The sequence below is a fragment of the Cydia strobilella genome, chromosome 7, assembly GCF_947568885.1.
Source record: "Cydia strobilella chromosome 7, ilCydStro3.1, whole genome shotgun sequence".
In the NCBI taxonomy this organism is placed as follows: domain Eukaryota; kingdom Metazoa; phylum Arthropoda; class Insecta; order Lepidoptera; family Tortricidae; genus Cydia; species Cydia strobilella.
Genome location: NC_086047.1, coordinates 2,370,972 through 2,515,150, shown reverse-complemented (window position 1 = coordinate 2,515,150; position 144,179 = coordinate 2,370,972). Strand labels below are relative to the sequence as shown.

The 144,179-nt window shown below is 37.7% G+C and overlaps 3 protein-coding genes and 1 long non-coding RNA gene across 4 annotated transcripts; 3 read left to right on the top strand and 1 right to left on the bottom strand.

The window, feature by feature from the left end:
• The first annotated feature begins 1,547 nt into the window (after window positions 1-1,547).
• LOC134742773 (synaptic vesicle glycoprotein 2A-like) lies at window positions 1,548-10,443 on the top strand. The gene is made up of 9 exons (XM_063675959.1): window positions 1,548-1,699; window positions 4,088-4,249; window positions 4,438-4,600; window positions 5,264-5,385; window positions 5,993-6,240; window positions 6,950-7,101; window positions 8,931-9,063; window positions 9,709-9,825; window positions 10,273-10,443. Exons 1-9 carry the CDS (start codon window positions 1,567-1,569, stop codon window positions 10,441-10,443), a joined length of 1,401 nt encoding a protein of 466 aa, XP_063532029.1. The 5' UTR covers window positions 1,548-1,566.
• An 8,735-nt stretch (window positions 10,444-19,178) lies between these two features.
• LOC134742772 (uncharacterized) lies at window positions 19,179-19,667 on the top strand. Its single transcript, XM_063675958.1, has one exon. It carries the CDS (start codon window positions 19,179-19,181, stop codon window positions 19,665-19,667), a length of 489 nt encoding a protein of 162 aa, XP_063532028.1.
• Window positions 19,668-44,720: 25,053 nt separating this feature from the next.
• On the top strand, window positions 44,721-47,753 carry LOC134742869 (uncharacterized). The gene is made up of 3 exons (XR_010127972.1): window positions 44,721-44,806; window positions 46,218-46,248; window positions 47,626-47,753. It is a non-coding gene; the product is annotated as an uncharacterized LOC134742869 (long non-coding RNA).
• A 29,624-nt stretch (window positions 47,754-77,377) lies between these two features.
• On the bottom strand, window positions 77,378-143,215 carry LOC134742771 (zonadhesin-like). Its single transcript, XM_063675957.1, has 42 exons — window positions 143,142-143,215; window positions 142,503-142,565; window positions 140,818-141,017; window positions 139,122-139,325; window positions 138,346-138,534; window positions 137,881-138,063; window positions 137,606-137,794; window positions 137,298-137,489; window positions 135,770-135,964; window positions 135,278-135,481; window positions 134,488-134,676; window positions 131,775-131,957; window positions 131,506-131,694; window positions 125,487-125,666; window positions 124,784-124,984; window positions 123,290-123,469; window positions 122,285-122,485; window positions 120,476-120,670; window positions 119,805-119,992; window positions 113,740-113,842; window positions 112,164-112,343; window positions 110,733-110,933; window positions 109,765-109,953; window positions 108,736-108,936; window positions 107,942-108,130; window positions 106,981-107,181; window positions 103,008-103,196; window positions 101,295-101,495; window positions 100,480-100,668; window positions 98,231-98,431; window positions 96,760-96,948; window positions 96,143-96,343; window positions 92,467-92,610; window positions 87,463-87,566; window positions 86,152-86,295; window positions 85,335-85,538; window positions 84,858-84,956; window positions 83,952-84,095; window positions 83,450-83,659; window positions 82,752-82,896; window positions 80,301-80,456; window positions 77,378-77,442 (listed from the first exon to the last, which is right to left on the bottom strand). Exons 1-41 carry the CDS (start codon window positions 143,213-143,215, stop codon window positions 80,314-80,316), a joined length of 7,170 nt encoding a protein of 2,389 aa, XP_063532027.1. The 3' UTR covers window positions 77,378-77,442; window positions 80,301-80,313.
• Window positions 143,216-144,179: the final 964 nt, after the last annotated feature.

Below are 144,179 nucleotides of genomic sequence, written 5' to 3'. Positions count from 1 at the left end.
AGGAAAGTAGCCTATCCCAAATTGATATATTTTGAAAATAGAATAAATAATAACTTGTATGCAGATCGAAATGTTAGAACTATATTTTTGTATAAATATTTTGCTGATTGCACTAGAAATCAACTAAGGTGGTACCAAAAAAATATTATGAGTTCATTTTATTTATACCGAACAACTAAATATTCCTGCCTAGTTTCCAATGGAGGGAATTGGCCTAGCAAAAACCAATAATGCCAGTTACTGTGGCGAGTGCGCCCCCGTTTGAGCTTAATTTAATTTGCCGGCGAACGAGGTTTCGGGCTCGTGTAACGGAAAACACAATATCGTTCCAATTACACTTACAATAGTATTTGCATGAAATGTCGTGTCTAATGAATATTCTTTCAGCTAACATTGTAGCTGAAATTATCATGGTAAAAACAACTGTTCTGGAGCATTAGCCATTTATAGTCGTATTCATTTAGCCTATAGTAGGCTAAAGGTATACAGGGTGGCTAAAAAATAAGTGCATTCCCGTTGCCAAGGAGGTTTTGGTATTATACTGAGCAACTTTTACTATGGGACTAACCCCGAAATCGCGACATAAAATTTGGCTGTTTCATACATTTTTGCTGGTCCATTTTCTATGGGAGTATACATTTTTTTTCGCGGTTCCGTGGTTGCTCCCATAGTAAAAGCTGCTCAGTATAATCCCAAAACCTCCCTGGCAACGGGAATGCACTTATTTTTTAGCCACCGTGTATAACGAAATTAATGAAGGACACGTTAGAAATACTCTCAACGGGTGTCAGTAGCTCAGTTGGAAGAGCGGTTTGCAGTTTTGCCGGACTCGTGACTTCGATGCCGTAGACAGTGATTTTTCTTTTGTTTCTAAACTATGTGGTATCGGTTGTTAGTAGTATCTGTTTAACACATAGACATAGTATAGTAGTTATAGACATGAAACCGAGCGACCAGGGGTAAGAGAAAGACATATTATTCATGTATTGACAGGTTAATGTATAGCAGCATAATCCTTTTTCTCTTTCACTCTTATAAATTTCGGTATTTCACCATCGCCTCCTACCTATGCTGCCATAACCCGACCATGAAAAAAAAACCCGGTCGGTGATAAGGACAAAGCATGGCACTATTTTCTCTTTCCTCTTATAGGAAACGCAATAAGACTATCTTTCTCTATCAAAGAGTGTCAGGCCCTTAGTTTAACACAACATCAATAAAGTATTTACTATAGCGGTTATCAATGTTTATAAATATTATCATTATTTTTTGCCATTAAAACCTTATAAGTAGGTACCTACTTGTTAATCACAGTGATAAAAAAAAAGTGAAATAACTCCAACACCCCTTTTGCTGAGGCTGGTATAAAGATATGTTTAACTTTTATATATATATATATATTGATAGCAGCACTACATCCATTCCTATTTGCTTTTATACCTACGTAACAGTAGATATTTTAAAGTATTCGTCTCAATTATCATGTTTGTTAATGACGAAGTAAACGCCGTAAAGATCAGTTGTGGTGCAATTCTACTGTATATGTATAGATATAATTAATTTAAAATGTCACAAAATACAAAAAATAACATAAGTGAGAATCCTAGTGGAAATAATGTAGATAAAGTAGAAATTAGTACAATAGGAAACTTGAAGAATAATGAAGAAATCGAGTTTGAAGACGCTTTAGTTTTAGCAGGTAACTATAAATATGATTTTACTATTTACATACGATTGCAAGCAATTATTTAACCCTTTAACAGTCAAGATAAAAAAAAATAGGTAGATACACAATTGAAGCTTCATCGCCTGCTTACTCTTTAAAATTCTGCATAAGAAAACAGTACAATAAGTACTTGAATATCATCGTTTTGTATTTCTATGTTGTTGTTATATTTTATTATTGTATCAAATCAACAGCGGATGGTCTATCGAGACAAACCTTACTGGTTTAACGGTACTTTTGTAATTAAGTTGTATATTACTTGTATTTACCTGAATAAATAAATAAATAAATGACCACTAGTAATTTTTGACATACTGTAATATAGGTATATAGTTTGTCAAAGGACTGTCTTATTTCAAACATAGATAGAGAGAATCATACTATCTTTATCTTACACCCGACCCACCCGAAAGAAAAGGATGAGTATAGTTTTTTTGTTCTTATTTACTGCCAATTTGGCTTGACCAACTGTAAGTGTGCCCTATAAAATTTCTCAAGTGTGAATGCGTATCAAGCGTTTATTATTGAGAATTCGCAAAATCTTTCCGGAGTTGCCATAGATTTTAAATATTGCAAAACACAATTATGCAGGAATATGTTTGTGTGGCGATCGCGAACTGCAGATGCAGATGAAACAAAAAAAGCTGCCGGGTAACTACTAGTTAAGATGGACCCACGAGCTATGGAGCTTATGGATCTAGTCAAAGTCGCAGGGAATTTTTGGATGACTTTAGCGCAAGATCGTTTGTTCTAAAGGTCCTACAGGAAGGTCAACATGCAGCAGTTGGCCATAGCCATATCGCGTAGGTTTTATAACCGTTTGTAACTAATAATATAATTATGTACTTTTGTTTAAAATTTTGGTCGTTTGTTGTGTGATCCCTCGGCAATATCAAGCCCGCAATTCGAGCAATGCAATTCAATGCATGCTTATAAGATGTCACAGCGGTACGATACCGATTTGTCAGTGTCAAAAGTGACGTCTTTTGGCACAATGCCACGGCCCCTTAGAATTTTTTATATGGACTATTGTCTGAAATAAAGTGATATTATTGTATTTATTTATTTTATTTATTTAGATGTATTTTAAAATAGATTAGTTTTCAATTTTATTATAAGAAGTTTTATTATATATGTAGTTCATTTATAACTCCATAACTGAAAAATAGATGTCATAATAAAACTACAATTTCGCGTAAGCCCCTAGCCCCCTCTAAAATGACTACGATCACTCGGTCAAAAGTGAAACAGTAAAGACGCAGCAGTATCTATGTTCGACTTGTTGCCTTCCTGTCACACTTACGTACGAATTTACAAGTGCGACAGAGAGACAACACGTCGGCCTACGTTTGACGTGTTGTCTCTCTGTCGCACTTGTAAATTCGTACGTAAGTGTGACAGGAAGGCAACAAGTCGAACATAGATACTGCTATGGGCCTGTGATTAACGTTTATGTAACTGTAACGCCATAAATACTTACTCAAATCTAAATAGGAAGCTGAATATGCCACAATAAAATGTCAAGGTTGTACCAATGTAAACTTGATAACGAATCATCTGTTTCTGATAAAACTATTCAAACATTATGCTCTTGGTGCGTAATGTTTACTTATTTTACCTAACATTGGTGTAGAACGGCATCCTTATCAGGGCAATTTTTTTATGAAATTAAATTAGAAATTATTTCATAAATGTGATAACTTAATTATGAAACACTGATTTAAACTTTCACGAATTTTAGTCATTATTATTGACTAAAACGGGACTTAATCGCGTAAAATTAAGATTTTTATTCCAACCTCGGATGTTTCGAGGATGGCGTGGTCCCCGTGGTCTCGGAGAAGACTGGCGACAACTCCGTTCTTAGTATAGAATAGAATAGAATTTCTTTATTTGCAAGAATACGCATAGTACAAGATGACTACAGAAAAGGTAAAGGTAGGTATAATTTATGTAAGTTTGATACAGATACTCAAAACCTCGACCTGAATATAGTAGGTGAAAGGCGAAGCTTATTAAATACCATAAGGAATAAGAGAGGCAAGATGTTAGGACCCCTAATAAGAAACGACAACTTTTTCCTAAACATCCTGGAAGGCACAATTGAAGAGACGAGAGGCAGTGGAAAGCTTTTTAATTAAAGCTATCATAACTTTAAGAATCAAAAGACTGGCTTAGGAAAGAAAGGATTGGCAATTACTCCACCGACAAGAGCAAAGCTCTTAAGTTATGTTGATGATACAAATAGGTAATACCTAAATTGCGGACGCTAAATATTAACAATTTCGTGCATTGACCCGCCTGTTCCTATCTCTATATTCTCTATCGCGTCCGTAGCTACTTACACTTTATATTTTACAGGTTTCGGCAAGTACAATTTCAGATTGTTGATTCTCAGCATTTACTCATTGCTGGCCGCCATTGCAGAGGTTTTTAGCGTTGGCATCATTGTAGCAACGAGCCAATGCGATTTGGAGCTCGGCGTGTTTGAAAAGGGAATCATCGGCTCCGTGCCTATCTTGGGTAATTATTGAAAAACATAAATGTGAAATGAGAGCGTTATTCAATATTAAACATATGCGTCTCTGTTGACTTTGCCAGCAAATGAATTGAGATCTATATGGGTCCCAAGGCCCAGTTCTAGTTAGCTTGGGATGTAATTAAAATTCAGGGGTGCTTCCCGGGCTTAAGTGGTATATGTTTTGTTACAGGTGTAATATCAAGTGCCCACTTCTGGGGCTACCTCGCCGACACCAGAGGTCGCCTCTACACCCTCCATATTACTATAATTGGCACAGCTGTTTTTGCCTTCCTGTGTAGTTTTGCTAATCATTGGATATTTCTGATGGTAGCTAAACTGTTTTCTGCTATATTGTAAGTAGCACTACCATCGCTTTTTAATATATTTTCATATACCTATATAGTATTTTGATTTGAGATTTTTCTGTGGAAGAAAGATTGCAAATATATCTTTGGTGCATTAAGTGAAAAGATAAAACTATCATGTGCGTTGTCACGCTGTGTAAACTTATATACTTACTCGTATGTAAAAATAGTTTTGTAACACTCAATTGTAAATATATTTTTGACGTCGACTGTACATTAGCACTTTTTAGTTACATACCCGTTACAAATTTAACACTTGTTTTAGCTATAATGACGTCACTCACGAGAAAAAAATGCCGGTCGGTTTTTTCGATCACGTGACATACAGATAGTATAAGTACGATTTTAATTTTGAAATTTAAAATTTATCTCATGTTTTTTATAACAAAATAGTATAAAATTCGTATTTATTATGGTAAAAACTATACAAATAACATACTAGAGTTAGACCAAGATAAGTCTGCAACGATACTGATAGCACACGCAGTGCAAGTGTTATTTATACGTCATAATTGCATAGAAGTTTGACGTTTAAAATAACACTTGCACTGCGTGTGCTATCAAAATCGTTGCAGACTTATCTTGGTCTAACTCTATCATAATTTAATTTTGATAAATGAAACTACCCTATCAAGTATGTTCTCATTTTAGTGCCTGCGGCACGAACGCCGTTATATTTTCTCTGCTCGGAGAGAGCACGCTGCAGACCTACAGAGCGAGGTTCCTTCTCTACGCTACAACGGGCATTATGTTCAGTCAAGCTGTTATCTGTGGTAGGTTTTAACACTTTCTGTAATTAATATAATACTTCCTTTACTTAACTGGTAACTTTTCCAAATTAAATATAGGCCCAGGAATATATAATAGATTACCGTCTGATATAAATTCTGCATAAGATCTCATTTTTATAAACAAACAAGCGCCTTCTGATCCGTCACGTCTAAGTCACGTTTGGTATCATTTATTCTCACAAGAATTGTACAATTCACTTGACGAGATAAATACAGAACAGTATATTAGATATTGTTTAGAGCGCACAAAATACTTATCATTGGCAACTAAATCAAAGATGTAGATCATAACATATTTCATCTAAATCAGTAAAGTTCAGCGGTTATTGATTCCCCATACAAACTTCCACCCCCCTACACCCTTAAGGGATGATTTTTGGGATAAAAACTATCTTTTATCCTTTCTTGCGACTCAAACTATCTCCATTTATACTAAATTTCAAGTCGATCGGTTCAGTGGTTTAAGCGTGAAGAGGAATTTACAAAAGTTTATTTATTTATTTCATATATTTTTACTTCGAAATGGTGTCAATGTGATATCATAAATAAATTCGCCATCCCCAATTTATACGAAAACTTATTGTTTCAGCGGTAGCATACCCAACCCTTCAACTTAATTTCGCGTTCTACATACCATTCCTCAACTTCTTGTACCGGCCATGGCGTCTGCTGAATCAGGTCATCGCTCTCCTCAGTATCCTCGACTATTTTCTTCTAAAGTGTTATGTGTTGGAGAGCCCTAAGTTCTACGTTTCAAAAGGCGAGCATGAAAAGGGCCTGGAAATATTGAAGCAGATGTTTGCTGTGAACAGTGGGCGAGATAAGAATGAATTTAGCGTAAGTATGTATATAATTTTATAAAAGCAAGTACGTGAACAGTATATCGATACACTGATTTAAACTTTCACGATTTTTACTCATTATTATTCACAACGACGGGACTTAATCGCGTAAAATAAGTTAATAAACAAGACCAAGTGCGCGTAGTTCGAAAAACTCGCGCGCCTAGCAGATGTTGATGTCAACTTTAGCCAGTCTTCTCCGAGACCACGGGGACAACGCCGTCTTCGAAACGTCGGAGTTAAATTTAAAACTTATTTTACGCGATTAAGTCCCGTCGTTGTGAATAATAATGAGTATATCGATAGGCTAAAAGAAAACCCTGTAATAAATTAACTGTTTCTGCTCATGCATTATTTCATACAGGCTTAGCTAATAAATGTTTCGGTAAATATTAAATATATTAAGATGGGTCAGTCACGTATTTTAAGACTGTGTCGGTCCGCCAACGTGTGCTCCCGATGAAGCTCTTCGTTTTGGAGCAAAACATGTCAATCAATCTTCGACTTAACCCGGGGAGATATCGCAAAATAAAGTGAAATATTATTCAAAATTAATACTCCAAAGACCACTATTTATTTGCCTTCAACCATCAAACTCAATAACATTAAGAATATTTTTGGCTGCAATAAAGATTAAAGATAACACGACAAACATTAAATAGTCTACAATTTAACGTAAATTTTATTTATTTACTTTTTTTCAGGTTAAACAAGTTGTTCTAAATGAAGATGAAAACAAAACGAAGAGCTCTAACTTTTTCCAATCAATATGGAATCAAACGACGCCGTTGTTTAATAAAAAGCACCTCAAGAACACGCTGCTTATTTTCGGAATTAGCGTACCAACATATTGTATGTGAGTACACAATCCTACCTCGTGCCTCTCCGTCTCGCTCGCGTCAATACAATTACGGACAAGTATGAGCGAATGATAACTAAATTACATCATTTAGATATAATGTTGATATCAAATGTTTGAATTAGCCTCCTGACCCAACAATCCATGGCCATTATGGAACGGGAGCCGAGATTAAAAAAGCAGACACCTACCCCATATTCCAACTAGCAGCCCGATTCGAACAATGTTTGTAAGAAAGCGGTAGCGCTGTGAGTTCGAGAAACGGCAAAATGTGGCCACCATTTGCCGTTTAGTTCATAAAGCGAAAAATAAGCAAAATGAAACTATGTCTTAAAAACCAAACGGGAAATCAGCAGGACAACGATAGTAATAATACTGATCTATACATAAACTAATTGGTTTATTGATGATGATGATGTATTCCTGTTATCCCTCATTAGGGACATTTTTTTTTTTTTTTTTTTATGAAATAGGAGGCAAACGAGCAGACGGATCACCTGATGGAAAGCGATTACCGCCGCCCATGGACACCCGCAACACCAGAGGGGTTGTAAGTGCGTTGCCGGCCTTTAAGATGGGAATACGCTCTTTTCTTGAAGGTTTGAAGGTCATATCGGTCCGGAAATACCGCAGGCGACAGTTCATTCCACAGTTTAGCTGTGCGAGGCAGGAAGTTTCTAGAGAAACGTACAGTTGAGGACTGCCAACCATCTAAGTGGTGAGGATGGTAATGTTTTCGCGTAGGGCGATGGCGAAAAGAAGCTGCAGGGATTAATCCGAACAATTCCTCGGAGCACTCCCCGTTATACACGCGATAGAAAATGCAGAGCGAGGCCACATCTTTACGCAGCGCCAAGGAGTCAAGCCGTTCCGAAGTACGCTGGCAGTCGACAATTCGAGCCGCTCTTCGCTGGATGCGGTCCAGAGGGAGAAGCTGGTATTGGGGTGCCCCTGCCCATAGATGAGAACAGTATTCCATGTGTGGGCGAACCTGCGCTTTATACAGCTGTAGGCGGTGGGCCGGCGTGAAATACTGTCTCGATCTGTTGAGCACACCGAGCTTTTTTGAGGCTAATTTGGCCTTACCCTCTAAATGGCCGCGGAACTGGACTTCACTCGAAATGTCGACGCCGAGGATTCCGATACTGGCTGCGGCAGTCAGGGGAGTGCTCTCAAAACGAGGTGATACGACAAATTCTAACTTTTTTGCGGTAAACGCGCAAACCTGTGTCTTGGCAGGGTTAAAACGGACTAAGTTTAGTCGACCCCATTCAGAGATTTCTTCTAGGGAAGTCTCAATTTCAGACACAAGTTTGTTCCGGCTCTCGATGACGTTTTCCCGAGAGATATTGGTGCGGCCGGTGTAAGAGGCATCACCCGTACTATCATCAGCATAACAATGAATTCCGCTGATTTGCAGCATGTCATTGAAAATACATAGGACATAGGACATAGGAGGACATAGGGCTCGCAGAAGAATCCTCCATTTGTCACGATCTTGAGCGGCTACTTCCAGCTCTTTCCAGTCGAGTCCAGTTGGGCTAGCGTCTTTCTCAACTGATCGCCTCCATGTAGTACACGGCCTCCCCGACCGTCTACTACTGGTTTATTAGAAAATACAATTCCCCTAATGAGAGCACCACTGGACGGTCGATGCAGTCTTAGTAAAAATAAAAAATAAAATTAACCCCATCGGTTGAGCAAACTTTTATTCTTGATAAAAAGCTCCCGAAAATCTTGTGTACTTTTTCCTTGTACCCACTTGAATCTTTATATAATAATATTGTTGGTTTTTTGTCTGGTAACCCTTAAATTTGAACTTCCAGATGCCCTCCGTTCTCTGTGTGGATGCCGTATATATTCAACAGCTACAAGAATTTGGGAGAGCCCGGGATGAGTTTCTGCCAAATGTTTAACGTTCAAACTTACTTAGGGAACGAGACTACATTTACTGAGGCGGTAAGTGTACATTTACTTGTTTTAAGTTAATATGAGAAACTTTAATTTTCATCTTGTAGCAGTATTGGGAATCAGATTTTGAAATAATTTTCCTTTTGTTGGAATCTCATTATTTTTCGCTTTTTACACGCATTTTTCCCGATTCCTTAAAGATGTTTTTTTTTAAATAATTTTATCCGGAAGAGTATCTAATGTTGTTCTGGTGGTTTGGCGGTGGTGTGTGTGTATGGTGTTCTGGAAAATCTAAAAGTGACTTGTGTAGTTGCTCTCAGAAACCAACGTTTGGAGAAACGGCACTATTACATACACAACTTTAAGACCATACAATGATGGCATAGTTTTATGAAATAGGTTAGGGTAGGTCATCATCGTAGTCAAATATATTAATTTCCGGTAAACTGAAGTTACTTTAAATCGCGGGCAAACATACATCATCGATTTCTAAACTATAAGGAATTGTTTTTTAGCACATCGTGTATGTCTATTAAGGTTAGGTTAGGTTACATCATAAAAGTCTTAGATTGCGTTCACAAATCAGCCCCCTATTTCTTACAATCAAACATCAATGATTCCCCACGATTCAAAGTAAGCCCAGTTTACGGTACCTATCTAATGTTCATTCAATTGGCTTTAATAATTGTGCAGGATTTGGTTTGCGACGACACCATTGTTCCGTTCACGTTCGCCGCCATCACCGGCTTCGCGTGCACCATCACTGTCGTCTCTATCATCAGCGTTGCCATCGTGAAGTACATCGGCAAGGTATAGTTTGGCAAACACAACTTGTCAGTCAGTAAGAACCTGGATAACTATGCTCATCCCTTTCTTTTGGGTGCTAGAAGGGTGAAAACTATCACAACCAAAAAAGTGTTAGGCCGCATATCGCGGATTGGACTTACGCGACCGGCGGCGCGGCGAGCGGCAAATCAAGGCTGAATGTTCTACTTTAAATCGGCATATAATTATATCAACATACATACCACAATATTATAAAATTAATTTCGAATTTTAGCAAAGTAGAGTTAGACCAAGATAAGTCTGCAACGATGTTGATAGCACACGCAGAGTAAGTGTTATTTTAAACGTCAAATTTCTATGAAATCATGATGTCTAAATAACACTTGCACTACGTATGCTATCGTAATCATTGCAGACTTTTCTTGGTCCACTCTAGGCACATTTGACGGTATTTACTAAGTTTTTTCTTAGAAATGGACCTACATCGGCTTCCACTTGCTCGCGACCATGCTAGCCGCGATCATCGACTTCGTGCCCATCGAGTGGGGCATCGTGGCGTTCGTCGGTATGATGTGCAATGTGGTCTGCATGGGCGTCACCACCAGCTACGCTGTTGAACTGTTTCCTACGTATATGAGGTGACTGACTTGTTTCGACATGTTTGTCGCTTTTATCAGGGGCATCGTGGCGTTCGTCGGTATGATGTGCAATGTGGTCTGCATGGGCGTCACCACCAGCTACGCTGTTGAACTGTTTCCTACGTATATGAGGTGACTGACTTGTTTCGATGCACTTATCATCTAAAAGTATTCCAAGAAATGGCACTTGGTTATTCTCTACTAAAGTTTTACCATCATATTCGACTAGGTCCCGTTTTTTGCACATAAGTTGTTTTATTAATATTTACATTCAAATTATTACATTTAAGCCATTTAGTTTTTGTATAAATAATATTGTTTATGTCATTATTATATTCTTCATTATTATAATTATCATTAAGGGGTACTATCAAAGAAATGTCTTCAGCAAATAAAGTGCAATCGTGATTTGATAGATCAGGTAATTCGTTAACGAAACTTACGCTTTTGTTTACAGAGCCATGGTTGTTGGCCTATCAATGATGTTCGGCCGGGGCATCTCGTTTGTATTCTTCAACATCATTGGAGGACAACTGATGAACAATTGTAGCAATTTCTTTTTATATTTAGCAGTATTCTTATTCGGTAAGCGTATATAAGTTACTACTAAAATATGATGATTTAAGACACGAAAATATTTTTTGTAATTATTGTATGCGATAAAAACTATAGCTCAAATGTTTAAGATTAGAATTTTTCGAACCTCAAAAGTAGGTAGGTAATTAACTTTTTCTTCCGAAATGCTAGGGTTCCTATGATATCTAATATTGTGGAACAATAATATATGTAAACGACAATATAATTCAGTGCATAGTTACTCAAATTTAATTTTGGAGGAAAAAAGTTAGGTACCACAACTTTATACCATTTAAAATTAAAAAAAACTGTAACGTTAACGTCTTATTCAATCTGGAATGGACAATTCAATACCTATAGAGTGTGCGAAAAGAGCAGAGTCGTGGAATGTACGGGACCCAATACATTCCACGACTCTGCTCTTTCCGAACAGACTCTATAGGTATTAAATTGTCCATTCCAGATTGGATAAGGACTTACAGTTTTTTTTTAATGGTATAAAGTCTAAGTTGTGGTAACGTTTTATTTTAATTTGTTTCAGCCGGTGCCTCCCTGGGTCTATTTCTGCCATCGGACAAGAAAACTACTGAAAAGAAATCTGACTTTTCATCTTCCTAATATTACACGATTAAACTCCATGATGTCTACTGCACTGCAGTTAGACTTATTAATTATATAACCTATAGGACGACTACTAGTAAAATTTAATAAAAATAATAATTAAGTTAATTACGTACTTAGTTTTGATTTTTTATAGATTTATTAGCAAGGCTGTCTACTTACTGTTAAATATTTTAGTGCAATTAATGTATTGCATAATATAACGGCAATTTTAAATTAAACATGGTTATAATTATGTAGGATTATGAAACTCAGAATACCTACAATCAAAATTTAAATGTACTTACAGGTATTCCATGTGAAAATGCAGTACATCGATTAAAAATACACATTTTGGATTAAGATTTGGTATAGTATAACTGTTTATGTAAAGTATTATTTAATATGAGCTGATCTCTAGTTATTACGTAATACCATACGGTAAAGTTACCACAGAAGGTAAAGTTGCTAATTTTGACGGGGCTTAGGTTTTTAATTTGGCACATAAAAATTCCCCAACACAGCTGTTTTATAAATACGCATTTAATAACCACATAAAAGCTCTCAATACCTGTATTAATCGCATTAACCACAGTCGAATTAATTATAACGTAATACCATACGGTAAAGTTACCACAGAAAGTAAAGTTGCCACGTATGACGGTGCTTAGGTTTTTAATTTGGCACATTAAAATTCCCCAACACAGCTGTTTTATAAATACGCATTTAATAACCACATAAAAGCTCTCAATACCTGTATTTAATGGCATTAACCACAAAATCAAAATCAAAATTTACTTACTTGTATAGGTTAAATATAGATCTTATACAATAATTTATGTTTCACTATGTTTTGCCATTCGGCATACAAATATAATCAATAAGAGATGGAGCATGCACTAATTATAACAGATGTCAAACGAAAATAATATGTTAAATGTCAAACAAAATAAGAGTGTACTTAAAACTAAAACAACTTAAATTCAAAATATGTCGAGTAAATATTCCATTATCGAATAGTATGCTTTTTGTACCAAAAAGTTATACAGGCATTTCTTAAATTCAGTTACATTATTTATTTATTATTGTTGGGGTGTTGTGGGCCTGTGAGTGTCACGTCGACCAAGCAGTGATCTATTGTGATGGCCCTTTAAAGTTCGTTACTAATGCCCGTTGAGTCCAGAAAATTCCAGATTCTTTGGGCCGTAATGTTCTGTACCTCATAGGGTTGCAGTATGTGCCGCCCTAAGTGGATACTTCTTTTTGACATTAGTGGTCCACAGGAACAGAGAATGTGCATTGCAGTCTCCTCTGATTCCTGGCAGAACCTGCATGTCGCATCCTGTTTCTTCCCAATTCGGAACATGTGTTTGTTCAACTTACAGTGTCCAGTCAATATTCTAGTCACTGCGCAGGTTTTATATCTTTTGAGCCTTAGAAGCTCCTTAGCAGTTTTGCCGTTGAACCCTTTGATTAGAGCTTTCGAGTGTTCTTGTCCTTTGACGAACTTCCACCAATCGATTGCTCTCGTTTTTTCTATGTTGCTGAGCAGAGAGTATGCATCCCGTTTTGTGATTCCACAGAACGGTTCTGGGCCGACCAGGGGTGTGTCTGCGCCCTTTCTAGCAAGTTCGTCCGCTTCTTCGTTTCCGTTAATGTCGGAGTGCCCTGGTACCCATCTAAGTATGACTTTGTTGGAGTTAGCCAGTGCATTTAGGTTTGTTTTACAGTTCTGGACTAGTTTTGAGTTTGACTCGAGGGAATCTAGTGCCAGCAGAGCAGCCTGGCTGTCTGAGTTGATGTAGATATGATGGTGTCTTAGGTTTCTATCCAGGTTAAGCTCCGCACATTTGTTGATGGCGAAGACTTCTGCCTGGAAGATTGATGCCTGTGTGCCCATGCTGACGCTAGCTCTGAGCTTAGGTCTCTCACCATAGATCCCACATCCTACATCATTGCCTTTCTTGGAACCATCCGTGTACCAAATATGGCTTCCCTCTTCGACGTACATTTGGTCGTTGGTCCATTTGTCTCTAGGAGGGATTTCTACTGTGTACAGTTTGGTAAAATGACATTCGGTGTGCGTGTCATCAGTGGGCATGCTAAGGGTTCTATTTGCAAAAACCCAGGCCTTTAGTTTGGTTAGTGCTTGAGAGCGCCATTTTGGCCTGTTTAGCGTGCATATTCTGTAGACGCACTGCTTGGCCTCCTTTTGCACGTGCAGGTGGAGTGGTATAATGTCCAGCAGTGCGTCTAGGGCCGCTCCCGGTGTCGAGGAGAAGGCGCCTGTTGCGGTTAAACAAGCCGTGCGTTGCAGGCTGTTTAGAGTATCTATCGCCGTCTTTTGGCTGGTTTTGTTACACCAGACTGCGGAGGCATAGGTGATAATGGGCCTCACTACCGCTGTGTACAACCACATAGCAATTTGGGGTCTTATGCCCCATCTTGCTCCTACCATTCGACAGCATGACCACATGGCCATTTTTGCTTTTTGTATAATATTTCTCAAGTGAGGGTTCCAAGTTAACTTTTGGTCGAAAGTGACCCCTAGATACTTGACCTCTTCTGAGAACGGTATTATTTGTCCATTAAGTCTTGGTTGTGTAAGCTTTTCCAGCTTTCGTTTCCTTGTGAATGGTACTATTACAGTCTTGCTCGGATTAATGGACAAGTCATTTTCTCTACACCATTTGAATATAGTGTTTAGAGCTCCTTGCATTAGGTTGGAAATCGTGTGGAGGCAAGGGCCTTTGACAATGACTACCAGGTCGTCGGCATATCCCTGTGTGTCATAGTCATGGCCTGACATAATTGCAAGAAGTTGGTCCACTGCTAGGGTCCATAATAGTGGGGATAGAACGCCTCCTTGTGGACACCCTTTTGTGGTATAAAATTCATGCTCTATGGTATTGAGGGTCAGAGTGGCTACTCTGTTCGAGAGCATGCTATGTACCCATCTGGTGGTGGTTTCGTCTACTCCCTTTGAATTCATACCATTGAGTATGGTCTCTGTGGGTGTATTGTCGAAAGCACCCTCGACATCAAGGAACGCACATAGAGCGGTTTGCTTTTCCTCTAGGGTTTTCTGCACCTTGTCAACCAGGTCGAGTAGGGCAGTCTCCGTAGATTTCCCCTTTTGGTAAGCATGTTGGTTTACACTTAGTGGTCTATCCACCAGGTATTTCGCTCTAATGTGTTGATCAATGATTCTTTCCATCGTTTTGAGTAGGAACGATGTTAGACTAATAGGTCTGAAGGATTTAGGTTGTGAATAGTCCTTTTTCCCTGCTTTTGGTATGAAGCGTACCTTGACCCTAGTCCATTCATCTGGTATAATTCCCCATGCAAAACTTGCTCGGAATATTCTGGCCAGATGCGGGAGGAGGAGTTCCTGTCCTTGCTGTAAAAGCGCCGGAAATACTCCATCTTCTCCTGCCGATTTAAATGGTTTAAATTTATCCAATGCCCATCTAATTTTGTTTGGTCTGAAAATGTTAGTTGCCAAATTCCAGTCGATATTGCTTGCCCTGTGGTTTCGAGAATTCCTTTGGGCGCAAAGTTGTGTGTTACTGGTTGAGTACGAACCGGGGAAGTGGGTGCTTCTGAGCAAGTCCAGAGTTTCCTCTTCTGTGTTCGTAAATGTGCCATCTGGTCTTTTAAGAAGACCGAGATAGTTGGTTGGTGTCTTGGAGAGTATTTTGTGAATTCTCGCTCCTTTATGAGTTTGGGCAATCTCTTCACAGAACTTCCTCCATGACCTTCTTTTTGCTTTCCTGATTTGTTTATTATATTCAGTCAGCGCTCTACCATACCTTTCCCACTCATTCGGTGTGGTCGAGTGATTGAATATGCGACGTGTGGACCTACGGAGATTTTCTAGCCTTTTGTTCCACCACGTCGTTGTGTTAGTAGTTTTTGACTCTTTCAGTGGGCAGCTTTGTTCGTAGGCCCTACGTATGCCTTCAGATATTAAATTAACTGCCAAGTTGAGAGAATCTGGGGTTTTGACATATTTTGGGACATCCTTTAGACGGTATTCGAGGTCGGCCTTGTAGGCTTCCCAAGACGTTTCTTTTGGATTTCTACGCGTAAGTGGTTCCCTATCTAGAGAGCCTTTTACCCTGAACAAAATATGTCTATGGTCCGACATTGAATTTTTGCTGCTGACACGCCAGTCGGCTAGGCAGCTCGCCGCCTTTTCAGTAGCGAAGGTTATATCTAATACTTCTTGCCTAGCTCTAGTTACGAAGGTGGGCGTATTGCCCTTATTCAACAAGTGCAGGCAATTAGTAAAGATAAATTGGGATAGTAACTCACCCCTTTTGTTGATTCCAGTGCTCCCCCAGATGGTGTGGTGGGCGTTGGCGTCACATCCCACAATAAGTTCCGCCTTTTGTGCCTGAGCGTACTCTAGCACTTTAGTCAGTTCTTCTGTGGGATCTTGCTTCTCTCCGGGCAGGTAGGCGGAGCAGACTATTACCTTGCGTGCTCCTCTCCCTTTGAGATCGACGTAGGCAGCTACTTGGTCTTCACTGCATAGTTCTGTAACAGGCAAGAAGTTAATATTTTTGTGAAATACGATGCAGGCTCTCGGTTTGGCACCTTTTTCGTAGATCAGTACCTTTCCTGCCCTGTTCAGTCCTGGTGCCATGGACTTGGTGTTGATCCATGGTTCTTGAATGAGAGCGATGTCCAGGCCATTTTCGCCAAAAAGCTTTTCAACGACCGCTGTGGCCGCTATGGCGTGGTGGAGATTGGCCTGAAGGAACATCACCCCCCTACCCCCGAATGCGTCGTGTTTATTTGCCACCGCGGTGGGCACTGGTGCGCCCTTGGTAGCCTCCTCTGTCCCCTTTACCCCTTGGGCGGTTGTTGCCCCTATGGCCTCCCCGGTTGGCGAGAAACCGCTGCGCGCCCGATGATCCTGGTTTGGGATTGGGTGTCGAAGGAGCCGCCCGTTTTGGACCTGAAGGCACCTTTCGGGCAGGCGTTTGGGATAAGGTGTTGGGTGGGTTAGGGTTTGCATCCTGCGGTGGTGTGTCTAGGGAAGGTTGAGTTTCGGTCTGTTGGGTTTTTGGTTGGCCCTTTAGCCGAAACTGGACCTCCACGAAACCTAAGTTTGCCTTTAGGCCCTTTTTTTGTAGATTCTCCACCGACATGTCGTCCAGAGATAGGGTTACCATAGCCCCACTCTTCTCGACTTTGGTGTGGAGAATCTTCCAGTGCTCTGTGTACAGCCCCTGGTTCTGTGCATAGAGCAGAGATAGCGACTGCTTTACCTTGGAGTCGTCTATCTCTGGGATGAACACCATCCCTATATTAGGCTTGGGAAGCTCATTTTCAGGGATAACCCCGAGATTGGCTTCCGGCCATGGTTTTAGGGATGGTGTTATTAGTTCAAGCCAGGCTTTTGACCTTTGGTCACTACAGGTGATGAGTAACCAGCCTGGCTTGTATGAGTAACCCTTGAACTTTGGTCCCTCGTCCATCTCCAGGGTCGCAATCTTTTGCAAGATGGTATTGCAGAGGGACTCCAGTTGCGCGACACTCATCGGCTTGGAGTCCTTGATTCCAACTCGGACTTGGCTGAGGACCTCGTTGTAGGGTTGTGAGGGTTGGGGTTGGGTTGGGGGAGTCACAGTCACCCTTGGGTTCTTGCACATGTTACCCTGTGGTGATTTTTCCTCCGAGCGCGGCCGTTTGGCCGATTTTGGCTCGGGCCTGGAATGTGTGGACCCGAACTTGTACCCCATTTTTTTAAGCTCCGCGAAACCCTTTGCGGACAGTTGTAGCGCCTCCTCATGCGCAACTCCTAGTCCTCTAAGAGCTTTATAGCGGCCCTTCGCTGAGCCCGTCAATTTCTTGACGGACTTGCGTGTCTCAGGGTTGGGAGCCTCCGTTAGGTTGCTTGGGCGATGGGTATCGCTCCTTTCAACCGTGTCGGCGCTCTCCACTCCCTCCATGGCTTGCTCCGATGTTTGGGCAGAGTTTTCCGCGCCTACCATCAGGGGCATTAGTTCCTGGCATAGGTCTTCCAGGGTACCTTCAGATTTTTTATTGTTATTCTCCATACAAATCCCACGAGAAGCTAGGGAAAAAAGTGTCGGTTGCCAGCAGAGCCCCGCTTGCTGGAACAAGGCAAAATACACCTCGAGGTTGCCCGGTATCGAGGGTCATCGTTAGCGGCTGAGCTCCCCCTCAGCCACGCATCTCTCGGCACGATTGTTCGACCTTAGATTGGGGTTTTTTAAAGAGGTTGTCTCCTCTTGGAGTGGAGTAGGAGTAATGGTGTGAAAGGAAGCCTAGGGTTTGCATTCCGGGTCCCAAATGTGCGGAGGAATTCCGCACATTCAGGCTCCGGACTGCATGTAATGTAATGTTCAGTTACATTATCTATTGCAATAATATGTTTTGGCAACTTATTGTATATTTTGGGTGCCATCCCAAAGATACTTTTAGCAAGCAAAGCCGAGTTCACGGATTGGATGTAAATTTTTTCGCATCTGCGAGCACTTTTAAACATTGAAAATTGATCCATGTTGTTTTTAATGTAAACCGCCGTTTCAAAAATGTATAGACACGGCAGGGTTAGTATATTGAACCTAATGAAATGTGGTGTACAGATTTCCATTAATTATAACGTAATACCATACGGTCGAATTAATTATAACGTAATACCATACGGTAAAGTTACCACAGAAAGTAAAGTTGCCACGTTTGACGGTGCTTAGGTTTTTAATTTGGCACATAAAAGGTCCCCAAAACAGCTGCTTTATAAATATGCATTTAATAACCACATAAAAGCTCTCAATTCCTGTATTTAATGGCATTAACCACGAATTGATAAAATCAAGCGCGAATAAAACGAGCGTAAGGGCCGTTATATCGTATATCACTTAGTACCCTTTTTTAAATGAGCCTAGAAATCCACTCTGCACGTTTCAGATGCTAATTGAACATGAATACCTACTCTGTGTACTGATTACTCATTTGTTCTCATATGCTTGCCCAAGCGTGCTATGAAAGTTATTGTCGATTAACGAACACTAGAATAACTTTAAAAGTCTGACAAAGCCACAGAATAAATAATAGTACTAGCAAAGAGGATATAATAGGATAGAGCGGTACTGTCATAATAAATTTTGTAACCACATTAAATTTACGTCCATCTATCGAGACACTTTAAAACTAAAAATGAAGATTTATAAAAATACGATAAAATGTATTTAAATATGGATAAATGATCTTTTTATTTGCATTAATTATTTTTATATGATTTTGACCCATGTTTTTTCACTGATATGCGTTAAAATTGTTAAATAACAAACGAAACCGTCAACGCCCTCTATACGAGAGTAGGCCAAAGGTAGTGGCGCCATCTGATCGAGAATAAAATTTTCGTGATTTTCGAGGCACGTTTTTTCCTTAGACTGTATCTATTACCGAATAAACACAGGATGGGCCAAAGGTAGTGGCGCCATCTGATCGAGAATAAAATTTTCGTGATTTTCGAGGCACGTTTTTTCCTTAGACTGTATCTATTACCGAATAAACACAGGATGGATGAAGTGGAAGGAGCTGTCGGGAGTGCTGTGTGACAATAGAATGCCGGTGCACATCAAGGGTAAAGTGTACAAGGCTGCAGTGCGTCCAGCTATGTTATATGGGGCGGAGTGTTGGCCTTTAAAGAAACAACAGGAAAATAAGCTGCACACTGCGGAAATGAGAATGTTGCGCTGGGCAGGTGGTGTGACATTACTGGATCGCGTACGAAACGTACACATACGAGGCAGCTTCAGAGTAAAACCTACCCCTGACAAACTGGAAGAAACCCGACTCAGATGGTATGGTCACGTCATGCGGCGACCACCTGACCACATGACACAGAAAGTGCTGCACATTTACCCACCGCCGTCGGCGAGGCGAGGAAGACCCCGACAAACATGGATGGCCACTATAAATAGGGACTTAAAGAAGGCAAAAATACCAGCCCAGACGACCCGGGACAGACAGTCCTGGCGAAGAATTACTAGGAGAGCCGACCCCAAATGATGGGATTAAGGCTAGGAAAAGAAGAAGAAGTATCCATCTATTACAGAGTTATATCTATCTTTGGTACTAGGTACAGAAGATTGACTCTCTAACAAAACTAGTCTATTACGACAGATGACGGCTAGGTGGCGCATGCGCGAACTAGCGTCCGTTTCGTAGCGGTGCGTGGCAATTACTATGGCTAGACCTCAGAATTGGGGGCGGCCGCATGTATTTGTAGCTGCGCGACAAATTCGCGGAGTGAGTCACGCCTCCTATAGCTCAGAATTGACCCGCCGGGAATTGTGCCGCAGCCGCAAGCGACTCAAGAGTACAGTTGTACAGAGCGAATTTTAACATCGTCAAATATTGTACATTGGGCTGTGAAATTGCATGGAGAAATTATGAATGAATTCATTGATAAAGTCGCCATGCACCTTGGCGGCTGATAGTACCTAATGCCGCGCAAAAGGTCTGACGCATAGAATTATAAAAAAAAAAAATTAATAGCGGGAAATTGTGTATGGGGTAAAAATCAAAGCTTCGGGCGGGGTATATTTATACCTTTCAGCGATATGTGTCAGATATGTGTCATATGGTCATATGGACTGTTTTTGAAGTCAAAAATAAATAAAGTACGTTGGGATAAGATTGAATGGGTTTTTCACGAGGGGTAAGACAATAGTTATTTGTGCAACAAGAGAGGAAAATTGGTTTTTCTTGCGAGTGTTTATTTTGAGTCCCAAGAAAGCGAAAGATTCTAAGGTGGAATCTTGAGCGTAACGAGGGACTCAAAAACGAGATGTAAAATAACTTTGCTCTCGTGTTGCACATATAATTTTTCACCTCAGCAGCTCGAAAGTCGCACTTTCCTCACTCCAGGGAGTGACGAAAGTAGGCTTGTTCGAGCTGCTGAGGTGAAAAAAATCATCCGTATGCCGAATTACGGGCGACTTTTCATCGTACCCCTCATGAAAAACCCATTCAATCTTACCCCAACGCACTTTACTAAGAGTTTTCTCTATATATGTATATTTCGTCGCTGTTGACACTTGCTCCAATGGTTGCCTTCCTGATTTAATGGAGATGATAAATGGGACAGTCAAATGTTGGGCTATATTATCTGAATGATGACATTTAGTTATCAATTATCATGCTTCCCGCTCGTGCCAATACATATACGGAAAAGTAGGAGCGAAATGCGCGATAACTGGATGAAATCATTTAAAAGTAGATATCATTTTGATGTTAGTGTACGTTTGAATTAGGCCGTGTTTGAACTAGCTTAAAACAATACTTAGCTCGTTTAAAATTTACTATAAATGGGTTTTATATATGTGTGGAAAATACACTCTGATAAGCTTATTTCAGTTATTTCTCTATGGGAACGTGGACGTGCTCTTTCAATAGACTCAACTAAGATCCTTTTTGGATTATCCGACGCTGGGTGAGGATGCTCTATTATTTCCCGAGTTTATGAATCCCGATCCCAAGGGTATCTAACCCTTAGATTACCTTACAGTAGATAGTGAGTAAAATTTTAACAAAAACGGGGTGTTTTAATTTTAATACTGTTTATTTGAGGATTTTGAGGAATTTCGTACTTAGGATATTTGATTTTAGAAATTATGCTATGTTGCGAACGCAACCTTTTATTTGTATCATGCAGTAGCTAAACGCAGCCGTCGGGCTCGGCTAGTAATATACGGAAGCTTTTTCTAAAGCACCAATAGGAGCGCTCCACATAATTTGTATCGCGGCCAATTAGAGGCGCCTAAATTTAAACCACCTTTTTACTACATATGGCTCGCCATATGTAGCCGCCGTGCAGGTCTCCACGACTCAAATAAAAAGGCTTCGATTTGAAGTAAACTAAGCCGGAAGTGTAACTTTTCCATTTTTTTCCTTTAATATAAAATTTGGAGTAAAAAGGTGGTTTAAATTTAGGTACCTCTAATTGGCCGCGATACAAATTATGTGGAGCCCTCCTATTGGTGCTTTAGAAAAAGCGTCCGTATACTAGCAAAGCCCGATGGCTGCGTTTAGCTACTGCATTATACAAATAAAAGGTTGCGTTCGCATTATGCTACATACCCGAAATAGTTGCCTGTTAAAAGAGTACAGTCAGCGATAAAAGCTTGTGACATGAAATTTTTCATAAAAAGCTTATTATTATTCACCTTGCGGCATCTAGTGTGACTAAATGATTAAGCCACGAGGGCCGAATAGCCCCAGCTACTTGGATCTTGTTTACGACCTCGCTAAGCTCACAAACATTGTGCAACAGGAAATTTTGGCCAGCCACGTAATTCACGAAACTTGCTACCAAGACCTCTTGTAGTAAAATTTTAGACGTTAGTGTTTATACCTACCGTTAAATAATTGAAACATTAAAATCAACGCGTGGCACACAATTCGATAAGTCTTTAAAAACAACACTGTGCGTTTCTCCAGAAACTTCCTGCCTCGCACAGCTAAACTGTGGAATAAACTGTCGCCTGCGGTATTTCCGGACCGATACGACCTTCAAACCTTCAAGAAAAGAGCGTACTCCCATCTTAAACGCCGGCAACGCACTTACAACCCCTCTGGTGTTGCGGGTGTCCATGGGCGGCGGTGATCGCTTACCATCAGGTGATCCGTCTGCTCGTTTGCCTCCTATATCATAAAAAAATACTAAATCGGCCCACTGATTACCAGTTGTTCGGAACTGTCAATTTTTTTTTCTAACTTACAGGCTGATATCGTCCGGCGGACTGATAATCAGTGGGCCCCTTTAAGGTTGCTTAGCGCTTTTTGATTCAGTGAATACCTACTTGGATATAATCGCTCCAAAGATCAAAAATATTGTGTCCACTTCCTACTTGTACCCCTAGTAAAAAGTGTATGTATGTATGCATGTATGTATGTCACTTTATTGCACATAAACAAAGATAGATATAACTCCGTAATAGATGGATACAGTCTAAGCAAGGACAATAGAAGAATCTTCTATTGTCCTTGGTCTAAGGAAAAAACGTGCCTCGAAAATCAAGAAAATTTGATTCTCGTTCAGAGGGTGCTACTAGCTTTGGCCTACTGTCGTATAGATGGCGTTGACGGTTTCGTTTGTTATTTAACAATTTTAACGCATATCAGTGAAAGAACATGGGTCAAAATCATAAAAATAATTAATGCAAATAAAAAAAATCATTTATCCATATTTAAATACATTTTATCGAATTTTTATAAATCTACATTTTTAGTTTTAAAGTGTGTCAACAGATGGCAGTGAATTTACTGGGGTTACAAAATTTACTATGACAGTACCGCTCTAGTATAAGTTACTCTATGCACATAAATAAGTGAACGGTCGAGTTCCCATAACATCTTCACAAGCCACCTTCTCAAACATTTGTATATAATATGATCTTATTTTAGCTTATATGTAGTAAGTTTTATTTTATTTAGTTTTCTTTTTTTCTACCACATTATTTGTATAAATTCTTCAAATAGGCCATAAAATACCTACTTAATAGACAATAAATGACTTTATTTTTTTCATTTTATAAAATTGTCAATTCCTTAGAGGCATCCAATATAATATTAGATTGTTAACCAAGGGATAAAAGGCACTCAGTTCTGCCGAGGTAGTTTGGCCAATAGTCCGAGGCTGAAATGATGCCTTTCACTCGAGTTAAACACTTTACTTTTCATTTCGAATACGAGGAAAGTAAAATATGTAAAAAAAAATTTAAACATGCCTCAGTATAAACAAGTTTGGGAACAAATCAAATTATTTTATTAAATATTTTGATTTGTGTTTTTTAAAGTAGTCACACTACTATATATAAATTAAAAACTGTAATAGATGTCATATATTAAAGAAAAAGTGACGAAGCCCTCCAGTGGTGAAGGCCGGATTCGAACCGGCGTCTTTAGCTATCGCGGCTAACGCCATGAACCCCTAGGCCACCCCGCCACGGCGGTGCCCGTCCGAATTTCTCGACTATATGCCATCTTAGTAAGACTAGGCGTCTTTGACCAGCTCTAAGGGCAAGCAGTGCGCGCTTGCACCTCCTAAACGAACTCCTTACGGATTTACGTTGTAGCGAGAGAGACTGGTGCTGCCATCTATGAACAAGTTTGGGAACAAATCAAATTATTTTATTAAATATTTTGATTTGTGTTTTTTAAAGTAGTCACACTACTATATATAAATTAAAAACTGTAATAGATGTCATATATTAAAGAAAAAGTGACGAAGCCCTCCAGTGGTGAAGGCCGGATTCGAACCGGCGTCTTTAGCTATCGCGGCTAACGCCATGAACCCCTAGGCCACCCCGCCACGGCGGTGCCCGTCCGAATTTCTCGACTATATGCCATCTTAGTAAGACTAGGCGTCTTTGACCAGCTCTAAGGGCAAGCAGTGCGCGCTTGCACCTCCTAAACGAACTCCTTACGGATTTACGTTGTAGCGAGAGAGACTGGTGCTGCCATCTATGAACAAGTTTGGGAACAAATCAAATTATTTTATTAAATATTTTGATTTGTGTTTTTTAAAGTAGTCACACTACTATATATAAATTAAAAACTGTAATAGATGTCATATATTAAAGAAAAAGTGACGAAGCCCTCCAGTGGTGAAGGCCGGATTCGAACCGGCGTCTTTAGCTATCGCGGCTAACGCCATGAACCCCTAGGCCACCCCGCCACGGCGGTGCCCGTCCGAATTTCTCGACTATATGCCATCTTAGTAAGACTAGGCGTCTTTGACCAGCTCTAAGGGCAAGCAGTGCGCGCTTGCACCTCCTAAACGAACTCCTTACGGATTTACGTTGTAGCGAGAGAGACTGGTGCTGCCATCTATGAACAAGTTTGGGAACAAATCAAATTATTTTATTAAATATTTTGATTTGTGTTTTTTAAAGTAGTCACACTACTATATATAAATTAAAAACTGTAATAGATGTCATATATTAAAGAAAAAGTGACGAAGCCCTCCAGTGGTGAAGGCCGGATTCGAACCGGCGTCTTTAGCTATCGCGGCTAACGCCATGAACCCCTAGGCCACCCCGCCACGGCGGTGCCCGTCCGAATTTCTCGACTATATGCCATCTTAGTAAGACTAGGCGTCTTTGACCAGCTCTAAGGGCAAGCAGTGCGCGCTTGCACCTCCTAAACGAACTCCTTACGGATTTACGTTGTAGCGAGAGAGACTGGTGCTGCCATCTATGAACAAGTTTGGGAACAAATCAAATTATTTTATTAAATATTTTGATTTGTGTTTTTTAAAGTAGTCACACTACTATATATAAATTAAAAACTGTAATAGATGTCATATATTAAAGAAAAAGTGACGAAGCCCTCCAGTGGTGAAGGCCGGATTCGAACCGGCGTCTTTAGCTATCGCGGCTAACGCCATGAACCCCTAGGCCACCCCGCCACGGCGGTGCCCGTCCGAATTTCTCGACTATATGCCATCTTAGTAAGACTAGGCGTCTTTGACCAGCTCTAAGGGCAAGCAGTGCGCGCTTGCACCTCCTAAACGAACTCCTTACGGATTTACGTTGTAGCGAGAGAGACTGGTGCTGCCATCTATGAACAAGTTTGGGAACAAATCAAATTATTTTATTAAATATTTTGATTTGTGTTTTTTAAAGTAGTCACACTACTATATATAAATTAAAAACTGTAATAGATGTCATATATTAAAGAAAAAGTGACGAAGCCCTCCAGTGGTGAAGGCCGGATTCGGATGGCCTAGGGGTTCATGGCGTTAGCCGCGATAGCTAAAGACGCCGGTTCGAATCCGGCCTTCACCACTGGAGGGCTTCGTCACTTTTTCTTTAATATATGACATCTATTACAGTTTTTAATTTATATATAGTAGTGTGACTACTTTAAAAAACACAAATCAAAATATTTAATAAAATAATTTGATTTGTTCCCAAACTTGTTCATAGATGGCAGCACCAGTCTCTCTCGCTACAACGTAAATCCGTAAGGAGTTCGTTTAGGAGGTGCAAGCGCGCACTGCTTGCCCTTAGAGCTGGTCAAAGACGCCTAGTCTTACTAAGATGGCATATAGTCGAGAAATTCGGACGGGCACCGCCGTGGCGGGGTGGCCTAGGGGTTCATGGCGTTAGCCGCGATAGCTAAAGACGCCGGTTCGAATCCGGCCTTCACCACTGGAGGGCTTCGTCACTTTTTCTTTAATATATGACATCTATTACAGTTTTTAATTTATATATAGTAGTGTGACTACTTTAAAAAACACAAATCAAAATATTTAATAAAATAATTTGATTTGTTCCCAAACTTGTTCATAGATGGCAGCACCAGTCTCTCTCGCTACAACGTAAATCCGTAAGGAGTTCGTTTAGGAGGTGCAAGCGCGCACTGCTTGCCCTTAGAGCTGGTCAAAGACGCCTAGTCTTACTAAGATGGCATATAGTCGAGAAATTCGGACGGGCACCGCCGTGGCGGGGTGGCCTAGGGGTTCATGGCGTTAGCCGCGATAGCTAAAGACGCCGGTTCGAATCCGGCCTTCACCACTGGAGGGCTTCGTCACTTTTTCTTTAATATATGACATCTATTACAGTTTTTAATTTATATATAGTAGTGTGACTACTTTAAAAAACACAAATCAAAATATTTAATAAAATAATTTGATTTGTTCCCAAACTTGTTCATAGATGGCAGCACCAGTCTCTCTCGCTACAACGTAAATCCGTAAGGAGTTCGTTTAGGAGGTGCAAGCGCGCACTGCTTGCCCTTAGAGCTGGTCAAAGACGCCTAGTCTTACTAAGATGGCATATAGTCGAGAAATTCGGACGGGCACCGCCGTGGCGGGGTGGCCTAGGGGTTCATGGCGTTAGCCGCGATAGCTAAAGACGCCGGTTCGAATCCGGCCTTCACCACTGGAGGGCTTCGTCACTTTTTCTTTAATATATGACATCTATTACAGTTTTTAATTTATATATAGTAGTGTGACTACTTTAAAAAACACAAATCAAAATATTTAATAAAATAATTTGATTTGTTCCCAAACTTGTTCATAGATGGCAGCACCAGTCTCTCTCGCTACAACGTAAATCCGTAAGGAGTTCGTTTAGGAGGTGCAAGCGCGCACTGCTTGCCCTTAGAGCTGGTCAAAGACGCCTAGTCTTACTAAGATGGCATATAGTCGAGAAATTCGGACGGGCACCGCCGTGGCGGGGTGGCCTAGGGGTTCATGGCGTTAGCCGCGATAGCTAAAGACGCCGGTTCGAATCCGGCCTTCACCACTGGAGGGCTTCGTCACTTTTTCTTTAATATATGACATCTATTACAGTTTTTAATTTATATATAGTAGTGTGACTACTTTAAAAAACACAAATCAAAATATTTAATAAAATAATTTGATTTGTTCCCAAACTTGTTCATAGATGGCAGCACCAGTCTCTCTCGCTACAACGTAAATCCGTAAGGAGTTCGTTTAGGAGGTGCAAGCGCGCACTGCTTGCCCTTAGAGCTGGTCAAAGACGCCTAGTCTTACTAAGATGGCATATAGTCGAGAAATTCGGACGGGCACCGCCGTGGCGGGGTGGCCTAGGGGTTCATGGCGTTAGCCGCGATAGCTAAAGACGCCGGTTCGAATCCGGCCTTCACCACTGGAGGGCTTCGTCACTTTTTCTTTAATATATGACATCTATTACAGTTTTTAATTTATATATAGTAGTGTGACTACTTTAAAAAACACAAATCAAAATATTTAATAAAATAATTTGATTTGTTCCCAAACTTGTTCATAGATGGCAGCACCAGTCTCTCTCGCTACAACGTAAATCCGTAAGGAGTTCGTTTAGGAGGTGCAAGCGCGCACTGCTTGCCCTTAGAGCTGGTCAAAGACGCCTAGTCTTACTAAGATGGCATATAGTCGAGAAATTCGGACGGGCACCGCCGTGGCGGGGTGGCCTAGGGGTTCATGGCGTTAGCCGCGATAGCTAAAGACGCCGGTTCGAATCCGGCCTTCACCACTGGAGGGCTTCGTCACTTTTTCTTTAATATATGACATCTATTACAGTTTTTAATTTATATATAGTAGTGTGACTACTTTAAAAAACACAAATCAAAATATTTAATAAAATAATTTGATTTGTTCCCAAACTTGTTCATAGATGGCAGCACCAGTCTCTCTCGCTACAACGTAAATCCGTAAGGAGTTCGTTTAGGAGGTGCAAGCGCGCACTGCTTGCCCTTAGAGCTGGTCAAAGACGCCTAGTCTTACTAAGATGGCATATAGTCGAGAAATTCGGACGGGCACCGCCGTGGCGGGGTGGCCTAGGGGTTCATGGCGTTAGCCGCGATAGCTAAAGACGCCGGTTCGAATCCGGCCTTCACCACTGGAGGGCTTCGTCACTTTTTCTTTAATATATGACATCTATTACAGTTTTTAATTTATATATAGTAGTGTGACTACTTTAAAAAACACAAATCAAAATATTTAATAAAATAATTTGATTTGTTCCCAAACTTGTTCATAGATGGCAGCACCAGTCTCTCTCGCTACAACGTAAATCCGTAAGGAGTTCGTTTAGGAGGTGCAAGCGCGCACTGCTTGCCCTTAGAGCTGGTCAAAGACGCCTAGTCTTACTAAGATGGCATATAGTCGAGAAATTCGGACGGGCACCGCCGTGGCGGGGTGGCCTAGGGGTTCATGGCGTTAGCCGCGATAGCTAAAGACGCCGGTTCGAATCCGGCCTTCACCACTGGAGGGCTTCGTCACTTTTTCTTTAATATATGACATCTATTACAGTTTTTAATGCCTCAGTATAATTTGTATAGCATTTCTTGAGGGTATGTGTAGGCATAATGCTTGTTGTAGTGTGTGTGACCGCTAAAGATGGCGCCCGGGCGCGCTCCCGCGGCCTGAAGAATCCTACATCCGATATCGAATCGGACAATGTGAAAACGCTCTTACAGTTTTGCCGTATACCCGTCTCTCTGTTTCAGAAATTAAATCTATTCGTTAAAATTTTCGTTTTAGCCATACAAATCCTCGGAATAATTTTGAAACTAACGCGGGACTTAATCGCGTAGAAACTTACGTTTATTTATGGCCTGACGTTTCGAACGTTCGTGGTCACAGATGTTGATACAATTCCTCGCCAGTCTGCCTGTGACCACGTTTATTTATGATAAACGTAAGTTTGTACGCGATTAGTACGGCTACCATCAGTTCGGCACTGACATATACTCTAACGTTTACGTAATTTACTTTTACTTTCTATGCATCTCGCTCGTACTGACATATTAGTGCGAGCGAAATGTATAGAAAGTAAATTACGTAAACTATGGATGGTATAGAAAGGATGCCAATCTCTTATGGCAGAATTGTTGCAAAATTGACCGCTTTCAGCTTTAAATAATAGTTCCTTATCTCTCCAATGGCGCTAGTTAGGCTCTGGGACATGAGTATATCATGAACCATACCCAGGTAGCAAAATGACGTCAAATGACGTCAGCGACGTCATAATGACGTAATAATAAGGCAACAAATAACCCGACCAAATTACATAGGTTGTTTTTGGTAGTATTTCGGTGTTTGGTGGCGCCGCCTAATTACTGTTTTTTGATGGTCACTTTTCATACATAGAGATTTGGCTCCTTTATATAGTCTCCATGACGTAAACGTTAGAGTATATATCAGTTTTGGCACTGTCAGTGAGTCATGGTACTGGTACGTCCCGTATTAATTTTAAAATTATGACTTATGAGTGAAAATCGTGTCAGTTTAAATCAGTAAATCCTCGGAATGTTTAGTTATATTTTATTGAACCTGAGCCATTAATCGGCTTATTGAAATCCTTTAAATAAAACAAACAACGTTGACAATACGAAGGCCTATATAACTTTACTCGTTTATTTTCTTTGGACGTTCAAATTAAAGAAAAAGGCAAGTTTTTAAGCGGCTCCGACAACTTTCTCACTTTTTTCGTTCACTACACAATTAATTCATAAAGGAAACTCGGAAGAGCTTATTTTTATTCCTTTTTGAATTAAAGCATGTATTTAGATATTCAACGATTTATTAATGTAACAATTTGTGGTTAGTTTTTGGCTATCTCACTCTACAGTTCGCAAGTATAAATGGGGCATTTTCTATGAAAAGGGACCTTATTGTCGATGGCGCTTACGCCGCACAGCGTCGCGCGGCATTGTATTTATATCGAAGCATCGTTAATAATGGCGTAAGTGCCATCGACAATAAGGTCCCTTTTTATAGAAAATACCACAAATAAACTCTCTTATTTCTAAAACAATAAAATTCAAACCATTTGATTTCTAACTACATTCGATCATACCATATTTTATCATATTCTCTCAGCGAGATCCAATTATTCTACAACTGATTACAATGCAACGGATAATTTTACTTTTAAGGCCTAAGGCTTATCTGACATAAGTCAATAGATATAAAATATATTTTTCATTTCTCATGCTCTGAAAGAGGGTCATTGTTGTTCTAAAAGGTGTGCAGAAAATGATACGTGTCTGCACTAGAGCATTTTACGTTCGAAGTACGATTTTTTTTTTTTTTTACTATAAGCAATTGAAATATGAGTTTCAATGGATTTGTTATACAATTTTCATTCTGATATTTGACTCTCCATTCCAAAAATAACGATACTTTTGTCTGAATTGTTAATTGAAAGTACCCTCAAGAAATACTATAAAATTCCTATAAAGTATAGTACTATAAAGTATACTTTAGTCATGATTTTTTAAAACACATTTATTTTACTCTCCTCGTATTCGAAATGAAAAGTAGAGTGTTTAACTCGGGTGAAAGGCATAATTTCTGCCTCGGACTATTCGGACTAAAATACCTCGGCAGAAATGAGTGCCTTTCATCCCTTGGTTAACAATCTACTATATATAAGGAGCAACTAACCGTAAATTAATCCAACGCAAGTGATGGGTTAACAATAAAAGCGACGATCGAAACAATAGGGACTTAATACATTATACATAAAGGGGCCCACTGACTATCAGTTCGCCGGACGATATCGGCCTGTCAGTTAGAACAAACATTTGACAGTTCCGAACAACTGACAGGCCTATATCGTCCGGCGGACTGATAGTCAGTGGCCCCTTTAAGTAAATGTATTTGGATGATCACAATATTCAATATCGGCCACGTGAATTTCAATAGACCTCTTCCAAGAGAAAATTGGATGGAAATTTGAATATTCTTCGACAATTTTTGTAAAAACTATGTTAATGTATTCCTGAGAGACGGCGACTGTTTTCACAAATTGATTGCTTTGAGCCAATATCAAACGAATTGTCCATAGGGAATAATTGACTTTATAATGAGTAATAAGTCCCGGCTGAACGGATTAATAGAGTAGGTATCGCCATCAGGTATATGGGAGCAGCCAGGGTGCTCAGAAATATCTGAACACGCACTCTAACGCCTTGACGATAGAGGTGAGTTCAGATATTTGGGAGCACCGTGGCCGCTCCGATATATCTAAAGGCAATTGTACAAATTTATACCTAACTGAATAAATAATTATGTAGGTCTAATTGCATTTTTTATGTTCATCTTTTATCGTAGATAGTGTAATTTGTTAAATTTGGCTTAATGTACAATCAGCATAATAGAAAGTTAGTGACGGCAAAAGTGGCCAAATATATCGTAATGCATCCTTATTTCTGTGGTAACAAAAGTGTGTGTGTGTGTGTGTGTGTGTGTGTGTGTGTGTGTGTGTGTGTGTGTGTGTGTGTGTGTCTATGATGGTTAATATATTCCTGAGAGACGGCGACTGTTTTCACAAATTGATTGCTTTGAGCCAATATCAAACGAATTGTCCATAGGGAATAATTGACTTTATAATGAGTAATAAGTCCCGGCTGAACGGATTAATAGAGTAGGTATCGCCATATGTATGGGAGCAGCCAGGGTGTTCAGAAATATCTGAACACGCACTCTACCGCCTTGACGATAGAGGTGAGTTCAGATATTTGGGAGCACCGTGGCCGCTCTAATACATCTAAATGGCAATTGTACAAATTTATACCTAATAATTATGTAGGTCTAAGTGCATTTTATATGTTCGTCTTTTATCGTAGATAGTGTAATTTGTTGAATTTGGCTTAATGTACAATCAGCAGAATAGAAAGTTCGTGACGGCAAAAGTGGCCAAATATATCGTAATACATCCTTATTTCTGTGGTAACAAAAGTGTGTGTGCGTGTGTGTGTGCGTCTATGATGGTTAATATATTCCTGAGAGACGGCGACTGTTTTCACAAATTGATTGCTTTGAGCCAATATCAAACGAATTGTCCATAGGGAATAATTGACTTTATAATGAGTAATAAGTCCCGGCTGAACGGATTAATAGAGTAGGTATCGCCATCAGGTATATGGGAGCAGCCAGGGTGCTCGGAAATATCTGAACACGCACTCTACCGCCTTGACGATAGAGGTGAGTTCAGATATTTGGGAGCACCGTGGCCGCTCTAATATATCTAAATGGCAATTGTACAAATTTATACCTAATAATTATGTAGGTCTAAGTGCATTTTATATGTTCGTCTTTTATCGTAGAGATAGTGTAATTTGTTGAATTTGGCTTAGTGTACAATCAGCATAATAGAAAGTTAGTGACGGCAAAAGTGGCCAAATATATCGTAATGCATCCTTATTTCTGTGGTAACAAAAGTGTGTTACATATTTAGCCATATCTGAATACAGAGGGCAGAGGTCGAAGCTTTAAAATGTGTACAAACTTAATAATTTTTTCAAAAATTACCTATGTATAATCAAATTGTTGCTTTTTTATGGTTTTCAATACTTGAATAATATAACTGCAGTTTGACGCGTGAGAGACGCACTAACTAAATGACACCATTCAAATACGACTTTTGACGACCGGTCTGGCCTAGTGGGTAGTAACCCTGTGAAACCAATGGTCCTGGGTTCGAATCCCGGTAACGGCATTTATTTGTGTTAGGAGCGCAGATATTTGTTCCTGAGTCATGGATGTTTTCTATGTATTTAAGTATTTATATATTATATATCGCTGTTTGAGTACGCATAACACAAGCCTCCTTGGGCTTACCGTAGGATTCAGTAAATCTGTGTAAGAATGTCCTAAAGGTAATATTAATATTATTTATAATTCCTTTATTTATTTTCAGTCTTAGGCTAGGCTTTTTACAACACGAGTATAAAAGTAAAACATAAAAACACTTACAAAACATTACAAAAATATATAAACAGATTATAAAAAACCTAACCTAGGGTGCCGCCAGCAGCGGGGCAGGGCCCAACATGCCGGTGGTCAGGGCCGCAGAGAGAGGAACCGGCGGACTATCCGCGCCGTGTCCAAGATCACCGCCTTCTGCATCTGACCCTTGATCCAACCACCTAGCGAGAGTCTCTCAAGGTGTTGGTCGAGACTCTTCGCTATGAGACCGTTCGCTGAAACGACTATCGGGACAATGATCGTCGAATCAACATCCCACATGGCGGTTATCTCGTGAGCCAAGTCTAGGTACTTACTGGACTTGTCCTTCTCGGCTTTCGCGAGATTAATAATATTAATTATAATATTATTATCATTTTGATATCAGTGTATGTTCGAATACGGAATATTACGCGAAACCCTACGTAGGGGGCGCCAGGGCACCACTACCACAATCTGAGGGTCTATCGTGAAACAAGAAAATGTATTTATCTAACATCTCTGTCACTCTTGCATATTCGAGCCATAAAGAGGCAGATAGCGAATTTTCGGATTCGCGTTTCCCGGCCCGGTAGGTCCTCTGTAAGCAAACCGCTTTTATTATCTCTGAAAACTTGTCAAAACCTGTTAAAGGTAGAGTATGTATAAGTTACTCTATGGTTTACTAAAAAGGCTAGTCCTGCACTCTGGTGGCAGAACATTGCAGTAATATCCCCTATTGGCCTGTAAGATAATAACTCCTTTGGAAAGGAATGCTCCTTAAGGGGCGCCACTTCTGCTTAAAGCGTACCTATTTATTAGTCAGTAATACCTCAAATAACAAATCAATTTGTGGAATAAGAGAAGGAAACCCCAGAGGTACCGATAGCTCGCTACGGTCACAGATTAGTTATTAATCTTAATATTATCAGACACGTCACTCTAAAGGGACCCACTGACTATCAGTCCGCCGGACGATATCGGCCTGTCAGTTGTTCGGAACTGTCAAATTTTTGTTCTAACTGACATGCCGGTATCGGTACGCTAAAATACCTCGGCAGAAATGAGTGCCTTTCATCCCTTGGTTAACAATCTACTATATATATATAAGGAGCAACTAACCGTAAATTAATCCAACGCAAGTGATGGGTTAACAATAAAAGCGACGATCGAAACAATAGGGACTTAATATATTATACATAAAGGGACCCACTGACTATCAGTCCGCCGGACGATATCGGCCTGTCAGTTAGAACAAACATTTGACAGTTCCGAACAACTGACAGGCCTATATCGTCCGGCGGACTGATAGTCAGTGGCCCCTTTAAGTAAATGTATTTGGATGATCACAATATTCAATATCGGCCACGTGAATTTCAATAGACCTCTTCCAAGAGAAAATTGGATGGAAATTTGAATATTCTTCGACAATTTTTGTAAAAACTATGTTAATGTATTCCTGAGAGACGGCGACTGTTTTCACAAATTGATTGCTTTGAGCCAATATCAAACGAATTGTCCATAGGGAATAATTGACTTTATAATGAGTAATAAGTCCCGGCTGAACGGATTAATAGAGTAGGTATCGCCATCAGGTATATGGGAGCAGCCAGGGTGCTCAGAAATATCTGAACACGCACTCTAACGCCTTGACGATAGAGGTGAGTTCAGATATTTGGGAGCACCGTAGCCGCTCCGATATATCTAAACGGCAATTGTACAAATTTATACCTAATAATTATGTAGGTCTAAGTGCATTTTATATGTTCGCCTTTTATCGTAGATAGTGTAATTTGTTGAATTTGGCTTAATGTACAATCAGCATAATAGAAAGTTAGTGACGGCAAAAGTGGCCAAATATATCGTAATACATCCTTATTTCTGTGGTAACAAAAGTGTGTGTGTGTGTGTGTGTGTCTATGATGGTTAATATATTCCTGAGAGACGGCGACTGTTTTCACAAATTGATTGCTTTGAGCCAATATCAAACGAATTGTCCATAGTGAATAATTGACTTTATAATGAGTAATAAGTCCCGGCTGAACGGATTAATAGAGTAGGTATCGCCATATGTATGGGAGCAGCCAGGGTGCTCAGAAATATCTGAACAGCCACTCTAACGCCTTGACGATAGAGGTGAGTTCAGATATTTGGGAGCACCGTGGCCGCTCCGATATATCTAAATGGCAATTGTACGAATTTATACCTAACTGAATAATTAATTATGTAGGTCTAATTGCATTTTTTATGTTCGTCTTTTATCGTAGATAGTGTAATTTGTTGAAATTGGCTTAATGTACAATCAGCAAAATAGAAAGTTAGTGACGGCAAAAGTGGCCAAATATATCGTAATACATCCTTATTTCTGTGGTAACAAAAGTGTGTGCGTGTGTGTGTGTGCGTGTGTGTGTGTGTGTGTGTGTGTGTGTGTGTGTGTGTGTGTGTGTGTGTGTGTGTGTGTGTGTGTGTGTGTGTGTGTGTGTGTGTGTGTGTGTGTGTGTGTGTGTGTGTGTGTGTGTGTGTGTGTGTGTGTGTGTGTGTGTGTGTGTGTCTATGATGGTTAATATATTCCTGAGAGACGGCGACTGTTTTCACAAATTGATTGCTTTGAGCCAATATCAAACGAATTGTCCATAGGGAATAATTGACTTTATAATGAGTAATAAGTCCCGGCTGAACGGATTAATAGAGTAGGTATCGCCATCAGGTATATGGGAGCAGCCAGGGTGCTCATAAATATCTAAACACGCACTCTAACGCCTTGACGATAGAGGTGAGTTCAGATATTTGGGAGCACCGTGGCCGCTCCGATATATCTAAAAGGCAATTGTACAAATTTATACCTAATAATTATGTAGGTCTAAGTGCATTTTATATGTTCGCCTTTTATCGTAGATAGTGTAATTTGTTGAATTTGGCTTAATGTACAATCAGCATAATAGAAAGTTAGTGACGGCAAAAGTGGCCAAAATATATCGTAATACTTCCTTATTCCTGTGGTAACAAAAGTGTGTTACATATTTAGCCATATCTGAATACAGAGCGCAGAGGTCGAAGCTTTAAAATGTGTACAAACTTAATAAATTTTTCAAATATTACCTATGTATAATCAAATTGTTGCTTTTTTATGGTTTTCAATACTTGAATAATATAACTGCAGTTTGACGCGTGAGAGACGCACGATAACTAAATGATACCATTCAAATACGACTTTTGACGACCGGTCTGGCCTAGTGGGTAGTAACCCTGTGAAACCAATGGTCCTGGGTTCGAATCCCTGTAAGGGCATTTATTTGTGTTAGGAGCGCAGATATTTGTTCCTGAGTCATGGATGTTTTCTATGTATTTAAGTATTTATATATTATATATCGCTGTTTGAGTACGCATAACACAAGCCTCCTTGGGCTTACCGTAGGATTCAGTAAATCTGTGTAAGAATGTCCTAAAGGTAATATTAATATTATTTATAATTCCTTTATTTATTTTCAGTCTTAGGCTAGGCTTTTTACAACACGAGTATAAAAGTAAAACATAAAAACACTTACAAAACATTACAAAAATATATAAACAGATTATAAAAAACCTAACCTAGGGTGCCGCCAGCAGCGGGGCAGGGCCCAACATGCCGGTGGTCAGGGCCGCAGAGAGAGGAACCGGCGGACTATCCGCGCCGTGTCCAAGATCACCGCCTTCTGCATCTGACCCTTGATCCAACCACCTAGCGAGAGTCTCTCAAGGTGTTGGTCGAGACTCTTCGCTATGAGACCGTTCGCTGAAACGACTATCGGGACAATGATCGTCGAATCAACATCCCACATGGCGGTTATCTCGTGAGCCAAGTCTAGGTACTTACTGGACTTGTCCTTCTCGGCTTTCACGAGATTAATAATATTAATTATAATATTATTATCATTTTGATGTCAGTGTTTGTTCGAATACGGAATATTACGCGAAACCCTACGTAGGGGGCGCCAGGGCACCACTACCACAATCTGAGGGTCTATCGTGAAACAAGAAAATTTATTTATCTAACATCTCTGTCACTCTTGCATATTCGAGCGATAAAGAGGCAGATAGCGAATTTTCGGATTCGCGTTTCCCGGCCCGGTAGGTCCTCTGTAAGCAAACCGTTTTTATTATCTCTGAAAACTTGTCAAAACCTGTTAAAGATAGAGTATGTATAAGTTACTCTATGGTTTACTAAAAAGGCTAGTACTGCACTCTGGTGGCAGAACATTGCAGTAATATCCCCTATTGGCCTGTAAGATAATAACTCCTTTGGAAAGGAATGCTCCTTAAGGGGCGCCACTTCTGCTTAAAGCGTACCTATTTATTAGTCAGTAATACCTCAAATAACAAATCAATTTGTGGAATAAGAGAAGGAAACCCCAGAGGTACCGATAGCCCGCTGCGGTCACAGATTAGTTATTAATCTTAATATTATCAGACACGTCACTCTAAAGGGACCCACTGACTATCAGTCCGCCGGACGATATCGGCCTGACAGTTGTTCGGAACTGTCAAATTTTTGTTCTAACTGACAGGCCGATATCGTCCGGCGGACTGATAGTCAGTGGGCCCCTTAAAAAAAATTGTTTACCTATTAACTACCTATTTGATGAACTTAAAATACAACCCTTTACAGCATTCGTGCTGGCCAATGGGAAGCTGAAAAAATAATCCCCTCTGTGCAAAACTACCTACATAAAAGTTATGTGATGCTAAGGTAGGTACTTGATGACAATAATGAAATATTATCAGTATTGTAATCTCACTATTTAGGTACATAAATAATTAAGATTGTAATGGAAATGTAAAATTATGATTTTACCAATAAATAAATAAATAAATCAAGCAATTCCCGTTTTAGTATCAGAGTGACGTATCTATCCTGTTATATATCTGTGGTCGCCGTTAAGGGTCTCCGTCGTGCCACATAAATCTCTACCTTCCCACTATTAGGGGGACCTTTTAATTAATTACTTATTCAATTTACGGACCTTCCCTAATGTAGTACAATAAATACGAGGGTCGAAATGCTTGAGAACATTAGTAAATACATATAATTAATTAATTTTTGTAGCATAATTTTTGTGAACGATTGTCCCATAATATAAAAAAAAAATGCCAAAAAATAACTGCAGTCTACGTATTTCCAAAAAAATTGTAATCCTTGGTATGAAATAATTTATTTTACAGTACATATGGTGCTACTTTCTCGCACTAGTGCGTCAAATAGCACTTTTCGTGCATGTGTCGAAAGTTTAAAGGGCCATATGTACTGTAAAACGTTGTACGATACTCGTGTCGATTTAAAACACTCCCTGCGGTCGTGTTTTAATTTATCGCCACTCGTTTCGAATTTCCTCTTTTCCGCACTCGTATCGTAAATAACTATTACAATGAATGTGCTCGAAAAGTGCGTTTCCTACGGAGCCATATCATGCGGAAAGCACTACTTTTCCGCACTAGTGCTTTTTGTTTTCAATTTTTTTACAGTACATATGGTGCTACTTTCTCGCACTAGTGCGGAAAAGAGCACTTTTAGTGCATATGTCGAAAGTTTAAAGGGCCATATGTACTGTAAAACGTTGTACGATACACGTGCGAAAAGGTAATTCGCAACTCGTTGCATAAATAGCTATTAATACTGCCATCCACGCTATAAGTCACTTCTGTAGGCAACACAATAAAGGTTAACGACTGGTACATAATTTATCCGGTTTTGAGGTAAAACGGTTAAACCGTTAATCCAGTGTCAAATTGTACTGGTAACCATGTTAACTCCAGGTTTAACCGGTTAGCCTGGGATAGTGGAATGGTTCAAGTGGGTCTAAGGGTTCCTAATTTACTACGGAACCCTAAAAAGGAATAAAATTGTCAATTGTCACAATTGAGTGAGATACAAAATGTCAGACTCCGATGTAATAAAATTTTACACTTGTTACGGATAAACCAAAGTATCGGTATTTGACGAAAGTATTCTAATTGTAGAATGACTTGTCTGGGATATTTTTTTATTTGTGAAAAAAAAAATATTACCACATTTTTACGCATAGGTACATTAGGTATACCTACATATACCTGTGACACATACAGATTGTTACAGAAAATTAAAGAAGCTATATTAAATATATTAATAACGGGTCACTCACGTCCGTTCACGTTCCGTCGGGTCACGGGCAAGCTCCTGATGACGCTCCTCGGTACGGAGTGAAACATGTCGAGCGTTTTCGACTCAAAACACGTGAGTGACCCGTTATTAATATATTTAATATGTCTGTGTCTCACGGAAGTTTTGTTATTAAAATTAAAGAAGCACCCAAAGAACCCCCAGACAGCAAAGAGGTATACTTGTCTTTGTGGGTGACAGTTTAGTTTAGAGCGGAATCTTTGTGCCAAGAAACGGGGGCTTAAGCTGTCTGGCTTGCCGGGTTACGGTATGAATAGTCGGGTTAATAAAGCTATTTCTGAGTAGTGTTCTTATAAAAGTATCCATAGTTACTTAAGTCAATACATTTTAATCAAAATTAGTATTTTATACCATCGTGATATAATGGAGACCTTACCTTACTTAAGCAACTCAGCAAGCTTCGTTGCTTGAACACGGTACTCGACTGAAAAGCTTGATTATATCACTATTGTATACAATACTTTTTTTACGAGACAAAAAAATAATATTTTATCGAAATGTATGAAGTTCTATTTTCAAAAATTTTATAATTGACTAAACCGTATCGATAAAATTCTTATGCTTGAGTCGGAAGTGCCATAGACTATCCAACGTTGAAAAGAGTAAGGTTGTAGTGTTGCATGTGAAGTTGTAATACACAGATTATACTCGACGAGTAGAAAAAGTTATTTACGACACAAGTGCGGAAAGTAGGAAATTCGCAACGAGTGGTGATAAATTAAAACACGACCGAAGGGGGTTTTTAAAACGACAAGAGTTGCGAATCTAGACTACGAGCGACGACCTAACGACCCTACGACTCTAACGAACCTAGCATTTTAAGAATAATGCAATAACTAAAATTATTTTGTAAAATAAAACGTTACGTTAATTTTCGTCGCTCTTCAAAATCGACGTGGTACATCAGAATTTAAAATCACAAATAACTCTGCAGTTTTCACCTAAAGCGTTAATAATGACGTAAAAATAATTGTGTAAAACATGAAACTGTTTGCATGCTGCTCGCCTATAAAATACATAATTAATAACTGTGATTCAAGTCTCTTGCTCTTAAAAAGAGCTTATAATAATACGAAACCGAAGACCGATCCGTCTCATAACAATTCTTAACCTTAAACAGCTTTTAAATATTAAAATGTCAAATGTTTAGATGAAATTGCCTGCACTTACGACCTATTACAGTAACAGTATGCGTATTTTAGAGTAAAATGTTTCCAAACCTTACCTTGCAATTTCAGCGGCCCAAGATGCTATCTCTATCAATTATGGCCCATAAAAGGTAATGACTTCATCGTAAATCTTCAGTTTACACGACACCGCTTGAGCGGGTGTTGAATAAATGAGGTCAAATTGCTTTGGTACTAATGATGGTTGTCGCTGGAAAATTGTTGGCGACTTGATTACGATAAAGTTAATTTTGTTCGGGTTTTTACTTGGGTTTCTTAAGGCACCAAAGATAGATATAACTCCGTAATAAATGGATGCAGTCTAAGGAAAAAACGTTCCTCGAAAATCAAGAAAATTAGACTCTCGATCAGAGGGCGCTACTAGCTTTGGCCTACTGTCGTATAGATGGCGTTGACGGTTTCGTTTGTTATTTAACAATTTTTACGCATATCACTGAAAGAACATGGGTCAAAATCATAAAAATAATTAATGCAAATAAAAAAAATCATTTAAGTATCCATATTTAAATACATTTTATCGTATTTTTATAAATCTTCATTTTTAGTTTTAAAGTGTGTCGATAGATGGCAGTGAATTTACTGGGGTTACAAAATTTACTATGACAGTACCGCTCTACTCTAGTATAAGTTACTCTATGGTAGCACGAAGTGATTGATGTTTTGGTTTGATGAAATGTCACTTTTGACACTGAAAGATAGGTATCGTATCACGGTGACATCTTATAAGCATTGTTCGAATTGGGCCGTTACTTGCGCAAGTTAAGTTAGTCCCCGGCAAACTCGCTTCTCCATATAAACGTAGTTACGCTCTCATTTTAAAACGAGTAGCTAGTTTGATTTGAAACTTTGTACTTACAATGGGATAAGGTATATCTATGTCTGTAATTAGCTTCTGTAGCTTCAGATACCATGGCCAAGCCCGAGTCAAAGCTCGAGGCATTTAGTCTTCCGTGCGCATCGTTATACTTTAAAGAGGTTGTTTGCCTGTTTTTAGTTAGGGTTCCGTAGTCAACTAGGAACCTTAAAACCAGACGTAGTTTCGCCATGTCTAACCATGTTTGAACCATGGGTCGAAAAGTATGAAAAAAAAACGTGACTGTAGAGTTTAATAAAGACATTAAACCAAAACTATAGGCAACATGATCAGTCAAGCCGTTTTTGAGTTATCGCTTATCGCAAAATGTCTTCCTTTCATAGGAAAACGACGTAGAAACCATAAAGTGACGTTTGCTATTTTGTCGTCATCGCCGCGATAAGCGCAGGCGAGCCTGAAGGATGACTATTTATAAGTTCCCGAAGTGCCTCGCTCGTAACTCACACGCCATTAATGTTTTAGTGTTGTTCTACAACAACTAGTTACCTGACGCCATAAATATATGAGCTCTACGTCGGCAAGTTTGATGAAACTGTATAATTTAAGCACGTGTTGGCACAAGATCTTCAAGCGATTTATCAATTCTAACGAAACTTACGTCCCCGGCAAGCGCGGCCGAATTGCACCTTCCCATACAAAATTTCAACCGTCTAGCTATCACGGTTCTTGAGATACCGCCTGGTGACAGACACACGGACAGTGAAATCTTAGGGTCCCGTTTTTACCCTTTGGCGTACCCTAAAAACGGTGGATAGAACTGCGTGGAAGAGGATCTGCGACGGTTCGTACGGTTATGGATGACACGCAAGAACGGCCCGGGTCCGGGTCGAGGTAACCGACACTTGCTTTTCTATGACAAGCGACCGGTTATCACGTGATTCTTTCTATAAATAACGAAGAGTTGGATGCCTGGGGCCACACCCGGGCCCGGGCCGTTATAACGTGCGTCATCATCGTCATCATCACTCGTACTGAGATATGCATCCGCTAGCGTATATAGAACTATTTAAATTCATGCTAAGACTGCAGAACTGTCGTTATTTACAAAAGGATTTGCCACACTGGATGCGTTCTGCGGTCAGCGGCCAGTTTAAACCCGCATTATGTATGAACAACATTGACAGCAACCTTTGAAGTTGAAGTTTGACCTGACCGCTGCCCGCAGAACGCATCCAGTGTGGCAAATCCTTTAATCAAACAATTTGTAGGCTCGTAAAAACTTATCCAATCTCGTCAAGCACCCAACTACGAGATTTATTGGAAATATGATTAGTGTTGGCTAAGTAATCACTGTCGAACTTGGCCGAGTTTATTATGGGATTAGTACATATTTTAGGACTTCTTATTTGACTTCCCATTTAACAAGTTTCTTTCTACTCTATCAACAGTGAAAACACGGAGTTATATGTACTATGGAGAGAGTACTACGACCAAAAAGTGTGACCGAAACAGAAGTCAAACTAGAGGATTGCATCTCGCTTTGATTACGGAATTAACGACGTTATAAGGAAAAAAATACCAACGTAACTGAAATTAATAAAGTGACTTGTGTAAGTAAGACACGCTTCTCTAGTCTCCTATAATCAAATGTCTTGCTCGATGAAAAGGATAAACATTGATAAGAAAAAGTTACAGTACTATCCGGCTCTGTATCATAGATCCGTGAGGTGAAGCGGGAAATCGAAATAAATGTCATTATTTTATCGTTGAGAAAATAATATGAATTTTCAAATGTCGGAGTTTCCGGGTTTGTAACGTTTAGCCAAGCGCAAATAAGAAGGCGTTCCGGTTTGTGTTTCCGATCACCGGCTCTGATATTGTTTATTGTGCCTAATAATGTTCTTGTGTATTACTATTATATACCTATATATCTATTCTTGACTAAATGATTTGTTTCCGCTACCCAAAGGTTGTCTGGAAGAGATCGCTCTTCAGCGATAAGACCGTTTGTTGTCTACCTCTATCCTTAATCAATTGTTTCTGTAAGCTGTATCTTTTACTGAGGTGTGCCAATAAAGAGTATTCTATCTATCTATCTATATATATATGTATATAGAATTTAAATATATATTTTCCATCGTATTTTCACCGTGTCTGGATATTTCAGTCAGTCTCGGTACAAAAAGAACTGACATTGACTGAACTAGCATGACGAATACGAACGGTTCCGAGAAAATACGATGGAAAACAACATGGATACTACATCTGTATTGCCCCTTTGACCGTGCTCATGTGTATAATACAGTTAGGGAATTCTTCCCGCCTACGCAGCTTAATCTGTAACAGAAGCAATAAATTAAACTAGAGGCTGTACGCCTCAAACTGACCAACATTTGTTCAGCAACTTTTTAAAATTATGAAATTGTTACATTATACCTTTTTCATACAAATTTAATATTATTTTCAAGCTGCCATCTGTGTGTTTGACGTTGCTTGTCACCTTTTAAACATAAAAAATTTTGCAATACATTGCGTCTTAGAATAAACTTTAAAGTGTAATGAAAGTCAAAACACAAGTTATTTTTAAAAGTTGCTAAACAAATGTTGGTCAGTTTGTGGAGTACAGCCTAGCTCAATTTATTGCTCCTGTTACAGGAAACACCCGGTATATTAAATATAGGTTAGGTTTTACGAATTACTTATTAGGTTATTTCAAATTAGTGTCTATACTATAATAGTCTATATTATAGTATTATAGCGTATTAGTGTAATACTTTTAAATGTTTTCAGCCAACCAGAAAATAAACGAATACTTAAATATTTATCGAAGGTCATTCCATTCGGCTCTCAGACTTTTTGTTTCAGTCAAACAAATTCTTTATCAAATTCTTAGATCGTTATTTTTTATGAATATCTAAAGTGCTTAAGCAGTCTTTTTTATAACTCGGTAATTTGTTAACAGCAAATACTTGAACAGAAACGCCGCGACAATACTAAAATAATTAATTTGGTGTTTGCGTGATTTCCAGTTTTTATCGTACCTAATATATTTAATAATTAATTTTATTGTATTGGACAGGGAAAAATATGATTGTATCAAAACTTAGTTTCATTTGATTCAGTTGATTGATGAGTTTGCATGAGTATATAAGTACCTAGTAGGTACTGGATAATTAAAATTTTATGAAAGAAAATAGTATAAGTACCTACCTGGTAAGGTAATTAAGTATAAATTTTACCGTAAAAACCCGTTTTTAGTGAAATTCGCCTCAGTGAAAACACGTTTTACTAGTTAAAATTTGTTTTCCGTATGACTGTCAAAACTAGTTTTCCTAACATCCTTTGGTGAATTGCGTTTTCCCTAGTTATAACTAGGAAAAACGCGTTTTTATGAAAAATTAGATTTTACGATAACATACTTAGAACTGATACGGTTCGATTACTAAGGAGCCCACTGACTATCAGTCCGCCGGACGATATCGGCCTGTCAGTTGTTGGGAACTGTCAAATTTTTGTTCTAACTGACACGCCCATATCGTCCGGCGGACTAATAGTCAGTGGGCCCCTTTAAAAGGTTCTTAATATTAAATTCATTTACCTCTTATCGATACGATTTTAATGTGTCTCAGCCTTTATTTACTCACGAATGTAGATATGGCCACATGTGTTTTAACATCCGGCCCGAGTAGTTTATTCGTGAAAAACATGAAATACGTATTTATTTTGTTGATTGTTTTGACATTGAGCTGTTTAATTTACTCCATGGTAAGTAAAAAAGATATTTGAAGTAGTTTTTTAACAATGTATTTAACCTCCTAAGTCCTGCGGTACCAAATTTTGTACATAATAAAAGTCACCCTTCAGTCCCAGCATTAAGCAAACTATAGTAATAAACACCGATAGTACATATTTCGGTACAAAATGTTTAGATGCCTCCCGCTTTCAAATTTGAATGCTCGCGCGGAGTATTCTGACAGTCCATAGAGTTGTAAATAGTCTGTTCAGTACTGACAGCAAACATTTATTATGTGAAAAAAAATGAACAAGTGGCTTCTAGGACTATGACGTTTAAAAAAAGCTAGGACTTAGTAAAGTCAAGGACCGACGACCGATACGACCTTATTGCCCATATATTAAGGTAGTGTGTACATATTCTTGGTACTTGGTACTTTATCTTGTGAGTTACCCATTTATGACTTGATTCTAAAAGCGAAATATAAATGGGTCATTTTATTTAAATTTGGTGATTATTATGTTATTTCTACTCAACATCACGAGCTCTTCCGATCTTAATAGGAGAAAAAAAGTATCCCAAAAATTCCATACATTAATTTATTCTACCACTCCATTCCGTTACACACTCTATGAAAAATTACACTATTTTTCTCCTATTTGGTTAGAAAGAGCTCGGGATTCTGAGTAGAAATATCGTCAAAATAGAAAATTGAAAAAAATTAAGAAGAAGAAAGGTATTTATTCCATAAAGCACACATACACAGGACAATACAATGAAAGAAAAAAGATGTTTAAAAAAGGGAATATAAAAATAATAGCAAAAACAAAAACAGAAAAAACAAAAAAAAAATTAGTGTACAATTTTAATTTAAATGGCCCAAATACCTGCGATATTGGCATTATCATTGTTAAAATATAAATTTGCGGTCGCTTGATTAGTTTATTATATAGTACATGTGTTTCAATGTGCGGTTTGGTTTGGCTGTATGTACTTAAACGTGTTACGTGCCTACTCAGACGTGAAAAACACGAATTTTCGGATGATTATTTCTGTTTTGTCAAAATGCGATTTAACTGTGCGGCGGTTTAATTTAATGTGGTTGTTTTGTTTATAGCTTTATGTTGATTGAAATGTGTTTTTTGTTGAATTAGAATTGAATGTGGCCTGTAATTTAAAGGATTAATTAATTATATTTATTAAATTGTGAAGATTTTCGGAGGTTTACCGCGGGTTATTAAAAACATATAATGAACTGCATGTGCTGTTATTAAATTATGTAATTTAATTTTATGTCATAATTTCTATTTGTAATCTCGCTGCTTTGCCTTAAGGTAGGTAATGCTTTTAGCATTAAATCCGCCTTTTGTACCATAAGTTTTTCTTTAATGCAATAAAGATTAAAAATATAAATGGGTAATCAAAAAAATGTATTCATTTCAGATAGTCCGCGGAAAAAGAAGCATTGATCACTGTAAGTACATTTAATTGTTATGGTACGTTCCACAATAAAATAAGGAAAAAATATTGTTTATTAAAAACGTATTGATATTTTAATATTATATTTACCCTAATAAAATTACGATAAGTAAGTTTTATAATGACAGCAAATATAATTCGATAGTAGCCTTCGTACGGGTACATTACAGCGACTATACTATTGCATTGTTTTTAAGATAAAAAAACATCGCCGTATATAATAAAAAATAATTTTAATTTCTTCTACCTTCTATGCGAATGTTAATATCCATTTGGTAATGGATATTAACATTGGTTTAGCAGCGATGCGTGAAAATTTAAATATATGCGTGCCCATTGATTAACTTTACACTTAATTAAATGTAAATTATTTGTTGTTTTGTTTCTGTATTTATATATCTAACACATGTTACGCATTAAAAGATAAACATGGAAATTTACTAAAGTAAATCTGTATAGGTAGGTAACTTAAGTCTATAGAGTTGCTAACCGGCGAGCGTGTATGAGGAATGTTATGAAAGTGAAGGAAGCGAAAGAGGTATGTCAGGATCGTAGCAAGTGGAAATCCGTGGTCTTTGCCTACCCCTCCGGGAAATAGGCGTGATTATATGTATGTATGTATGTATGTATGTATGTATGTATAGAGTTGCTGATGATAGTGGTCCAAGTTTACCTTATTAATAGCGACAATTTTCCTCTCACAAGTCACAATTCCATCCAATGATACCAGAGACATTGTGTATTAAGGGCGCGCGGTAAACAAGAATTTACAAACGAGTGTGAATTGTAGGTACAATAAACCATATACATAAAATATTTTTAATAAAATTAATAAATTATTTTTTATTCAGTAACAAAAGATTACGTTAACAATAGCTGTTCTGGTGCCTCTTTTGAAGTATTTAAAATACTTGTGTTAAGAGAACACCGCTCTTCCACAGGTTGTTTTGCTTACAGTCTAATATTATGTTCATATAGGTACATAGTGTTATATTTCGCAGACAAAGATTTTTACTTAAAAAAAAATTACATGTCAACAGTCAATTTCAGTCTTTGATAAAAGTACAATCTCGATTTCTGCGATTTTTAAAGGTCGGCAACGCACAATGAACACCCACGGCCCGGCCACGACATCGCGCGGCGGCGGCAGCAGCGAGCGGCGGCCATAGTTGGGAACGAAACGTCCAATCGCTGTGTCTCGCTCCAACCTATGGCCGCCGCTCGCCGCTGCCGCCGCCGCGCGATGTCGTGGCTGGGCCGTCAGAGTTGCAGGCTTAATATAGGCGATGAGGACCGTTAACCATCAGGCGGGCTGTATTCTTGTTTGCCTCCGACGTAGTACCAAAAAAACATCAGTGTTTTTTTTCTGCAGTGATCGATTCAACTAACCTGGGAGCCACTGCTACATTTGGAGACCGTCAAGTAGAAGAATGCTTAGCTCAAGGAAACCCTCCCTGGAAATGCTACTCTGAGCAGTCTGGCTTCAACCCACTGTGGTAGGCGGCTATCACTGTGGATGCGATTCGCACATCGCTCCGATATGCGAGCAAGATGTCGCTACAATAGCTAGCCATAGAAATAGATAGATTTGTCCGCCGGATGCCCGTCCGTTGCCCATCTGTGTCTATTTTTCGCCATACATTGACGGATGTGTCCGCCAGACACATCTTTCAGGCAGATCCGACGGGAAAATCCGTGCGTGTATGGCTAGCTAATACGAATCGCAGTCAGTGTGATAGATAACCGCCGTAGCGTGTCAAGATTTGGAACGTTTGCTTAAAATGAAACTTGGACTTTTGTTAATAATTCTCGGGCCTGTTTTTACAAAACTCAACTTCGTTTCGTTTTGTAACTTCGGTACCAGTTTCACAAAATACTATAATATTACTGTAACTCATCGAGTTAGAAATGAGCTTAGAAGCAGAACACTGTATGTGGGATTAGTAGTTTTTTTAAAAACTGGGCATTCTCACATTACCCGCAGTAGTAATTATGCAAGTGGCTGCTTACGTGCGTGAACACCTTACGTCCTAAATATAAAACGAACGCAATGGTACACAAGTACAATACGCGAAACGCAAACAAGCTCTTGGGTATGGCCACAAACTTGTGAAGTCGTCCAAGTTAACTCACTTGATGGGCCCCACGGTCTACAAGTCACTGAGGCTACAAGTCTGCATAGCTTTAAACGCCGTCTAAAACACTGGCTTATTGAGCGTCCGTTCTATAATTACAATGAATTTTTAATGTATAAGGGCAGTTAGTCCTTTCACGCTTCCAATTAGGTATAATTATGTATTAAAGGAAAAAATTGAAAAAGTTACGCTTCCGGCAGGACCCGCAACCTACGCAATCCGTGCGTTGCTCTTAACCAACTTAACTTAAACCGTAACACAACAACAACACAACAACACCGTAACGTAACTTTTTCCATTTTTTCTTTTAATATAACATTTGGAGTATCGCTCGCAGACGTATCTGCATGTTAAAAAATTTGGTATAATTATGTATTATTAATTATGATGAATTTTATTATTTATATATTGCTATTATTAGATGTTATAATTATTTCAATCAATTTGTGACTTGACTATATGTAATAAAAAAAAAAAAAAAAAATATCTTTATTTCAGAACATTCAAAATTCCATACAATATTGTTAGTACCATCGTTATACCTATGTGATAGTAAATACATTAAAAATAAAAACAAAACTTTTAACAATAAAATCAAAATCCAATAAATTTAAATAATGAATACAGTAATAATAATTAATATGTCAGTTGTGTATATGTTGTGTGTGTGTATGTTGTGTGTGTATGTAATGAATTATTGTAATTTTTAATGTAAGTAATTTTATTGTTGTTTTAATGTGATGTAACTTAATCGATTAATTTTACTGTATATTATTTGATGTTATTTATCAACTGACTTGTAAATTGGCTTCGTAATATAAATGACTATGACTATGACTAAATTTTTTCGAAAAATATATCGTAAAATTACAAAATGATCTCGAAAAATAGCACATATTAATGTCAAAATATAATTATTTACTGTTCATTTATAAAAAAAAACTGTTCCAGAAAAATTTGTCTATCATTATGTTGTTCGAAAATTCTTGTAAGACAAATTTTGACACTAAATCGCTTCTCGTGTTAAATAACTAAAATGGCACTTAGTGTCCTGCCTGGGATATGTAGCTTAAGTGAAAGAGGTCAAAGTCAGTTAAATTTATTAAATTAAAAAAAACGAATGCCGGAAGCGTAACTTTTTCCATTTTTTCCTTTAAAAATTAAAATTTATTAAATAATTTGTATGAATATTATACATTTTTTATAGTTATATTTTTATTATATTCTTATTGAATGCATTTAGAAAAGTCGTCGTGACGTCCTTTCGATTAGAATGGACACGCTGAGCTGGATCGAGGGAGATGTCTCTTCGGAGTTGATGATTAAAACGGCGTAGTTTAATTTCAAAGATTATATTGACTGTATTACAAGTCTCAAGATTAGTACTGTACTGTGAGAAGAGCTGACCCGGAATGATGTTGGAGCGTCGCAGCACTCCTTTTATATGATTTTTACAATGTGTCGTAAGGAAATGCCACGCGTATTAGTAACACTCTCAAGTTCACTTGAAGTCGTAAAATATTGATTTTATTACCTGAACTTGACAAAATGAATAGAATTGTTCTTGACCGAGGATTAGTCAAGTTATGTAGAACGCATTTAAATAATATTTGTTAATACAATGTTGGCATTGCAGATTTTAGGGTTCGTTACTATATGCGTGGTGGTTCCTTAACTCCTCCCTCCTTAAGATAAAAAATACTTTTTTATATAATGAAAAATATTTTTTATAAAAATTAGTTTTTATAGAATATAACTATGTTAGTACAATGGTTACACACATTAGTTTTATAATTATACAATAATTACAATTAAATCTTAAATTATCCTTTAAAAGTCTTTTATTGCCCTATTCCCGGCGTGACACTTTGAAATTTCACTTTGCTTATGGTTTTTCATTTCACTACACTTTCACTACAAAACGTCTTCCTGAAGTGCGTTGATTAGACTCTTACACTACGTAACTCGTGCACATACCAATGTGACTGTCTTTAGACATTAGTTAGTACAACCAGTTACCAAGCGTTGCGATCTTTTTCTTCTTTCTTTGTGTTTTTTATTCATATCTTATTTCTTCTTGTCTCACTCTTGTGGGATAAGGAACCACCACGCATATAGTAACGAACCCTAAAATCTGCAATGCCAACATTGTATTAACAAATATTATTTAAATGCGTTCTACATAACTTGACTAATCCTCGGTCAAGAACAATTCTATTCATTTTGTCACGTTCAGGTAATAAAATCAATATTTTACGACTTCAAGTGAACTTGAGTGTTACTAATACGCGTGGCATTTCCTTACGACACATTGTAAAAATCATATAAAAGGAGTGCTGCGACGCTCCAACATCATTCCGGGTCAGCTCTTCTCACAGTACAGTACTAATCTTGAGACTTGTAATACAGTCAATATAATCTTTGAAATTAAACTACGCCGTTTTAATCATCAACTCCGAAGAGACATCTCCCTCGATCCAGCTCAGCGTGTCCATTCTAATCGAAAGGACGTCACGACGACTTTTCTGGCGCAGCCGGTAGGATCTTCCGAAGACCTCCAGGTGATAGAAGATTTGAAGTAAGTGGCCACCCTTTAAATTTCTGCCCTGCGAGTTCGCTTCTATTAAGAACTTATCGGAAGACATCCCTACATCAATCCACTCACTGTTCGAGCACGCCGCTGCGAATCGAGATTTTTCAAAGAAATAACGAATTCTGATTTATATAAACCCACTGAGAGGAGAAAAAAAGACTTTGGAATCGGGAGGATCCAAAAGGTGGAGCAAACTCACTCAAACACCGTTCCTTCCTTATCAAAACTTATAATATTTGCTTTTTAACAAATTTTTATAATTTCTTTTTGCGAATTTAATATTTTTACATTTTATAATTATTGTATATTTATTGTGTGATTACTGTGTGATTATTGTGTGACTATTTTCTGTAAATTGTGAATGCAAAAGGGGATTATTACGCTTTTAAATAATCGGGAGTGTACTACAATTCTTATAAAAATAGTACACGATTTAAGGACTCGTCCTTGCACATTAGGGTCGTTAAATAATTTAAACCGCGTATATTCGCTATATCTTATTAAAATATTATATATTACTTCTCTAGAAAAATTTGCAATTAAAGTAGAACAAATAGACTTTTAACTAAGTAAATTAATTCTACTTGTTCTTCGATTCTATGGATCTGTTGGCACAGGCTGTCGAAAGCCAAAACATGAATCAGGCACAAGCGCAAGCCCAGGCTCAGGCCCAGGTTCTCGCTCAGCCTCGAGCACAAGCCTCTTTAAATCAAGCAGATCAATTAGCCAGTCAAATGCATGCCGAATTAAATATAGATGCTGAGAGATCTAGTTACGAGGAAGGTACTGACGAAGCTGGGAGATATTCCCCCTACCGACCTGAAATACCAACAGGATACGCTAGAGTGGAATATCAATGCCCAATGCATAATATGCCTCCTCTAGGTGTGCCAACTGTCCAAGAAACGAATAGCAACAGATCGCATATGCCAACACTGGGGGAAATGATGAAAATCATTCCAACTTATAATGGGGATCCGCGACAACTTAGCCGATTCTTACGCAAATGCGATTTTGTATTGCAACAATATAGAGATGGGTCTGAAGATCGTTATTCATATATATTAGAAGTGATAACTTCGCGTTTAGTGGATAAAGCAGCAGAATTAGTATCAGAAAATGATTATTTGGCACAAAATTGGCCGTTGTTAAAATCTCTCCTTATCCAACATTTTGGAGACCAACGTACAGAAAAACATTTGAAAACGGAGTTAGAATCATTAACTATAAAACATGGGGAAAAGTTAAATGAATTTTGTGCTAGAATCCAGTCAGTTAAAAATCAATTATTTTCAAAACTAGCAGAACGATGTGACGAATCGACTATGCAAATAAAAATGAATATCTATAACCATACGGCGTTAGATGTATTTCTATATAACATTCCTGAAAGAATATTGCGGGCGATTCAGATTAAGGAGCCAAAATCTTTAGAAGAAGCAGCTAAGTACGCAATAGAACAAGCCCACTTCGATGAGCATTATTATAAAAATAGGAAAGTCCAAAAACCAAATAATAATACTACTAATAATAATCAAAATAAAAACCAGAACAATTCGCGTAAAACCAATTTCGGCGCAAGTACGTCAAATAATAATAACTCTGCCCCAAGAAATAATTTTCAGTCTTTTCGACCACAAGGTCAGCAAAATTCTAACTGGAACAGGTTTCCGAAACCGCAATACCATGGGCAGAATCAATCATCAAATCAAACGCAAACTGTCAAGCCAAATCAGGGTATACATAAACCTGCATTTACCCCAAAACCCAAACCGTCTACATCGAAGACGAATTTACCATCAACATCACATTTAAATGTGCACCAAATATACCCATTCAACAAATATAAGCAGTATAATATGTGTAAATGCACCAATGATGAAAATTGTAATGGATTACCAGAAATTAATCCGCCCCCCATGGAAGCAACACCGTCAATATCAGGAAATTTTCAGGTGAGGGCCTCCAGCGAGAAACAAAACCCATAAAAAGTTTCTTACCCTATATTATAATACCCGATCTAAAATTAAAATTATTAATAGACACAGGCAGTTCGCGATGTTTTCTAAGTAATTCCGTTATGAATAACTTTTACTCAGAACATAAGCATGTTGAGTCATTCGACGTAATAACTACGCATGCGATTAGCACACATAATACGGTCGTAAAAATACCGCTCTTTAACATATTCAACGAAGACCTTGACCATAAATTCTACATATATGACATAAACGAAGAATACGATGGATTATTGGGTATGGATTTATTAAAGCAATTAAACACAAAAATTGATTTAGAGAATGAATTTTTAATCACATCACAGGCGCGAATTCCAATTCAATTGTCAAATACTAAGGAAGTAAAAGTACCAATATTAACAATAACGGTACAACCGCGTACGGAACAAAGGGTCATAATCCCAACATTGTTACTAAACGGTGAAGGAATTCTTGACCGAGTTAAATTCTCAGAAAAACTTTCAATGCCGTGTGCACTCGTTCAGTGTAATAATGGTTTTGCACAAACCACAATTCAAAACCTAAGTGAAAAGGAATTGAACATCGATATTTTCTCACCTTTTGAGGTTAGAAATTTTGATAATAGGGTGTTATGTAATCACATCAGTAGTGAAAACCATGACGTTCTATTAATGAAAAATTTGGAAAAATTACGGACGGAACATATGAATTCTGAAGAACGAGAAGCAATTATTCAATTATGTCATGAATATAGAGATATATTTTTTCATGATCAAATTCCTCTAACTTTCACCCATGAAATTAAACATCATGTTAGGACTAAAGATGTATCACCGATCTATATTAAACCATATAGACAATCTCCTGGACAAGTTGCCGAGATTAAGAAACAAGTTGATAAACTTTTAAAATCAGATATAATTAGACCTTCGTACTCACCATGGAATGCACCAGTCCACATAATACCAAAAAAGATGGACGCATCCCAAGAACAAAAGTATAGGATGGTAATTGATTACAGAAAACTCAATGAGATTACCATAGATGATAAATACCCATTACCTAATATAGAGGATATTTTTGACAAGTTAGGGAACAGCACTTATTTCTCCACTTTAGACCTGGCCTCAGGATATCACCAAATAGAAGTGAATCCTGACGACCAATCTAAACTAGCCTTCAGCACAACTAATGGACATTACGAATTTAAAAGAATGCCCTTCGGTTTAAAGACAGCTCCAGCAACATTCCAGAGAGCGATGGATAACATCCTCAAAGGAATTCAGGGAACCCATTGTCTGATTTATCTAGACGACATAATCATATTTTCTGCGACATTCCCAGAACACTTGATTAGATTAAAGAAAGTTTTCGAAACACTTAGAAAAGCAAACTTAAAAGTACAGCTAGACAAGTCAGAATTCCTTAGAAAGGAAGTTCTTTATTTAGGTCATAACATAACGAAAGAAGGACTTAAGCCTAATGAAGACAAAATAATCGCCGTTCTAAACTATCCTCTCCCTAAATCAACTAAAGAAATAAAAAGTTTTCTTGGATTAGTAGGATATTATAGAAAGTTTATCCCAGATTTTGCTAAAATAACCAAACCTATGACACAAATGCTAAAAAAGGGACAAAAAGTCGAGGCGACTGAAGAGTTCATAAACGCTTTTGAAACGTGTAAAACACTCTTAACAAACGCCCCAATTTTACAATATCCAGATTTCAATAAAGCATTTATTCTTACTACAGATGCATCAAATTATGCCTTAGGCGCAGTTCTTTCACAAGGAACCATAGGCAGTGATAAGCCAATAGCTTACGCTAGCCGAACATTAAATTCAGCTGAACAAAGATATAGTACTATTGAAAAAGAGCTATTAGCAGTTCTTTGGGGAGTTAGACATTTCCGACCATATCTTTATGGAAAGAAATTCCAAATTTATACAGACCATAGACCTCTAGCATGGTTATATTCTCTGAAAGAACCAAATAGTAAATTAACTAGATGGAGATTAAGACTCCAGGAATACGATTTTGAAATAATATACAAACAAGGGAAACAAAACACGAATGCTGATGCCTTATCCAGAATACAATTAAATGTTTTAAATGTTAATGACAACCCGAATTCTGACTATCAGAATATTCCCACGACTTCAGCCCCAGACTCTACATTAGATAATTCAAGTCATATCAGTATACCAGATAATATTTCTGAAACAACTATGACAGCATCTGAGGACGAAAGTGAGCCTGAATATGAAGAAATATTGGATAATTCAGAAAAAGACTATATTATTCCAGTACTTCACGAAGCAGTTGATATTAAACCAAATCAAATCTTAATGACTCATTGGTATCGAGATGAAATAAAAATTATTAGTAAACCAAAAGTTTTAGACGTGTTTCTACCATTAGAGCCTAAAACCATCGAAACTTTTATTAAAACACATTTAGATCCAAATAGAAAGTATTTTGTATATTTTAATTCTCCACAAATAAGGAAATCTTTTAATGAAACAGTTGCAAAATTATTCATTAAAAATTCCGTACCATTTATCGAATGTACAAAAAGATTAACTATTTTACAAGATGAGACCGAACAAAAGGATATAATACTTAAGTACCATGAAGGTAAAACCTGTCATCGGGGTATAAATGAAACCTATAACAAACTGAAAAAACAATATTATTTTCCTAAGATGAAGGAAATAATTGCTGGTGTTATTAATAGCTGTGACGTCTGTAAAAGAATGAAATACGATAGAAAACCCTTAAAGCCTTTAATACAACTTACTCAAACTCAACAAAAACCCTTTGAGGAATTGTTCATAGATCTTTTCAAAATTGATGGAAATCTCTATTTAACACTTATTGATGCTTTTAGTAAAATGGGTCAAGCCATTCTCATCTCTAACAGATCCACTCCAGAGGTTATTAAATCACTAATTAAATACTTTTCACATTACGGTCTACCGCAAAAGATAAGTTGTGACCCAGGATCTGAATTTAATAATGCCTTAGTAAAAGAATTATTAAATTTGTATAAAATTAATTTGCATATTGGAACACCAAATAATCCACAGTCAATGGGATTAATTGAGAGATTCCACAGTACGATAATAGAAACTTACCGATTAGCGAAATATGAACATAAAAATACGGATGCAACAGATGTTATGACATACGCAATTATGGCATATAATAACAGCTTACACTCAATGACTGGTTTTACACCATTTGAAGTTGTTTTCGGACACACAGATTCTCGTAGTGTGTTTGACATTAACTTTAATTATAATTATATGCAACAACTTATAAAAGATCATTACAAAAGAACGAAAATCTTATATCAAATAATTACAGAAAAGATGCTTGAATCAAAAGAATTAACTAGGAAAAGGTTAGAACCAATAGCCTCCAGCACACAAAACGTGTCTAAGGGAGATGAAGTTTATACGAAAATGGTTAATAAACGATTAGCAAAAGATAAACCTAAGTATGAAAAAGCGTTAATAACCGGAACTCCGGTACATAATATAGCTCCTATAGAAATAAGAGGACGGGAAACCACCGTACCGATTAGGAACATTAAAAGACCTAATAAAATAAGCAAAGTTTTAAGCCTTATAATGAACAAACAGCAGGACGAAGACCCTTAAATCATTAACCAATAAAAATAGTTCCCTACACCCATATTTGGCATTCGCAAGAGAATACTATTCAATGTGATATTTTTAAAATTACCTGACATTGAGTCATAAAAATAATTAATGCTAGCAAGTATCAAATCAAGAAATGATACTATGTCATAAAAATGACTACTGAAGTTGCGCAACGAAACGAATCGAATCGAATAAAGTAACATAAATTTATATGACAAATTATGTTAACTAATTCAAGTATAATGTCAATTAACATTTTTAATATACAATAAATGTTTATATAAAATTTCTTCATGTATGAATGATATACAGTGAAGTAATTGACATTACAAAAAGAATTCATCTGCATTCTCGCGGCTAAACGCGGCAGTTGATCTTCAAATTAATTATTCGATGACGAGAATTTAAGTCCAAGGACGGTTATATAATCACATCAAAAGTGATAAAAAAGAGTCGTATCGCATTCTCGTGACATAGCACGGCATACGTTACTCTAAAAGACATAAAAATGTCAAGACAACGCGCAATATTATAATAAGGACCCAATCATATAATTTACGTAACATAATTTAGTAATATGATAAGTTTAATAAATTTAATCATGTTTAATCAATTAGAAATAATAATTTTCGTGTATAAAATTAGAATAGCATACTTATGTTATCCTTTCCCTTCCCCTTATCCCACAAGAGTGAGACAAGAAGAAATAAGATATGAATAAAAAACACAAAGAAAGAAGAAAAAGATCGCAACGCTTGGTAACTGGTTGTACTAACTAATGTCTAAAGACAGTCACATTGGTATGTGCACGAGTTACGTAGTGTAAGAGTCTAAGCAACGCACTTCAGGAAGACGTTTTGTAGTGAAAGTGTAGTGAAGTGAAAAACCATAAGCAAAGTGAAATTTCAAAGTGTCACGCCGGGAATAGGGGCAATAAAAGACTTTTAAAGGATAATTTAAGATTTAATTGTAATTATTGTATAATTATAAAACTAATGTGTGTAACCATTGTACTAACATAGTTATATTCTATAAAAACTAATTTTTATAAAAAATATTTTTCATTATATAAAAAAGTATTTTTTATCTTAAGGGGGGAGGAGTTAAGGAACCACCACGCATATAGTAACGAACCCTAAAATCTGCAATGCCAACATTGTATTAACAAATATTATTTAAATGCGTTCTACATAACTTGACTAATCCTCGGTCAAGAACAATTCTATTCATTTTGTCACGTTCAGGTAATAAAATCAATATTTTACGACTTCAAGTGAACTTGAGAGTGTTACTAATACGCGTGGCATTTCCTTACGACACATTGTAAAAATCATATAAAAGGAGTGCTGCGACGCTCCAACATCATTCCGGGTCAGCTCTTCTCACAGTACAGTACTAATCTTGAGACTTGTAATACAGTCAATATAATCTTTGAAATTAAACTACGCCGTTTTAATCATCAACTCCGAAGAGACATCTCCCTCGATCCAGCTCAGCGTGTCCATTCTAATCGAAAGGACGTCACGACGACTTTTCTAGGTACTTAAGTCCCAATAATCTCTAAAAATACACGCCAGCAGCTGTTACTTCTTCCTCATAAACTCATACTAGATAAGAATCTGTACCTAATTATGACGAGAACAGTTAAAATGTCTATTGTTCATTGTGTCCATTCCACGTATTGGCTAAAGAAGTTCTAAGTAGGTATACTTACTTATTAAGTATTTATTAGAAAAGTCGTCGTGACGTCCTTTCGATTAGAATGGACACGCTGAGCTGGATCGAGGGAGATGTCTCTTCGGAGTTGATGATTAAAACGGCGTAGTTTAATTTCAAAGATTATATTGACTGTATTACAAGTCTCAAGATTAGTACTGTACTGTGAGAAGAGCTGACCCGGAATGATGTTGGAGCGTCGCAGCACTCCTTTTATATGATTTTTACAATGTGTCGTAAGGAAATGCCACGCGTATTAGTAACACTCTCAAGTTCACTTGAAGTCGTAAAATATTGATTTTATTACCTGAACGTGACAAAATGAATAGAATTGTTCTTGACCGAGGATTAGTCAAGTTATGTAGAACGCATTTAAATAATATTTGTTAATACAATGTTGGCATTGCAGATTTTAGGGTTCGTTACTATATGCGTGGTGGTTCCTTAACTCCTCCCTCCTTAAGATAAAAAATACTTTTTTATATAATGAAAAATATTTTTTATAAAAATTAGTTTTTATAGAATATAACTATGTTAGTACAATGGTTACACACATTAGTTTTATAATTATACAATAATTACAATTAAATCTTAAATTATCCTTTAAAAGTCTTTTATTGCCCCTATTCCCGGCGTGACACTTTGAAATTTCACTTTGCTTATGGTTTTTCACTTCACTACACTTTCACTACAAAACGTCTTCCTGAAGTGCGTTGCTTAGACTCTTACACTACGTAACTCGTGCACATACCAATGTGACTGTCTTTAGACATTAGTTAGTACAACCAGTTACCAAGCGTTGCGATCTTTTTCTTCTTTCTTTGTGTTTTTTATTCATATCTTATTTCTTCTTGTCTCACTCTTGTGGGATAAGGGGAAGGGAAAGGATAACATAAGTATGCTATTCTAATTTTATACACGAAAATTATTATTTCTAATTGATTAAACATGATTAAATTTATTAAACTTATCATATTACTAAATTATGTTACGTAAATTATATGATTGGGCCCTTATTATAATATTGCGCGTTGTCTTGACATTTTTATGTCTTTTAGAGTAACGTATGCCGTGCTATGTCACGAGAATGCGATACGACTCTTTTTTATCACTTTTGTGATTATATAACCGTCCTTGGACTTAAATTCTCGTCATCGAATAATTAATTTGAAGATCAACTGCCGCGTTTAGCCGCGAGAATGCAGATGAATTCTTTTTGTAATGTCAATTACTTCACTGTATATCATTCATACATGAAGAAATTTTATATAAACATTTATTGTATATTAAAAATGTTAATTGACATTATACTTGTATTAGTTAACATAATTTGTCATATAAATTTATGTTACTTTATTCGATTCGATTCGTTTCGTTGCGCAACTTCAGTAGTCATTTTTATGACATAGTATCATTTCTTGATTTGATACTTGCTAGCATTAATTATTTTTATGACTCAATGTCAGGTCATTTTAAAAATATCACATTGAATAGCATTCTCTTGCGAATGCCAAATATGGGTGTAGGGAACTATTTTTATTGGTTAATGATTTAAGGGTCTTCGTCCTGCTGTTTGTTCATTATAAGGCTTAAAACTTTGCTTATTTTATTAGGTCTTTTAATGTTCCTAATCGGTACGGTGGTTTCCCGTCCTCTTATTTCTATAGGAGCTATATTATGTACCGGAGTTCCGGTTATTAACGCTTTTTCATACTTAGGTTTATCTTTTGCTAATCGTTTATTAACCATTTTCGTATAAACTTCATCTCCCTTAGACACGTTTTGTGTGCTGGAGGCTATTGGTTCTAACCTTTTCCTAGTTAATTCTTTTGATTCAAGCATCTTTTCTGTAATTATTTGATATAAGATTTTCGTTCTTTTGTAATGATCTTTTATAAGTTGTTGCATATAATTATAATTAAAGTTAATGTCAAACACACTACGAGAATCTGTGTGTCCGAAAACAACTTCAAATGGTGTAAAACCAGTCATTGAGTGTAAGCTGTTATTATATGCCATAATTGCGTATGTCATAACATCTGTTGCATCCGTATTTTTATGTTCATATTTCGCTAATCGGTAAGTTTCTATTATCGTACTGTGGAATCTCTCAATTAATCCCATTGACTGTGGATTATTTGGTGTTCCAATATGCAAATTAATTTTATACAAATTTAATAATTCTTTTACTAAGGCATTATTAAATTCAGATCCTGGGTCACAACTTATCTTTTGCGGTAGACCGTAATGTGAAAAGTATTTAATTAGTGATTTAATAACCTCTGGAGTGGATCTGTTAGAGATGAGAATGGCTTGACCCATTTTACTAAAAGCATCAATAAGTGTTAAATAGAGATTTCCATCAATTTTGAAAAGATCTATGAACAATTCCTCAAAGGGTTTTTGTTGAGTTTGAGTAAGTTGTATTAAAGGCTTTAAGGGTTTTCTATCGTATTTCATTCTTTTACAGACGTCACAGCTATTAATAACACCAGCAATTATTTCCTTCATCTTAGGAAAATAATATTGTTTTTTCAGTTTGTTATAGGTTTCATTTATACCCCGATGACAGGTTTTACCTTCATGGTACTTAAGTATTATATCCTTTTGTTCGGTCTCATCTTGTAAAATAGTTAATCTTTTTGTACATTCGATAAATGGTACGGAATTTTTAATGAATAATTTTGCAACTGTTTCATTAAAAGATTTCCTTATTTGTGGAGAATTAAAATATACAAAATACTTTCTATTTGGATCTAAATGTGTTTTAATAAAAGTTTCGATGGTTTTAGGCTCTAATGGTAGAAACACGTCTAAAACTTTTGGTTTACTAATAATTTTTATTTCATCTCGATACCAATGAGTCATTAAGATTTGATTTGGTTTAATATCAACTGCTTCGTGAAGTACTGGAATAATATAGTCTTTTTCTGAATTATCCAATATTTCTTCATATTCAGGCTCACTTTCGTCCTCAGATGCTGTCATAGTTGTTTCAGAAATATTATCTGGTATACTGATATGACTTGAATTATCTAATGTAGAGTCTGGGGCTGAAGTCGTGGGAATATTCTGATAGTCAGAATTCGGGTTGTCATTAACATTTAAAACATTTAATTGTATTCTGGATAAGGCATCAGCATTCGTGTTTTGTTTCCCTTGTTTGTATATTATTTCAAAATCGTATTCCTGGAGTCTTAATCTCCATCTAGTTAATTTACTATTTGGTTCTTTCAGAGAATATAACCATGCTAGAGGTCTATGGTCTGTATAAATTTGGAATTTCTTTCCATAAAGATATGGTCGGAAATGTCTAACTCCCCAAAGAACTGCTAATAGCTCTTTTTCAATAGTACTATATCTTTGTTCAGCTGAATTTAATGTTCGGCTAGCGTAAGCTATTGGCTTATCACTGCCTATGGTTCCTTGTGAAAGAACTGCGCCTAAGGCATAATTTGATGCATCTGTAGTAAGAATAAATGCTTTATTGAAATCTGGATATTGTAAAATTGGGGCGTTTGTTAAGAGTGTTTTACACGTTTCAAAAGCGTTTATGAACTCTTCAGTCGCCTCGACTTTTTGTCCCTTTTTTAGCATTTGTGTCATAGGTTTGGTTATTTTAGCAAAATCTGGGATAAACTTTCTATAATATCCTACTAATCCAAGAAAACTTTTTATTTCTTTAGTTGATTTAGGGAGAGGATAGTTTAGAACGGCGATTATTTTGTCTTCATTAGGCTTAAGTCCTTCTTTCGTTATGTTATGACCTAAATAAAGAACTTCCTTTCTAAGGAATTCTGACTTGTCTAGCTGTACTTTTAAGTTTGCTTTTCTAAGTGTTTCGAAAACTTTCTTTAATCTAATCAAGTGTTCTGGGAATGTCGCAGAAAATATGATTATGTCGTCTAGATAAATCAGACAATGGGTTCCCTGAATTCCTTTGAGGATGTTATCCATCGCTCTCTGGAATGTTGCTGGAGCTGTCTTTAAACCGAAGGGCATTCTTTTAAATTCGTAATGTCCATTAGTTGTGCTGAAGGCTAGTTTAGATTGGTCGTCAGGATTCACTTCTATTTGGTGATATCCTGAGGCCAGGTCTAAAGTGGAGAAATAAGTGCTGTTCCCTAACTTGTCAAAAATATCCTCTATATTAGGTAATGGGTATTTATCATCTATGGTAATCTCATTGAGTTTTCTGTAATCAATTACCATCCTATACTTTTGTTCTTGGGATGCGTCCATCTTTTTTGGTATTATGTGGACTGGTGCATTCCATGGTGAGTACGAAGGTCTAATTATATCTGATTTTAAAAGTTTATCAACTTGTTTCTTAATCTCGGCAACTTGTCCAGGAGATTGTCTATATGGTTTAATATAGATCGGTGATACATCTTTAGTCCTAACATGATGTTTAATTTCATGGGTGAAAGTTAGAGGAATTTGATCATGAAAAAATATATCTCTATATTCATGACATAATTGAATAATTGCTTCTCGTTCTTCAGAATTCATATGTTCCGTCCGTAATTTTTCCAAATTTTTCATTAATAGAACGTCATGGTTTTCACTACTGATGTGATTACATAACACCCTATTATCAAAATTTCTAACCTCAAAAGGTGAGAAAATATCGATGTTCAATTCCTTTTCACTTAGGTTTTGAATTGTGGTTTGTGCAAAACCATTATTACACTGAACGAGTGCACACGGCATTGAAAGTTTTTCTGAGAATTTAACTCGGTCAAGAATTCCTTCACCGTTTAGTAACAATGTTGGGATTATGACCCTTTGTTCCGTACGCGGTTGTACCGTTATTGTTAATATTGGTACTTTTACTTCCTTAGTATTTGACAATTGAATTGGAATTCGCGCCTGTGATGTGATTAAAAATTCATTCTCTAAATCAATTTTTGTGTTTAATTGCTTTAATAAATCCATACCCAATAATCCATCGTATTCTTCGTTTATGTCATATATGTAGAATTTATGGTCAAGGTCTTCGTTGAATATGTTAAAGAGCGGTATTTTTACGACCGTATTATGTGTGCTAATCGCATGCGTAGTTATTACGTCGAATGACTCAACATGCTTATGTTCTGAGTAAAAGTTATTCATAACGGAATTACTTAGAAAACATCGCGAACTGCCTGTGTCTATTAATAATTTTAATTTTAGATCGGGTATTATAATATAGGGTAAGAAACTTTTTATGGGTTTTGTTTCTCGCTGGAGGCCCTCACCTGAAAATTTCCGGATATTGACGATGTTGCTTCCATGGGGGGCGGATTAATTTCTGGTAATCCATTACAATTTTCATCATTTGTGCATTTACACATATTATACTGCTTATATTTGTTGAATGGGTATATTTGGTGCACATTTAAATGTGATGTTGATGGTAAATTCGTCTTCGATGTAGACGGTTTGGGTTTTGGGGTAAATGCAGGTTTATGTATACCCTGATTTGGCTTGACAGTTTGCGTTTGATTTGATGATTGATTCTGCCCATGGTATTGCGGTTTCGGAAACCTGTTCCAGTTAGAATTTTGCTGACCTTGTGGTCGAAAAGACTGAAAATTATTTCTTGGGGCAGAGTTATTATTATTTGACGTACTTGCGCCGAAATTGGTTTTACGCGAATTGTTCTGGTTTTTATTTTGATTATTATTAGTAGTATTATTATTTGGCTTTTGGACTTTCCTATTTTTATAATAATGCTCATCGAAGTGGGCTTGTTCTATTGCGTACTTAGCTGCTTCTTCTAAAGATTTTGGCTCCTTAATCTGTATCGCCCGCAATATTCTTTCAGGAATGTTATATAGAAATACATCTAACGCCGTATGGTTATAGATATTCATTTTTATTTGCATAGTCGATTCGTCACATCGTTCTGCTAGTTTTGAAAATAATTGATTTTTAACTGACTGGATTCTAGCACAAAATTCATTTAACTTTTCCCCATGTTTTATAGTTAATGATTCTAACTCCGTTTTCAAATGTTTTTCTGTACGTTGGTCTCCAAAATGTTGGATAAGGAGAGATTTTAACAACGGCCAATTTTGTGCCAAATAATCATTTTCTGATACTAATTCTGCTGCTTTATCCACTAAACGCGAAGTTATCACTTCTAATATATACGAATAACGATCTTCAGACCCATCTCTATATTGTTGCAATACAAAATCGCATTTGCGTAAGAATCGGCTAAGTTGTCGCGGATCCCCATTATAAGTTGGAATGATTTTCATCATTTCCCCCAGTGTTGGCATATGCGATCTGTTGCTATTCGTTTCTTGGACAGTTGGCACACCTAGAGGAGGCATATTATGCATTGGGCATTGATATTCCACTCTAGCGTATCCTGTTGGTATTTCAGGTCGGTAGGGGGAATATCTCCCAGCTTCGTCAGTACCTTCCTCGTAACTAGATCTCTCAGCATCTATATTTAATTCAGCATGCATTTGACTGGCTAATTGATCTGCTTGATTTAAAGAGGCTTGTGCTCGAGGCTGAGCGAGAACCTGGGCCTGAGCCTGGGCTTGCGCTTGTGCCTGATTCATGTTTTGGCTTTCGACAGCTTGTGCCAACAGATCCATAGAATCGAAGAACAAGTAGAATTAATTTACTTAGTTAAAAGTCTATTTGTTCTACTTTAATTGCAAATTTTTCTAGAGAAGTAATATATAATATTTTAATAAGATATAGCGAATATACGCGGTTTAAATTATTTAACGACCCTAATGTGCAAGGACGAGTCCTTAAATCGTGTACTATTTTTATAAGAATTGTAGTACACTCCCGATTATTTAAAAGCGTAATAATCCCCTTTGGCATTCACAATTTACAGAAAATAGTCACACAATAATCACACAGTAATCACACAATAAATATACAATAATTATAAAATGTAAAAATATTAAATTCGCAAAAAGAAATTATAAAAATTTGTTAAAAAGCAAATATTATAAGGTTTGATAAGGAAGGAACGGTGTTTGAGTGAGTTTGCTCCACCTTTTGGATCCTCCCGATTCCAAAGTCTTTTTTTCTCCTCTCAGTGGGTTTATATAAATCAGAATTCGTTATTTCTTTGAAAAATCTCGATTCGCAGCGGCGTGCTCGAACAGTGAGTGGATTGATGTAGGGATGTCTTCCGATAAGTTCTTAATAGAAGCGAACTCGCAGGGCAGAAATTTAAAGGGTGGCCACTTACTTCAAATCTTCTATCACCTGGAGGTCTTCGGAAGATCCTACCGGCTGCGCCAGAAAAGTCGTACATGAAGCACCCATGCATGCATGCATGCATGCATGCATGCATGGTGGTTGGTAATGGGTATTTATCATCTATGGTAATCTCATTGAGTTTTCTGTAATCAATTACCATCCTATACTTTTGTTCTTGGGATGCGTCCATCTTTTTTGGTATTATGTGGACTGGTGCATTCCATGGTGAGTACGAAGGTCTAATTATATCTGATTTTAAAAGTTTATCAACTTGTTTCTTAATCTCGGCAACTTGTCCAGGAGATTGTCTATATGGTTTAATATAGATCGGTGATACATCTTTAGTCCTAACATGATGTTTAATTTCATGGGTGAAAGTTAGAGGAATTTGATCATGAAAAAATATATCTCTATATTCATGACATAATTGAATAATTGCTTCTCGTTCTTCAGAATTCATATGTTCCGTCCGTAATTTTTCCAAATTTTTCATTAATAGAACGTCATGGTTTTCACTACTGATGTGATTACATAACACCCTATTATCAAAATTTCTAACCTCAAAAGGTGAGAAAATATCGATGCTCAATTCCTTTTCACTTAGGTTTTGAATTGTGGTTTGTGCAAAACCATTATTACACTGAACGAGTGCACACGGCATTGAAAGTTTTTCTGAGAATTTAACTCGGTCAAGAATTCCTTCACCGTTTAGTAACAATGTTGGGATTATGACCCTTTGTTCCGTACGCGGTTGTACCGTTATTGTTAATATTGGTACTTTTACTTCCTTAGTATTTGACAATTGAATTGGAATTCGCGCCTGTGATGTGATTAAAAATTCATTCTCTAAATCAATTTTTGTGTTTAATTGCTTTAATAAATCCATACCCAATAATCCATCGTATTCTTCGTTTATGTCATATATGTAGAATTTATGGTCAAGGTCTTCGTTGAATATGTTAAAGAGCGGTATTTTTACGACCGTATTATGTGTGCTAATCGCATGCGTAGTTATTACGTCGAATGACTCAACATGCTTATGTTCTGAGTAAAAGTTATTCATAACGGAATTACTTAGAAAACATCGCGAACTGCCTGTGTCTATTAATAATTTTAATTTTAGATCGGGTATTATAATATAGGGTAAGAAACTTTTTATGGGTTTTGTTTCTCGCTGGAGGCCCTCACCTGAAAATTTCCTGATATTGACGGTGTTGCTTCCATGGGGGGCGGATTAATTTCTGGTAATCCATTACAATTTTCATCATTGGTGCATTTACACATATTATACTGCTTATATTTGTTGAATGGGTATATTTGGTGCACATTTAAATGTGATGTTGATGGTAAATTCGTCTTCGATGTAGACGGTTTGGGTTTTGGGGTAAATGCAGGTTTATGTATACCCTGATTTGGCTTGACAGTTTGCGTTTGATTTGATGATTGATTCTGCCCATGGTATTGCGGTTTCGGAAACCTGTTCCAGTTAGAATTTTGCTGACCTTGTGGTCGAAAAGACTGAAAATTATTTCTTGGGGCAGAGTTATTATTATTTGACGTACTTGCGCCGAAATTGGTTTTACGCGAATTGTTCTGGTTTTTATTTTGATTATTATTAGTAGTATTATTATTTGGTTTTTGGACTTTCCTATTTTTATAATAATGCTCATCGAAGTGGGCTTGTTCTATTGCGTACTTAGCTGCTTCTTCTAAAGATTTTGGCTCCTTAATCTGAATCGCCCGCAATATTCTTTCAGGAATGTTATATAGAAATACATCTAACGCCGTATGGTTATAGATATTCATTTTTATTTGCATAGTCGATTCGTCACATCGTTCTGCTAGTTTTGAAAATAATTGATTTTTAACTGACTGGATTCTAGCACAAAATTCATTTAACTTTTCCCCATGTTTTATAGTTAATGATTCTAACTCCGTTTTCAAATGTTTTTCTGTACGTTGGTCTCCAAAATGTTGGATAAGGAGAGATTTTAACAACGGCCAATTTTGTGCCAAATAATCATTTTCTGATACTAATTCTGCTGCTTTATCCACTAAACGCGAAGTTATCACTTCTAATATATATGAATAACGATCTTCAGACCCATCTCTATATTGTTGCAATACAAAATCGCATTTGCGTAAGAATCGGCTAAGTTGTCGCGGATCCCCATTATAAGTTGGAATGATTTTCATCATTTCCCCCAGTGTTGGCATATGCGATCTGTTGCTATTCGTTTCTTGGACAGTTGGCACACCTAGAGGAGGCATATTATGCATTGGGCATTGATATTCCACTCTAGCGTATCCTGTTGGTATTTCAGGTCGGTAGGGGGAATATCTCCCAGCTTCGTCAGTACCTTCCTCGTAACTAGATCTCTCAGCATCTATATTTAATTCGGCATGCATTTGACTGGCTAATTGATCTGCTTGATTTAAAGAGGCTTGTGCTCGAGGCTGAGCGAGAACCTGGGCCTGAGCCTGGGCTTGCGCTTGTGCCTGATTCATGTTTTGGCTTTCGACAGCCTGTGCCAACAGATCCATAGAATCGAAGAACAAGTAGAATTAATTTACTTAGTTAAAAGTCTATTTGTTCTACTTTAATTGCAAATTTTTCTAGAGAAGTAATATATAATATTTTAATAAGATATAGCGAATATACGCGGTTTAAATTATTTAACGACCCTAATGTGCAAGGACGAGTCCTTAAATCGTGTACTATTTTTATAAGAATTGTAGTACACTCCCGATTATTTAAAAGCGTAATAATCCCCTTTGGCATTCACAATTTACAGAAAATAGTCACACAATAATCACACAGTAATCACACAATAAATATACAATAATTATAAAATGTAAAAATATTAAATTCGCAAAAAGAAATTATAAAAATTTGTTAAAAAGCAAATATTATAAGGTTTGATAAGGAAGGAACGGTGTTTGAGTGAGTTTGCTCCACCTTTTGGATCCTCCCGATTCCAAAGTCTTTTTTTTCTCCTCTCAGTAGGTTTATATAAATCAGAATTCGTTATTTCTTTGAAAAATCTCGATTCGCAGCGGCGTGCTCGACCAGTGAGTGGATTGATGTAGGGATGTCTTCCGATAAGTTCTTAATAGAAGCGAACTCGCAGGGCAGAAATTTAAAGGGTAGCCACTTACTTCAAATCTTCTATCACCTGGAGGTCTTCGGAAGATCCTACCGGCTGCGCCAGAAAAGTCGTCGTGACGTCCTTTCGATTAGAATGGACACGCTGAGCTGGATCGAGGGAGATGTCTCTTCGGAGTTGATGATTAAAACGGCGTAGTTTAATTTCAAAGATTATATTGACTGTATTACAAGTCTCAAGATTAGTACTGTACTGTGAGAAGAGCTGACCCGGAATGATGTTGGAGCGTCGCAGCACTCCTTTTATATGATTTATACAATGTGTCGTAAGGAAATGCCACGCGTATTAGTAACACTCTCAAGTTCACTTGAAGTCGTAAAATATTGATTTTATTACCTGAACGTGACAAAATGAATAGAATTGTTCTTGACCGAGGATTAGTCAAGTTATGTAGAACGCATTTAAATAATATTTGTTAATACAATGTTGGCATTGCAGATTTTAGGGTTCGTTACTATATGCGTGGTGGTTCCTTAACTATTTACTATTCACTAAACATAAATATAAATATAAACTAAACGTGTAAAAAACTACCTACTAAAACCCGTCGCGGGCTGTCCCCGACGCAAAGGTGCCCATCACGCCAGCTGCGTTGCCGCGTTGGATTGCGATGGACAGCCTAATTTATAATTGTTATTATTTTATAATTTATAATTATTTAAATTTTTTGTAGCCTTATTTTGCGTAGTTTTTTTTTTGCGGACGTCACCTTTAAAAGTAATAAGCGGGCCATTATATTTTGAGTTGTACACTGCCCTGCTTACAGATTTAGGAATGTTTATGTTATTTCTACTCAGAATCAGCAGCTCTTTCAAACATAGAAATAACATAAAAATTTCGAAATTAAATCAAGTGTTATGGTGGAGTTCGGATTCAGACTGTACCAGCATTACTGCTGCAGTATTGCAACACGACATTACTGCTGAAAATCCGGGCAGCAACATCTATTTTGACATTAGCGGCAGTAATGTCGCGATATAGCTAAATAAAATGGCGCTAGTGCACATTTTATAAATGCTCTAAGTACAAATTGAATTACTTTTTATGAAAATATTTCATTTTTTGTTTTTCTTGTCTGTCTTTTGTTTAACAGAGATTAAAGCCGTAAAAATCACATCAGAAAATTACAACTACAGCTCGCCTGCAACTGGTATAACAGAGACTAGCCCGCAAGTCGAACGGTCAACTAATTTACCGACCGACCAATCTTTACCAAGGTACGGCAAGTTTCTCTGCAAACTTCGCGATAATTCCCGTCCGTTCATTATTTAACTTAGGTTTTTTTAAACTTTTAGGTTTCTATTGTGATTTGATATAATGGCTCATTTACACAGACACAGCGGTTATATGGTGAAACTAGGATAACATGACACAAAATGTAACTGATAATAGGTTAGGGGTTAGGGGTTAGGTTAGGGGTCGGTATAAGGTAGAAGTAAGGTAGGCTGTGCATAAAATCCGCGTAGCACAGAGAGCCATGGAGCGCGCCATGCTCGGTATCAAGCTTCAAGATCGAGTAAGAAATGTCAAGATCCGTCGACGCACCAAGGTGCAAGACGTTGGTTTCGCCATTACCAAACTAAAATGGAGTTGGGCGGGACATGTTGCTAGGCAGAGTGATGGCAGGTGGACTAAAATGTTAACGGAATGGTGGCCGCTTTCGAATGAAAGAAGCCCCTGGCGTCCATCGGCTCGTTGGGTGGACGACATCCGGAAGGTTGCGGGTCACTTCTGGATGAGATTAGCTCAGGACCGGGACAAGTGGCGTACTGGAAGAGAGGCCTATGCTCAGCAGTGGGCGATAAAGGGCTGATATGATGATGATGATGATGATGATAAGGTAGAATAAAAATAAAAAAGAATAAAAATAATACAATAAAATTTTATTCGTAAGCACAAACAAACAAGAAATTACATAATATAAAAGAAAACATAAAATAATAAAATGAGGTCAAGGTGGTATGAATCGTCTATCAGGTAAGACCGTCTACAAGCTATTTTGTCGCTCCTAACTTGCGTTTGTGCACATTCTCCACTTACGTTAGATCGATAGAGCAGAAGGAGCAAAGCTTTTCATTTTTGTCTCTATCTGAGTTCAAGAACTAACCGAACCAACCAAAAAAAATTGTGTCGGTCTTTACCACATTTACCTAATCCTATTATAATAAGGAAAATGTAGAAAAAAAATACTTAGGTATATGGTATAAATAATTGCTTTTCCTTTTTTCTAGTCAGACGTCTTTCAGTCATATTTCTTTTTGTTGTACGAATTTACAAGTGCGACAGGCAACACGTCAAACGTGGTTCGCGGTAGACCCTCTGTTTTGGACAACAGCGGCGGCGCTTGCCGCGCGGCGCGCCTCGTGCGCCCAGTCTGCGCTGCGGCCTTAAAGTTTGAAACTCTGTTTTGTAACCTTAAAATTCGTATAAACGTAAGGACATAACTAACATATATGACTGGAACTGGCGGGAATAAGCAATAAGTATGGGGTTTGTTTACAAGCTTTTATCTATGTTTGTATGGATGTTTGTGTCAAATCTTGCCAGCTAAATTAGGCCCACTTGTTTTAGCTTTGAATAATGGGAATTATTCAATTGAGCTGAAATTTCATAGATATGTAGTAAGTTGAGTGCGGATGCAATATTATACCATCGAGCTGATCCGATGATGGAGACAGGAGGTGGCCATAGGAACTCTGTGATATTTAAAACAACGCAACCTAATTATGTTTAGGTATGCTTGAATTGGCTTGACGAGTATTAGTTGACTGTTGACAGAAAAGTACAGTGAGCGATAAAAGCTTGTATCAAAAGTGAATTTATTGAAAAAAAACCTTATATTTAATTAAAAAGTAACGTAAAAAAAGTAACTGCCTAAGTAACCTAAAGATCTTGTCTGGTCTAGACTAGACGAATGGCCAACATTGTTTAAAACTACGATAATTCTGAAGAAAACTTTTCAACCGTGATAACAACCTATTGAACGATCAATGATAATGTTTGACTTAAATTAGTTTAAGAAAGTCAAAAGTAAATACGTAGGTACTAAGAAAACTTTAACACTTAAAAATTAAAATGAAGCGACCTGTTATTTGTTATGAGGTTGTTATTTTTAAATAATTTAATGTATTTTGGCCCTTCTTTTGATTTTCTTTAATTTTTACATTAAACTAGGAGCTAGGAGTTCAGGAGCTTTTAAAAATTTGTATGGAATTGTTTTTCGCTTCCAATTCTCCCAAGTCTTAATCGGAAAACATTCAAACGAAGGGGCACAGCTATAGTTAATTAAATAAACATCTAATTTAATAAAAATATATTTCACCGTGTCACTATCCAGAGCTGAGAGGAAAATGGGGAAAACGTTTGTATGGAGAACCGGTCTTCTCCTTTCCTCTTAAATGAAACAACCCTATCGAGCCGTTATATTTATATATACATATCGTTTTCGTTTTCGATGACGGCCACCCTAAATAAACATTATGGACGTTAGAGTTTTGAATTATTCACGGTTAGTTTCACTAGACTTATATTGACCGGGATATAGACCGTGATTAACATTGAAATGACGTACTTTGACTTAACAACAACCCTAGTTCTGCAATGGATTTCGCTCGCAGTTTACGATGCCTGGTGAACCTTTTGTATTATTTAAAAAACAAAAGGTAATCACGGTCTATATCCCGGTCAATATAAGTCTAATTAAGGACGTTGTCTAGCTTGAGCCCTAATGTGGCTGGCCAGGCCGAACTATGCTCTATTAAACGTGTGTGTGTTGTTGATCGAGCCTTTATACTACTATCTAAGAGATAAATAACTTCTAAATATAAGTCTTGTCTGAACTATTTTGCTCTTAATTCGTTCGGAGCATGACGGCGTGATAAATTGAAGCCGGGCACGGTCGAACTATTTCGGAGTTTAGGGTTCTAAATGTGCTTAACATACTTAACTTAGGACTGTCATATTACAAGTTTTTACCCGAAGTAATCCTCTTTTATATTGCTTTCTTAGACTTTTTTAGTTTAATTTTATGTATGGAATATAATCATACAGTCTGCTCGGAGTCAACATTGTAGCTTATGGTCGCTTGGTATTTCAGGCTAAGTCTGCCCTCTTAGTGTTTTTATTCCCTTTTCTATCATAAATACTAATCTATAAAGCCGTATATTCGGTGTTTTTAGTGTTATACGTACTTTTACACTAGGACGCTGGTGGAAAATCTTAAATTTTACCAGGATACTGACCAAAAAGGCCGAATAACTGCAATAAGGTCTTTTAACTTAGGATCTTAAGTAAAAATTACTCATTGTTGCTAAGTTAAAAGGCAGTATGGGACATATACGGCATTATTACCTAAATTTCTACTAATATCCTAAATTAGAACGCCGTATAACGCATGTTTACCGCCTTCTTGACTAGTACGACCTACACATTTTTAAGCTTAATACTACTCTAAAGTGGTTTTTATCAAATAAAATAAAAACCAAGCTGTTTAGAAACATACTATAAATGCCTAAAATAAGTACATACCTATACCTACTATATACAAAAAGAAATATTGGAATAAGTCTTTCCGTTTCGTAGAAATTCAAAAAAGAAGGTTTTTTGCGATTATCTCGAAACCAGCTTTTGTCGAAAAACTGATTTTTACACTAGGAGAGCAGAAGTGTCAACTTGTCAATATAATAAGTGTTGAACGGTTTAACAATAAATGACATATTCTTTAAAAGGCTCTTAATAAAAACATGTAACTCCTTCCTTTAAACCTCAAAGCGAGAGCCGTGAAAGGAAGTTTTTGGGTGCTGAAAATTGCTGCTGCATATTTAAGAGGATAGTGGACGGCCGTTTCTCTATACTAACGTAGTCCCCATTTTCCTCCCTGGATATTGACATTATTGAAAATATTTTTACACAATTGCGTTGTATCAAAATCATAGCTATGTCCCTTCGTTTGTTTTTTATTTAACTATTAAATTATAAATCTTATACATTAATATCGGGGAGATCGCAAGCTTTGCTCGGAAAACATTTAAAAACTCATAAATTCCCAGAGATAAGAACTAACTACATCGATTTTTCGCCCCTGAAAACCCCCATATAGCAAATTTCATCGAAATCGTTAGAGCCGTTTCCGAGATTCCCGAAATATATAAATATATTTACAAGAATTGCTCTTTTAAAGGTATAAGATATATATAATATAAGTCTTATATATTATAACTCTAATTTAAAGTTAGGAGCGAAAAACAAAACCGAACATTTTTTGAAAGCTGATTATAATTTAAAAAATCCAACGAAAAGGCATAGAGGTATTGAGGTATAAAAAGTGCGTAAAAATATTTTCTAAGTCAATATTCAGAGAGGAAAATGGGGACTACGTTAGTATGGAGAAGCGGTCACGTGACCTCGTCCCCTTTCGTCTTAGCCGGCCAGGTATCATCGCCAAAGAATTCCTGCATTCACAAAAAAATCTCGACTTTGAGCTGTCATATTCCTAGCGATGTCCCGTCATATTTTAGCACTTAGGAACTTTGGCAGTAAGAATGCATTAAACATATCCATATAAGCTCCATACATGACTTAGCACTTAGCATGTAAACTTACCGTGATCCGATGATAGGTCAGCTTGAAAAACGAACCCCAACAATTGACATAGGCATTGTTTTTTTTAATGATATACGAGGCAAACGAGCAGACGGATCACCTGATAGTAAGCGATTACCGCCGCCCATGGACACCCGCAACACCAGAGGGGTTGTAAGTGCGTTGCCGGCATTTAAGATGGAAGTACGCTCTTTTCTTGAAGGTCGTATCGGTCCGGAAATACCGCAGGCGACAGTTCATGAGAGCAAATGCCTTCCAAGCCTCCAACCAAGAGGGAAATCCTTATTGGGATTAGTTTGGTTTTGTCACGATGTTAAGATTCACTGAAAAGCGACTGGTAAAGTGATCTTACGTTTGCCTCGTATATCGTTTGCATCAAAGACGGCTCCAAGGCCGGCAACGCACTTACAACCCCTCGGGTATTGCTTGTAATGCCAGAGGGGTTATAAAGGGGCTCGCTGATTACCAGTCCACCGGACGATATCGGCATGTCAGTGGTTCGGAACTGTCAAATTTTTGTTCTAACTGACAGGCTGATTTCGTCCGGCGGACTGATAATCAGTGGGCCCCTTAAATGCGTTGCTAGCCTGTGTATGGGAGTACGTTTTTTTCTTGAACGGAAATACCGCTGGCGACAGTTCCTTCCACAGTTTAGCTGTGGTGTATATAATGTCTAGGCAAAAAACTCAACTTCTACTCAAATTGAACACACGAGGAAACCGGACTAATTCTAATTAGGTAATATTATTATAATACAGGTATATATGGGGATAATCGACATTGTTTTGTCATTAACAATAATTTTAACGTAGGTACATATTTTACAGACGGTTAAACTCATTGGTTTAATTGTGCCTAATGTATAAACTAAAATCCAATATTCTTGAACGGGATAACTAAACAAAACTCGTAAACAACTTAAGGAATGCCAACTATCCATCCCCATGATCTACTCTCATATATTCTGCTGCCGAGAACCGAACAAGACGAATACTTTTACAGCTTTAGTAGTTACAGATTTTGGTCCAAGACGTTGCTTCTTAATTACAAAATTCCGAACGGAAACGATACGAAACCGCGAAATCTAAACGATCCCGAATCCTGATTAGTGATGGGATTAAACATTACTGACAATATTTCTTTAAAATGAATATAGGATTAAACCCTGGAAACGAAATTTAGACATTCTTTATGCTATTTGCTTTGCTTTTGGCTATTTGGTATGCTTATTTAAAAAGTAAGTCAAGTGATAGATCTTCCGATCGGCTACCAGCAGCGCGCGCTCCTCTTTTTGTGTTAGTGTCCAGGCTTCGCATCCGTACATAAGAATTGGCCTTATGACATTTTGTATATATGAAGCTTCGTGTTCCTGGTCATTAGCTTGGACACTAACACTTTGTGCAGGGCAGCAGCACAGCGTAGAGCATTCTGGGGTCGGCGCCGTCGACTGGACAGAACCGGCTTTGGACAGAGTAGTATGGCGGTCTTTGGTGTCGGAGGCCAAGATCCACTTCGGGTCGTCGCGCCACAGCAGTAACTAAGTAAGTCAAGTGATAACAACTGGCCGGAACTGGTGGGGTAGTGCTTCAGAGATAAATACCATTTTTGTTCTGCAGAAGAGGGCTATTCGAGCAATATATAAAATGAACCATAGAGACTCACTTAGAGATAAATTTAAGGAAATTGACATAATGACAGTGCACTATGACAAAACGTAATAAATATAAGAGCCTCGGTAGAGAGTATCATTTCATTCCATTTGGAGTTGAAACTCTAGGTCCATGGGGTCCCAGCGCGCATAAGTTGTTTGCAGAAATCGCGAAGCGTCTGGTTGACGTAACTGGTGACCGAAGAGCTGGCGGCTTTCTCGCACAACGTATCAGCATTGCGATACAGCGGGGAAATGCCGCCAGCATCCTTGGTACAATGCCTCAAGGGCCAATTTTAGATTTAAGCTAGTTATTAATTTCGTTTACGTAGTACCACTGTATATATCTTGTATGTAAATAAATAAACTTGAAAAAATTTATGAGAATATTCTGTATGTACATAAAAACATTGCCAGTTTTAAGAGAAACTGTGACATACATAACATTAATACTAGAAATAAGCATAAGCTTGCAGTACCCTTCACTCGGCTCCATAAAATTAAAAAATCATTCATGGGTAACTGTGTAAGATTTTATAATAAACTTCCAAATATCATCACTGAATTATCTGTTAATAAATTTAAAAAATATGTAAAACGTAAACTTATCTCTAAAGCCTATTATAGCACACAAGACTACATGAATGATGAAACACCGTGGGATTGTGATTGAAAATAATTAATTATTTATTATTGTGTTAATAATGATGAAATTGATAATTCAATGAATACCTATATTAGGTAATCTGTATTTTTTGACATTTAGATTTTTATTCTAGAAAGTTTCTAGACTAGTATTTTTTATACAATTTTGGTGTTTGACGATCCTTTTGTGAATTCTTATTATTAAGTTTGACATATCTATAATAATTCAATGTTTTTAAGAATAATAATAACTGCATCAATAAATTGCTCTGATATTTAGATTAAGGTAATATTTAAAACTTGACAATTTAAAAGTGCTTGTTGCTAGGCCTATTTGAATAAAGATTATATTGACTTTGACTATATTGACTTTGAAGAAGCGCTAAATCGGGAGTTATGGAAATCCGGGGGAGAGGCCTTTGCCCAGCAGTGGGACAGTCAAGTAGGCTACTAAAAAAATCTAGTGATGTACTAACTATTGATTTGGCCGACTAGCCAACTAGCCGACTAATTGGCGCTCAGATGGCCGATTAATCAGCCGATTAGTCGCCTGATTAATCGGCCATCGTATGCATTTATAGACCTACTCGTGAAGACGATTGATGTCTCTATTATATCGTAGCGTTTTCGAAATAATCAATAATTTTGAAATTAATTAAAAATAGGCGTAAAAATGTATCTGATTGGAATCATGTTAGTATTACTTTACTTCTAGAAAATAAGGGGGAAATAATACAAAAAGAATATATTGATGCACTTTATTACTTTGAAAGGGACACGTCTTATATTTCTCCATACTGGGATGTGTCAAGAGACCTGAAATGAAAATTAAAATTAAAAAAATACGTTTAGTAAAATATACAGTGACAGAGGACGAGAGACTCCACCATACAAGGCAATTTTGAACTCAACGTTTTTAAATTTTGTTAACATCATTTGAGATGATCTTTGTTTCTATGTTTTGTCCTATTCGTCATCATAATATTAAGAAAAGCTCTCGTTTTCTTCCACGTGGTATACGGTTATTATTTATAGTTCAAAAAATGATAGGGATAGTTATAATTGTAAGTATGTGATTTTAGAAACGTGATAAAGGATTTCTCTGACATAAAAATATGCCGTCTAATACAAGTGGAATTAATTGATGAAAAAACCGTTACATTTTTACCTTTACAGCTTATGGTTTAATAAAACCAGTAAGTAAGAAAATTAATTTTTGGCGTTTAAATTGCTAAGTTGCCCAGAAAATTGTCCATTGTTACTTGTACTTGATCACGTCTCCTGAATCACCCTGTTATTATATATATGTATACAGGGTGAAATTGTAACTACCGTTCATACTCTGCGTAGTGACTTTGTAGGTCATAAAGAGCAACTTTTATTATGGGACCAATGCCTAAATCGCAAAAAAATGTTGGCTGTCCCATAGAAATCAGCGACATCCCATCCAGCCGAAATGTATGAAACAGCCAAACGTTTTTTCACGATTTCGGCATTGGTCCCATAATAAAAGATGTCCAGTATGACCTATAAAGTCACTACGTAGAGTTTGAACGTTGGTTAAAATTTCACCCTGTATATTTTATCCTATAGCAGCCCAGACGTCAAAACTTGCTGGAACAAATGCAATTTTGATTTGTCAAAATAAAGATTAAGAATATAATGGACTGGGAGACCTTTTTATAGGCCTCTGGGCGGCTAAAGGTAAAACAAGTTTTAGTAAAAAATATATACTGGGTGATATAAAATCAATCGTTTTTAATTCGGTTAAAAAATGACAAAAGCCGGCCAAGTGCGAGTCGGACTCGCACACAAAGGGTTCCGTACCATTACGCAAAAACGGCAAATAAATCACGTTTGTTGTATGGGAGCCCCACTTAAATATTTATTTTATTCTGTTTTTAGTATTTGTTGTAACAGCGGCAACAGAAATACATCATCTGTGAAAATTTCAACTGGTTAGCAGCTGTCACGGTTCAAGAGATATAGCCTGGTGACAGACGGACAGCGAAGTCTTACTAATAGGCTCCCGTTTTTACCCTTTGTGTACGGAACCCTAAAAATCATTGTTTGAGCATTCCACGAATTTGTTTACCATTGTCCCGTACAAACGCGAATTTCTTTTTTTTTTCTATCGATAGTGTATGTAAAAATGCTAAGTTAAATAATCATTGAGTTGACACGTTGAAAAACTGTATGTATGAATCCGAAATAAAAAGCTTTTGTACGGGACAGCTCATGGAATGTCCTTGTTATGTATTTTGTGTAACCCAGTAAAAAATTAAGTATGTGTTAGTTTTGACGGTTAGAAAAACAAACCTGATGACTGTGATAATGTGGTTTCTTTGTGACGAAATGGTAATCATTAACAAGTTTTTATTAAATCACCTCAAATCCTAGTTTGGATCGACTACTGAGCCACAAAATATGGGAGCGTCTTTTGCAAGTATGTAATAAAGGAAACTGCGATCAGCTTTGAATATCAACTGGCTAATCGGTTGCAATGCGGATAAAGTATTCACTATTACAGCTGAAACAAAAATCAATTTTAGATATCATGAGAATGAATATTTGTAGAAGAAACTTGCTGAATGAGCTGCCTACCTAGGTTTTATACACGTATAAAATTGTTATTGTTAAAGTATACCCAACGGAACTGCAGTACTACCAGCCTTTATACTTAAACTGTTTCGATCTTTACCCACCAAAACGTCACGGAGTAAAATGAACATATTATGTGGTATTTATATCAAAAATTATCTTATGTCAACTGCATATCGCACGCATATTTAGCAATTTTTTCTTTAAGAAACACACATTGAGAAGATAAAGGGAGTAAATGTTGAGTTTTTAACGTTCGAAAACCACTCTATTGCCAATCATTAACAACATAAGTATACAAAAATCATATACACGGTTTAAGAAACTATATCGGTATAATTCCGGCATTATTCTAACTTTATCGAGTCTCTTTTAGCTGAAAACTAATTTTTAGAAGGTATATTTTTCTCATTGGTACCATACTACCGGAGTTTTTATAGATGGAATAGTAAGGTTTATTATTTGCTCTTATATAATTATTTATACCTTGATATATACGGTGATTCCGTAAAAATCCATTCAATTATACCCCATCTTTGAATCTTCAGCCTGTGTAATACACCAATTGCAATTGATTTTAGCCGTTGATATAACTGGATACATAAAATGACAAAATTTAGTTTTGTGACGTAGAATCAAATGAAATTGTTAATTTTGTGACGCAGTAGAATGAAGAAAAAACTTCGTACCGTTTTTAATGCTAATTACTCCTATGTTAATGGAAAATGAAAGTACTTTTATTTGGTTTAACCTGAATAAACATAATCACATTCATCAAGCTGTACAAAAATTACTGAGATTGCATTATGTTAGTAGATACTGCTTTTAGGCCAGGATTACACTTGTAAGTTTTACTTACGTAAGTAGGGACAAAGCTATTTGCTAGAATGAGATAACGATATTCATATCTCATTCTGTGTATAGCTGTCCCTACTTACGTAAGTAAAACTTACAAGTGTAATCCTGGCCTTATCGTTATCTCATTCTAGCAAATTAGCTTTGTCCCTACTTACGTAAGTAAAACTTACAAGTGTAATCCTGGCCTTAAAATATAAAACAAATTATTTTATTACGTTTAAATAACCACTAGTTGATGTCTACGACCGATCCAGCGAAGAGGACGTTTCCGTTACAGACAATGTAGTATAAGAAACTACGATCACATCTGAACGTAATTTCTTTGGGTGGGATTGGATCGATGATCGCCGTTGTCGTTGCGACTAGCATGGCTGGAAATAATGATAAGAGTAAGATATCCATACTAGTATTATAAATGCGAAAGTCTGTCTGCATGTCTGTCTGTGTGTTCCCTCTTCACGCTTAAACCGCTAAATCGTTTTAGATGAAATTTGGCATAGAGATAGCTTGAGTCCCTGAGAAGGACATAGGATAGTTTTTATCCCGAAAATCATCCCTTAAGAAAGTAAAAAGCGGGGTGGAATTGAGATAATTAACAAAGTGCCTGCTAATTTGTGTGCATAATATGCTCAAATTTAGATTGCTATGAAATTTTTTCCAGGCGCTATTCTTATTCTATTTGCGCTTACCAAGTCCACGCAGACGAAGTCGCGGGCAAAAGCTAGTAATATTATAAATGCGAAAGTCTGTCTGTCTGTCTGTGTATTCCCTCTTCACGCTTAAACCGCTGAATCGATTTAGATGTAATTTGGCATAGAGATAGGTTGAGTCCATGAGAAGGACATAGGATAGTTTTTATCCCGAAAAACGTAAAAAGCGGAGTGGAATTGAGATAATTAATTAAGTGCCTGCTAATTTCCTCCTCTTTAAGATTTTTGGTTTTAATTTCTTAAATCGTAACAGTTTATGGATATTGGCCAAAAACTAAATACCATATTTTTTATTTTAGTTTTTTATAAGTTTTGCAACTTTTATGTGCTAATAAAAATAAACCCTAATACATCTTTCTAGACATCATTCCGAATAAAATGAGGTAAAGTAACATACGAATTTTTAGAAGTAGTATCTCTATTTTTCCCCATTTTGAACTTATCTAGACTAGCTAATGAAGATGAATATGAAAGTATGAAACCATATATTAGGTTGTAAAATTTAAATTTTATTAACAATTAATATTGTCTTCGGTTACCGCGATAGTTACTCATGAAATAAAACTATGAAAACGGATTATATCGCGTATATTGAATTTATAATACATCCCGACGTTTCGAACTCTTTACAGCGTTCGTGGTCAACGGGTGACACCATAGTTTTATTTCATTTATTAACAATTATTATTAACATTTAATAATTATTTAGTGTAAATATAGTTGTTTCGCTTTGAAGTTCCTTAGACTGTCTAGAATGCATCCTAAACTTTATACCAATACCACATTACCACAGTATTAATCAGTTTACTTTTAATTTGTTTTTGATTTAATAATGTTCTTAATTTCGTTAATCACAAATGTTTTGTTGATATTACAGAAAATAAAGTGCACATATAAAAACGGTTTAGTTCTGCAAAGTTTAATTAAACCTCATTGAACATATGGCCAATTTTTCTAGATGTCGTTCTTCGCTCCACAGAACATGGTGGTATCTTGAAGTCTTATATAAAAGAGGAAAGGTCGGTCGGCTCTGAATACAATTGATTGCGGGGGCGGTGCAGGCAATGACCTTGTAGATACGATAACACCTGTAAAGATAATGGTACACGATTCTGCGACTTCATTTCTATTTTGGTAATCAACTCTGGCTTCCCACTTCATGAAATTCAAACTAAATTTAGCTGTAGATCCAGATCTAAACATATAAAAAAAAATTGATAAAACATTGATAGTGCACAATATTTTATGCCAACATCGTAATATGTGACGTTTTCAACCAAAAGGTACCACATTGTCGCTTGTCGATAAGGTTGATTTCTAATTGAAGCTATATGGAAATAGCGCCTTACTGACAAGCGACAATAAGTACCCTTTTGGTTGAAAATGGCACATATATTGTAAACTCTAAGATTGACTTTATTACATTTACAATTGGGTCAGTAGGTATATTTTTCCTGGAAGCCTCAATTTTTTTCTATATATATTAAATTTATTATTTACCCAATCCTGTTTCTAGTTTATTAGTAGGTAGGGTCTCCTTATACAAGTGCATCAAAGCATTCTGTTCTACTTTATGTAATTCCCTTTCAGGGTATTATTCCCATCTTATGAATTTAATTATTCACGACAAAATTATAAAAGGGACATGAGAAATAAGAAGGACTGGCCAAGTGCGAGTCGGACTCGCGCACGAAGGGTTCCGTACCATTACGCAAAAAACGGCAAAAAAAATCACGTTTGTTGTATGGGAGCTCCACTTAAATATTTATTTTATTCTGTTTTTAGTATTTGTTTTTATAGCTGCAATAGAAATCACCTGTTAAAATTTCAACTGTCTAGTTATCATGGTTCATGAGATACAGCCTGATGACAGACAGACGGACGGACGGAAAGCGGAGTCTTAGTAATAGGGTCCCGTTTTTACCCTTTGGGTACGAAACCCTAAAAAAAGGTTACCATTAGCAGCAGCAGCTTCGGATCCTTCCTCATTAACTTCAATGAACGCCTTCTGGACGGCCTTAGACACATATGTGTTCTCAGAAGTCTTCAATAATCCTGACAGTCCGGAGTCCTCAGTGTCAAATATTTTGGTAACGCCCAACTAGAAAATGGTCAATAATGGTTATGAGACGAACATATTTAAATGTAATTTAACATTATAAAGTGCTAAGAGAATCCATTACTGAGCTGAACTGGTAGTCAGTTTGACCTTTAGAAGAATTGTTAACAGAACATAGTATTAAATTATAATTGACGACCAAATTAAGGCCGAATACCCTGATTTTAATCTGGTTTTAGGATTGATATAATTTAAACTTATGCTCATAAGTTTAAATTGAAAAAAGAAAATTGAAAACCCATGTCAATTTTTAAATTCAAGCTAATACTTTTCTTATTAAAACAATTGTTTATTACTTTTAGTTTATTTCGTGGAAGATAAGGGGAGAGACCTTTGAGCAGCAGTGGGACACCTTAATAGGCTAGTAAAAAAAAATACTTTTAGATAATAGTGATTAAATCATGAATATCAATTATGAATATCATCAGTTACATGCAGATTGACAAACTGGCAAATATTCAAAACTGACAAGGAAGACAAGGAGGAAGACAAGTAAAAAGTATTGAGCAAAGTTAGAGAAAAACATATCTATTACCTGTTTAAGAATAACAGAAAGATCGGTTGTCGTTTCAATTGTGAATGGGGGCAGGTACACCTTAACTTTCTGGCGGGTCAAGCTTTCTGTCACTTTATCGAAGTCTGCTTTGAGCTGCAGGTTTTTAGCGACTTCTAAAAGGCCATCTTTCTCATTTGGCAAGACTACGACCATGCTGAAATTATCGCCTTTGTAGAACATTTGAAGGACCTAAAATAAAAATAGAAAACGTTTATATATTGTATAAAGATGTCTATCATAATGAAAAATGTACTGCGGTCAACGTGGGATTGGAACATTGGGACTGGACTGCCGGTCCAACCCGTAACCAATTACACCAGATGTCCGTTTTCATCATTAACGGCGCTAGCGACATCTGAATACCGTGACTGGAAGGTTTACAAACTTAACCAGTCCAATCCTGAAGACATATGGAGCATTGACTAATATTGAATTTTAAAAATAGTGCAAAAAGGTTTATTTGCTGAATGTGTAAAATTACCGTGCAGTTGAGTTCAGGAACTTCTCCGTAGTTGAACTGTCCCTCCTGGTACATCAGTTTGGTCTTTTTAGTCGTTCCGTCGCTCAAGTAGAAATCTGCGTCCTTGATGGTCTTGTCTTTGTTGAATGCGTAATGCCATTCACCCTAAAATAACCAAAATAATAAACGAAAATAAAAGGTTATTAATATGTTATTATGTATAATACTTCTTACGAATTATGTTGTCATTATGTGGCGCTATGCCGTCTTTAATGTAACATACGAGCACAAATGTTGTATCTCACTGAATTAAGTTACTTTATATATATTAATACAGCCCGGCAAATTGAACATGTCATGCTCGCTTAAAAGTCTTTGCTTACGGTGGCGTCGTTGATCGGGTCGCCACTTTCCCGAATGAAGGTTGAGGGAGACGATGGCTCAGATACTCGTGAACGGGTGCTGTTTGTGGAGACCGGTCTGTTTAAGTTTACACGGGCTTCATTTTACCTATGTACCTAACTTTACTTTTGAGTGGCATTAACGTGAGGCACTTCATTCGGTTCTTGTGTGTTTGTCTGATTTAATATCTTGTCTTTTTATTAATTATATAACAATTCAAGTCTTGGAGACCCTTTACATCTCTGGATAATTTGATGATCTTTTTTATTATTATATACCTACACCTTTATCTCTGACACCTAGAGACTTTTACATCTCTAAACAATTTTAGTATTTCTGTTGTTTGTATATTTTTTATTAGTTTTTTTTGTGTAATTTGACATTTATATTTATGTAATTGTTTTTTGTAATTTTGGGTTAATTTTATTGTTTGTAACAATTGACATGTAAAAGTGCCCCTGTGGCCTATTTTCTGAATAAATGTTTGATGTTTACAGTAAGTACATTATTTGAGTAGATATTTACCTTGAAATAAATAGCATTGACCAACACCAGTCGCGTTAAATCTGATAGATCAGAAGGCTGAATCAAATCATGGATACGATTGTTCGTTTGGCTTTCAACCTGAAATAAGTAAAAATAAAAAATAAAATATTTATTGTTAGGCAACAAAACAGGCCCGTAGATACATATCCTGCAGACTTACATATAATACCTACCTATAATCATAATTTTAGAAACTAAAAATCATTTTGGCGACACAACAGCTATTTTTTTGTTGCGTCACGTGTTCTGGTGTAGGATTCGGCAGATACCCACGGAACCGCCGAAATACCACACCCTTCGGCCAGAAGTCCGAGCTCGCAAAGGATTCCAGCAGCGACTGCAGCACGCGCAATGTGTTTAGTGTTATTATAAATAAATCAATGATTTATCTGATATAGGTATACTATAAACACGCTCGTAAAATAGTTTTCTAAAACATAATTTTATCGAAATTACCCAAGAATTGATAGTATTCGCAGCTTCAGTATTCTTACTAAAGTCAAGTTCTTGGGCATCGGCGTGTACAACGTCGACAGAGTCTTTCTTAAAGCCGTCACTCAATGGATATTTTTGATCAGAGTATACTTTGGCGGCTGAGGAGAAGTTCACACTGGTTTGGCCTTCAAAGGAGGAGACAAACTCGGGGAATGCAGAACGGATCTGCAAAAAAAGGTTTGTAAGCCAGTACCAAAAATATCGTAGCAGCAGGAACAGTCTTAACATGGTGGACATTATGAATTTTCAATAAATTATATGAATTGACAGTTAATAAGAAAGTGGAGGAGCCGCGCGAAATCGCCTTTTCATACAAACGTAGTACTCTCTGGATTTTAAGATTAAGTATTGAAAATATTTTGAAACACAAAGTTGTATATTAACCACAGCTATGTCCCTACGTTTGTTTTTTATTTTTATTTTTAATTATTATAAGAGTTAGTAGCATTTAAAAATTTGTATGTTATCTGTTTTTCGCTCCTAATTTTTACATTTATCACGTAGGGGGATTACTATGGTTAATATACATCAAATTATGTAAAAATATTTTCTATAATGTTAATATCTAGAGACGAAACTGGGGACTACCTTTCTATCCTCTTTCCTCTTAAGAGAATAGTGGACGACCGCTTCTCCGTGTAGTCCGTAATATCCTAAGAGGAAAATGGGAACTACGTTTGTTTGAAAAGGCGTTTTCGCGCAATCGTCCACTTTCTTCTTAACAGTATAGACAGTGTAGTACAGCGGTTCCTAACGTTACAGAAACCGCCTTTTTTACCTGTTCTTTGGTGGAAACATTGAGTACTGTACTAAGTTGTTTAAGGGCGTCTCCGGTGGTGTACAAAAACAGTTGGACTAGCGGAGTAAACACCGAATACGGCGACGTAATAAGATTCGTTCCCGGCTCAGCTATCAATCGTTCCTAAAACACAAAAAATAGATTATGACATGACTGGATTCGATTGCTGACTTTTCAGAAAGCTATTTAATTGTGTTTATAGCTCTTAACCACTTAACAACAAATTTCCGTGGATATTTCTTAGTTTTTTCCCAACCATAAAATGTGCCTACTTTACTCCCCACTGGGTAATTGTGCTCAACAGTTTTTTTATATGAAAACTATCACAACCTCATTTAAGTGGTACAATATGATAGTAATGATAGTCTACTTTAAATCGGCTTGTATAGCAACATATTTCTTCTTGTTCCTGCTCTTATCCCACGTTACGTGGGGTCGGCACAAAATGTTTTTTCTTCCATTTTCCTCTATCTTTCGTCACCTCAGCACTCACTCCTTTTTTCTCATGCCCTCTTTCACACAATCTATCCATCGTTTTTTGGGTCTACCATCCGCTCTCCGTCCATCGACATTCATCCCTAAAATTATTTTGCCTATATGGCATTCATCACTCCTCATTACATACCCATACAACGCTAACCTACTACTCCTCATCTTCTCCGTTACCGGTGCTACTTTTAAACTTCCCCATATATACTCATTCTTAATCCGATCCTTTCTCGTCATTTCACACATTATAATCTCATCATTCTCATTTCCGCTGCGTGCACTCTTCTTTCATCCGCCACTTTCGTCGCCCACCATTCTGATCCATACATTACAACAGGTCTCACGATCGTTCTGTAGATTGTCCCGTTAAGTTTAAGAGGCATTCGTGGATCGCAAGTTGTTCCAGAGTCCTGTCGCCATTTCATCCATCGCATTTATTCTATTTTTCACATCACGGTCGATGTTTCCGTCACTGGATCAATGACCCAAGGTACCGTAAGTAAATAAATATATATAAGCATACCTACCTACCACAATAATAATAAGTGTTCCGTTTGTCAAAAAAAAGTTTTGCACGGAACACTAATAATTTTAAGATTTGCATTTAAATTCGAAAAAAGAAAATTATGGATCAAAGTAGGCATATTTTACGACAACAAAAAAGATAACAAAAAAAAACTTATCCATTGGAGATGATTATGTTGGTAAGTATATCACTTAAATGCCAACATCAAAAAAGTTGGTTTATTTGAAAAGAAAAATGCCCAATTGTTAAAAATGCCCAAATATTACAAAACTTACATAAAGGAATTCGCCATTGAAGTTAGTGACACCAGTTTGTAGGCTAGCTACGGCATCGCTGCCACTAGAACCGGAGGTTGGCTTTGCAGTAGTAGTTGGCTTCGCTGTGGTTAAAAAAAATGTTCTTATATTGTGTAAATTATTATGTTCTATTTCTTCCTCCTCTTCGTATAACTTGTAAGACTAGTCGTGGTCATTGAGGTCGTTGCGGCATTTTTACACGACTACCCAAATGAGGGAGTGTATTGTTTTCAGGGTTGTATGTATGTGAGTTTCTTTATTTCACCATAACTTATTATTTCCTATGTGTACTTAGTAAACCTAGTTGCTAGATACATATTGTTGCGAACGCAACCTTTTATTTGTATAATGCAGTAGCTAAACGCAGCCGTCGGGCTCGGTTAGTATGCGGAGGCTTTTTTAAAGCACCAATAGGAGCGCTCCACATAACTTGTATCGCGGCCAATTAGAGGCACTATTTAGTCCTCTTAATGTAATGTTAAATTCGAGCTCTTTCAAATTATATCCCACTCGACTTAGTTAACTAGACTTTGACTTTTTGCCCCCTTTATATATTGGGTATTTGTTATAATTAACAAAAAAATAATAATAATAATAACACTTCCAATGTGTTAAGGTTAGCGCTGTTCATAACTATTCCAAATTTTAAATCGATAGCTTTAGTAGTTGTCGAGATATTTAGCAATGTGACAGACAGACAGATGGACAGTCCCACCATAAGGGTTCCTTTTGTACCTTTTTGGTTAATAAGTTGGTTGGGTTAAAAAGGAAGAAAAACAGCAGTTATTGTTTTTTTTATGATCAATAGGCAGGTGTTTGATCACGATCCCACCTGATGGTAAGTGGTGATTCGGTCTACGGTGGGGCACGCTTACCTATGAGATAAGGTTATCTAAGATAACGCTTACCTACCGCTGGTTGAAGCAGCCCGTAGTATGATCAGACTATGACGAAGACTGAATACAGTGCTCCAGTTTCCGTGGCAAGAAGCCTGTGCTTGACATTCCAGAATGTTCAGAAGAGTATATTTGTGATCGGCGTCAAACGTTTTTAAACTGTCCGGTGCAAGGGGTTCGAAATGTAGTCCGTCCGGTACTAGGTGCCTCTTGCAATGTTTTTTTTCACTAAAGTTTACATTTCGTTATTGAATTAGTTTATGTAGAAGTTGCATTTGTCTTATTTTATTTTGATTCTAATGTATGTTCACTAATGTAATTCATAAATAAAGATATGTTTTTTCAAATACCTTTTTTATATTCTTCAAAAAGGATTAGGTGTCCGCCACTGAGGGAATTCCCCCTACCTACGATTCCAAATTGAGACTTCAATAAAAGGCGTGGGCTAGCAACCGACTGATTTATTATAAAACAGGTAATCTACCCACCACCGTACACATTATGACAAGATCGTCACACTTTCTCCCCTCTTAGTCTAAAGACCACAATATGGTAGATATATGTAATATTCATATTCATATTCATTTTATTTGGTAATATTTAATTACATGTCAACCTTAATATAAAATATATTACAAATAGCATTATGATCATTAGAGCGTCTTATACTATGTATTAGAGAATAACTCTCTATGGTCGTAAAACGCCTGCTCGAGAAGCCATTTTTTGAGCTTAGTCTTAAATATAGGCTCACACCCTAGCACCTAAATGGTCGCGTACTGTGCGGTTTAAGAGGAATTTCCTCCCGCGTACGCTTCGGCTGTGGAATGAGCTCCCTGCCGAGGTTTTCCCGAGGGGCTACAGTATGGGGTTCTTCAAAAAAGGAGTGTACAGGTTTTTAAAGGGTCGGCAACGCGCGTGTAATATCTCCGGTGTTGCAGGCGTTCATAGGCTACGGTAACTGCTTACCATCAGGCGGGCCGTATGCTTGATTGCCACCGACATGGTATAAAAAAAAAAAAAAAAAAACTTGGTGCAGCAGTAATGTCAGCCGGTAGGTGGTTGAGCACCTTACGACCCATGACGTTCGTAAGTTTTCTCGATTTTGCGAGTTTATGTGAGACAAGGGGCAACTTTCGAGAGCGAGCGCTGCGGGTCGCGTACCTGCGCGTAGCCACATCATTGATCACGGGTGTCGCATTTACCTCTTCTCGCGTAGTCACTGCCATTTGCAGGATTAAAAGTGAAGGCAATGTTAAAATACCTAATGATTTAAAGTGGGGTTTCGCCGAGTCCGTTTGGGGTACGCGCGCTATGGCTCTTAGTATACTTATTCTAGGAAAATCAAAGTGCGCTTGGTTAATGGATACCTCGATGAGAGAATGCATGTTGGTATGTTATTTATTGAATTCAAAAAGGCATTCGACACTGTGTACTAATAATATCTTATTACAGTCGATGTCGGAATGCGGAATTCAAGGTCCAGTAAATACTTTCTTTAAAAATTACCTAAGTGACTTCTGTCACTTATAGCAGCTGCCTGCAGATGGCTGCAGTCTGTTGTAATTTGTAAAACCACTACCACGCAAGACCCAATTTCACGGGATACCTAGTTATGATTAACTAACTAACTAACTAGTTGCAAGCGAAAACTGTGGTTTGATAACCACAGTTTTCGCTTGCAACTCGATTATATTTAACTCACTTCACTTGCTCACACTTTGCAATCCAAGAAAAGAATGGCGCTCGGACTTGGTATCGGTTACCGGTAAAACTCATCCCTCCTACTTCATTTTAATAAAAAGAGCGCGAACGGAAACCGCTAAACAATTCCAAGTCAATTACAGTACTTTATTATCATTGGAGAAATTAAATAATTTTATTCGTTCATAGAATATGTCTAAATTGATCTAATTATATTTATGATAATGTAGATATGCTATTTAACACACTTATAGACTAAATTTAACCATTGGACAACATTTTTGTACCATATTTGCACACTAGGGGATTTCACTCTAGTTTACTTAGTCAAAATATGACTATAAATTATAAAGAAATCCTGAATTGAAATCCTGAAGAAAGGCTAGGTCAAGAGCACCCTAAACCGGCGAGCGTGTATGAGGAATGTTATGAAAGTGAAGGAAGCGAAAGAGGTATGTCAGGATCGTAGCAAGTGGAAATCCGTGGTTTCTGCCTACCCCTCCGGGAAATAGGCGTGTATGTATGTATGTATGTAATTATAAAGAAGCTTACAGATTAGTGTCCGGTGAGCTAGCGCTCGTGACGTCTGGTGTGCCGACTGGGTCAGTTTATGGCCCGGTTGGATACATCATGCACGTCAACAATAGTAATGTCATACTGTATGACTCATTGGCACTACTGTATGACTCATACAGTAGTGCCAAACATACATGTATGCTGATGATACATGTCTGATATAAGCAGACAAGGATCTACATGAAGTCCAAAGAAAAATACAAATCGAATTTGATAATATTCTAATGGTCACATGACAACGCAATTATCTTAAACATAAGCAAAATTAAAATAATGCACGTATGCAAAAAATGGTTTACAAATTCAATCAATTATCAAAATCAATTATTAGTCATACCTACAGCTGCCTCCATAAGGATAAAACTGCCTGCACTTGTACTCGACTAGAATCCGTAAATGAGTATAAATATCTTGGGCTAACGGTGGATATCAAGTTTAGCTGAAAAAATCATATTAACTATCTATGTAATAAAACTAATAAACTTAGAATACTATAGGGAAATTTTACCACCTTCAAAATGTAGTCAGCAAAAAACCACTTTTGTTTACCATGCGCTAGTAGAATCATTAATAACCTACGGTCTAAGTGTATGGGAGGACTTTTCCTACCTATAGCAATTAAATTAGATTAAATCGTAACAAATAAGGTTTTTAAAAATGCTTGTATGTCAGAAATAAAAGAACAAGCGTTAGTTGCACCAAACCGTCTGTCACCGTTTTACCGTTCGCCAATTTTTTTTTGTATTTCATAGTTTCTCTGCTGCTTGACGTCTGCTGACAGTCCGTTAATTGTGGTTGGTGCAACTGGCCCTAACTGTAAAGGCGACTATGATCAGCTATATGGGAAGTGTGGGGTCCTCCCTGTTCAAGTAAAGTTTAGGTATCTTATGGCCGTGGACCAATATGGGTGCAACGACCATAAAACAATAGGTCATTAAGAGCGGACAGGAGACCACAATATCTCGAATCACAAAGTTGTAATTACTACGGGGAAAGAACACTACACTATGTAACTCCTCGAATTTATAACAGCATACGATTTCTGTCTGTAAATGAAAATATTAGCAAAGCATTGTTTAAAAGAAAATTAAAAATCTAGATGCTGGAAACATATACTTCAATAAAAAGTGATAAGTTCAGTTGTGGTTCAGTGTTCAAACCAAACATGTACGTATTAAAATATCAATAACAATATAAATAATAGCTATACTTACATAAAATTATTCTAACATAAATAAATACATGTCTTCTTTTTTTCTTTTCTACTAACAATAGTTGTACTGAAATTAAAACATGGCTAATTTATAAAAAAAATGAACAATAGAATATAAAAGTCACAAATACATTTACCTTGAGCGCGGCGCGCCAACAAACTGCGTGGTTGCTCCAGTTTGGCGCATTTATTGTACATTATGTAACTGTGTAATTGTTTTAAATGAATAAATTAACTAATAATAATGGAGGATTATCTCTTTTACGTTAAGGGCGCGTATCCAGTCACGGCCGAACAGAGGCCGCTTGCCTTGCTTCATCACATACAATTGTAAGGCTTTTTGTTGAACATCATTTAACTTTACATCCACCTCAATGTAACCAAGTGAGTTCAAAGATAAACCCGAATAAGTGCGAAACTTTACATTATCAGTAATTATTTTTTTATCGCTAAACAACTGCCGGTACATAGTTTCATTTATGACTGAGATCGGACTACCGGTGTCTAACGAATAAACAATCTTATGCCCATCAACTGTCAACGTAACAAAATACGGTTTACTGTCTTTAACTGACACATCAATATTAAATATACCGTCGTCGTCCGAATCATCACCGACGAAATCGTGCCGACCGCTACCTCCGCGCGCGGTGTGCGCCCTGCTGCTGCTGGGCTCGGCCGCGGCCGCGGCTGTAGGCGCGCCGTCCGCGCACAGTGGCATCGTAGTAGGCCATAAGTCTAGGAAATCCATTGTGACTTTGGTAAAGATTATCTATGACAAACTATCAACTAATAGCTATGTTTCAGGCATTTTGTAAGAATTCGCCGTTCACAAACGGCACCGTCATTGTACAATAGCGGAGCGGTTTGCAAATTGCCAAAGGCAATTTGTAAAAAGTCGGCATTATATTAAATATCTTATGTCATTAACGGCGCCGTTTTCATTTTGCAGCGGCATTTTGGGTCGAATTAGTTCTTTAATATACCACGCGTGGCGCTGCATATCAAAACTATGAAAAAGGGGTGTCCATCAAATCTGGAGTTCGTCGGTTTCTTTTCAAAAAACATTTCCTTCACAACTCAACTAGAGGGAGCCCCGCGAAGCACAATTTGAAGCTACCTAACGAACCTAACCTAACATCTAACTTACTTACCTACCTACGCGTTTTCCCCAGTGTATTGTTTCACGGACGTCACACAAAATTAATAGGTTAGGTTTGTTAGGCAACTTCAGATGCCCGAAGGGCAAACCGCCCCGAAATAGGAGCCCCGCTTCGCGGGGCTCCGTCTAGTTAACATGTAAAGTTTATCTTTTTTTTAAGCCATGTTCACCCATGATAAGCACTAACATTGCCTTCGGCAATTTGCAAACCATTTCGCGTTTATAAAATGACGGCGCCGTTTTTAAACGGCGGATTCTTACAAAATGCCTGCGACCTCTATACCACCTAGGACTATATATAGGTTCTAAATTATTTAAGTAGATCATTCATTTTCGGACCCTCGACCACGCCTAATGGGGTAGTTGACGTTTTTATGGCTCCGTACCCAAAGGGTAAAAACGGGACCCTATTAGTAAGACTCCGCTGTCCGTCTGTCCGTCTGTCTGTCTGTCACCAGGCTGTATCTCATGAACCGTGATAGCTAGACAGTTGAAATTTTCACAGATGATGTATTTCTGTTGCCGCTATAACAACAAATACTAAAAAGTACGGAACCCTCGGTGGGCGAGTCCGACTCGCACTTGGCCGGTTTTTTTAAATACTAGGTTTGTTTTGAGTATCAAATGTCTGTATGGGACCCATTGTCTTAAAGACATACAAAACTCACAAATGATGGTCAAAGTCTGGCAACCGCAATGACGAAACGCTGTAACAAAATGGCAACACATAGTGACGTCACTGTGTCACTGCTTAGAAGCCGTTTCGATGTATGGAAAACAAGGAAATTGCGATTTTGTCGGTGAAATGTTGCGTTTATGTATATTGTTGCTATACAAATAAAATGTAAGGAATCAAATGGTACTTTCTGCCGTAAACTCTTTATTTGGTATTTCAACCGACAGTAGTCATAAAACAGGCAGGTACCACACGTCTAGGTAGACATATGGTAACAAATAAATTTTATGGATAAAATGACGCGCAAACTTTTGCCGTTGAATTAAAACATCTGGATAAATATTTAATCAAAGTAATATTTTACAATATAATTATCAATACAGTATAATTACGGTCACTTGTACAGCTACCACTAGTTTGGCACTGGCATAAACGCTAGCGTGATAAACTTACTTTCTATGCATCTCGCTCGTACTGGCATTAGTGCGAGCGAGATATATAAATATAAAGTAAATTACGTAAACGTTAGCGTATATGTCAGTGTTTACACTGTCAGTGGCTCGTGGTGTACAGGTATTGGCCTAAAATTAAAGATTTCATTATATTATATTTGTTTGAGGAATACTTACTTATTTACTTACTGCTGTGGCGCGACGACCCGAAGTGGATCTTGGCCTCCGACACCAAAGACCGCCATAATGCTACTCTGTCCAAAGCCGTTTCTGTCCAGTTGACGGCGCCGAGTTCGCGTTTTAGAGGAATACAGGAATAAATTCGGCCTCGCTTTTTGACATATGTACTTGATCATAGATTCGTGATCAAGCTCAGTTCTTAATAATACGTGAGTGACCCGTTTTAAAATAATCTAATAAGCTCAGTTCTCTTGAAATTTAGCCACGATACTATGGATGGTTTAGAAAGGATGCCAATCTCTTATGGCAGAATTGTTGCAAAAGTGACCGCTTTCAGCTTTAAATAATAGTTCCTAATCTCTCCGGTGGCGCTAGTTAGGCTCTGGGACGTGAGTATAACATGTAAGGCAACAAATAACCCGACCAAATTACGTAGGTTGTTTTTGGTAGTATTTCGGTGTATGGTGGCGCCGCCTAATTACTGTTTTTTGATGGACACTTTTCATACATAGAGATTTGGCTCCTTTATATAGTCTCCATGCACGATACGTTTCACGTAAACTATTACCAACGGTCTAACCCTGATACAGCCTACCTGCATTTTTTACGATTAGTGGTTTGGTGTGGTGGTAGTGGTGGTGGTGGTTTTAATACCGTTCCTTTTTATACCCCATTCAGTAAGATTTGTTTAGTATGGGATTTATTTTTCTAAACATATTAAAACGAGTCATTCACACATTCCACTCGAAGATATATTATCACGACAAGCTCGCTCCATAACCGATCGGTCGCGTTCAGCAGCTCGAAATCTGCTTTGGTCTACCAACGCATGTAGCTCAAGTTAAAGCTACTCGTATTGGGCGAAACATGTCGAACACCTTCGACTTAAAACACTTGAGTGACCCGTTTTAATACCTATGTCTGCGTCTCCCACACACATACAAACATGAACAATGAAAACAATAAAAAAATAACAAACAAACAAAAACAAGACAATCCTCGAAAATTGGATAGAAATAACTTGAGCTATTCGACTTAACAATACGTGAGTGACCCGTTTTATAATAATTTTAATATTTATGTTTGAGTCTCAAGGGAGTTTTATACTTATTAAGTCTTTTATATTTAAGGTTTAGTATTAGGTTTTGTCTTAAGCATAAGTTTAAATTGTACTTTTAGTTTATTGTTGATGCGACTCATTTAATTAATCAAAATATAATATAACCTGTACGTAAAAACTAGCCAAGTCAAATACTGAACTTTAATTTTCATCCCAAGTGAAATAGAAATTGGCAAACATATAGATCTCAATTATTTTGCCGGCGAAGTCAACAACTGCGCATATTCTGAATATTGAACCTGGCTCTCATTTCACATTTATGTTTTTGATGAGATATCCAAACCGACCGACCTCCAAAGGACCAGGTTATAAAAAGACCTGGTAGTCACGTAGTCAGGGTATAGTGTTCAAAATTATATGAGGTACTTACGACACTCGCTTTCAGCTACACACACATTGTCAGCATTCCTGTAAAAGCCTGGTTTGCACCGGCAGCCAGTTCTGCATACAGCTGGTTGAATTGTGTTTTTTGTTCGACTACTTCAAGTTCAAAAGTAACGGTTATGATTTTATTAGTCTATGTACCCATAATGTAATATGGTTGATACATACTTATAACCTACTTCAAACATGATGAGGTTGTAACATAATCAATAGATTATCTATGGGCCTTGCTTGCTTCATAATGATAATATTTCATTTCATTTACTTGTTAAATCAAAAAAAAATACTGTACTTACGACACTCGCTTTCCGTCACACAGACATCGTCAGCATTCCTCCAATAGCCTGCTTTACACCGGCAGCCTTCTCTACATACAGCCGGTTGGATCGGGCAGTGGAAGACCTTGCCGATGTCGTTACAGCTCTGGTTGGAGCAGCCACTGATGCAGGTGTCGTAATACTCGTTTTGTCCGGGGCACCGATCATCGGTTTCTGGTGCTAAAAATATTTTAAGTTTTCAAAAACCTGCATTTGGCAGTTTTAAAAGATATCAAATCTTCTTCTTCTTCTTTGTCCGTCCCTGCTCCCGTTATCTGGGGTCGGGTCTCCTCACATTTCTAAGATATCAAATAAGCCAATAGAATCGACGCTAAAAATGATAGTGTAGGTAATAACATCATTGAGTTTAAGCCTTTTCACTTTTGCACATATTGCTGAATCCCCTGATTAATACCTATATACCTATGTTTGTATTCATGTTTTTATTTGAATATATCTTATGTTTTGTTATTTGTCTTCTATCTGAATAAACTGTTGTCTTCATCTTCTACATACTTACGAACTAACGACGGATAAATAAAATAACAAAAAATAAGGTTTCCGTTGTTGTTGAATTTAAAATGATGTACACTTACTGCATTGCTCTGGCACGACGCATTTCTTAAGATTGTCGTCAAATACAAAACCGTCCTTGCAGTCGCATTTGTCAGGTTTGCATGCGTAGCGCGGGCAGTGAAGTTGTTTATTCTTGACCTTGTAGTCAGAGCACCTCCGTCCGCAGTTTATACCACAACCGGGCTTTGCGTTTGGATCACCGCCGCATCCTGCATTCAAAATAACACTATTCTTATCCATAGTTAAATTATCTTACTTTTAAGTTAAATGAAGTCTGTCAAGCCATTTCCGTCAGTAGAAAAAAAATGGCAAGTAAAAAATGTAGGCGCCAAGGGTTATCGTCCCATATAAAATTTGAATTTCGCGCTTATTTCTACTGACAAAGTTGGTTGACAGACTATCATCATCTTATGCCTTTCAGTCTATTACAGACTATACAAACAATGTCAGGTAGGGTGACAATGTTTTTCATGGCTGTATAAGCCAATACAGGTGCGGGAAGACCACCACGACCACGACCGCAAGACAGGCAGGTGTAGTATGCCCGCGTGGCGTGGCGAACAGATGTCGCGCTGATGACGCTTGGCTCGCTTACTTGAGTGTCTTAAACCAAGCGTCATCGTGGATTTTACGGCCGTCGAACACCAGTGTGCGCCACATCTCTATCCTCGGCAAGCTCCTCCCATTTATGAACCTGGATGATGAAGGAGTGCATGTCTCGCTTGGCACAGTCAGCAGGCATCAGCTATGGCGCCAAGCAACACTCGCCGGGGCAAACGAGAAGGTTGCATTCGATGCACATGCCCCAGCCAGCGTAAGCGTCTCTGCTTTAGCAGCGCAAAGAGACTGGGCAGCTAAGCAATCTCAAGAACCCTCTCGTTCGTGACCCTGTTCTTCCAAGATATGCCCAATATGTTCCGGATGCAGCGCATGTGGAAAGCGTTGAGACGACCCCGACCGTACAACGACTCAGCCCCGTACAAGAGTATGCTCAGGATACACGTTTGATAGACAACCATCTTGGTTTTCCTGGTTAGATTATATTTTGCCATAATAAACTATACATATACTATATAGTAAACTATATATATATTTTTTAGGTTGCCATACGGAATAAATCGGACTTTTTGCCAATTGCCAAACTGAAATGGGATTAAAGTAAAATCAATGGTCTCTAGAAGCATAGAAGACATCCTTCAGTGTCGCTTACGAACGGTCATGCTAAGATCAAAGTAAAGCGATAAAATTTTTGCTTGGGAAAAACGTTCTTCAATCAAACACCGCCAGAAAAGAAGAGCTGTGCTTCTTCTACTCTACCGATCTTCTGTAAGTGGAGTATCTATGTGTACAAGCGACGAAAGAGCTTGTAGATAGTCTTACCTGTTAGACGGTCTTCTCCATTTTGACCTTGCAGTCATGTCGTAGCCAATCGTGATTAAACAATAATTGTGTAAGATGAAGACCAGATAAATGTTTGATATGATCACTTACCGGTTTGAGGACACTGGTTTTCAAGAACACAAACACCATTTGTATTACGTAGGTAGCCATCGGCGCAAACGCATCCTTTGGTGCAGGACTCGGGAGTCCTGTCGATGCAGACTTGAGGCTTGCCCAGTTGGCTGCAGTTCCTACGAGAGCAGCCGCCGTTGGTGCATGTCGAATACACTTCGCTAAGTCCACATGTTGGCGCTAGCAGTGAAATATACATATTTTTAGTATATCTTTTAAAAGATTATTACAAAATATCACATGTCCAAAAATATAAAAAATAAATATGTCATAAAATCTAAAATCAGTGTACCTATCTAAAATGTCAAGGAAGTGAAAAACAGTCATGTTGGGCTTGTCATGTTTGGCTTGTCATGTTTTTAATTAATGTTATTAAAGGGTCTAACGCGATTAAATTTCATTAAGTATTTTACCTTTTGACGTTTCAACTAGGTTGCACTAGCTAATAACTAACTAGTTAATTAACTAGTTAATTATGTGTACAAAACGCAAGAGTTTAAAGTGTTATATTGTCATGTTTTCATTTATCAGTTGAGGATTGCAGACAGCCAGTTGTTCTACATAAGAACTACACTCTTTTGATTCGAGCAACTGCTGATACATTTGTCGAAGAATTCATTTTGCCATTTTGATGACGCTAATAAAAATAAACAGTTGTTTGTCATTCAGTTACATGTACGGAACTACAAAACTAAGTAACTGCTTACATAAACCACCCTTGTTCTCAATTTCTCTCAATTCATAAAAGCGCCGCAAAACCCAAAATTATTTGAAATTACTTTCTAAACGCGTTTAAGAGGCCGGTGTCGATGTTAGTCGCAAAAATGTAAAATTTATAGATGTAGTCCGTGAAATTTTACACCTTTTGTTACCTAATTGAAATAACGAGTACTGGTTTCTATTAGCACGTCTTCTTATCTTACCTTTTATCACATACATTTTTTGAAAACAGACTTACTAAATTAGTAATGTTTGCTTTTCTGATGGACGTTTAGGTAAACGCGCGTAAAGCACTGATTTTGTCGCTCTTATTTGTAAATTTCGTAATGTTTGGACTGCTAAACATGGTAATTTTGTATTACACATATCCTGTACTTGATGTTTATCAGATTACATTTTTATTATTATGACTTTGAAGTAGTGTAAATGAAAGTTAGACGAAATCAATTTTCTCCAGAAATTACTTCAAAACAAGTGACAATTTCTCTGAAAATCGACCTTATTTTAACGTAATTTTTATTTATTTATTTAAGAAACAAACAGTCTTCTATAGTTATACATAACACTGGAAATTTTCTTAAAGCTAGACTTACAGTTTCCTTAATGAAAATATTTTAACATCATGTTTAATAAAGTTTCTACAGAGTAAAACAGAGCTATTTGTGCAAACAAGAACAAAAACAATAACAACAATAATGAAAAAAAAAGATGCAAGAGTATCAGGGTGTTAACAATTAAATTGTATATAAACTGAATACTAAAAAGGTTTTATTATTCCTATTACTTATTAAAGTTCAATACTGAGATTTTTTTCCAATAGCGCCAAACCAATGATCTGGGTTATTACACTGCATGGATAGTGTTTTAAATCTATTAAGTTTCTCGCAGAAAATATCGAGATTCAGAAATTTTTCGTATTTTGATACTTAAATAATCTACAGCATTTGCTGAAACTATTCTTATACATCAATTTGTATAATTTACCACCATGATTTTTTTAAGAATTTTTAAAAACTGCCCCTTCTCTTCATGCATTACCGGTGACGCACGCTCGCGACCTCATTATTAAAAAGCAAGATGAGAAGACGTGCTAATAGAAATCAATACTTGTTATTTAGATATTACGTAACAAAACGTGTATAATTTCAACGACTAAATCTATCAATTTTACATTTTTGCTCCAAAATCGACTACGGCCTCTTAAGTTGCCTATTCCAAGGGGTAAATTTAACCACTGCTTTTGGGTGACGATTTGGTAACGTCCTTAACTCTACGATCCTCAATACGGCCGTAGAGTTCCAGAGCGAATTAATAGGTACCAATTTCAATTTCAATTTTCAATTTTAATTTTAATATATTGTTTCTGTGTTCTTTTTGTGCAATAAAATAATTTTTATATTTTGTCTTTTCTCCTTCCACATACGGACGGACTAACAACGGATAGGCAGAAATAAGAATTAAATACTAAGGTTTCCGTTATTATTGAATTTTAAATGATGTCTACTCACTGCATTGCTCTGGCACGACGCATTTCTTAAGATTTTCGTCAAATACAAAACCGTCCTTGCAGTCGCATTTGTCAGGTTTACACTCTATGCGCGGGCAGAGAAGTTGTTTATCCTGGATTTTGTAGTCAGAGCACTTCTGTCCGCAGTTTATACCACAACCGGGCTGTGCGTTTGGATCACCACCGCATCCTGCATTTAAAATAACACTTTTCTTATTCATAGTTAAATTCTAAAATCTTACTTTTAAGTTAAATAAAGTCTGTCAAGCCATTTCCGTCAGTAGAAAAAAGCGGCAAAATTATAAAATGTAGGCGCGAAGGGTTATCGTCGTATATAAAATTTGAATTTCGTGACTTTTTCTACTGACAAAGTTGGTTGACAGACTATACATCAATAATTTTAGGTTGCCAAAACTGAAAATAAAACAGCTTGAGAGTTGCCAAACTGAAATGGGATTCAAGTAGAATCAATGGTCTCTAGAAGACATATTGTATATCCTTCAGTGTCGCTTAGGAACGATCATGTTAAGATCAAAGTGAAGAAGACCAGCATATAAAATTATTATCTGGGAAAACCGTCATATGTTCTTCAACCAAACACCGCCAGAAAAGAAGAGCTGCGCCCCTTCTACTCTACCGACCTTCTGTACGTGTAGTACCAGACCTATGTGTACAAGCGACGAAAGAGCTTGTAAACGGTCTTACCTGTTAGACAGTCTTCACCACTTTGACCTTACAGGCATGTCGTAGCCAATCGTGATTAAACAATAATTGTGTAAGATGAAGACCAGTAAAATGTTTGATATGCTCGTTTACCGGGTTGAGGACACTGATTTTCAAGAACGCAAACACCATTTGCATTACGCAGGTAGCCATCCGCGCAAACGCATCCTTTGGTGCAGGACTCGGGAGTCCTCTCGATGCAGACTTGAGGCTTGCCCAGTTGGCTGCAGTTCCGACGAGAGCAGCCGCCGTTGGTACATGTCGAATACACTTCGCTTAGTCCACATGTTGGCGCTAGAAGTGAAATATATATATTTTTAGTGTATCTTTTATTCAAATTATTACCAAATATCATAAAAAATTTTTTTTTTGTTTTTGTATTTGTAAAATCAGTGTACCTATCTAAAATGTCAAGGAGGTGAAAAACAGTCATATTAGGGTTGTCATGTTTTTATTTATCAGTTGCGTGATTAAATGAGGATTGCATGGGCAGCCAGTTCTACATAAGAACTACATTTGATTCGAGCAACCGCTGATGCATTTGTCGAATAATTCATTTTGCCATTTTGATTACGCTAACATTTGCCTGTTCCGAGGGTAAACACTGATTTTGGGTGACGTTTTGGGTGGGGTGATATGTCAACGTCCTTAGCTCTACCATCTACAATACGGCCATAAAGTTCCAGAGCGAATTATTTGGTTGCACTGTGCATATGGCTAGGAGGTTACTTTTTAACTGGTGGTTGTTACTTGATTATAACGAGATGGAGACATTAAGGATGACGTTTTCTATGGAAAGCACCACGTGATCACCTGTCATGTCATAGAAAAGTAAGCGCCGGAAGCTCCGGCCCGGACACGGCCCGGTCTAACGTAAGTCATCCTTAACTCCTATTTTTGTTAAACATTAACATAAAACTAATACACAGAACTAACTAGACTAAAATTTTATTATATAACTAAAATTAAACTCATTATTATTTACAACGACGGGACTTAATCGCGTAAAATAGTTTTAAATTTACCTCCGACGTTAAAATTAAACTGGAAATAAAGTTATAGTAATAATGTAACAATAGATAGGAAAGGAGACCTAGGCTCTCCGAAACATGTCGCGCGAGTGACAACAAGTGAGTCTAAACCGTGAAATTATTTAATGTATGTCTCACAACAGTTTAAATTCGAACAATAGATAGATCGTTTTAATCCTGAAAATTGCATGTATCTCAACCCAGGTATAAACCTGATTTACACTGATTTAAACTTTCACGATTTTTACTCATTATTATTTATCTCCACGGGACTTCTATTTTACGCGATTAAGTCCCGTGGAGATAAATAATAATAAACCTGATTTTTTTCTTTATCTTTATCTATAAAAATATACTTTATTCTCTCGTTGACTTGCATAGCATTTAAATGTAGGTACATCGGCCGACGTATTAGATGGTTTTATCCACGTGATAAAATAACCGTCAATTTTTAACACCGCGGGATTGAAAGTGACGGACACCATTTCATCACGCTGTCACGTAGACAAAAACGACCATCATATCCGTAATGGTCTCCCGCGATACGGGCCTGGCCTAGTGCGGGGACTCCTGGAAACTCCGTAGTCAACCGTAATTATGCACCAACTCTTAGAAACAACTGCTGTATACTTTTTCTGTTCTTTTTGTGCACTAAAATATGTTTTTTATATTTTATCTTTCTTTCTTCTACATACGGACGGACTAACAACGGATAGGCGGAAATAAAAATATTAAGGTTTCCGTTTTTATTGAAATTAAAATTATGTCTACTTACTGCATTGCTCTGGCACGACGCATTTCTTAAGATTGTCGTCAAATACAAAACCGTCCTTGCAGTCGCATTTGTCAGGTTTACACTCTATGCGCGGGCAGAGAAGTTGTTTATCCTTGATTTTGTAGTCAGAGCACTTCTGTCCGCAGTTTATACCACAACCGGGCTTTGCGTTTGGATCACCACCGCACCCTGCATTCAAATCAAAATAACACTTTTCTTATTCATAGTAAAATTAAATTATTATTAGTTAAATTATCATACTTTTAAGTTAAATAAAGTCTGTCAAGCCATTTCCGTCAGTAGAAAAAAGCGGCAAAATTAAAAAATTTAGGCGCGAAGGGTTATCGTCGCATATAAAATTTGAATTTCGTGCCTTTTTCTACTGACAAAGTTGGTTGACAGACTATACATCAATCATTTTAGGTTGCCAAATAGAGTAAATCAGCTTTGAGAGTTGCCAAACTGAAATGAGATTCAAGTAGAATCAATGGTCTCTAGAATACATCCTTCAGTGTGCCTTACGAACGCTGCCGTGTCAGACGTATCTCTGCTATCTTTAGATAGCAGAGATACGCCTAACCAGTGCTTAATGAAACTAGACACTATGCTTTATATAATACTTAAACAAAATTTCAAAAAATGTCTTTAGTTACTGAGATATTTCATGTTTTAAGATAGACGTTTTCGAATTTTTGGACATTGAGTTATGCGTATCTCTTCTAACTCAAGTTAGAATAATTATGCGTAACTCTTCGCAGTTTTTTTACGGCAAACTGGATATCTACTATCTCGAGTTATCATAGTTTCGCGTAACCACACGCAGGTAGTACGACGATAGGCGGCTCGCGGTTAGGCGGGGGGCGGGCGCGGAGGGAGCGGCTCGTCGCTCCTTGCCACGTGTATTTGTTTATTTGTGTCGTTTTCAAGCAAAAGGTACCACATTGTCGCTTATCATAAGGACATTCTGACAGGTTTTTCGTATAAAGATACAAGCAATTTTCGTCCTTATGGTAAGCGACAATGTGGTACCTTTTGATTGAAAACGTCACATTTACATTTCATTACGTACGTAATATTGACCCGGTTAAGTTAGCGTTCCGGTGTTTTTTTATGTTGTTTGTTCAAAATATGATAAATTAGTCTTTGAAATGAGTTTTTTACGAAGTAAAGCCTTGTTACGAATGTGTAGTGATAGAAATGTGGTAGAAAACAAAGGTTGTGCGACTAATTATCTTAGCTAATCTCACTTTGTAATCATTGCTGAAAACCCTGTGAAAAACTAAACTATTTCGTTTTTTTTTTAAATCTTAAGATAACCTACATAGGTACTGAACTGTTTATCGTCGTCCGCTGTCTGTCATGAACTAGTCGTCAACTGGTCTTGTGATTATTGTCTAATTTTGAATTTAAATGTCGGTCGTTCCAAATGTTCCAATATTCCAAATATGTATGTCAGTCAGCCAGTCACCAAAAAAAGTCGTCAAAAATCTTAACGTAAATAAAAAATAAAAAATGACAAACACAAAATTAATTGAAATAACTGACAATATAATATAAGTAATGCACGAGTACTATCTTGTTACATACTTCTGTAGTAGTTTCTTTCTTCTGTAGAAGATAACTAATAAATGCATAAAAAGTAAGTAAAGTTATGAACATAATTTATAAAACATATTTTTTTACTCTTCTTTTCATTTTTATTACTAAAAGCAAGAAAAAGTTTCAAACAGTGTCAGTAGAGGCAAAATATTAGTTTAAACATATATTTGGATCGCTGGAGTGTCTTATTTTGAAATACATAGAAACGTATAGTTAATGATTCTGATTCTGAATAATTTTTTTGGAGTAACTGACCTTAATATTTTTACTATATATCTTCTAATACCCACAATAAATTTACACCAAACCTGAACCAAAACCTGAGTTCCACTAGGTACAGCCGGGGTTCATCATCAGCTCTATCTTGGGTACTGCTCTCCCAAGTGCTCATCAAGGCGTGTCGGATGACCAAAACAGCGTTTGCCTACGTTGCACCAAACCTGAGTTCCACTAGGTACTACCAGGGTTCAGCATCAGCTTTATCTTGGGTACTGCTCTCCCAAGTGCTCATTAAGACGTGTTGGATGACCAAAACAGCGTGTGCCTATGTTACACCAAACCTGAGTTCCACTAGGTACAGCCGGAGTTCAGCATCAGCTCTATCTTGGGTACTGCTCTCCCAAGTGCTCATCAAGGCGTGTCGGATGACCAAAACAGCGTTTGCCTACGTTGCACCCAACCTAAGTTCCACTATTAGGTACAGCTCTCCCAAGTGCTCATCAAGGCGTGTCGGATGACCAAAAACAGCGTTTGCCTATGTTACACCAAACCTGAGTTCCACTAGGTACAGCCGGGGTTCAGCATCAGCTCTATCTTGGGTACTGCTCTCCCAAGTGCTCATCAAGGCGTGTCGGATGACCAAAACAGCGTTTGTCTACGTTGCACCAAACCTGAGTTCCACTAGGTACAGCCAGGGTTCAGCATCAGCTTTGTCTTGGGTACTGCTCCCCCAACTACTCATTAAGACGTGTTGGATGACCAAAACAGCGTGTGCCTATGTTGCACCAAACCTGAGTTCCACTAGGTACAGCCAGGGTTCAGCATCAGCTCAGATCTATGTATACTAAAACCTTCTCCAAAATGTAACAAACATTTTTCTGAATACCGCATCAAACTCAGTTCAGCCAAACGCGAGATAATCTCGGACAAACATACGGGTCAAACTGAGAACCTTTTTTTAAGGCGGTTAAAAATTTTGGAGTAACTGACCTTCTGCCGTTAATTCCGCCTTTTACACTTACTGGGATTAAATATAAAATAAAGTACATACAAACAAACACACACACACACACACACACACATACATACATACATACATACAGACATACATACGTACATACATACATACATACATACATACATACATACATACATACATACATACATACATACATACATACATACATACATGCAATACATGCAAACGCGATTAAACATAAGGCTCTTTCCACCATACGATTGATCTACTTTATAACCAATGATGTAAGGACTGATGGAAATCGGGCTCCTTGTATGTAATGTGAGTTAGCACAATATAAAATGGATTATCTTGTGTAGTCTGGTTACGCGTTTTACTAGGAGCACTAATACAACGAACTCTTACAACTTAAGATAAAAGAACTACGCGTGACCACCTCAATATTCCCCATGCCCTGGTTACACGTTTTACTAGAAGTTGATACAATGTAGTCTTCTAACTTTAGATAAACGAAAACCGCAATAAGCCCGCGAGCCGTGGCCACGCGAAATAGTATGAGCGCTCATACAACGAACTCATCTAACTTTAAGTTAGCATAGTTACGCGCAACCACCAAATGTATGAAACAGTGGTTACGCCAAACTATGTTTATGCGTTTATTTCAAAAACTATGTACTTTTACAAAAAAAAAGTAAAGAAATATTATTCTTCACGTCTATTGAAACACAAAACACATATTAAAAATGACTTAACTCAATAAACTCACGAAATATATGAGTTTATTAGTTTTCACGCTCACCAAAAACTTTAAAGTCGATTTACTCAAAACTATGTTTTTTGAGATAGCAGAGATACGTCTGACACGGCAGAACGATCATGCTAAGGTCAAAATGAAGATATACATTTTTTTGCTTGGGAAAACCGTTATTGTACGTACTTTAATCAGACGCCGCCAGAAAAGAAGAGCTTAATTCGCTCCTTCTACTCTACCGACCTTCTTACCGACCTTCTGTTAGTGGAGTACCTAAGTGTACAAGCGACGAAAGAGCTTGTAGATGGTCTTACCTGTTAGACAGTCTTCACCATTTTGACCTTACATTCATGTCGTAGCCAATCGTGATTAAACAATAATTGTGTAAAATGAAGACCAGTAAAATGTTTGATATGCTCACTTACCGGTTTGAGGACACTGGTTTTCAAGAACGCAAGTTCCATTTGCATTACGCAAGTAGCCATCGGCGCAAACGCATCCTTTGGTGCAGGACTCGGGAGTCATCTTGATGCAGACTTGAGGCTTGCCCAGTTGGCTGCAGTTCCTACGAGAGCAGCCGCCGTTGGTGCATGTCGAATACACTTCGTGAAGTCCACATGTTGGCGCTAGAAGTGAAATATACATATTTTTAGCATATCTTTTAAAGGATATCACATGTCCAAAAAAATATAAAAAATAAATATGTCTAAAATCTGTGTACCTATCTAAAATAAAAAATTAAGATCATTTTTATCTTTATTTAATAAATAAATTGAAATTGAATAAAATGTCAAGGAAGTGAAAAACAGTCGTTATGCTTTTCATGTTTCTATTTATCAGTTGCATCATTAAAATGAGGATTGCACCGACAGCCAGTTTTACATAAGAACTACAATCTTTTGATTCGAGCAACCGCTGATACCTACATTTGTCGAAGAATTCATTTTGCCATTTTGATGACGCTAATAAAAATAAACAGTTGTTTGTCATTCAGTTACATGTACGGAACTACAAAACTAAGTAGTGGCTAACATTAACCACCCTTGTTCTCAATTTGTCTCAATTCATAAAAGCTCCGCAAAACCCAAAATTATTCGAAATTACTTTGTAAACTCGTTTATGTTGCCTATTCCAAGGGGTAGGGGGCTTAGCTCTACGATCCACAATACGGCCGTAAAGTTCCAGAGCGAATTAATAGGTACCAATTTTAGTTTTTCAATTTCAATTTTCAATTTTAATTTCTGTGTTCTTTTTGTGCAAAAAAATAATTTTTATATTTTATCTTTTCTCCTTCTACATACGGACGGACTAACAACGGATAGGCAGAAATAAGAATTAAATACTAAGGTTTCCGTTATTATTGAATTTTAAATGATGTGTACTCACTGCATTGCTCTGGCACGACGCATTTCTTAAGATTGTCGTCAAACACAAAACCGTCCTTGCAGTCGCATTTGTCAGGTTTACACTCTATGCGCGGGCAGAGAAGTTGTTTATCCTGGATTTTGTAGTCAGAGCACTTCTGTCCGCAGTTTATACCACAACCGGGCTGTGCGTTTGGATCACCACCGCATCCTGCATTCAAAATAACACTTTTCTTATTCATACTTAAATTATCTTACTTTTAAGTTAAATAAAGTTTGTCAAGCCATTTCCGTCAGTAGAAAAAGCGGCAATATTAAATAATGTAGGCGCAAAGAGTTAGCGTCTAATATAAAATTTGAATTTCGTGCCTTTTTCTACTGACAAAGTTGGTTTACAGACTATACATCAATCATTTTAGGTTGCCAAACTGAAAATAAATCAGCTTTGAGAGTTGCCAAACTGAAATGGGATTCAAGTAGAATCAATGTTCTCTAGAAGACATCCTTCAGTGTCGCTTACGAACGATCATGTTAAGGTCAAAGTGAAGAAGACCAGCATATAAATTTTTACTTGAGAAAACCGTCATATGTTATTCAATCAAACACCGCCAGCAAAGAAGAACTGCGCCCCTTCTACTCTACCGACCTTCTGTAAGTGGAGTACCTATGTGTACAAGCGACGAAAGAGCTTGTAGACGATCTTACCAGTTAGACAGTCTTACCTACTTTGACCTTACAGTAATTTCGTAGCCACTCGTGACTAAACAATAATTGTGTAAGATGAAGACCAGATAAATGTTTGATATGCTCACTTACCGGTTTGAGGACACTGGTTTTCCAGAACGCAAGTTCCATTTGCATTACGCAGGTAGCCATCGGCGCAAACGCATCCTTTGGTGCAGGATTCGGGAGTCGTCTTGATGCAGACTTCAGGCTTGCCCAGTTGGCTGCAGTTCCTACGAGAGCAGCCGCCGTTGGTGCATGTTGAAAACACTTCGTTATGTCCACATGTTGGCGCTAGAATTGAAATATACATATTTTTATTGTATCTTAAAAGATTATTACCAAAAATCACAATCAAATCACATTTCCAAAAAATATAAAAAATAAATATATCATGAAATCTAAAATAGGTGTAATTATCTAAAATGTCAAGGAAGTGAAAAACAGTCATGTTGGGGTTGTCATATTTTTATTTATCAGTTGCATGATTAAATGAGGATTACATCGTCAGCCAGTTGTACATAATTAAAAACTACACTTGATTCGAGCAACCGCTGATACTTTGTCGAAGAATTCATTTTGCCATTTTTATGACGCTAATAGCAAATTTCAAATCAGTTCATGATAAAAAATTGTTTGTCATTCAGTTTGTACGGAACTACTAAACTAAAGCGGCGGCTTACATAAGACACCCTTGTTCTGAATTTCGTTAAATGTACCAGGTGGGGCCTGTGACAGGAACAATAAATTAAACTGGAGGCTGTACTCCACAAACTGACCAACATTTATTCAGCGACTTAAAGAAACTTATGTTTTGAATGCAATGCGCAAACGCAATGTATTATGAATTTTGTTATGTTTAAAGCGTGACAAGCAACGTCAATTACACTGATAGTGATGATAGCGTACATACATGATAAGTACATGACAAAACAAAATCTAAAGACTTCATAATTTTTAAAAGTTTTTGAACAAACGTATTATCGTTTGAGGAGTACAATCTATGTTTTGATTACTTGCTCGTGTTACAGGAGATACCTTATATATATTATAGTAAAATGCCACACACGTGTGACACACGGACTAACGAAATTTAAGATTTCCATTCTTGACTCTACTTACTGCATTGCTCTGGCACGACGCATTTCTTAACGTTGTTGTCGAATACAAAACCGTCCTTGCAGTCGCATTTGTCAGGTGTGCATGCGTAGCGCGCGCAGATAAGTTCTTTATTTTTTGCCTTGTAGTCAGAGCACCTCTGTCCGCAGTTTATACCACAACCGGGCTGTGCATTTGGATCACCGCCGCATCCTGCATTCAAAATAACACTTATTTGAATTAGCATGAAATGATCTTTATTTACTCGCCGCGTGTGAACTTGAACCTACGAGTGGCCAGACTGAAGTGGGATTTAAGTAGAATTGATCGCCGTTGTTGTTCGATTGATGGCGGGAGTTGGAAGGGATAGACCTCGGCGGACTTTCTCTGGTTAGATCGGGGAAATCCTGAAGAAAGGCCAGCTCAAGAGCACCCTAAACCGGCGAGCGTGTCTGAGGAATGTTATGAAAGTGAAGGAAGCAAAAGAGGTATGTCAGGATCATAGCAAGTGGAAATCCGTGGTATCTGCCTACCCCTCTGTGCCGTTAGACTAGTGTTGCTCTTTTGATCTTTCTTTTCAGTTTTGCTGTATAGAGCATAAAAAACCGTTCTCCAGAAAAATGCTAAAAGATGACTAAAAGTTCGGTCAGGATCCTTATCTTACACAGACAAACGGTTACGTGAAATATTTTCAAAATAAAAAAGCTTGAACCCAAAAAAAATGATACATGATGAAATGACTTCATAATTTGTGTATTATTGTACCTTTGTTGTATATACTATCAATTTTGAGTTAAAAACTTTAAAGCGGCATGATATTTCACTTTTTATGGTCCAGCTACCTACGATTTAGATTCCAGTAAGTTTACCGGTACCTATAATGTCAGTTTTTGTGGTAACTACCATTAGGTAGCCAGGATAGCCAGAATTTCGTAGGTAATTATTATTGAACAAGATGGAAGACGAGTAACATATTTGGTACACTGACTTACCGGATTGAGGGCACTGGTTTTCAAGAACGCAAGTTCCATTGGCATTACGCAGGTAACCATCGGCACAAACGCATCCTTTGGTGCAGGACTCAGGAGTTCTATCAATGCAAATTTGAGGCTTGCCCAGTTGGCTGCAGTTCCTACGAGAGCAGCCGCCGTTGGTGCATGTCGAATACACTTCGTGAAGTCCACATGTTGGCGCTAGAAGTAAAATATACATGTTGTTAGTGTATATTTTATTCACATTATAACAAACTATCACATGTCCAAAAAATATATAAAATAAATATGTCATAAAATCTAAAATAAATGTACCCATCTAAAATGTCAAGGAAGTGAAAAACAGTCATGTTAGGGTTGTCGTGTTTTTATTTATCAGTTGCACGATTAAATGAGAATTGCTTCGACAGCCAGTTCTATCTGGGGGTACGGCCGTGCCCCCGCCAAGACGAGACAAAGGGCAAAAGGCAGTGCATATCTTTTCTCGGCACGTTTCGCCGTATTTTCGAACTCTAGTAGCTTCGTCTTGGACAATGCTAGAGAGCTGTAATTTTTTGTATACCATGTATAATATACTCGTACACAAAGTAAGTCCACAATGTCAAGGAAGTGAAAAACAGCCGTGTTAGGGTTGACATGTTTTATTTATCAGTTGCATGAATACATTTAATGTTGTTAGTAGTAGTAGTAAACACTTTATTGCACAAAACAAGTACATAACACAGAGAGAATACAGTAAATGTGTACAAAGGCGAACTTATCCCCGGTTGTTATGTTATACGTGGGTTGTTTAGGGGCGAAGTAACGGAACACGGTGTTGTTCATACGGCGTTTATTTCAGAACTGGTTTTTGCCTAATTACCCACATAATATTCGCATACCTAGTTGAGTCTACCCCAAGTACATATATCACAGTTGTATAAACTCTTACCACGCTAACTTTGCATCAACTTGGCAGTAAAAATGCATACAAACTCCATGTCGTAGTACTTGGCATGAAAACTTAGCGTTGTTCGACTCTAGCTAGACGTAACACTACTACGATTATTTTTTGGCAACATTTGACAACAAATTCATAAAATTAAGAAACAAACCTCTCTAAACTTGTTTTTTGGGTTTCAGTTTTTAAATATAGTTAGGTTTTTGAATATTCCTAGATTAAATATTTAGATCAGTACGGTTTCTCTCACTATTATTTTTAGTCGCTTTATTATTATTATTATTTATTTTTTATTTTTTGGAAATATGTCTCACGATAGTTTAATTTCGATTCCTAGTTTACTTAGTTGATAAATATGTCCATCACAATTACTGCAAATGATTTAGGTCAAAAAAGTGACATTAAAAATACTCAAATCATTAAGAGGCAAGGGAAAACTCCTATGAATTAAAACTAGGCAAACGCCTAGTATTTAAAAATAAATCAATTACTGCAATCTTTGGGTAAAACGCATTTCTTGACGTTAGGGTCGTAAACGTAGCCATCGTTGCAGTCGCATCCGTCGACGTCACATTCGAGAATGCAGGCTACATATTTAGTCTTGTAGGTGGAGCAAGTCCTGCCGCAGTTCACGCCGCAGCCGGGGTGCGAGTTTGGATCACCTCCGCAACCTACGTGGTAACAATAGGGTTGTTGACATATGAAATAGATAGAGAATGAGCAATTTATCACAAGAAATTGAAAACTTAAAAAATATATGGAACTAATTAAAAATAAACCTCAGTTTCAAAAAAAGAGTTTGGATCACCTCCGCAATCTACGTGGTAACAATAGGGTTGTTGACATATGAAATAGACAGAAAATGAGCAATTTATCACAAGAAATTTAAAACTTAAAAAAATATATGGAACTAATAAAAAATAAACCTCAGTTTCAAATTTTTTTTCCCCGACAAAATCACAATTTCCTTGTTTTCCATACATCGAAACGGCTTCTAAGCAATAGCGACATTACATGGTGACGTGACGATGTATTGCCATTTTGTTAGAAGCGTTTCGTCAGTAAAGTTGCGGGTGCCAGACTTTGACCATCATTTGTAACCTTTGTATTGCTTTAAGGCAATGGTTCCATACAGACATTTGATCCTCAAAACAAACCTGATCGTCTGATACTATAAATAAAAATTTGTCAAATACCCTATTAATTAATTAATAATGAGCCCTGGAAATAAATAAAAAATACTATTTCACAACTAGAACGAAATTTTGACTCAAAAACGCTCTTAGAACGTGAAAATTCTGATGTGCCACGGAATATACTTAGTGTACTCGTCATAGAGGTAGATCAAGCTACAGGTGATATTCAGAAGACGACTGCAACAGCATTATTGTTTCAAATGCGGCAACGATAGTAATGCAATTTATCAAGGAGGTCGACAGTGTTAACGCTGTAGCAGTAACGTTTAACAATAATGGAATCCTCAAGGAAAAAAAAAACGATCTGACAAAAAGTAAGTTTCGAGGAAAAGCCAAAAAACTTTGCACTCCTGTTCAAATAGGTAAAATTCAAAGTACAAAGTTGATTGTTCGCATATAATTTGCGAGATATGGACGCTGTGACAACTTATCTTTGTGACACCTACCTACGGTCTCCCCTACTTAATTATCTTTTAGTTTTGAAAAACGGAACACTTACGGGATCACTTCTGTCTTGCAAATTAGTTAAATGCGTTTATCTCAGAGAACGTTTGACGTACATAGATACCCAAAATTTTAAAGTTATAGCAATTACCACCACTAATATTGTTAACAAGTTAAAACCGCTGTTTGGTAAATTATGTAGGTACGTAACTCATAATTTGAATCGATTTTTAAACTGTTTAAAAATTAACTCTTTTAAAATGCCTAACGTGATATTTATGCAGGGACTGAGAGGGACGTTGTGATAATAATAACAAAAATCCACTAATCATTAACTTAAAATTTATACAACCCAATATACCTACTGATATAGCTTATGAATTACCTACTAGAAATGACAATAACAAGGTTGATAAAAAATTCTTACCATCGCAAAAGACGACAGCGGGACCAGCCACACAGGCCAAGAGTAGCAGCACCTTCCACATTCTTGTTTTGGGTAGCGTGTGCTGCCGAACCGTGGCTACTTTCTGCTTTTATAACCTTCGCTTTATGAGATCGTGCACTTGTGTCAACTATAAAATTACATTTTACATCGCTGTTAATACTTCTATGTATGTAAATTTCATGTGAACCTTTTATTGTACAATATAGTGATTTACTACTACTTCTTCTAGAAAGATGTAAAAAATTGTGTAATTTATTTAAAAAATGAATTTGTTTGGTATTCGTTGTCGTGCAGCGGTTCTTACCTCCTCCACCACGCCATCTCTCCGCTTTCTCAGTAGCGTGCCAAAGGAATTGAGGTTCCTCTTTTAGCAATATAATCCTTAAAGTGCCCTGTCATCTGACCTTCCAACACGGAGGGAAACCTGGTACATTTTTTTTATAATAGCTAAACATCTAACACGCTTACACGCTTACGCACTTACGCTTCGTAGATATATGTAATAAAAATAACAAATGAAGTTAAAGTTTGAAATATACGTTTTCACCTCAGCAGCTCGAACAAGCCTACTTTCGTCACTCCCTGGAGAGAGGAAAGTGCGACTTTCCTCACTCCAGGGAGTGAAACAAAATAGCTTTTTAATTTAGTGAAGGCCATGAACTGCTGCCACTTCACACTTCTATTAAAAAAAAAATCTCTGTATTATTCTGTGTAATTCGAAATTCATTTTAACCTTTAATATGTTCTCACTACTGAGGTGAAAAATTATATGTGTCACACGAGAGCAGTCATTTTACATCTCGTGTTTTTGAGTCCCTCGCTACGCTCATGATTCTAACTTAGAATCACTCGCTTCGCTCGTGATTCAATTATAGAACCTTTCGCTTTCTCGGGACTCAAAATCAACACTCGCAAGAAAAACCAACTTTACTCTCTTGTTGCACAATAGTTATTTTCAACACGCTCAAAACGACGTTTTTATTCCACCGATTTTTGGCTCATAATCCTAGATATTAAACACGGGTGCTCTTTCAGTGTATTATTCCACTCGTGCTTTTTCATTATATTATCCGACTGAGTTAAGAAGGTATCTGATTGCTAATAATATGCATGGAAAGGGAGCCTTCTTTAATTGGTCGGACTGGGGGGCACCGGCGCGCCCGACCGCCTGCGCGGTGCGCGGCCCGGCCGACCCGCCCGCCGCGCCGCCCGCGGCCGGGGCGAGGGGCGGCCGGCAGTATGACAGATGCAACACACAATACTGTTTCAACTATTAAAATTTGATTAATATGAAAGTTTTTTTTTCTCGCAAGTGTGTTGAAAAACGTCGTATGAAACGCGTGTGCATTGGTCATTACACACATCGGCTTTCTTATTGCGCGCTCGCTTACAGCTCGCGCGCACAATATCGCCTCGTGTGTAATGACCAACTTAGCACATTTTTATCATAATGTACTATTACGATACAAGTGCGGAAAAGAGGAAATTCGAAACGAGTGGCGATAAATTAAAACACGACCGCAGGGAGTGTTTTAAATCGACACGAGTTGCGAATTACCTATTCGCACGTGTATCTTACAACGTTTTACAGTACATATGGCCCTTTAAACTTTCGACATATGCACGAAAAGTTCTATTTGACGCACTAGTGCGAGAAAGTAGCACCATATATAACTATATCACATCACATTTTAAATGATTATTTAGATTAACAATTTTATTTCAATTGATAGGCGTTTTATTGTTCGTTATAAAGGTTTTCGTCCGTTTTAATAGGCAGGTTTTTTTATAATATAGCCCAGTATTTAGTGACAATGGCTTTCGCCCACAATATCATTGTTAATTTTAACGTCCACTTGTAACAACATACTATTACTTTATGGTGAATAAATGAAAATGAAAATTTAGATTCCATCAACTCTCAATAGTCCATACATTGACGGATGCAGCCCAGGCAAGGGCAGCATCCGCTCAGTGTACCCCTTACATTTCATTAATGTGTCAAGCCCTTTGGATTTGAGGCGCGGCTTGTCACACGTAGAGGCCCTCCGATCCGTAAGACAATTGTTCCGTGATGGGTAAAGATATTATGTCGTGAAACATGCGGCTATGTCAAACTCAAAACGGGTAACTCACGTGTTTTCCATGTATTGTACGTGGGTGTCGTTATTGATTTAGAAATAAAAATTGAACGCCTGAGTAACCAGAGTTCGCTAATAAAGCTCATTTTTGTGTAATTACTCCCCAACTACACGAGAAAATTGTATTGACTTAGCTGAGAAATAAATTACAGCTGTAGGTTGTTTACACAATCATGTGCGTTTATTGATTTTACTTAAAAACATGGTACAAAAAATTTATTTTCTCTGTATCGTGAAATTTATTTCGACGTAAACAATTGGACATGCAGGAGACGGTAAAAGCAATAAAAATATACAAGTACAACCTCCTAAGTCCCAGCTTTTTTTAAACATCATAGTCCTAGAGGCCTCTTGTTAATTTTTTTGCACATAATATATATTTGCTGTCAGTCCTGAACAGACTATTTACAACTCTATGGACTGTCAGAATATTCCGAGCGAGCATTCAAATTGAATGCGGGGGGCGTCTAAACTTTTTGTACCGAAATATGTACTATCGGTGTTTATTACTATAGTACTTTACTTAATGCTGGGACTGAAGGGTGACTTTTATTATGTACAAAATTTGGTACCGCAGGAGGTTATATAAATGTATATATCTTGAGGGATCTTCAGTACAGGATTCCTGCTCCGTCTTCGCATTCGAACGCTTTGATATAATATCGTCTCGTGCCTCTGACTTTTACGGAGACAGCTCTGGTTACAGAAATTTGGACTTTAACGTTCAGACAGAAAATTATTCGTGTATATGCCTTTCCCCATTTATCATTTAATTTTGTGTTTTTTTAAAGAAATTATTTCATTCAGTCCCTAGGGCTCCATCGCAAATGAGTAGTGGTGTAAAGGAAGCTTAGGTCCTCTGTTGCTCTGTCGTATTTTAGATGTTTTTCTCGGCTGTGTAGTTTTTTGTCAGGTGAAGTTGCTGTACGAGGAAGCGTCAGCATTTACTATGCGAACGTCGAAGAACGCTTTCCTAGGTTCCCAATGCTATTAAAAATGTTCATGTCTTTTAGCTAAAACTATTATTCAACATTCAGAGGCAGTACCTGCAACTACGTGGCGCTGTTCCACCTACCGTGCTGATGTGGGGCGTGCGCCGTCTTCACGGAAGGGCCCCTTGCTACATACTGGGAGGGCCGAACTGCTGCGTACGAGGACCGTCACCTCTAGTAGGACAGTCTACGCATCCTCCAATTGTACGGAGTAGTACAAGCGAAATGCACTAGTACAACTAAATTACATTAAGAGGAAAGGTGAAAGCCGTTTCTCCATACACACGTAGTCCCACCACACTGGATATTGACATTATGAAATATATTTTTACATAAATTGGATGTCATAAATCATAATCATAAATCATTTATTTCGTGATAAACTTACATAATAGCATAATGTAATTAACCATAGCTACCCTACCTTTGACTTTTTTAGATTTTTTTATTATGGTAAAAATTAGGAGCGAAAAACAGATATCAAACAAATTTTTAAATGCTCCTCTCTCTTACAATAATTACAATAATTAAACTCTTACAATAATTAAAAAATCGAAAAAAATAAGGGGGCATAGCTATGGTTGATATACAGCCAATTGTGTCAAAATATTTTCAATAATATTAATATCTGGAGAGGAAAATGAGGACTACGTTTGTATGAAAAGGCGATTTCGCACGGGTCTTCCACTTTCATCTTAAATAATAATAGTTCTTGTATAATATATGTTCACCATAAATGTAATAAAACAATATTTACGGTCTAAAAATGTTCAAATTTATTTTTACAATATCTACACAGGTCATTTTAAAACAGAAGTCTAATATATTAATTTTATTTTCGAATTTGCCCAGAAGTGGCCTGAATGCGGTGAGCTAACAGCGATGCTATTCGTCGTCGCAGGGGGAAGTAGTAGGCTTCGTCGTTGTGGTACTGACTGGACCTGTTAATGTAAATAAAAGATTTAATAAATACTAGCTTTTGCCCACGACTTCGTCTGCGCGGACTTAGTAACAGCAACGGTAAGTATAGCGCCTGGAAAAATTCTCATGGCAATCATTCAATTTGAGCATATTATGCACACAAATTTGCAGGCACTTAATTAATTATCTCAATTCCACCCCGCTTTTTACTTTCTTAAGGGATGATTTTCGGGACAAAAACTATACTATGTCCTTCTCCGGGACTCAAACTATCTCTGTGCCAAATTTCATCTAAATCGGTTTAGTGGTTTAAGCGTGAAGAGGTAACACAGAAGGACAGACAGACAGACTTTCTCATTTATAATATTAAGTATGGATTACAGGACATCCTTACACAAACTGACTAAGCCCCACAGTAAGCTCAAGAAGGCTTGTGTTGTGAATACTCAGTCAACGATATATTCAATATACAAATACTTAAATACATAGAAAACACCCATGAATCAGAAATAAATATCTGCGGTCATCAAAGAAATAAATGCCCTTACCGGGATTCGAACCCAGAACCACCCAGAACCTACGGCTTCTTGGGTCACTACCGACATGGCCAGACCGTTCGTCCAATAATAATTGACCGAGTTTTACTCATTATTCACCACGACGGGATTTAATCGCGTAAAATAAGTTTTAAATTTACCTCCGACGTTTCGAGGACAGCGTTGTCCCCGTGGTCTCGGAGAAGATTGGCTAAAGTTGACATCAACATCTTCTAAGCGCGCGAGTTTTTCGAACTAGGTCCCGCACTTGGTCTTGTTTATTAACTTAAACGTTTTGCGCACTAGGGGTGTCACCGGGTCGACACACAACACTCACAATATTCGATTTTTCAACTTTCGATATTTGTTTTCGCATACACTTACTAATAATAAACTTATTTTACGCGATTAAGTCCCGTCGTTGTGAATAATAATTGACCGAGTGTCAGCGAAGGTTTTGTGAGCAGGTTCGGTAGAGAGAGAGAATTTTTCTGTCGTTTCTTTTTTTATTTTAAAATGGAGGAAATTGTCATATTAGACTTTATTAAGCGTCAGTAGGGTTAGACCATTATGAGTTCGCTGTGATAATGACTCAAGGAAGTATGTAAATATTTTTTATATTTACAGATTTTAAGCTCATCGCGAAGTCAACAGCTCACAGAGCTAGTGGCTAACATCCTTTCAACCAACTAATAACTAAAATAAAAGCGATTAATTATAATTAAGAACGGGTAGTCATCATCAAATACATAATGACGATCAAAGTGGCCAAATATGTCCTAACACACCTTGTGTTACAATATATTTGGTCACTTTGGCCTTCACTATCTCTTTCATGCTGACTGTACCAATTCAAGTAATTATTTAGACTCAAGTTTTGTGCATCTACAAGTAATACAAGGTTGTCTGGAAAAGATCGCTTTTTACTGATAAGACCGCCTGTTGTTTACTGTTTTCTTTCTGTCTCTGCGTGTGTTGCTGTTTCCTTTCTGTTTTATTTTCTATAATTGAAGCGTGTAATAAAGAGTAGTTGTGTTGTACTAGCATAATTATGGTATAGTTAACGCTATCTCTACTGAGCTCGTTCACTTACCTGTACTAACAATGGCATTCTGTTAAACAAAAGCCATTATTTCTTTTGTGTGAGCGCGTGGCCTTTATGCCTGCGCGCGTGGCCAATTGTGTGTGCCACGCGCTCACACAAAAGAAATAATGGCTTTTGTTTAACAGAATGCCATTGTTAGTACAGGTAAGTGAACGAGCTCAGTAGAGATAGCGTTAACTATACCCATCATTGAAGGAGTACTCAAGCTTGCTTAGAGCAGCACTCACTTCATAGACATAACATATAAAAACAACCGAACTATATTTCGATAAAATGGAAAGTTTGGTGGCAACAAAATTCAACACACGAAGAGATAGATTGACATATACTTACGAGTACAGTCACAAGCCAGAATGCAGTTTCCTTTCTCGTCCCTGTAGTAGCCCTTCTTGCATTTACACGCCGGCTTGCAATTTACTACAATGCCGATCCTGTATGGTGGACATTTGGTATGATTGATGTAGTCGCTACATTTCTCCCCTGGGCAGTTGGATGAGCACGCTACGTACGTTTCGTTCTTACCGCATTTAAACGGTGCTAAAACAATTACATTAAATAATGATATTTACTTGGAACTTGTTGAACTTTGTAAAATGTTAAAGGAAGGGAAAATGAATTAAGCAGAGATGTGTTGTATTTTCTATAAAAAGGGACCTTATTGTCGATGGCGCTTGGCGCTTATTAACGATGCTCCGATATAAATTACAATGCCGCGCGACGCTGTGCGGCGTAAGCGCCATCGACAATAAGGTCCCTTTTCATAGAAAATGCCCCATATCTCCCATTTTCCGCTATCACAATGCCATTACAGTCATCATCCACCATCCACCTTTGATGTATAAAATACCATAACATTGAATTGTCAATAGAAAGGTTTTCTAAATTTCAGCACAGCTAGAAATTGGAAACTGGTTGAAACCTTGATTACAATCTTGCTTGTTAGATAAACTAACAAACATTGTAAGATGAATAAAAGCTTTCAATTCAAATATTAGCTTAGTTTTTCTTGTTAATACTTACGACAGTCAGGTATTGGGATACAAGTGCCATTCTCAGCTCTTTTCCTGTTGTAGCCGCACACGCATCGTGGTTTACTGCACACTATCCCGGTCGGACAACTTTGTGGCGAGTCTTTGGTTTTGGCACAGTTGTCCCCTTCACATGGGACGGTGGGGCACGAATTCCAAACTTCTCCGGAGGGGCAGTCAGGTGGGGCTAAAATACAACACACACGTAAAAAAAAGAACTAGATAAAACAGTAACACCAGAAATCAGTTTTCAGTTTAATTGGGTACGGAGCGATTTTAAGTGAAATTTCAAAATAATCTAAAAGAGCTTAAAACAACAGGTGTTTGCAGTGGAATGTTATTTTACTGCTTTTATTAGGTTTAAAAAAATTATAATTACGCACAATTCACTTTTCATTTTTAATATTTATTTTAAGTTTTCGTTGGATGTGTGGCTTCTCGCCAGTAGTCGGTGGCGGACTAAACGCAATGAAGTGCATGCACTTCATCGAGGTGCGGAAACATTTTCTTCGAGAGGCCGACTCTAATATACCTCAATGGAATAGGGTATAAAACGATACTCAATGACAAATTGTCTCATAGTACAGAGGACCTGTCGCGAACCACTTCGTCAAACTTCGTTCATTTGTTCATCTATTTGCATCTTTATCACTCTTGCATTATTTGAGCGAGATGCGCAAATGACTCGTGCTTTGTGTGGGGGTAAAGAACTTGCGACGGGCAAACTCAATACAAATCAGCCGGCATGTCGGATCTCCTAATAATATTATTCCTATATCTGTGTTTTTCACCGACAAAGAATATCATGGTAAAAAGGTATACATACGGCATTCCTTTTCTGGAATGCAAACTCCTTTAGCATTTTTTAGGTAACCAGGCTTGCAAAGACACCCGGATGAGACACACTTTCCAATCTCCATGTTGGGACAGTTGTAGACGTTGTATCTGTCGGAGCAGTTCTGGCTTCGGCAGAAATGTATGCATTTCTCGTAGTATTCATTTTGCCCAGGACAATTAGCCTCATGCATGAAGTTTATATTTGAACCAAATATTTTTTATTTGGATATTTGTTACCGTTATATCATGTTACAAATGCATTTCCGTTATTAAATTATCATTTAATTGCTTAAAATTATAAATAAAAAGTACAAAAATTTGCCCGCGAAAAGCTAGTGAGCGAAACGCTCGAAACGCCACGTGACGTCACGCGTTCGACAGATTAGTGTCATTAGTAGCAAACGTCAGTTGCGCCGCCCAACGTGTGACGTCATCACGCTCTGTCGAATTCGCGCCAAAAATTATGAGCGTTTCAACCGCTCAAAAATTTTCAACATTTTAAATATTTTTTAATAAAATAATGTTAAGGTTTACAATCATTCCGGTGTTCCAACGATATAAATTATGAATCCAAAAATAAAAATAAATTCATGCATGGAGCTAATTGTCTGTATAAAATAATCAATACATATATTATCTCATTGTACAAAGATAGAACATTACAGTGCGACATAAAATAGTAGAAAATAAATGAGGGTGCGACTTTTTTTCGTAACTGTCACAGTTTTGATGTCAAATGCTAAGTGAACTAGTACTTGGCAACCATATAGATTTCAATTTTTTTGCCGGCGAAGTCAACAACGGCGCATATTCTTAATATTGAACCTGGCTCTCATTTCACATTTATGTTTTTTATGAGATATAGACTACATCGACCTACTTACGTACTTCCAAAAGGATGAGATAAAAAAAAAACAGATTCATTTATAAAAAGACGTGTTAAAAAATTATATGAGGTACTTACGACACTCGCTTTCCGGCACACAAACATTGTCAGCATTCCTCCAATAGCCTGCTTTACACCGGCAGCCTTCTCTACATACAGCCGGTTGGAGCGGGCAGTGGAAGACCTTGCCGATGTCGCTGCAGCTCTGGTTGGAGCAGCCACTGATACAGGTGTCGTAGTACTCGTTTTGTCCGGGGCACCGATCATCGGTTTCGGGTGCTGAAAATATTTAGTTTTCAAAAACCTACATTTAGTAGTTTTATAAGATACCAAAAGAAGCCAATAGAATCGCAGTCCTGTTCAAGCAACCCCTGAATCCCCTGATTAATGGTGCTAAAAATGATAGTGTAGGTATACTCTCATTTTATAGAAGACATTGTTTTTGAAGTATCCAAAATGGAATTATTTGCTTTTTCAGTAGATATGGGGATCCTCGAAATTAGTGATTTTTTAAAGAGGTTTCACTTTACGGTTTGCAGGTACTTTTTACAATCACGTCACAGGTCACAGCACATTTAAGGTAAACTAATGTTTATTATGTGTTTCATTCCATTCAAAAATTGCATACCTTAAAAAAATCAAGCATTAAGGAATTTCTAAACTCCAATTTAATATTATTATACCGTATACTTCCGAGTATACTTTCAAGACCCTTGGCCCGTGGGGTCCTAATGCTTTACAGCGTTTTAAAGAGCTATTCAAAAGACTAGTCTACTTCACCGGCGACCGAAGAGCTGGTAGCTTTCTCGCGAAACGTATTAGCATCGCAATACAGCGGGGAAATACTGCCAGCGTCCTCGGCACCATGCCAAAGGGGCCACATTTTCTAGATGTACTTTAGTTTTGTTTAGTTATCAGTTTTAGCTTCAATTTAGTTTCATTTTATAGATAAGTTCGTTTTTAATACCACAAATGTATTGTTATTCCTTTAATAAAAAAATTCATCTGAATCTATTTTTCCTTAGGTATATTTGTTCCATATTTTCTGATTCTAGCAGCATTCATATTAATAAGTTTACTTACTGCAATTATCAGGTAACACGCATCTGCCAAGGTTGTCGTCATACACGTATCCATCGTTGCAGTCGCAGCCGCCGACCTTGCAGATCCGAGGGCAGACTGGGTTCTTGGCCTTGTAAGTCCTACATGTTTTTCCGCAGTTAACGCCACAACCCGAGTGGGCGTGTATGTCGCCGCCACATTCTGTAACAAAGAAATTGTTAAATTATACAGGATGACTTTTAAGTCGTGAACAGTAACCACATTTGCCGATAGGGCTTCCTTTAGACTAAGAGCGTTTTCAAATTGTCCGATCCGATATCAAATGTAGGATCCGACATCTGCGTAGTCAGACCGCGGGCGAGCGCCCGGGCGCCGTCTTTAGCGGTCACGCACACTACAACAAGCATTACATACGCACACATTACCTACACATACGAAACAACAAGTAGAATCAATGGTCTCTAGAAGACATCCTTCAGTATCGCTTACGATGATGGTTCGTTAAGGTCAGTGGAGGGATAAAAATTTTGCTTGGGAAAACCGTCCTACGTCCTTCAATCAGACACCGCCAGAAAAGAAGAGCTGCGCCTCTTCCACACTATCGACCTTCTGTGGAGTGGAGTACCTACCTATATATGCACAAGCGACGAAACAGCTTGTAGACGGTCTTACCTGTTAGACAGTCTTTCACTCACTTTGATCACTTTGATCTTACAGGCATGTCGTAGGCAATCGTGATTAAACAATAATTATGTAAGATGAAGACCAATAAATGTTTGATATGCTCGTTTCCCTTTGACTTTCTCTGATCAGATTGGGGAAATCCTGAAAGGCCAGGTCAAGAACAGCCTAAACCGGCGAGCGTGTATGCGGAATGTTTTGAAAGAGATGGAAGCGAAAGAGGTATGTCAGGATCGTATAGTAAGTGGAAATTCGTGGTCTCTGCGTACTCCGGCAACGACTAGGTCTGCTACGACTAGATTGACCTAGAGGATGCAGTAACTGGCTCTATGAGTCCCTACATGCGCCCTTACAGGCACGTCACGGATGCCCTGCTGTAACGCCTCAGTCGCCGAATCATGTGCCATACTAGCGGTGACCGCCTTTCGAGCCGTTACCCTTTTAGCCCGCAGATCTACGCGGTTTACCGGGGTGTGGCCGCTGTGTGCATGACAGCTGCTTGGAAACACCAGTGACGAGATTTATGGAGCATTTATAGCCCAGTCATAAGCCACTATCCATTTTCTTAGACCGATCAATGGCCTCTGTTCCCACTGCGAAAACCCCACAGTGGCACAGTGTCATACACCCTATGTTGTATAAAGTTAGAATCTTTAGAGCGGCCGGATTTTAAACTTTTTATGGTTAAGCTACCTACTGATTAGATACCAGTAAGTTTACCGGTATATATATATACCCTATAGTTTTTGAGGTAAAATGCATAGCCAGGATTTCGTAGGTAATTATTATTGAACAAGATGAAAGACGAGTAACAGATTTGGTACACTGACTTACCGGGTTGAGGGCACTGCTTTTCAAGAACGCAAGTTCCATTGACATGACGCAGGTAACCATCGGCACAAACACATCCTTTGATGCAGGACTCAGGAGTTCTATTGATGCAAATTTCAGGCTTGCCCAGTTGGCTGCAGTTCCTACGAGAGCAGCCGCCGTTGGTGCATGTCGAATACACTTCGTTACGTCCACATGTTGGCGCTATAGAAGTAAAATACGAGTATACACAAAGTAAGTATAAAATGTCAAGGAAGTGAAAAAGAGTCATGTTAGGGTTGACATGTTTTATTTATCAGTTGCATGAATACATTAAATGTTGTATAGACTCTGACCACGCTAACTTTGCAGAAACTTATCAGTAAGAATGCATACAATATTATACGTGTGCCAAGTGCTAACTTGGCATGAAAACTTAGCGTGGTTCGTATCTGATATAACATAATTATATCATTATTTGTTTGGCAACAGTTTACAACAAATCCATGAAATTAAGAAACAAACCTCTCTACAAATTGTTTTTAGGGTGTCAGTTTTTAAATTTAGGTAGGTTTTTGAATATTCCTAGATTAATTATTTGATAAATATGTCCATCACAATTACTGCAAATGATTTAGGTCAAAAAAAGTGACATTCAAAATACTCAAGTCATCAAGAGGCAAAGGAAAACTAGGCAAACGCCTAGTATAAAAAAATAATTACTTACTGCAATGTTTGGGTAAAACGCATTTCTTGACGTTAGGGTCGTAAACGTAGCCCTCGTTGCAGTCGCATCCGTCGACGTCACAATCGAGAATGCAGGCTACATATTTATGCTTGTAGGTGGAGCAAGTCCTGCCGCAGTTCACGCCGCAGCCGGGGTGCGAGTTTTGATCACCTCCGCAACCTATGTGGAAACAATTAATTAATAATGAGCCTGGAAATAAAATAAATACCGGAATATCTCACAACTCTACAAGAAAATTTTGACTCGGCAGGGTCATTTTTAGGGTTCCGTACCCAAAGGGTAAAAACGGGACCCTACCATACTAAGACTCCGCCGTCTGTCTGTCTGTCCGTCTGTCACCAGGCTCTATCTCATGAACCGTGATAGTTAGACAGTTGAAATTTTCACAGATGATGTATTTCTGTTGCCGCTATAATAACAAATACAAAAAACAGAATAAAATAAATATTTAAGTGTGGGTCCAACAAACGTGATTTTTTTGCCGTTTTTTTGCGTAATGGTACGGATCCCTTGGTGGGTGAGTCCGACTCGCACTTGGCCGGTTTTTATTTATTTAATTAACAGTTACCTTCGTTGCACTGATTCCTTAACACACAAGTCCCGTTAGATGCCATCAAGTACCCGGATGCACAGACACATCCCTTCTTGCAGCTCTTGGGGTCCAGTTTCACGCAAGGCACTGGTTTGCCGGCCTGACTGCAGTTGCGAGCCTCGCAGCCGCCGTTCGTGCAGTTTGAGAACACTTGGTTGGGGCCGCATTTGCAGGTTGGTGTTAGCCCTATTAATAAGTAGTTACCGGTTAATTAAATAAGTAGTATTAAATATATTAATAACGGGTCACTCACGTAGTTTAAGTCGAAAAACGCTCGACATGTTTCACTCCGTACTGAGGAGTGTCATCAGGAACTTGCGTTGGCGGTGGCGCTGGTTAAATAAGTAGTACCGGTAAACTAAGGTACTTTGAATCGCGGGGAAACATTGATCATCGATTTTTGAACAAGTAGGAATTTGGTTTTTGAGCGCTTAATTTTATCGTGTAATTTTAAGATTGCTTTTAAAAATCAAATACTTATAATATCTCAAAAGTCGATGAACAATATTTTTCCGTGATTCAAATTAATCTCAGTTTTCGTACTCAGGGTGCAATAAAAAAATTCGATATACTTATTACGATTTAAATACTGACATCGTAAAACATAAAAGTTTAAGGACGTGCCTTTTAAACACTAATGATCTTATAAAAGGTCATTACTAAGTAAATATAATATAAAACTATTCTTTGGATATGGAAGTAGATAGTAGTAAAATAAATAGTAAATTTGGACTGTGTTAATAAAAAATTGTAGCATTGATTCCTCTAAAGTAATCAAAGTACTTATTGAACTTTTATTTGCACTTACATTTAGTTACATTATAAATATTGTAATAATTTATATTAATAATAGGTAGTTATATTCAGACATGGTCGACAGTTTCAGAAGAAAGTAAAAAGCAAAGCGTTAAAAATGCAACATATTAGTATACACATAATTTCTTAAATAAATACAATAAGTAAGTATAGTCTGCATCATCTCAAATGTTTTTTTCGTCTAAGACGGTAATCTGTTAAACAAAAGCCATTGTCTCTTTTATGCGAACTGTCGGCCTTTGTGTGCTATTGGGTGTTGGCGCGTGCCACGGCGCGTGCGGCGCTTACACACAATGGCCAACCGCTCGCACAAAATAGACAATGGCTTTTGTTTAACAGATTACCGTCTTAGACGAAAAACTCATTTGAGAAGATGAAGACTATAGTCGTCCTTGTTTTTTCAAAGAAAAACATGTTTTGCAATATTAAAGTTGTTTTCCTTTTAGAATGCAGTCTTATTTACTCAAGTGCCATATACAGTGAGGTTCGAAATTGCATGGAGAAATTATGAATGAAATCCAATCATTGGAACCTCACTGTACATATTATATAATTTTAATTGCCCATTAGGTTTACAGAATCACCGAATACCTAGTATAAATAATGCACTATCCCACTAATCCGGGGTTTACCGGTTAAATCTGGACTTACCAGCATGATTACCAGTACAATTTGACATTGGGTTAACGGTTTATCCGGTTAACCCCGGGTTAGTGGGATGGTGCAAGTGTTAGATAAAGATAAAGTAGAAGTTGTTGTGTTTAAGTTAATGACAATGATGTCTTGATTGACAGTTCGAGAGGGCAGAAAATTAAAAGTAGGTATATATATGTCGACGCGCATGTGATATAATTAGTAAATTCAAATAATGGTCGCTTATATGACTTGCTTGCGATTTATCATAAATTGTAAGCGATGTGGATAATAAAGATCGATTAAGTACAATTATTTCAGGGGCCCTGTAAACGAGATATCTGCAAGTCGAAGGCGCAAAGTGTGAACTTGACACCACTTGAATTGGCAACAGTTGGCTTTTTTTATGTGATAGTCAGCAAACGAGCAGACGAGCCGCCTGATGGGAAGCGGTCATCGTCGCCCATGGACATAAGCAACAGCACAGGAGCCACTTAAGCATTGCAGACCCTTGAGAACCCTAAATACCTGCATCTTGAAGAATCCCATGTCGTAGCGCAAAGGAAATACCTCAGGAGGCAACTCATTCCTCATTCTGCACGTTCTGGAAACAAACGAGCGAGATGCCCGCTTATTCTTGGTGTGCCATGTATCTAAGAAGTGAGGATGAGCTTTGCTCCTTTGGCGGGAGGTGCGGTTATAGAAACGAGACGATGGCACCAAATCAAAAAGTTCTTCGGAACATTCCCCATTGTACAGACGGTAAAACATGCAAAGAGAGCCACTTCTCTCCGAAGACTAAGAGGTTCTAAGCCGTCAGTAAGTTCGGGATCGCCGACAATACGAACTGCCCGCCGTTGGATGGAGTCAAGGGGAAGGAGCTGGTATTGTGGAACGCCAGACCAGAGATGAGAACAGTACTCCATATGAGGTCGAACCTGCGCTTTATATAACAAAAGTCGGTGACCCGGTGTGAAGTACTGTTTGGCTCTGTTAAGCACCCCAAGCTTTTTGAATATACCATACTTATACCGCTGACATACCGTTGGCGCCGGTGGAGTCACTAACAAATTTGCTGCATTAATGCGGCAACAAGAACAACATTTTGTTTGTTTGGTAAATTATGTAGGTGCGTAACTCATAATTTGAATCTATTTTTAGACTGTTTAAAAATGTACTCTATTGAAATGCCTAACTTAATATTTATGCAGGGACTAAGAGGGAAGTTGTGATAATAATAACAACATGTTCCAATAAGCATAATTAACAACAGGTTTCGAAAAAACATTTTCCCTAATCCATTAAGCATTAAATTAAAATTTATACAACCCTATCTACCTACTTATACATGGCTTATAACGCACCTACTAGAATTTAAAATAACAAGGTTGATAAAAAACTCTTACCATCGCAAAAGACGACAGCGGAACCAGCCACACAGGCCAAGAGTAGCAGCACCTTCCACATTCTTGTTACGGGCAGCGTGTGCTGCCGAACCGTGGCTACTTAGTGCTTTTATAACCTTCGCTTTATGAGATTGTGCACTTGTGTCAACTATAAAATTACATTTTACATCGCTGTTACTTCTAGAAAGATGAAAAAAATAATGCAATCTATTTATAAAATAATTTATTTGCTATTCGTTGTGCGTTCTGCCTTTTGTATGCGCAATGTTCCCCATAGTAAATGAAAACGGCACAACTATACCTCCACGCCATCTTCCCGCTTTTTCAGCAGCGTGCCAAAGGAATTAAGGTTCCTCTTTTAGCAATATAATTCTTAAAGTGCCTGCCATCTGACCTTCCAACACGGAGGAAACCTTGGGACATTTTTTGGGACTAGTCATTTCATGCGACGGATCACATGAAATGACTAGTGGTGTAAAGGAAGCTCTTAGGTCCTCTGTTGCTTTGTCGTATTTTCGATGTTTCACGGCGGTGTCTCTGTGCAGTTTTCTGCCAGGAGAGGTTGCTGTAAGAGGAATCGTCAGCATTTACCATGCGAACGTCGAAGAACGCTTTCCTTGCAGGTTCCCACTGCTATCAAGAATGTTCTTGTCTTTTAGCTAAAACTATTATTCAACATTCAGAGGCAGTCTGGCTCTGTTTCGGTCTGCCATCTAGTGGCTTAATTCTAAAAATGGAAACTTGACACAATTCTTGAATAGGCGGCTTCTGTGCTGCAGACTACAGTTCATGCATGCTCCCTATATACCTATTTACGTGTCATTTAAATAAATCAACGGCAAACGTTAAATGTCAATCAACAAATGTAAAGAACGCATGCGGCAGAAAGAGATGGATGTATGGATGTTTGCATCATGTGTTGCATTTTGGAGCTCAGTGGCGCCCTCAAAATAATTCTACACTTTTTCGCGTCTGTAGAAGTTGACGGCGCTGTACGGCTAATTTGTCTACTGGATTATCCCCCAATGAAGCACTGTAACCATGGCCATTTTGTTGATTCAGGCTATCTTGCAATTGAAACATCTTTCGTCGGAAAAAATAATTTAATCGCCCTCATGCCAAGCTAGCAAGTCCATGCATTTTTCACTCTAGATTTTTTCTAACAATATATATCAAGCTCACGTCTCGAAATCATAAAGACGCATATATTCCCGAAATTAAACATTCAACGTTGCTGGGACGACACGTTGTGCAAAATTCAATACGAGGAACTAATTTCCAGCTCTGACGGTACTACGCGCGCGCGGCTGCTCGCAGCTGCAGAACGAGAATCCGGTCAGTGGCTGCATGCCTACCCCTCCCCCCCACTGGTACATATCTAGAGTCGGATACCCTACGTTTAGCCATAAGCCTTAGATTAGGAGTAAAGGTCTGCACCCCTACAGATGCCCCTGCGGTGCAACCGTCGACGTGCTCGGACACCACGGCCTTTTTTGTCAATTAAGCGCTGGTCGCCTCTCCAGGCACGCTGTCTTAAACGATATCAGAGTCTCTTGCCACCTTCAACGCGCCGGCTATCCTTGAACCAAATGGCGTTTTAGGGACGACGGCAATAGACCGGACGGTTTGACCCTGGTCCCGTGGATGACGGGACGGGTGCTAGTCTGGGACGCCACATGCGTAGATACACTGGCACCATCCCATCTACCAAGAACTTCGACCAGGGCTGGGGCCCGAGGCGAGCCGGCTGCCGAGGCGGCTAAAAGCAAAAAGTTTGCCAAATATCGAGGTTGTTTGAGCCAATGCTATACTCGCCTGTTAAAACAAAGCATGACAGCGCCACCTAGGGGCGACACGGCGTAAACGCCCGCGGCCATAACTAAAATCAGTTTTTCGCTCGAAACTCCTACGTCTTGCAAGCAAATTATTGCATCGCCGGCGTAGACCCGCTTTTACCGAGTGTTCAGTGTTTTTTTGTGTTACTTTTCGCCCCGGGGTTGTTAGTGTTGTGGACAACATCGGATTTTCTGTGAGACATCAAGAATTGACTGTGCTTTCGACATTCAGCGGGCCACGAGTAGCCCTCATCAGCAAAGGCCATACTTCCTTCGGATTAAGCCTGAGAAGCACCAAGACCAGGACCTTGCAAGTAAGCCCCTAGGCTAAGTCATTTCTTACGTTTTTGATCGGCGAAAGTATAGCAAACCCGCCCCGCCTTTATTTTCCGTTTTGTAGCTTATTTTCGAAAAGCGTACAAATACCTTTTTTTTCTCTCCATTCAAATTTCATGAGACCAAGAGTGGCAGTAGGTTTACGAGCCCGTGGCTCATTCAGAGGTCTCGGCCTCCAATACCACTTTGTCACATTTGGTGTCGAGACACTGAGGCCGTGGGATCCAAGCGCACTGAAGAATACATATAAACCAACTATTTCCTACGCTACAGGTCCATAACTCAGTTGTAAATTTTGGATTTTTCTTTTGTGTGGCTGGGCCTTAGGACCTCGCATAAGAGATCTGATATTTACGATAAGAGGAAAAAGGTTCACTTACGTGGGCACTGGTCCTTTGGTATACAAGTTCCATTGTCGGCTTTCAAGTAATCCTCCTTACAAATGCATCCCTTTTTACAAATTACTCGATCTACACATATTTTTGGCTTGTTTATCTGACTGCAGTTTTTCGGGCCACATCCGCCATTTATGCAAGAGGAATATACTTCGTTCTCTTTGCAGGTTGGCGCTAAAATCATATAGTTAATGGCATAAGAGGAAATATTACCACGTCGTTATTAAACAGTTACAAGAATCAGTAACACTTACTGCAGTCCTCTTTCTTTACGCATTTTTTCTGATTAGGATCATAATAGAATCCATTCCTGCAATCGCAACCGTTGAGCTTACAAATCAATGGACAATTTATAGGAGATTTTCGGCCAATCGAAGCGCATGTTTTGCCACAGTTAGTGCCACATCCTGACTGGGCGTTTTCGTCTCCACCACATGCTAAAATTACATATTTATTTAGAAGGCTTAATTAGATACAAATTTAACGCTAGAGAATTAAAACGATAAAATAAAATTGGTGACAGGTAAGTGCATTTGGTCAATAAGACAAATTTAATAAAGAAAGGAGATTAAATATATTTAATAAATAAGACGGTTCTGAACAGCATCTGGAGAGAGTTAAATCTTCATACACAGTACCATTTATGTAACTTTCTGTATTTTCTTATGTTATCTATGAAATGCTACTTATGGAAGTTATTTATCAAACAGATATTGACAGCAAAGACGCTCGAATAATTAAAAAATTGTACTGGAATCAAACCGCTCACATCAAAGTCGGAAATATAGCCGCCGAAGACTTAGAAATACTAAAATGCGTCCGCCAAGGATGTATTTTATCCCCGAGCCTTTTCAACTTATATTCCGAACGTATCTTCTCAGAAGCCTTTAATGGGGTTGATATAGGCATTCAATGTAGTGAGAAGAATTTAAGATATGCAGACGACACACATTTTAAAATTAAATAACACACCGATAGAAAAAGTAGGTAGGTAGTAAAGTATACCTAGTCGGCTCATAAGTTCTGTCACTGGCCTTTAAAATTTAAATTTGGAACTCCTAAAACAAAAACCGTTCTGCATTTGAATTTCGAATCTTTATTAAATATTTGAGTAGTATAATTTTGCAATTTTCTGTTTTCTTCAACATGGAGTGGACGCTTAAAGATAGCCGTACCGCAATAATTGCACTATATCGTTGTGGTCACTCGCCGACTAAAATTTTTAAGCTACTTGAAAATTTAAAATTCTCTCTAAGATTTGTGTATCGTACCATAGAAAGATACAGTGAGGTCTCTAGTTTAAATGACAAGAAAAGAAGCGGTCGTCCGCGTACAGCTAGGACTCCAGCGGTTGTACAAGCAATTAGGGCACGCATTGCCAGAAATCCCGCTAGGAAACAAAAAGTTATGGCCCTCCAGATGGGTTTGAGCAAAAACACGGTGAAAAGAGTGCTTAATCAAGACCTGAGACTTCGTGCTTATAAACGAAAAACTGGCCATCTTCTCAATGGTCGGCTTAAAGCTTTAAGGCTTAAAAGATCTAAAGCTTTATTAAAGAAGTACGCTAAAAATAAGCACCGTTGTATACTGTTTTCGGACGAGAAAATTTTTGACATAGAAGAAAACTGTAATAAACAAAATGATAGAGTGTACGCTCGCAATAGTAAAGAAGCGTCTAATAGCATTCCCCGTATTCAAAGAGGTCATCACCCTTCATCTGTGATGGTTTGGCTGGGAGTTTCTTATGCGGGCGTCACTAGTATGCATTTTTGTGAGAAAGGAGTAAAAACTAGTGCCAAAGTGTACCAAGACACGGTGTTGACTAATATTGTGAAACCACTATCCCATACGATGTTTCTAAACCAGCATTGGGTTTTCCAGCAGGACTCTGCTCCAGCCCATAAGGCAAAGTCTACACAAGCCTGGCTCGCCTCCAATAAAATCGACTTTATACGGCATGAAGATTGGCCCTCCTCTAGCCCAGATCTTAATCCTTTAGACTATAAAATATGGCAGTATTTAGAGGAAAAGGTGTGCTCAAAACCTCATGCAAATCTAGACTCGCTGAAAAAATCTCTTGCTACGGCAGTGGCCAATATCGACATGAAAGTGGTGCGTGAATCCATTGACGACTGGCCACGAAGACTTCAAGCCTGTGTAGATAATTATGGCGGTCATTTTGAATAAATGTTATACATTTAGATTCTCTAGTTTATAAGCTTTCAAACGCTGTACAAATTATACGGAATAAACTTAAACTTTTGATTTTATTTGATACTATGTATATGACAGAACTTATGAGCCGACTAGGTAGGTATCTGGGCTGCTGGCTGAACGAGAACTGGGACAAGGAGCAGGAAATACGTGTCAGGATAGAGATTGCGCGAAACGCTTTTGTAAAAATGCAGTCTATTTACACCAACAAGGATATCAACCTAAAGCTTCGTTGAAGACTTGTGAAATGCTATGTACCTACTATCAGTACTTTTCTATGGCTGCGAAACGTGGACTCTGAATAAAGCTATGGAAAAGAAAATAGAAGCAATTGAAATGTGGCTATATAGGCGTATGCTAAAAATCTCCTGGACCGTTAGAGTTACGAATGTGGAAGTACTTAAAAGAATGGATAAAAAGTTAGAAGTTTTGATCACGGTAAAAAGAAGGAAAATATCATATTTTGGACACATATACCGAAATGACAAATATAATATAATATACTACAACTATTATTAGAAGGAAAAATTGATGGCAAGAGGGGAAGGGGAAGAAGGAGGGTCACCTGGCTTGACAACATAAAAGAATGGACGAACGTCGATAACGCAGCCATGCTGGCAGAAATGGCTAAGAACAGGAGAGAGATGGCAAAGGTGGTCGCCGACGTCCGTTAGGGCATGGCAAACGAAGAAGAAGATCTATATAATCTTAAGGTAGTAGTTAAAATATTAGTCATTTTGTTTTGATACTTACATGGACAAGTATTTATAGGGATACAAACATCCTTGCCGTTGCGAACATGGCCATCCTTGCACTTGCATCCTGGCTTACATTTCTTATCACAGTTCAACGGGTAACCGAGCTCGGAACAAAGATTCGGCTTACAAATCGTGGAAGAGCAATCATCGTATACCTCGTTCTTGCCGCATTTGGGCGGGGGTTCTGAAACATCATGCGATCATCAGTCACTTAGACGCGCAATGACACTACGTGCAAATTGAAAAGTAAATGTTGGCAAATGTACACGCTTGTGAATAGTTCTTCCAATATGTATTTGGTAGATGCGACGTCACTCTCCAAACTGACCACAAGTCGCTTAGTCGCTTGAGTCGATTTTTAAGAAACCGTTGTCTTCTGTCCCGGCGCGTTTACAGCGGATGATGCTTCGCGTACACTTTGGCCGTCGTTATCTTTTTGATGATGACTGTACGAATACGGTTACTTTATTGGACTCGGGTTTTGTGCACCTACAAGTTCTACAAGGTTGTCTGGAAAAGATCGCTTTTACCGATACGACCGCCCGTCGTATTGCCAAACAGCAATTTTGTTCTTTCTATCTATTTTGTTTTCATTAATTAAGGTGTGCAGTAAAGAGTATTTGTCAATACAAATACTAGGACTCAAGCATAGCGTTTAGTGCAGCACTCACTTCATAGACATAGCATAAAAGCACAATCGAACTACATTTCGATAAAATGGAAAGTTTGGTGGCAACAAAATTCAACAAACGAAAAGAGATAGATTGACATATTCTTAAACTTACGAGTACAGTCACAAGCTAAAATGCAGTTTTCTTTCTCGTCCCTGTAGTAGCCCTTTTTGCATTTACACGCCGGCTTGCAATTTACTATAGTGCCGATCCTGTATGGTGGACATTTGGTTTGGTTGATGTAGTCGCTACATTTCTCCCCTGGGCAGTTGGATGAGCACGCTACGTACGTTTCGTTCTTACCGCATTTAAACGGTGCTAAAATAATTACATTAAGTGTTGTAAGTAGCTATTTATTTTAAAATTGTTGAATCTGGCTGAGATATCTCCCATTTTCTGCTATCACCTTTGTTGTATAAAATACCATAACATTGCATTGTCAATATAGCGATAAAGGTTTTCTAAATTTCAGCACAGTTAGTCATTAGGAGCTGTTTGAAACCTTGATTACAATCTTGCTTGTTAGATAAGCTAACAGACATAGTAAGATGAATAAAAGCTTTCAATTCAAATATTAATCGCTTAGTTTTTCTTGTTAATACTTACGACAGTCAGGTATTGGGATACAAGTGCTATTCTCAGCTCTTTTCCTGTTGTAGCCACACACGCATCGTGGTTTACTGCACACTATCCCGGTCGGACAACTTTGTGGCGAGTCTTTGGTTTTGGCACAGTTGTCCCCTTCGCATGGGACGGTGGGGCACGTATCCCAAACTTCCCCAGAGGGGCAGTCAGGTGGGGCTAAAATACAATGCAAATGTCAAAAAAAACACACAAAACGAAACCTCACCACACTCACCACAATCCAGTTTTGATTTTAATTTGGTACTTATCTGGTGTTAATATTAACAAGAAAATACAAACTTAGAAAACGGATTATCTTGCGTATATTGAATTTATAATACATCCCGACGTTTCGAACCCTTTACAGCGTTCGTGGTCAACGGGTGACTGAGGAAAAAACTACAAAGTGCAAAAATACCCGCATGCAAAAAATAATGAACCATTATAAACTATAAACTTTAAGGCTGATTGTACATGCAAAATCGGTTCATAAGGCTAGTTTTCAAGTAAAGATATATATTTATATATACGCGATAAAGCTACGCCGGCTCCAAACCTACACCTCGGACCTGAGAAGATTTAATTCTCTCCTAAATTGTAGGAGGGTATCCCAATAAGGGACCGGCCGTTTTCATAGTTTTATTTTATGAGTAAGTAACTATCGCGGTAACCGAAAACAATATTAAGAAAATACAAATAAATAAAATGGCTATTAAGGGGATCCCATGCCCCAATGACCTTCGATTTGAATCCCTTAGTTTTCTAATGTTTTTGGTAGCTTATCATATTAACAGCAACGGATTTTAGCAATATAGTATCCCCATATTTACTTCAAAGTTCATTGTTTTCGAAATATTTGGCGTCAAAGTTGAACAATTTTAGGCCAAAAAACTGGTTTTCTGGCCATAACTTTTGTGTTAATTAGTTTAAAATTAAAACCTTACACAAATTTTTAGAGACGTCTAAGACGAACCCAAATATGTAGATTTCGTATAAGTAAGATCTTTCACAGCAATCGAGATACGAAAAAAGTGTTTTTTTAGACAATGTTTAAAACAATCATAAATAAATAAGTATTTATTTTTTTCACAATCCGGTAGACAAAAATGGAGATAAAAGATTGAAGAACCGATAGCCGCTTGTCTTATAATTATATATGTAGTGCAAAAGTAGGAGATACGATTCAAAACTTGTCAAAAATCGATGAAAACCTCAGGTAGCCCCTTAAGAAAAGCTTTGCGACCACAATGCTCATGTATAGTAACGCTCATGTTTACGAGGAGATACCCAAGAGCTACTGTAACCATGAATATTCTGTCAAACACTTCTAAAGGAACCTAGGGCTAAAATGGCAACCTATTTTACTAAGAAACGTCCATTCTGACTTTCCAATCCAGCGAGAAAACTTTTTTCCTGTGATCAGGCAGTGTAACGTACTCGTAAGAACCGTGTATGTGGTTTAGTTAGATAGTAGATTACATACAATATCATGGCAAGAAAGTATACATACGGCATTCCTTTTCTGGAACGCAAACTCCTTTAGCATCCTTTAGGTAACCAGGCTTGCAACGACACCCGGATGAGCCACACTTTCCCGGCACTATGATGGGGCAGTGGTAGATCTTGGCTCTGTCGGAGCATTTCTGGCTTCCGCACACATTGATGCATGGCTCATAGTATTCATTCTGTCCGGGACAATTTTCTGTAAAAAATAACAATCAATACATTATATCATTCCATTGTATAAGAGTTTGGGCTGTAGTACCTCATCATCATCATCATATCTTATATTCGATAAGAGGAAAAAGGTTCACTTACGTGGGCACTGGTCCTTTGGTATACAAGTTCCATTGTCGGCTTTCAAGTAACCCTCCTTACAAATGCATCCCTTTCTACAAATTGCTGGATCTACACAGATGCTTGACTTGTTTATCTGACTGCAGTTTTTAGCGCCACATCCGCCATTTATGCAAGAGGAATATACTTCATTTGCTTTGCAGGTTGGCGCTAAAATCATATAGTTAATGGCATAAGAGGAAATATTACCAACTCGTTAAAATTATTAAACAGTTACAAGAATCAGTAACACTTACTACAGTCCTCTTTCTTAACGCATTTTTTCTGATTAGGGTCATAATAGAATCCAACCCTGCAATCGCAACCGTTGAGCTCACAAATCAATGGACAAATTATAGGAAGTTTTTGGCCAATCGCAGCGCATGTTTTGCCACAGTTAGTGCCACATCCTGACTGAGCGTTTTCGTCTCCACCACATGCTAAAATTACAAACATATTTATTTAGAAGGCTTAGTTAGATACAAATTAACGCTAGAGAATTAAAACGATAAAATATAATTGGTGACAGGTAAGTGCATTTGGTCAATAAGACAAATTTAATAAAGAACGGATTATATTTAATAAGGCGGTTCTGAACAGCATCTGGATAGAGTTAAAGCTTCATAAGCAGTACCATTTATATACGCACTTTCTGTATTTTCTTATGTTATCTATGAAACGTTAAGTTAGTAGTTAAAATATAATTTTAGTTTGATACTTACATGGACAGGTATTTATAGGGATACAAACATCCTTGCCATTGCGAACATGGCCATCCTTGCACTTGCATCCTGGCTTACATTTCTTATCACAGTTCAACGGGTAACCGAGCTCGGAACAAAGTGACGGCTTACAACTTGTGGAAGAGCAATCGTCGTACACCTCGTTCTTTCCGCATTTGGGCGGGGGTTCTGAAAAATCATGCGATCATCAGTCACTTAGACGCGCAATGACACTACGTGCAAATTGAAAAGGAAATGTTGGCAAATGTACACGCTTGTGAACAGTTCTTCCAATATGTATTTGGTAGATGCGACGTCACTCTCCAAACTGACCACAAGACGCTTGAGTCGATTTTTAGGAAACCGTTGTCTTCTGTCCCGGCGCGTTTACAGCGGATGATGCTTCGCGTACATTTTGGCCGTCACTATCTCTTTGATGATGACTGTACGAATACGGTTACTTTATTGGACTCGGGTTTTGTGCATCTACAAGTTCTACAAGGTTGTCTGGAAAAGATCGCTTTTACCGATAAGACCGCCCGTCGTATTGCCAAACAGAAATTTTGTTCTTTCTATCTATTTTGTTTTCATTAATTAAGGTGTACAATAAAGAGTATTTGTCAATACAAATACTAGGACTCAAGCATAGCGCTTAGTGCAGCACTCACTTCATAGACATAGCATAAAAGCACAATCGAACTACATTTCGATAAAATGGAAAGTTTGGTGGCAACAAAATTCAACAGCCGAAAAGCGATAGATTGACATATACTTACGAGTACAGTCACAAGCCAGAATGCAGTTTCCTTTCTCGTCCCTGTAGTAGCCCTTCTTGCATTTACACGCCGGCTTGCAATTTACTACAATGCCGATCTTGTATGGTGGACATTTGGTATGATTGATGTAGTCGCTACATTTCTCCCCTGGGCAGTTGGATGAGCACGCTACGTACGTTTCGTTCTTACCGCATTTAAACGGTGCTAAAACAATAAAATTAAATGTAGTACTTATTTACTCTGACATTGTTGAATTTTGTAAAATATTAAAGGAAGGGGAAATGAATTTGGTAGAGATATCTCCCATTTTCTGCTATCAACACGCTATTACAGTCATCATCCACCATCCACCTTTGTTGTATAAAATACCATAACATTGCATTGTCAATATAATAAAATAAAAATAATTTATTTCGGACGATACAATTCACACAATCCATGGTTTGTTAATTACAATAGCTATTTTATGCAACAAGTGCGGAAAGTGTATGACTTCCGACGAGTGGAATTTTATTCACGAGCGAGCAAAGCGAGTGAGTGTATAAAGGAATACGAGTCGGAAATCATCTTTACGCACGTGTATCATACAATGTTTTACTATGCATTGTGCGAGTAAATAAAAAAACATATCATGGCAAATAAGTTTAATTATTAAAAGGAGTGTTTTAAATCGACACGAGTTGCGAATTACCTATTCGCACGTGTATCGTACAACGTTTTACAGTACATATGGCCCTTTAAACTTTCGACATATGCACGAAAAGTGCTCTTTTCCGCACTAGTGCAGAAAAGTAGTACTTTCCGCATGATATGGCTCCGTGGGAAACGCACTTTTCGAGCACATGCATTGTAAATATACTTAAATTACTATGTTAGTATCTAAACTAAGATGTTGGTAAGTCCAGTGCCTAATTCGTGCACTGTCTCATCTTCCTTCCACGAAGGCCAGGAGACTGTGGCGGCTGTCCCTCACCCTTTGGAGCGTCGCGGCGCAGCGCTTGCGCAGCGTCGCGTGGAAACCATCCACATGCGCGTTGGCGAACATGCCCGACGCGCTGCAGTATCGCGGCAGCCGCAACAGTACCCCGAACGCGTCGTTGTACTGTACACGCATGGCATTCATAGAACGCTGCGTGTACCTCGTCCACATACTGCAGGCGTACAGCGAAGTAAAGTAAGCTCGAAACAGTGTTATTTTAACTTGCGCTGTACATCAAGTGCCTAAGATATTTAAAGGAATATACCTTCCTCAGCTGCTCGCCATTCAAACAAATGGGTGGCACGTATGATGGGCACTTGCTCCCCGCCTTGAAGACCATGTACCTTCTCACTTTTCGCGACATTATATCGTAAGTTATGTTTTTGGGCAAAAGACTCGCACTTGTCAATTATATAGTATTCTTATACCACCGGCCGATGGGCTCAACAACAGTACCACGTCATCGGCATAACTTATGTTATTAAAACGCACCGTATCTACATGACAACCAACATGAGTACTGCTGAGCTCACCGATCAGGGCATCCAAATAATATAGCGGTAAAAACATTCAAAATTTTGGCACAGTAAGTTATTGGAAACTGGTTGAAACCTTGATTACAATCTTGCTTGTTATATATACTAACAAACATTGTAAGATGAATAAAAGCGGTCAATTCAAATATTAATCGCTTAGTTTTTCTTGTTAAATACTTACGACAGTCAGGTATTGGGATACAAGTGCCATTTTCAGCTCTTTTTCTGTTGTAGCCGCACACACATCGTGGTTTACTGCACACTATTCCGGTCGGACAACTTTGTGGCGAGTCTTTGGTTTTGGCACAGTTGTCCCCTTCGCATGGGACGGTGGGGCACGTATTCCAAACTTCCCCAGAGGGGCAGACAGGTGGGGCTAAAACAAATCACACAGGTAAAAAAAAGAACTAGATGGAACAGTAACACCAGAAATCAGTTTTCAGTTTAATCGGGTAGTTGAACAAAAAATTCCGAGTAACTTGCACTTAATATTTATGTACAAAAATGCTGCTGCTAATTGCAATATTTAAAAGTCACAAAGCTCATAAAAAGTAAGTTTTACACACGGAATAAGCCTAACCGTGACGTGTAGGAATCTGACAGTGTTGCGGCTGACTTACATTATGCACAGGTTATAATCATACTCGTTTTATCGTCGTTTTATAAGCTGCATACTCGAACGACGTTCAGTTCATGTGACACGTATGCTCGTGTAACAAATATTGTTTATTAAATTTAAAATGTCGTATTGTGCAGTATTGAACTGCAGAAACAACAGCTGTATAAAATACACTTGATAATAGTAACCATGAATTGAATTTCAAACATTTTTAAAGGAACCTATGGTTGCGATCAGGCAAAGTTACACAGAATGCCATGGCAAAAAAGTATACATACGGCAATCCTTTTCTTGAACGCAAACTCCTTTATTATCCCTTAGGTAACCAGGCTTGCAACGGCACCCGGATGAGTCACACTTTCCTGGCACTATGTTAGGACAGTGGAAAATTTTGCCTCTGTCGGAGCAGTTCTGGCTTCCGCACGTATGTATGCATGGCTCGTAGTACTCATTCTGCCCAGGACAATTTTCTGTAAAAATAACGGTCTCATGTCGCAACTTCGAAACACGTTTGCTCGTTGTTTCATTTGCCAAATTTTTATTTGGCAAATGAAACATTTTTCCAAAACCTTGAATTATTTGGGACGGTCGGGGGCGCGGGGTACGCCGGTCGGGAGCGCGCTGGTCGGGGGCGCGCCGGCAGGGCTGGCAGTTTGTATAGCAGATTTTGGATTTTATTGCTCAATAAGGGTGTTAATCATGTCATAATAGATGATTATTCTATGCTCTAGAACATAATAAGCAACTTTATGTCGACTACGCACGATTTAAAGTCGAACTTTACGGGCATGAGAAGTGAAAAATACTTTCACAGTAGCGTGAATAAATATTTTACTAAAAAACTATGTTAAAAACTACAAATTTGTCTATGTTCTGCGAGACTCATTTATTTATTTCTCTTGTTATGTAAATAAGCTAACTAAAGTCGCAGTTATAATTAAAAGTAATAAACAGGCGTTTTAATAAAATTGTCTGAAAAAATATGTGTCAATTTATTTTAATTAAGTAAGTGTTATGCGATTAGTTCCTTTTTTGAGAATTCTTTAAATACCTTTTTATTACCTAATGAAATATCTTTAGATGGAATAGAAATCCATTTCTTGTAACCTTCTACATACAGCGCCACTTCACTTACAAAATAGATTTACTCATAAAACACTAAACTTACCATTCTTTAAGTTTTTATTTTTTTATTTACAAATTCGAGCAACAAAAAGGGGGATTAAAATATGGTCGATTCGTCTTACCTTCTCTGCACTCGCAGCTGGTATCCGTCGTCGGTTCTGGCTTTATTATTGTTGCCGATGCTTCTGATAAGTACAAAACCAATTTAATTATTTTTTTAAATATTTTATGTACGGCCAAGGACAAAGCTTGTGACAAGGTACAGAAAAGTGTAAAAATATATGTGCCCACATCTTACTCAAAACTTGTAGTATAGTAGCACTGGTGGCATAGCGGTAAGAGCGTGCGATTTTCAATCCGGAGGTCGGGGGTTCAAACCCCGGCTCGTACCAAAGAGTTCTTAGGATCTTATGTGCAAAATATCATTTGATATTTACCAGTCGCTTTTCGGTGAAGGAAAACATCGTGAGGAAACCGGACTAATCCTAACAAGGCTTAGTTCCCCCTCTGGGTCGGAAGATCAGATGGCAGTCGCTTTCGTAAAAACTAAACTTGGTCAATTCTTATGATTAGTTGTCAGTGGCAAAATGCCGGGATAACGCGAGGAAGATGATGATTTAGTGTTCGTTATTTTTTCCATGCCGTAGCAAACCGGTACTTACTCTACAAGGAATTAGGATTGAATGTGGTGGTCAGTGCCCAGCACTGGTACATTTACGTTATAACGATATTATTAGTTACTATCAACAAAACAATGAAACTTGCCATTATCAACGCTCGAGAGAGCCACGTGGAATGTAGCCACGCAGGCCGCCAAAAACAATACTGTCCTCATTGTTGCTTCGCAGTAACTGCCCCGAGGGTGATTTGCTCTTTTATAACCTTTTATATGCACTTGTGTACACAATGCATTGCAGTCAATTAATTGATATTGAAAAATAAGCCCTTATTACGTCTGTAAACGCATTTAGAACATAAAGTAAAAACATATAATAAGTTTCAGACAATACACAATGTAAGCTGTCGGGTAATGAAGTATTGTCTTTGCACAATTAAGTAAGTACATATGTAGATGAGCAGCACCGCTCCATTATGTATGTTTTATTGTTTATAATGTGATGACATCATATAGGCAGTTCGATAGTTTTCTATTCACTTTGCCAAACTTTCGCTGATCCGTATAAATATTTGTCGTAAATATTTATATGTATTTCTAGCGGAAAGGCCTACAATTTTTAGTTTATCTTTGTTTTTATAAACGAATTTCGTTCCATTGGACAGAAGGATTATCGAATTTCAATATATAACAAAAATACTCTGTCATTTCGTACCATATTTATGCCCGACTGAAACTTACAAAACTCAGAAAAATGAATTATCAATACAATTATGTATACTTTGCAATACATATAAGTACATTCGCACTTAGTTTCGCAATAAAACAGCGCCTACCCGTTTTAGGAGGGGTACCCGCCTTAGTCTCTTCTCCTCTAAGGTTTGTGAAGGTGGAGTCCTCGCGTGGAGATGTAACCGTACCCAAGCTATTTGAAAAATACTATAAGCGCCATTTGCACCATCTCACTAACCCGGGGTTAAGCGGTTAAACCGTTAACCCAGTGTAAAATTGTACTGGTAACCATGGTAACTCCAGGTTTATCCGGTTAACCCCGGGTTAGTGAATGGAGCCAGTGGCCCTAACTGTCAACGGATGTAAGTTTGAAAATAAAATTTTCAGTTGTCGGCTTACTATCAGACATCATCAATATCATCATCATCCGCGGGTCCGCGTTCCTACTTTT

What these genes read in the sequence shown, in the direction of transcription:
- LOC134742773 (XM_063675959.1), top strand. Translation starts at nt 1,567, where the DNA reads ATGTCACAAAATACAAAAAATAACATAAGTGAGAATCCTAGTGGAAAT. An exon ending in AGACTACATTTACTGAGGCG is followed by an intron (nt 9,064 to 9,708) that starts GTAAGTGTACAT and finishes ATAATTGTGCAG; the next exon opens with GATTTGGTTTGCGACGACAC. An exon ending in TCGTGAAGTACATCGGCAAG is followed by an intron (nt 9,826 to 10,272) that starts GTATAGTTTGGC and finishes GTTTTTTCTTAG; the next exon opens with AAATGGACCTACATCGGCTT.
- LOC134742772 (XM_063675958.1), top strand. Translation starts at nt 19,179, where the DNA reads ATGAAGTGGAAGGAGCTGTCGGGAGTGCTGTGTGACAATAGAATGCCG.
- LOC134742771 (XM_063675957.1), bottom strand. Translation starts at nt 143,215, where the DNA reads ATGAGGACAGTATTGTTTTTGGCGGCCTGCGTGGCTACATTCCACGTG. An exon ending in TCTGGCTTGTGACTGTACTC is followed by an intron (nt 138,535 to 139,121) that starts GTAAGTATATGT and finishes ATGATTTTTCAG; the next exon opens with AACCCCCGCCCAAATGCGGA. An exon ending in TCAATGGCGAATTCCTTTAT is followed by an intron (nt 86,296 to 87,462) that starts GTAAGTTTTGTA and finishes TTTGTGTTTTAG; the next exon opens with GAACGATTGATAGCTGAGCC.